We start from the raw sequence: 144,179 nt of genomic DNA on the forward strand, positions 1-144,179 counted from the left end.
TATCTATAGTGGTGTACTATCTGGAAGAAGCTGCATAAATATTCAGTCAGATCTCAAAAACATTTCAAAGTGGTGCAAAGACTGGCAACTTGCTTTAAATGTCCAGAAATGTAAAACTGTGCCCTTCACAAAACAAAGAAACATAGTGTCTTGTGCATATAATATTAATAAGCCACAGTTAGAGTCTGTAAACTCATACAAACACTTGGGTGTGGCAATTATTAGAGATATGAAATGCATCCATCACACAGGGTCAGCAGATTTCAGATTCTTGGCAGAGTACTGGGAAATGCAGTCAGTCTACAAAGAAGGCAGCTTACATATCACTGGTGTGGCCTATCCCAGAATATTGCGTAAGCTTGTGGGACCCATACCAAGTAGGACTAGCAGGAGATATTGAACATATACAGAGAAAGGCAGCATGAATGGTCACAGGTTTGTTTGATCTGTGAGGGAGTGTCACTGAGATGAACTGGCAGACTCTTGAGGATAAATGGAAACTATTCTGAGAAAGTCTACTGACAAAGTTTCAACAACCGGATTTAAGTCATGACTCTAGGAAAGCACTACAACTGCCAACACATCACTTCAGTATGGATTATGAGGATAATATTACAATAATTACTCCATGCACAGAGACACTGAAACAATCATTCTTCCTGGACTCCATGTGTGAATGGAACAGGACGATACCCTAATAATTGATACAGTGGGACATACCCTCTGTCATGCACCTCACAGTAGTTTGCAGTGTGTAGATGTAGATGTAAATAACAAAGCTTGAATTAAATCTCTTGAATTAAATTACAATGAAGTTTTAGAGTGTTTAAAGAACTGTTAAGTGTAAGTGACTGAGAGGAGAAGCCAACAAAAGAAATAAATGAGTGAAATCCTGTGTTCTGTGAGCATTACCATGTGTAATCAGTAAATTTCACCATACTGGAAAGGAAGGTGAACACTGCTTACCTGGATGTGATCCCCCGTGAGAATCTGCCTGGCTGCTGTTTAATGCGTGGAACAGGGATGTCCTTGGTATGTCCTACAAGGCAGTCCATATGGATGCGATCAAGCGAACATGTTATCCAGTTTGCACCAGCACTGACAGACTGTTTGCTGCACCCATGTGACACGGACATCACAACAATCCCAGTTGTACAATCCAGACCTTATTGTTGTGGGCAACTGTTGAATGCATGGGGTCATTACAAAAATTTAAATGCTCTGAACAAAACAAGCGCAATATATAAACTCAATGTGGATATGGACTGCGTGTGATGTAAATCTTCGTGATCTGCTAAATCATCCAGGCTGTGAGATTATAGGAAACTCACATTCCAGATTGAAATGAGCAGATCTCTTAGGATTTATTAAAATGTATATAAATATGTGCCCATATTTATTCTCAAATTTAACAATGAATTTCGCCTGACAGCTGTGTAATCCAGAATTTGTTTAACTTTTCAGCTATTCATTATTCCATCTACAGGCCCCATATGCACCTCTCAAAAATAACCAATATTAGCAACTGGATGTCGTGATTTGTACCACAAGTGCCTCTTTCAAAGACACTATTCAACATCTCTTGGTTTCACTTCACACGGGCCCCAAGTTCCTTCTTTCTGAATCATTCCCAAAGCCTTGAGACATTTTGAAATGGCTTGCTGTGTCACTCCCACTAATCGTTCCAATTCTTCTTGAGTTTGATGTGTGTCTTCACTCAGCAACTTCTCCAATTCTGCATCTTCAAAAACATTCTCTCTTCCATCACTAGGCCTGCCTACGACGTTAAAATCACTGTTCTTGAAGTGTTGATACCACTCACGACACATTCTTTCACTAATACCTTCCTTACCATACATACTTGAGAGCGTTTGATGAGACTCAGCTGCTGTTTTCTTCATATTGAAACAAAAAAGTAACACCACCTACAAATGACAAGAATTAGGCTCGTAAACTAACATTTTCAGTCAATAACAACTTTATGCTGCAGACACAAATCAACTAATGTTTGATTGAGGTAATGTTGACTGAGGTCCAAGCTAACTGCCTGATTTCTGCAATGTGTTTCTTTTGACTGCTACTTACCATTGTGTCCACCTATTGGCCAACGGCGGAAGCAAAGTACACTTTGTAAATTTTAAATTCGGTGCATTAATGCAACCCTAAAAAATGAGTGTTGAAAAAAAAAGGAAGGAAGAAAGAAAGATCATCCCACTTGGGACCTGTGGAAGGTAAATTAGCTTATTTGTTTCAGTTGTAAATATTTATCATGTATTATTGTTTTTCTGACAGGTTCAACGTCCTGGAGGACCTCCTCACTACAGGTCAATTGGAATGAAAGTACATCTAATATAATCTAATGGTTACAGGTTTGTTTGATCTGTGGGGGAGAGGCACTGCAACATGGTAAGAAATGAACTGGCAGACTCTTGAGGATAAACAAAAACTATTCCGAGAAAGTCTACTGACAGAGTATCAATAACCAGTTTTAAATTATGACTCTAGGAATACACTACAACTAACCACTCCCATATGGATCATGAGGATAGGATTAGATTAATTATGGCATGCACAGAGGCATTTAAGGAATAATTTTTCCCGAGCTCCGTACAAGACAGGGACAGGAAAAAGACCTAATAACTAGTACAGTGGGACATACCCTCTGCCATGCACTTCACATTGGTTCAGAGTATCGATACATACATAGAAATATGTAATGTGTCACTAACTCCAGGCATTTTTCCAGAGAGACTGGAATGTGCTGTTGTTGAATGCTTCTATAAGAAAGGCTATAGGACAGATGTCACTAGCTCTCAGCATGTTTTACCACTGACATCATTCCCTGCAGTCTAGAATACTATCTCACTTGAATACAATAATATCCGCATTCTATAAGAAAGGCTATAGGAGAGATGTCACTAGCTCTCAACATGTTTTACTACTGACATCATTCCCTGCAGTCTAGAATACTATCTCACTTGAATACAATAATATCCTCATTCTATAAGAAAGGCTATAGGAGAGATGTCACTAGCTCTCAACATGTTTTACTACTGACATCATTCCCTGTAGTCTAGAATAGTATCTCACTTGAATACAATAATATCCTCATTAAATCACAAGACTTTCTATAGCGTGCCATTTACACATTCACTCACCACATTTTATAAGCATTAAATAACAAACCCACTGTGTGTGATATTTTCTGTGACCTACTGAATGAATTTGACTGTGTGAATCACAATATTTTCCTAGATAAACTGAGGTTTTATGAGACTGGCGGTATTGCCAGCCATGTATAATGTCATATCTAATCAAAAGAATGTAGACAGTTGTACTTAGTAATTCAGCCAATGCACTCAGGGGACATTCTTCTGAAGAGAAATCACACATGGATTTCCCCAGGACCCAAACTTAGGTCCGATATTGTTACTCATATATATTGTAACTGATCTTCCATTTTAAAATACAAGCAGAATTACTTCTTTTTGGGATGACACTACTACTTTAATAAATCTCAGAACATGTACAGCAACAGAAGATATGGTAAACAATGTTCTTAAAACTATCATTGACTGGTTTTCTGTGAATGCCCTCACCTTCAATCTCAAAAGGCCACAACACATTCAGTTCCACACATCTAGAAGTGCTATTGTATTTTTTTATATTGTATTGTTTTTACTGAGTTGTATTACACTGATGATAAGTGTAACACATGGTAAGGAATTAATAAATAGGATGGAAACTTCAAAATTCTAAGTCATCCATATTGACAAGAATTGAAACGAGCATTCTGAAGGTCCTAGCTCAGTTCAGAGGCATTTGCACTTAGAATCATTGCAAATCTAGAGGAGAGACAAATCCGCAAGTTGACATATTTAGCATACTTTAATTGAATAATGTCAAATGTCATATTGTTCTGGGGTAAGTTATCTTTAAGAAGGAAATCATCCTTGCTCAAAAACTTACTGTAAGAATAATATGTGGTGTTGCCCATGGTCATCTTTTACACATCTGTTTAAGGAGTTAGGCATTTTTACTACTGCTTCACAGTAAATTTATTCTCTGTGAAGTTTGTTGTAAACAATCCATTGCAGTTCAAAAGGAACAATTATGTACATAATTAGAATACCAGAAGGAAAAATGACATCCATTATTCCATATTAAGGATGTATTTTGCACATAAAGGGGTGCACAATGCTGCAACCAAAATTATTGACTTATTACAGGTAGATGCCGTGTTTCTTGATTTCCGCAAGGCATTTGACACAGTTCCCCACAGTCGTTTAATGAACAAAGTAAGAGCATATGGACTATAAGATCAATTGTGTGATTGGATTGAGGAGTTCCTAGATAACAGAACGCAGCATGTCATTCTCAATGGAGAGAAGTCTTCCGAAGTAAGAGTGATTTCAGGTGTGCCGCAGGGGAGTGTCATAGGACCGTTGCTATTCACAATATACATAAATGACCTGGTGGATGACATCGGAAGTTCACTGAGGCTTTTTGCAGCTGATGCTGTGGTGTATCGAGAGGTTGCAACAATGGAAAATTGTACTGAAATGCAGGCGGATCTGCAGCGAATTGACGCATGGTGCACGGAAAGGCAATTGAATCTCAATGTAGACAAGTGTAATGTGATGCGAATACATAGAAAGATAGGTCCCTTATCATTTAGCTACAAAATAGCAGGTCAGCAACTGGAAGCAGTTAATTCCATAAATTATCTGGGAGTACTCATTAGGAGTGATTTAAAATGGAATGATCATATAAAGTTGATCGTCGGTAAAGCAGATGCCAGACTGAGATTCATTGGAAGAATCCTAAGGAAATGCAATCCGACAACAAAGGAAGTAGGTTACAGTACGCTTGTTCGCCCAATGCTTGAATACTGCTCAGCAGTGTGGGATCCGCACCAGGTAGGGTTGATAGAAGAGATAGAGAAGATCCAACGGAGAGCAGTGCGCTTCGTTACAGGATCATTTAGTAATTGCGATAGCGTTTCGGAGATGATAGATAAGCTCCAGTGGAAGACTCTGCAGGAGAGACGCTCAGCAGCTCGGTACGGGCTTTTGTTAAAGTTTCGAGAACATACCTTCACCGAAGAGTCAAGCAGTATATTGCTCCCTCCTACGTATATCTCGCGAAGAGACCATGAGGATAAAATAAGAGAGATTAGAGCCCACACAGAATCATACCGACAATCCTTCTTTCCAGGAACAATACGAGACTGGAATAGAAGGGATAACCGATAGAGGTACTCAGGGTACCCTCCGCCACACACCGTCAGGTGGCTTGCGGAGTATGGATGTAGATGTAGATTACCCAGTGATACAAATTTCTGACAAAGAGTAAAGTAACATTTGAAAACAACCTGGATAAATTTCTACTTAACAACTCCTTCTATTCCACAGACTTTACAAAAAAGAAGTGAATATAACAAGAATCATTCCACTTCACTATGATTTATCATGCACACAAACCATGGAACATGAAACTATCTAATTCTAGTAATATGGACACAGCTAACCATCTCCATCTGAAGGGCTAAGAAGTTCTCTGGAGTTGGTTGATATATGAGCCTGCCAGAGCTGCCCACCTGACCTCAACTGCAGTGGAGCAGTTCTCATTCGATCAGAGCTGGGGCAGTATTTGTAAGTGGCCTGTAGACTTTTGGATAGTTGCATCCACAGCTCGATGCACTGTCATCATAACACACATTCCTAGACATTGTCTCGATGTTAAAATGCATCCTGTTGGTTGTACAGCATCTACACAGTCCTGCTAAAGGTCTACTTTGGTGGATTACTTTCAGTCACTGTATGGTCTATCATATATATCCAGCTGGGAAAGGGTAACTGGAGAGTAAATCATTGACCATTTCCCATTAAGTAGTGTCACTGTGGGTAGGAGGCTGACTCCATGGCAATGTTGAAGTGTGTACTCAGAAAGTATAATGCTACTGTCTACATGAGGTTCTCAAGAGTTTGACACTGAGTGGTGGTATTAATCACACATTTTTACTTGGCCCCTCAGTGGAGGATGCTGGGAGGAGAAGCTTGCGATCGGCTCATACCACATTTGCAGCTGAGACAAACCCTTTCTCTTTTTGCCAGAGCAGCTGGCTTACAGTAATAAAAGAAGTGGATGTGTAATAGGTTACTGCATCATGGAAGTCACTACAATGACCAGGTACAGCCCCTTCCCTCTCTTTTGTAAATTATATTAACAATCACCATGAAGAACACAGCATATTAACTAAATCTTCATTAACGGACAAGTATACAATGTATAGTGATATTTTTCCTTCATTTAATCTAAAATACGACCTTATTTTCTAGAGGTTGATCCCACTGACTATTTCCCAATTATAGCATCCCAACCAACTAGCATTCAGCTCTTTTTGAGGATGAGACATTTTTATGGTGTTTGTACCAAACTCACAAACTAAGGTAGTGAAATCAAAACTCCTTTCCCGAAACAACCAACATGTCACTCTTATGCCCAAGGGTGGTAACTGAAAAGAATCAGAGTGCACAGTAACAGAATCGTGTGTGGTTACTAGTAGTTCAGTATCACCAAGCCAAATTGGGAAAAGACAAAATGGTAAGGACTTTAAAAATCTCAATAGCTATTGGAGGCAAAAGAACGAGAGAGCATAGATAACTGTTGGCTGAGAGACTTCAAGGAGTTGTGAAGTGTAGACCTATCTGCTGAGTATAGAAGTGACTCTGTGACTCTCTCTCTTTCTCTCTCTCTCTCTCTCTCTCTCTCTCTCTCTCTCTCTCTCTGTGTGTGTGTGTGTGTGTGTGTGTGTGTGTGTGTGTGTGTGTGTGTGTGTGTGTGTGCGCGCGTGCGCGCGCTTTCATGTTCATGCATGGTGTCATATTTGTGTTGTGTGATGAAAGGAAGGGAGGTAGTGAAACTATGTGACAGGAAATTGACAAATGAGTGAGTATTTTAGAGAAAAAGTATTTTAATCAGTTTATATATGTTATACTCAAAATCTCTTCTACATGCTATTCCCTGGGAGAAAAAAATTACATTCATTTCAAAAGAAACAGAATCATGGAAAGCATTAGGGGGTTCAACGATTACAAAACAGAAGTGTTGTAAAAACTGCTGGTCTCTGAGCAACTACTCAGCGTTATTTGTGAAAAGTCGTCACAAATGAATGACACCATTATAATAAAAACTGATCTCCATAATGATGTACACTTGCGACAAGTTCAAGTCTTGAGCCATAACGGATCCCTGCCTTTGATAGGTATTGCAGTACCCGCTTTGCTACCAAAGTGGGCCTACTGAACGGGTTTATAAAGCTTCAACTGATCCGTGCCCTACAATTGTGCTCAACACAGTGAAGCTGCTGGCAAAGTATCATCACGACATGTGTCTCATATTGATGTTGTTATATTGCTGTTATGACAGAACAGTTATTTAATTCGCCTGTTACGCAAAGACATAACAATGGTAACACAGTAAGCTGTAGCGTAGTCCAAAGACTAAATTAAGTCGAAGGTGATATTATTTGTTGTGGAAGAAACTATTACTGGTAAGGTAAACAAGGCAAAAATAATATTTTTTTCTCGCGGTCGACATGGAATCATCTCACTGTTGTACCATTGGGTACGGAAAACCTCTCCTTGGAAAAAACAGCCTATACTCCGTCATCTTATATCCTAACATTTCAATGTTTCCTACATTCGTGGCGTTTCAACGGAAGATAGTTCAATCTAGGACTAGTTCGTGAGCATTTAACGTTACAACGGTAGCGTCATGTATTCTTGGTTGGTTTTCCATAAGTAATTATGCCACATCCAGGAAAAGAAGGCCACTAAATAAAATAAAAACGATGGAGTATCTGGTTAAATTCCGCACTCGCCTAAAATCGGCTGCAAGCATGCGCGGGATGACTCCAGAAACTATTATCTTTCCTCTCTCAAGAAGAAGATTGTATTTCGCGCTCGTCAAGGATTTATACAACAATGCATCATTTACAAACTCTGGTTGCGATGCGTTGTCGGAGGGACACACTTTCCATTACTCACAAAGTAATACTGCTCCAAGAATTAAAGTAGCTATAATAATCCGCATTATTAACTTGCACAGGTAGTGAAATAATACGACAGATTGAATAAGTTTTAAAAAAGAATTTGTAAATTCCTGTTAGAGTTGGTAATACAACAAGACAGAACCTGACATATTATATACCATCTTTGATTGTGTTTACAGTACAGTCTAATATAATATATTGTTTACAGTCTAATGTTTTGTTCAGTAAGAAGAAACAAGACTGGAAATGTGGAAGGCAGCAGTTGTATTTTTTGCGTGTATGCATGTTTTTATCGCTGAATCGCACGCTGTAAGTAATGAAACGTATGACCTGTGGCCTGTAGTTTGAGATTGGCAAGCAAAATCGAAGAACCTTGAAAGTCTTTCGGTTGTTATTACGTGGTATCACATTCCCGTAGAAACTCTTGAAAACTCAAGACTGATAGACATAGATTATCCGTTTTCTAGAGAATATGACTGAAAACTCGAATTGTCTAAGCTTATGAAATGCATTTTCACCCTCTTTAGGCTAAAAACTAAACACACACAATCACAGGTGCTGTGCTGAGTCAAATGCTTTTCTGAAATCAGAAAATACTGCATCTAACACGTTCTCTTGACCCAAAGCTTTCACTATGTCGTGAGGAAAGTGCGAGTTGGGTTTCATGTGATTGATGTTTTCGAAATCCACGTTGGGTGACACTGAGTAGGTCACTCTGTTCAAGACACATAATTAAGTGTGAGCTCAGAATATGTTCTAAGAGTCCACAACAAATTGATGTCAAGGATATTGGGTGGTAGTCTTGTGGATCACTTCTACTACCCTTCTTTTAGAAGGATGTGACGTGTTTTCTCCAAGAAGTGTGCACATTTATTTATGTTCTTCAAAGGATCTATGAGAGATTATAGTTATAAGTGGGGCTAACTCAGCCACAAATTCAATATAGAATCTGACAGGTTTTCCACCAGGGCTTGGAGCTTTGTTCAGTTTTAATGATTTCAAATGTGGATCATGCCATGTCAATTCAACGCAGTAAGGTAACATTTTCAGCCCAACCATCTTAGATTTCTTTCAGATTTGGTGCATTCAATAACCCATATAAGAGATGGAAAAATAGCCATTTGCGGGTTTATGTTACAACTGAGAAGAAAGTTACAAGTCTGTAAAGTTTCAAATTAGTGCGAATATTACATGCATCCGTCATAACATAAATGACTGTAATTCTGGTTCTAGTTCAGTTACAGCAATGAAAATGATACCATTGGAAAGTTAATGAAAAGACCTTTACATTGATATGAGACATGGCAATTTTCTGAGAATTTTCATACTAAAGGTCATTGACCATGAATATGTCAAAACACCCCATCTTCAATTTTTTTTGAAAAAAAAATGTATTTAATTGCTCCAGTATGTTACTGTAAATATGGTAAATATCAAGATGGCACACCGGAGGCATCAAGCACAAAAAATCAGTACACTACCAAAATGAGGAAGGTAACACACATATATGAAACACAAATTATGATAAAAGTACAATCTGTAAGTAATATTCTACAAAAATATGGTTTACATTGTTATAGTGGTATTATGAATTGCTTACATTATTTACATGACAATTGTAACGAAAACGCAAAGAAACGTTATTAGATCTCTCCTCACAATTCTCCAACTAAATTGTTAATGTTCGCCAGATCTGATGCAGGAAATTGTATGCCCTTCCACTTAGTGTCACAGGATCCACTCTTGTGATGATGTGCATTTCATTCACCATAGCAGAAATTGACTCTTCTCTACTCACTAAAGAAGTAGAATATGTGTCTGTCTTTACTGAACCTTTGTTAACAGGTATTACACAATGAAGCTTATAGGTACCTGGAATCGTCATTGTATAAAGTTCTTTCTGTTTTTGTATTGGGCAGCACATCCATCCAAAAAGTAATACATGTGCTTTGGATTTGAAAACTGACATTTTAAGAAATCGATGAAATTTGTCTGGAAAGAATACACACACCCTGTATCATGCTGAAGGCAGTCAGATATTTCCAAGAATGGTACATGTCGTATTTCATTAGTATTAGAGTATCTTTAGTAAGCTGCAAATTGGTGAATTGTAGCCTGTGAATTATTCCAGTGGAATCCTTGTACCTCATCCTGAATGGTGAAGCAGTAATTTTCTGCAAAGTCACAAAGAACAAGAAACTCATTTATTTTGAGATGTCCTTTAGTGATTTTACATGTGACTACTGCTGGGAGATAAATGAGTTTGCTAGGAGCTGTTGTAAACTCGATGCAAACACTCCAATTAAATCATCTGTTGACTTGGTCATAGCCTCTAGAACTACCCAGCTTTTAGTTAACCAACACTTATATGCAATTTTGACAATGCAGTTCTTACCAAACAGACCATACAGATAATTGGATTGGGAAGGATGGGGAAGGAAGTTGGCCATGCCCTTGCAAAGGAACCATCCCAGCATTTGTCTGGAGCGATTTAGGGAAATCATGGAAAACCTAAATCTGGTGACCGGATGTGGGATTGAACCGTCATCCTCCCGAATTCAAGTCCAGTGTGCTAACCACTGTGCTACCTCGCTTGGTGACCATACAGATAATCAGTTAGTTTTGTCGCGCCTGGACAATAGGGACATGCATCTAAGAAACATGCTGGTAGTGCAGGATTACATGTAACAAATGCTTCACAGTGCTTGTACGATGGTAATGTGTATTCTTCACTCTTTGTTAGTGCTTTAAGTTTACATCCTTCAATCATTAACTTGGAATTCTGGTGCAAGACACACATACAAACAGCATGAGTTCCACTGGCATTGGCAGAAACACAGTACTTTGGCCACAACTCCCAAAATTTGGAGAATCCTATCCACACTGAACAGTTTTCTCACATAATGTCTTACCTAGCTTGGGATTTGTGTCACTAATATACCATGTTCTGCTACTAACTGTTTTGCTCACCATTCCATGTAATCTGAAGCAGAAAGGTCTTTTGTAGTTTTTCTTATATTCCAACTGTTTGGAAGTACAGTTAGAATTTGTGTTTTGTTGCACATACAGTCTGAATTGTGAAACTTGTCTTTCAGCTGGGTGATTATTTCACTTTCTCCATTTTCACTCTTCTTTTTCTAGTTGTGCCACATAAGTGTGCTCTAACATAGAGGCTATTTTTTCTTTGGGTACTTTTTCTCACTCTGAAGCCCCTTTTTTCATCACAGGAGATTCACCCAAATTTGGAAGGCTACTATTTAAAGCATCGAGTGCCAGATCTGATGCTACTTCATCTTCACTTAAATCTTCTCTGGAAGTACCTGGCACATCTGCAGTGATTGTTGGGTTTTGCAATTTTTTTTCTACATTTACTGAAAATTTTTCCACCTAACAATACATTAGGATATTTGTTTATCATCCACTCCTTAACATTTCTTAAATTCTTCTGCACTCGTGCATGACCTTCTTCCCTAAATGGATTGCAACAATACAATTTTGACTTGAAATCCAGTTTATATGAAATATTACTTTATGACACATTTACACTGCACTTTGTTAAACAAGCAACAGCCATAAAACATATGAAACAAAATTTGCATAATATATAGAGATCAGTGGACTAATGGTGACTACTTGAAATAAGAGTCTCTCTGATTGGCTGTTCACTAAAACAGGCTAATGTTGATTGGTTGAAATAAAAGTGTCTCTCATTGGCTGTTCACAGCTAGAAATATTAACAAACTGGCCGGAATAAAAGTAACTGCTATTGGGTGGTGTTATACAAAAAACTGGATACATAGCTGCTTACTGCATGTCGATGGTGTACGTAAGTTGACAAAATAATTTTTTGTGCATGTTGCCTTTGGTGTGCCATCTTGATATTTACCACATTTATAGTAAAATACTGAAGCAATCAAATATATTTTTTTTCCAAAAAAATTGAAGGTGGGGTGTTTTGAGATATTCAAGGTCAAAGGTTGAGGTCAATCAGCTTTAGTATGAAAATACTCAGAAACCTGCCATGTAGCGTATCGATGTAAAGGTACCATTTTCATTGCTGTAACTGAATTAAAACCAGAATTAGGCTAAGTCATTTATGTTGTGGCGTACGCATGAAAATTTAGCACACATTCCAAACTTTCCAGACCTGTAACTTTCTACACAGTTGTAATACACATCTACAAATTGGTATTTTCCATCTCTTATCTAGATCACTGATGCACCAAATTTGAAAGAAATCTGAGATGGTCAGGTTGAGAGGTACGTTGAATTGACATGGAATGATTCATGTTTCTCAACACCACTCACACTAATACTTACTTTATCCATCTTTCCAGTGGAGGATTAAATTGAGGCAGTTGTCCTGCATTTTCCTGTGTAAAGGAACATTTGAAAATGAGGTTAAGCATTGCAGCATGTTCTCATCTACACTCGGCTTCAGTTCCAGTCTCATTCTCATTTGCTAGGCAGCTTTGGTACCAGTAACAGCTTTTACATACGACCAAAATTTCTTTGGGTTCTGTGAAAGATTGATTGACAATATTCTGCTACAGTAGTCATTGAAGGCATCACGCATTGCTCTCTTGACAGCCAAACACGTTTAATTCAGCGTCTCTCTATCCATAGTCCTATGCTTTGTTTTACTGCAATTATGCAGTAATCTCCGTTTCCTCAGAAGTTTCTTCACAGTGACTTGTTTACCATAGATAAAGGTCTGCGCGGATAAGAAAAGTGCAATCCGCATCCGCAATTTCGTTATCCGCATCCGAATATATTTAAGTTTTGAATGAGTAATTAATAGTAATAGACAGCAGTACTTAGAATTATGGTATGTAATGACATAGTTATTGTTATGGTGCCATTTCTGCGACAACTTAACTACTTTTGACTTCTTAAATCACAGGAAATGCTCTATAACTTCTCTAAAGCAGACCATTCCAAACAGAAAAGCATTGGCGCTCCGGAACACACACAGTAGCGGCTCGGATCTTGTCAGATTGGAAACGCTATTTAAAAAAATTAAATTCAATATAATAGTATTAAATGATGAAAATACGTGTATAGAAACAATTATATTTGGCTGCTCTTGTGCCAAGGCAGCTGAAAATGACGGTGGTTATAAACTCTTACTAGCACATTGCATCATTTACCGACAGTTTTTTGTACTCACTGCTTGGATGTGTCAAATTTTGAAGCCATTCACGTCAGCTGATGATTATATTATAGCTTATGCGTTCAGTCCTCGTCATTTCCAGGTGAAAATATTTACAGTATTAGGCCTACACTGTAAAACGCTGGTGCACCTGTGAAAAAGTTAAACTGCCAGCAATAATTGACGTTGTCTGGGAGAAATAGCTCGTCTTCTGAAGAGTGACAACAAAATCAGTGGTTATAGAAATTAGGAGTGGTTGGATGAAGTAGCAGTTCCTTAGCACTCACTGCACCGTACTTGGCCCCCACATCAATAAGAAACTGTTCCGTCTCGAGAAACCCAGATCCACACACAACTTCAAATGGTAAAATGTCTTTGCTGACAAGATTGATAAGTTTTTCTGTCGCGGCTGTCTTCAAATTTGGCGGAACTTCAGGAACTTTCACATCTCTCTTTGTATTTAAATAAGTAATTATGCTACTTTGTCGATCGGCACACGAATGTTTTAGCAAATTTGAAGTTCCACATTTGTGTCCAGTGTAGGAATATACTTTTTTACATGCATAACAAGCCACTATATCTATTATCTTTTCGTTGCCATCAAGTACGTATGCGATTTTTTTTCCAAAGTGGCGATTTCAATTTGTTTTCCTTCACTAATGTAAAATCACCTTTCTTCACCTTACACGAAATTGTATCCATCAATAAGGTGTTCATTTGAAGAGAGAACTCTCACTGATATTTGTTACGATGCACGTTGTCACTCGCTCACTACAAAGCACTAACTGAAGGCAGTGGAAAATTGCAACGGGCACCTGTCTGGTAGACAGTGGGTAGGTTTGCCACCCAGAGAGCTCTTCACAAGTCACACAAAAGACACGGTCGCGGAAACGGATTAGGCGCAGGTCTCTTGGGTACAGCTACGTCGATGATAGCAAGGGGCTGAGGACAACAGACAACCGCCCTACCCGGGCCCTGCAAGATTCCAAGAATGTCAACAGACTTTGAAGTTTTCAACTAACATTGCAACATACGTCCTGGTCAGATGCCTTGCTCATTATCTGCAGATGACCCCCGTATATCCGCGCCGGTCGCGATTTTATTCAGCAAGTAACAAGTACCGCAGATATATCCGCGGATATCCGCATCAGCACAGACCTCTAACCATAGAGGTTCCCTTCTATTATGAACTGTTCAACTGGGTACATAGCTATCCAGTGCACGGTCAACTATTCTTTTTAGCTTGAGCCACAGTTCCTCTACATGCTTCTGCCCTGTGCTGAAAGTTGCAAGTTCCTCATTGAGATGTGACGCTATTGATTTTTTATCCAGTTTACTGAAAATATATATATTTTTCTTCTTGTTTTAGTTGTTTTTTGTACTTTGGTTATCATTGTTGCCACAACCACATCATGGTCGCTGACCACTTTCAATGAGGACATCCTCAAAGAGGTCAGATCTATTTGTTGCCATTAGATCCAATATATTTCCATCATGAGTGGGGTTTCTATGTATCTGATTTAGTTTTCAGAGAAGGTATTTAGTAATGTTTCATGGAATATCTCATCACACCCACCACTAACAAAACTGTAATTTTCCCAGGTAATTGTTGGACGATTAAAGTCTCCAGTGATGATTACAGTTTAATTGGGGAACTTATGTACAAGTGAACTGATGTTTACTGTATAGTTTTCGATTATCTCAGGAGACAAGTTTAGTAGGTGATGTAAAACTGTAGAAGTTTCAAGGCTTTGCATTAGTCGTTTGGTCTTATTTTTTGAATTAGCATAAATATCTATAGGATTGATGTGCCCATTTTGTTGCTCAAGTAACTGAAGCTTCTGGACTTATTTTCTAGTTTTAAAATAGTTCTGTTAGAAGCTCATTCAGTAGGAATCGGTGGTAGTGGGTTGGATAATAGTATTAACAATTAATTAAGAAACAAATTCGTTTATTAATGTGGATTCTCTTCTTAAACTCCATACTTTATTATATCCACAACAAAAATAGGTATTTTGCATGAATTCTTTTATAAATGACTCGAAATAAAAGCATTCAGTGTACTGTCAATTTGTTCATTTCAGAATCCTTACAGGAGATAATTGGTCCTTGCCTTTTTTTTAGTTCACATTGTGTGTTATCACTACATGTCATATTAAGTTGTAGACCATTCATTTTTTGTAGTTACCAGTATCTGGGTAAATTTGCCCGTAGTTACAGTAATTTGAATTTCCATTGATGCAATGCCCCAGTGGCATGGTTTAGCAAAGTGTGTGACCTGACAAATCATTGCTAGCATGAAAGCTATGCGGTCACAGTGTTAAATAACAAGCCTTATTGGAACATCTCAAAGTATAAGTCCATATATGTGAACTCACTTTCAGACAGCAGGTAGTGATGTTTGAAGAATACCAAAGTCAGTTTGTCCATGGGTATTTCCAGTTACAAACAACCTGTTATTCATAGCAACTCAGAATTGACTGGAGACATTAACTTAGTCTGGAATGATTATAAAATGACAAGTCATAGTATGTCAATCCAAACTATCTAGCTAAGAGGTTGGTGAACTAGTGTTTGTCGGTAAATAAAGGTCGTAACCACTGGGAATGTTGAGATTGCTAGTATAGTCCATTTTAAGTAACTAATTGTTAACACACTGTACATATAGTTGACAAGTAAGTTGTTAATGAAGATTGTTTTATTTGCCAGTGAGTCTTCAGACTGACAGTAGATATTGGATTGAATTCTGCAGTAAAATGTAATTCTTATATTCCCATTCTACACTTGTCACTCTCTGTCACTTTAAAACTCAGAATGTTTGGGCTGATGTTAAGCAATCAACCAAAAAAGTTTGACATTCGTAACTGTGAAGGTGATTCCTATGCACATTGAGGGTGCATTGCATTAATAACGTGACATCATAATGCCTGAAACTGTTGGGCAGTGTAACATGGTGGATAGGAACACAGTTTTCCCTTGTATCACAATTGGCAAAGTATTTAATTATCAGTTGGCCACAGATTCAAAAGCAGTGAGCTGCTGTTGTTCCACAGAAGGCATCACCAGGAAATATTAAGGGTAGTCTATCTCAGTCATCTGTCAACGGCCATGCCTTTCAGGGCAGGAGATAAACAGCCTACACTGCCCCAGGCTAGCAGTTCAAATTGCCTCACAGATTCTGCTCAACTATGCTTGATGGCTAATTATTGATGATAATTTGACTTCTCTCTGGAATTCCGACAAAGTGGATACTTCATTGTGCATTTTGGTAATGGTCTGTCAACTGGATGTGAATTAATGATTAGTATTCCAAGTCCAATCAGTATTTATTAAGTGCCTATCAGAGACTGGATTGCATATGTATGAATTTTTCCAATTAAGTTGTAACAGGGGCTGGCATTGATATAAAGGGAGACAATTCTTTTGAGAGGAAAAGGGCACAGTCAACTGATGAGGAAATACTATGTATGAGGGCTCATAAACCTATACAAAGGCAATTATATTTGCTCTGAAGAGGAATGCAATTTTGAAAGCTGATTTAATGTACAATTTTTTTTTTTTTTTTTTTTTTTTTTTTTTTTTTTTTTTTTTTTTTTTTTTTCTCTGTTAAATATTTCATCCAGACAATGAGTGACTGTACTTGCTCTGCACTCCTGTTGTATTAATCTTATCACAACTTGGTTTCATCCAGGCACAAGTATCAGATATTTCTAAATGTACAGGAATTTGAAGGAGTGTATTTCATGAAACATAAAAATGCAATCTTCTCAGACTACTTCATTTTTGAGGCACATTATAAAATTACAGTGTCTCTGACAATTAATATGTGGCATCATTTTAGAGATGTACAAAATCAAACTTAATGCAAATAGGTTATTCACGTGTCTCACTTCATTTCATATGCAAGGTATCCAACATATGCACTTCACCAGTGCAAGGCACAGTTTACCACTCACTCACTCCAAGTAAAAACACATAGATATTCTAATTCCATACAATAATGGTACAGTAACTCTAAAGCTACAGCTCAATAATATCATTCAAAAGACAGTGATTTAAATTGTACTGAATATTAATAATGTAAAAACTCTTTATACGTTGATCACATAGTTCCATCACCGTAGAGTGTCTTTTAAAACTTATTTTGTAGATTGTTTCTGATGTTATACATTTATTATGAAGAGTTAATACTTAACATAAATATGTGTTTATGAAACACAATTATAGTGTATCATGATGTTTATTAAAGGGGCATATCGTGTTCTACACTATGTTAATCTCAGTCTGTTGCATTACAGTTAGATATATGAGTACAGGTATTTTTGAATGTATAATATTTTTAATGATTCCCTTAACCAAAGTTATATAAATGACTCGCTCTTTCCTCTGATGTTTTAAAAGAGAGAGTTTCTGAGTATATTTTGTTTTCTTGTAGTGTTATGGTACTTACAAAGTTATCTCAGATTAACTTATAGTAAATATTTTTCATTTTCCACAGAATTTTGCGAGCTCTGGCCACACGAATAATTGGGCCGTGTTGGTTGATACTTCAAGATTCTGGTTCAATTACAGACATGTTGCCAATGTTCTTTCTATTTATCGAAGTGTGAAGAGACTTGGAATTCCTGATAGGTATGTTTCTTAAAAAACAAAATTCTGTTTTAAAATAACATTAAATGAGCAGCTGTGTTTAGCGTGTGGATTAAAAATTATAGAAGTGTGTAGTTATGTACTATGTAGTCTTTGCCCTGCTGCTGTTGCCACATTTTTTAGCCTATCTGTTACAAAGAAGGACTAAAGGTTCATTTCTATTCATCCTGACCAAGCTGTTAAATTAACATATTTTTATACTTTTCATCTAACCAGGTGTGGTACTTTCCATTTTTTAACAAGTAAATAAAGACTAATACAATTAGAGTTGTTTTTGACATCATAGTTCTTTACTAGGTGTAGTCATATTGGAGGTGATATGTTACTACCTTCTGCCAGTTTTTGTATTTGCTTGCCAGCTGATATAGACGGACATACAACTAGACTCCAAACCATGGTGCAACTTCTCATTTTTCACATACTATCCCCCTGCGGGTTCGGGGGTTAGAATAGGCCCGCGGTATTCCTGCCTGTCGTAAGAGGCGACTAAAAGGAGTCTCAAACTTTTCGGCCTTATATGATGGTCCCCTGTTGGGTTTGACCTCCATCTCTCAAAATTTTCCAAAGAGCGAGCCGATTGGGGAAGGGCGCCTTACTTTGTGCATTGTGTCCATCTCGCGATCAGACCTTTCGCCAGCTTATACACCATTGAACTGCAGTCCTGTCCGCTCTCCATCTCTTGGGCATGACTCTTTTTCTGCATGCAGATAACACCTTGCACTGTGCAGTGCCTCTTTCTGCACCGACGGTGACCATGGACCACATGTTACCTAACATCCAGCACAGTAGGCAGTCCGTTGTGGTGGGGCCGCCACGTACCCTGTTGGTAGTAGCCCCCTGACAACACAGGGATCGCTCTATTGATGCCTGCGCCGTTAACTCCACACGTATGCCAAGGAGTAGATGCCTATCCTCCTGGGGTATCGGGACTCCCGGCAACGACCATCCTGCCAGGTGGCTCTTGCCGTGGCTGGGTGGCGCCCGTGGGGAGGGCCCTTGGTCGGAGTAGGTGGCATCAGGGCGGATGACCCGCAATGAAGCGTGGTACATCGTCTCTCGCTGGTGGCCAGCCGCCAGCAATCTCTAAGCGTTCTCGGGCACAGTTTAACGCTCAAAAGTACGATCCGAAAACGTTCCCCTCCCTGGCCACACCGTGGGAGGAACGTAAGTCTCAGGATGGCAGTAGCAGTTATTCGCCCCGCTTCTTAGTTTGTATGAGGGTTGATGGGGAGTCTTTTCTCCCCACAAAGCCTCAGTTATTCGTCGAGCATTTAGAGGACAAGTTTGGGGAGGTGGAGGGCTTGTCAAAAATGCGCTCTGGGTCAGTCCTGATACAAACGGCATCCTCTGCCCAGTCACGACGGTTACTCGCTTCTGACATGTTGGGGGATGTTGAAGTTACGATCACACCCCATAAGAGTTTAAATATGGTCCAGCGAGTTATTTACCATAGGGATCTTCTTTTGCAGTCTGATGAAGAGCTGCGCGCCAATTTAGAGCGCCGAGGTGTACATTTCGTCCGGCGCATTCATCGGGGTCCGAAGGAAAATCAGATTGCTATCGGTGCCTTCATCTTGGCCTTCGAAGGGGATACATTACCGGAAAAAGTCAAGGTGATGGTCTACCGATGTGACGTTAAGCCCTATATCCCTCCCCCAATGCGGTGCTTTAAGTGCTGGAAGTTCGGCCATATGTTTTCTCGCTGCACTTCCAGCCTCACATATCGAGATTGCGGACGCCCATCACATCCCAATACTCCATGTGCCCCGCCTCCCATCTGTGTCAACTGCGGGGAGCACCATTCACCTTGCTCGCCAGACTGCCGAATTTTCCAGAAAGAGCGTAAAATCATGGAATACAAGACCCTGGACCGACTAACCTATACTGAGGCCAAGAGGAAATGCAACCGACTCCATCCTGTGAGAATGACATCTTCCTACGCCGCTGCTACAACACCTGTGCTAGCCCCGTCTGTTTCTCCAATTGTGGCCGGATTGATGAGTAGTAAAACTCCTCCTGCCCCCTCGCCAGTGGGGGGCTTTACCTACCGGGTTGCTCCTGCGCCACCTACCTCAGGAGCAACACTATCCCACCCATCGGGGACGTCCGTCCCCACTTCTAAGCCGGAGAAGTGTCCAACTTCCTCAGCTTCTTACGCTCGCAAGGGGTCCCTTGGGTCCCTCCCTTCCCAGGTTTCCGCCAGCGAGAAGCCTGATGACCGACAATGGCGTAAGTGACCGCAATCAGCTGGTCGTAGGCCTTCACGATCCTCCTCCGTCCCGGAGACTGAATAGGTGAAGCCCTCCCAGCCGGTGCGACCCAAGGAATGGCGTGAGAAACCCAAGAAGAGCTCTCAGCCCAAGGAACTCGCGGTGGCAGCCATCCCACCGCAACCTTCCAGCTCTGCGTCTGAGGATGCGGTGGAGATTCTGGCGTCCGCTGAGGACCTCGATCTCGCCGGTCCATCGGACACCATGGAAAGCACTATCACAGGTGCTAAATCGGAGGCAGCAGGTGACCCAGCGGCGTAATCTCCCTTCCCAGTCCCGTCAAGCCTTTCTCAGCCATGGACAACACCATCCTCCAGTGGAACTGCAGCGGTTTCTTCCACCATCTAGCTGAGCTCCGCCAACTTACCAGCCTTCACCCTTTCCTCTGCATTGCTCTGCAGGAAACTTGGTTTCCGGCAATGCGAACCCCCGCCCTCCGTGGCTATCGGGGTTATTATAAGAACCGGGCAGCTTATGAAAGGGTGTCTGGTGGCGTCTGCATCTATGTCCTGAACTCTCTTCACAGCGAGTCTGTACCTCTCCACACACCTTTAGAGGCTGTCGCTGTTCGGGTGTGGACGCCACAGGCTGTTACTGTCTGCAGTCTTTACCTTCTACCGGATGGTGATGTCGCGCAGCATGTCCTGGCTGCTCTGATAGCTCAATTGCCTCCACCTTTCCTGTTACTGGGCGACTTTAACGCCCATAACCATCTGTGGGGTGGGTCAGTGGCAACAGGTCGAGGCGCCATCGTTGAGCATTTATTGGCGCAGCTCGATCTCTCGATCTTAAATGATGGTGCCTTCACACACTTCAGTGTGGCGCATGCCACATACTCCGCCATTGACCTTTCCATCCGTAGCCCTAGCCTCTTGCCGTCTGTCCAATGGAGAGTGCATGACAACCTGTGTGGTAGTGACCACTTTCCAATCTTTGTCACTGCCACAGCGTCAGTCTTCTGGGCGCCCTAGCAGATGGGCTTTGAATCAGGCTGACTGGGACTTGTTCTCCTCCACTGCCGCTATTGAGCCTCTTTCTAACGACGCCATTGATGCAGTGGTTCAATCGGTCACCACCGGCATCATTACTGCCGCCGAATCTGCCATTCCCCGTTCTTCTGGGTCCCTTTGGCGGCGGACTGTGCCTTGGTGGTCGCCTGAGATCGCTGAAGCGATTAAAGCTCGCCGGCAGGCGCTCCAGCGTCACAAGCGACATCCCTCAATCGACCACCTTATCGCCTTCAAACGGCTGCGTGCGCGAGCCCGCTGCATTATCCGCCAACGCAAGCAGGAGTGCTGGGAGCGGTATGTGTCCACCATTGGCCTCCATGTCGCTCCATCGCAGGTCTGGGCCAAGATTCGCCGCCTCTATGGCTACCGGACCCCTGTCAGTGTCCCTGCGCTCTCACTGAATGGAGCAGTTTGTACTGACTCCGACATCATTGCAAACTGCTTGGCAGAGCACTTTGCTCTGACTTCCACTTCTGCCAACTACCCCTTGGGCTTCTGCTCCATTAAGGAGCGGATAGAACGTCGGAGTCTTTATTTTCGCACTCACCATCCTGAATTGTACAATGTTCCATTCAGTGAGTGGGAATTTCGAAGTGTCCTCGCTGCTTGTCCTGATACCGCTCCTGGGCCAGATAGCATCCACTCTCAGATGCTGAAACACCTTTCAGTGGACTGCCAGCGACGCCTCCTCGATCTTTACAACCACATTTGGGTCGAGGGTGAGTTTCCGTCGCAATGGTGCGAAAGTCTTGTTGTCCCCATTCTGAAACCAGGGAAGAACCCTTTGGAGGTGGACAGCTACCATCCCATTAGCCTCACCAACGTTCTTTGCAAGTTGCTTGAACAGATGGTGAGCCGGCGCTTGAATTGGGTACTGTAGTCTCGAGGCCTTTTGGCTCCGTCTCAGGGTGGGTCCGTAAAGGCTGCTCCGCCCGCCGACAATCTGGTGAGCCTGGAGTCGGCTATCCGTACTGCCTTTGCCCGCCGTCAGCATCTGGTTGCTGTCTTTTTCGACATGCAGAAGTCGTATGATACGACATGGCGTCATCACATCCTTTCTACGCTTCATGGAAGGGGTCTTCGGGGCCCTCTGCCAATCTATATCCGCAATTTTCTGTCGTATCGTACCTTCCGCGTGCACGTCGCGGCCTCATATAGTTCCTCCCAAGTCCAGGAGAACGGTGTGCCACAGGGTTCTGTTCTCAGTGTGTGTCTGTTTTTAATAGCTATTAACGGGCTCGCTGCGGCTGTGGGAAATACTGTCTCCGCTTCCCTGTATGCTGTCGACTTCTGCCTTTACTACAGCTCTATTGACATTGCAGCTGCTGAACGTCGGCTACACGGCTACAGGGCGCAATCCGCAAGGCGCAGTCTTGGGCTGTAGCGCATGGTTTTCAGTTTTCCGCAGCCAAGACCTGCGTTATGCATTTCTGCTGGCGACGCACTGTTCACCCGGAGCCGCGGCTTTATCTTGACGGCGAGCTTCTTAAAGTGGTGGAGTCACATAGGTTTTTGGGGATGGTTTTTGATGCCCGGTTGACTTGGCTGCCTCATATTCGGCAGCTTAAACAGGCGTGTTGGCGGCATCTAAATGCTATGCGATGCCTGAGCCACACCACGTGGCGCGCTGACCGATCTACTCTCCTACGGCTTTACCAGGCGTTAATCCAGTCCCGTCTGGACTACGGGAGTCTGGCTTATGGCTCAGCATCCCCATCTGCATTGCAGGTGCTGGACCCAATCCTCCACAGCAGGATACGCCTTGCCACTGGTGCCTTCCGAACCAGCCCTGTGGACAGCATACTTGTGGAGGCAGGTGTCCCTCCACTGCGGTTCCGATGCCAACAATTACTGGCTGCTTATGCTGCCCATGTTTTTAGCTTGCCCGGGCATCCAAATTATCGTGTCCTCTTCCCGCAGTCAGTCATTCATCTGCCAGAACGTCGGCCCCGGTTGGGTTGTCCGATCTCCGTACGTGTCAAACAGCTTCTTTCCTGGCTTGGGTATTTCCCTGTTCCACTTCCTTTCCGGGACCCTCTGCGTACACCCCCATGGTGTGTGCCTCGCCCTTGCCTTCGGCTCGACTTGGCACATGGCCCAAAGGACTCAGTCCCTCCGGAGGCCTTCCGACGCCGCTTTTTTTCCATCCTGGCCACATATCAAGGCTCTGGCGTTGTCTACACCGACGGTTCGATGGTTGCTGGTCTAGTCAGTTATGCACTAACTCTAGGGGACCATTCTGAACAACGTTCGTTGCCGGCTGGCTGCAGTGTTTACACTGCTGAGCTGGTCGCCGTCTTTCGTGCCCTAGAGTATATCCGCTCCTGCGCAGGTGAGTCCTTCGTTATCTCTAGCGATTCCCTGAGCGGTTTACGAGCTCTCGACCAGTGTTTCCCTCGTTCTCGTCTGGTGATGGCTATCCCAGGAGTCCCTGCATACTCTCGGCCATAACGGCAGGTCTGTGGTCTTTGTTTGGACCCCAGGCCATGTTGGTATACCCGGCAATGAAACTGTTGACCGCCTGGCGAAAGAGGCTACCAGTGCGCCATCTCTGGAGATTGGCCTCCTGGCGGCTGACTTGCGGGCAGTCTTACGCCGCAAAGTTCTCTCGTTTTGGGATGCTGAATGGCACGGTCTGATCACCCCTAACAAACTCAGTGCCGTCAAGGACACGATGGCTGTGTGGCAGTCATCCATGCGAGCCAACCGCAGGGACTCAGTCGTTCTTTGTCAGCTCCGCATTGGCCACACCTGACTCACTCACAGTTATTTACTGTGTCGTGAGGATCCCCCTCTTTGTCGTTGTGGGGCGTCCCTTACGGTGCTCCATATTCTGTCGGAGTGCGCCCTTTTAATCGTGCTCAGGCAGACTTCTGCAATGCCTGACACGCTCTCTGCTCTTTTATCAGATGACTCTGCCATGGTGGACTTGGTTTTGTGTTTTATTCGGGCAGGGGGTTTTTATCCTTTAATCTGAGTTTTTTAGTGTTGATTCTGGCTTTTAGCCTCTGATTTTAAACTGAGTTTTTAAAGTGTTCTTGGTGGTTGGCTTTTCCTCTTTTTCTCTACGGTCGGCCAACCACCGTCACACTGTGTGTTTTAATTTGTTTTGTCTGGTCTCTGTCAGAGTATTTCATGTCCTGTTTCGTCTGCTGTCTTTCCTGTTGTTCGTTTTTTATTCTCTTCGGGTGGTTTTAGTTTTTATGGAACAAGGGACCGATGACCATAGTAGTCTGGTCCCTTTAATCCCACAAACCAACCAACCTTTTCACATACTAAAATAAATATTAGATATGAAAAACGTGATAAGGGTTGAATCCTTAATTTCTGGGTTTGTAATCTGATACTGTCCTATTCAACCACTGACCTAAGTGCATGGTTAGAGAGAGAATTTTAATTTGATGGTCTTTTTGGAGTCTATCCTGTCTGCAGAACAGTGGTGGTTATATGTTTTGTCACATATCGGTTCTCTGTGGAAAGCTGAAACTTTTTTGTTTTAGAAGCGTAGAAAATGGCATAGTCCTACACTGTGTCTCAGAAAAGTAAGAAGCAAGCCACTTAACTATTATTATTTTCAAAAAGCAATGTTTTGTCGCACTCCTGTCATCCAGCTTATCTTCTTGTCCAACTTTTTGTAAGTACTTGGGAATACTGAAATTATGAACAGTCCATCATTGATAATGGCTGTCATTATGTTTGTCTATATGGTCTACTTTACTACCATTGCAAGGTTTATTCATTTGCTCCATCATAATAAAATCTCACTGGTTGTATTTTGCTGCTTCTGTTGTGCTATCTTCAGGTTCCAATTTGTACAAGATAAAGTGATAATATTTTATGTTAATGGCTTTTCCCACACATCCACAGCTAATTGCACAAAGAGATCATATTAATTACCATTAGAGTACCAACTTAGTCCTGAGGCAGTAGTTTGCGGAGCTTCGCATCCATCACTTTTTGCAGAGGGCTTTGCCTCCATCTCAGAGTGTTGTTGTCAGTGTAATACATCTACAGTAGAATTCCTGCATTTGCATATAACTGAGTACCTGCTTATAGCCATGAATTGATGTGGATGACCTGATAATAGTGGTTTAATGTTGGAGTCGGTGAAGATATCCAATTGATTGTCATTTCTGGACCTAAGATTTTATATCCAGTGACATAATACTTGGCCTACAAGTCTATTGTTACTGTAATATACTGAACAGTTGCAGGATACAAAATGCACATGTTCCACAGCAAACATTGCTCTCCCAATGGCTCTGTTAATTGTCACCTTAACTTAAGGAAGGTTTTTCACGTGTGTTGCTGTTATTTATAGTACAGTATTCTGGATCTTGTTTACTTAAAATGTTGATTAACTCCTTGCACTATATTTACTATTAAGTGCCTGCTCTTCATAAAGTAAATTTACTAATTTTCTTCATGTTTCTTCTAGTCAAGTAACTGCATTTAAAACGAGCAGGAACCTGTCAGCATACTAAGTAACAGGACCCCTCATTTACGGCATTTCATTGTACAAATTGCCAAACAATATGTGTTATACTGGTACACTTGCTTTAATCCCTTACATATTTGCAACATTAGCTAATTTATTTAATGAACAGGAAGTTCACCACTGATTTCAAATTGTGTCAGTACATAAATGGAAAAGAGATATATAGTGACTCTTCAGGCTTCCTAGCAGATATGTTCAGTATATGGCTCAGAGCTCTGTTGCCAGATAAAGTTATATGTATCCCACAAAATATTTTGAGGCAACTACTTGACACCTTCAGATGATGGTCATTTGCTGCTGCTGGCTACGAACAGTTGCTACTTGCCAGCAGCAACAACAAGCCACCATCTGATGACGTTGAGAAGCTGCCTCGAAGAAATGTTGTGGGATGCACAAAGTATGACCTGGCGGCAGATCTGGGAACCATACATTGAATACTGTACAGTGCAAATTAAATGAAACACTCTTTTCCTTGTTTCATAAAACAAGGCTAAAAAAGTTTTTCATTTAGTTTATAGAGTGCTTCACTAAGAACTCACGTGTGTAACAATTAAGATGATATATTGAATATATTACTTGCTTCAAGTACTTTTTAATAGTTCCTTCATCATAATCTAACACAGATAGTATGAAAACAACTATTGAATGAATGTTAGAACCATCCAGATTAAAAATGCCAAGAGAAGTTGGGTACAGAAGTGAGCAGACCAAGAATGTAAAATCATCAGCCATCAAAGGTTGTTGTTGATTAATGTTTCGATCATGCATGATATGAAACTGGACCATGTACATAGTTACCTTTTTGCTTTGTGGTCCTGACACAACTGACTTCTTTAGTTACTTTAAAATGAAACAAATAAACATTTCTTATGAGTGTATTTTTTCTTTTTCCAGCCAAATCATTCTGATGGTTGCTGATGACATGGCCTGCAACCCAAGAAACCCTAGGCCTGCAACAGTTTTTAACAATATAAATCAGAATATAAATGTGTATGGTGATGATGTAGAAGTTGACTATAGAGGATATGAGGTAATTTTAAAAACAGGGAAATTATATACTCTTTACTTAATAAGCTTAGCCAAATGAACCAACTCCTTTCACATGTGTTGTATTGCTCCACATCATTCTTTCCACCCTCAGCACTTGAATATTATGGGAACTAACCATAACATTTGTACAGTGGGCAGTGGGGCCCACTGCCGTGCAATTCACCAGTCACTTTTAGAGTATAGATGAAGATATAATACAAGGTGTGACTTTCTTCTCCCCACATCATTTTATACAGCCTTTCTTTTCTAAAAGTTAGTGATTGTTACTGATAGTTTCAAGATAGCTGCTAATCGACTGAGAGTGTTCTCTGATCCGCAAAACCAAAATATATGAAAGTTTCTGGAAATTTAAGTATGTATGGGGTGCTGCGTAGGAAACTCGAGGCACAGTGTGGTATTGCACGGAAAACAGTTTCCAAAATTCAGATGCTTAACTTGGGGTTGCAGTTTGTGGCAATGAAGTTTGTTCTATAGCTCCTAACATGTTTTAAACTGCCAGAAATGACTTGAAGGTTTTTAAGGAAGTTCTTTGAGAAGAAACATGGATGTATGCTGGAGACACCAAAAAAGAGACCTAGTTCTTTGAGTGGACAGTGCTTCATTCCCCAAAGTCAAAGAAAGCACTGAAAAATCACAGAAATACAAAAGTCATTGTTGATTATGTACATTGAACATTATAGTGTTATTTACCACAAATATTCTCCACTGGATGACACGGTGAAAAGGTACAGTTATTTACAGTTTTGACATTGAATGATGCATGAAATAAGAAGAAAATAGCCTCATCTGTGATTAAACAGGCAAGCTATTCACTAGCTTATAATATGTAACTTGTGTGAAGTTTTTAGCAAACCACAATCTAGCAAAGAGTAGCTCCCACTTCATAGTCATAACCTTGCTTCAAGAAATTTGTAGCTGTTGACAAATTAAAGAAAATGCTCATAGGGAAGTAACATCATATTGTCATAGCTCACTGTGGAAAAGTGATTTTCACTAGTTCTTCTAGTCATTGAATGAGGTGATACTTTACCAGTACTTCACACAGTTGGGCCCGGAGAAACATGCACAAATATGAGGTGGTTCTCCCACTGGATTTGGTTTTGTGCCTTTTGTTAGCAGTGAGCCTCTATGCCAAACTACAGCAAGTCTTATGGATTCCATCTCTCCATCATTTCTGTGGTCTTCCTAGTGGGCTTTTTCCACAGGGAATAAAATCCACAGGTAAGGCCATCAGTGTTTATCCGCCGAAGCGACGTGTCCTGCCTATATAAGCTGCTTGCTTCCCCTCATGTTTGGTCTATTGTAGGTTTCATCCAGCTCACAATTATGCCGGATCCTCTATACTGTAATGGTCTCATCGTGTACTGAGCTGTAGATCTTTCTTAAGACTTTCACTCGAAAAGGAGAAGATAATTTGTCATTTTTATGTTCACTCCCAAGATTTGAAACCACATATCACTACATGTTGGATCAGTGCTGGAGTTTGAATTTCAAGTTGCCGCCACTCATACCTCACCTGTCATTCAACATCATCTTTGCCTCTGCCCTTCCGTCTCGTCTGACATCTCTGCCCAAACTCTTTGCCTTTAAATATGTCTGCTTGTGTCTGTATATGTATGGATGGATATGATATGTGTGTGTGTGTGTGTGTGTGTGTGTGTGTGTGTGTGTGTGTGTGTGTGTGTGTGAGTATACCTATCCTTTTTTCTCTAAGTCTTTCCGCTCCTGGGATTGGAATGACTCCTTACCCTCTCCCTTAAAACCCACATCCTTTCGTCTTTCCTTCTCCTTCCCTCTTTCCTGATGAAGCAACCGCCGGTTGCAAAAGCTCGAAATTTTGTGTGTGTGTTTGTGTGTTTTTTTATTGTGCCTGCCTGCCGGCGCTTTCCCGCTTTGTAAGTCTTGGAATCTTTGTTTTAATATATTTTTCCCATGTGGAAGTTTCTTCCTATATATATATATATATAACGAAAGCTTTGGTATGTTGATAGACACACAAATAAACACAAACGCACACACACAAAACTCAAACTTTCGCAACCAACGGTTGCTTCATCAGGAAAGAGGGAAAGACAAAAGGATGTGCGTTTTAAGCGAGAGGGTAAGGAGTCATTCCAGTCCCGGGAGCGGAAAGACTTACCTTACGGGGAAAAAAATACAGGTGTATACACACACACACACACACACACACACACACACACACACACACACATCCATCCGCACCGCATCAAATGGAAGATCCACACTTTCCCCAATTGCGTGGAAATGATCCCTAACTTGCATTCCATTTCTCATTCTTAATTCGAGAGTCACAGTTCCCTCAGTCCTTGGAACCATATTAGCAATTCTTCAAATCCTAATACAGTTGGCTGGATTATAATCTCTGCCATTTCTCAAACTACTCCTCCGAACTAGACTTAACTGTGCACCACTATCTATGGGAAATCTCAGGTGATTAGTAATGCCACCCAGAAATTGTATAAACTCATTTTTACTTTCACAGTGAACTTTTAATTTCTTTCCAGGCAAGGTGTAATGTGACTGCTTTCCTATGCACTTACTTAGTTTTCTTGGCTTTAACTTCTCATGTGTGCATTATGTGCACGGCAAACGCTTTGCGGGCAGTCTCTCGCATAATGACCATTTGGTTTGCATTTAAAACACATTACACAATTTAAATGCACGCATGGTCCTCTATGACTTAGCAAATTACATTGCGAGCACCTCACTAATCATGACTGGTCTGTTTCCCTACCTTTTCTTTATAACTCTGGCTCCACCTTTCTCATTCTTTTATGTGCATGACACTTTCATGCCTTATGGCCAGGCTTCCACACATGTGAAACATTTGGTGGCTTTCTTCTCGGCCCGCGGCACCATACCACCACCTCGGGCAATCACCTTTTCTCAGATCAAGGCTATTATGCCCTTCTGTTTAAGAGTTATCTGTATAGCCTCTGCGAACTTTAGCTGCTCATGTCATGCAGCACTAGTGTATTTATCCAGTCATCTACATCTACGTGATTACTCTGCTATTCACAATAAAGTGCCTCGCAGAGGCTCGAATGAATGTACGTCTCTATCTTTCCACTCTCAAATGGCGCACGGGAAAAACGAGCACTTAATTTTTTCTGTGTGAGCCCTTATTTCTCTTGTTTTATCATGATGATCATTTCTTCCTATGTAGGTGGGTGCCAACAAAAGGTTTTCGCAATTGGAGGAGAAAACTGGTGATTGAAATTTCATGAGAAGATCCCATTGCAATGAAAAACACTTTTGTTTTAATGATTGCCACTCCATTTCACATGTCATGTCTGTGACACTATCTCCCCTAATACACTATAATACAAAACGAGCTGCCCTTCTTTGTACTTTTTCAATGTCTTCCGCCAGTCCCATCTGATGCAGATCCCATACCACACAGCAATACTCCAGAATAGGACAGACAAGCATGGTGTAAGCAGTCTCTTTAGTAGACCTTTTGCACCTTCTAAGTGTTCTGCTTATGAATCGCAGTCTTTGGTTTGCTCTACCCACAACATTATCTATGTGATCGGTCCAATTTTGGGTATTTGTAATTGTAGTCCCTAAGTATTTAGTTGAATTTACAGCCTTCAGATTTGTGTGACTTATCATGTAATCGAAATTTAGCACATTTCTTTTATCACTCATGTGACTAACTTCACACTTTTCTTTATTCAGGGTCAATTGCCACTTTTCGCACCATACAGATATCTTAACTAAATCATTTTGCAATTCATTTTTGTCATCTGTTGGCTTTACAAGACTGTAAATGACAGCATCGTCTGCAAACAACCTAAGACAGGTACTCAGATTGTCTCCTATGTCGTTAATATAGATCAGGAACAATAGAAGGCCTATAACACTTCCTTGGGGAACGCCGGATATTACTTCTGTTTTACTCGATGACTGTCCGTCTATTACTGCAAACTGTGACCTTTCTAACAGGAAATCACAAATCCAGTCACACAACTGAGGCGATATTCCATAGGCACACAGTTTGGTTAGAAGACACTTGTGAGGAACAGTGTTGAAAGCCTTCTGGAAATCTAAAAATATGGAATCAGTTTGACACCCCCTGTTGATTGCACTCATTATTTCATGAGTATAAAGATCTAGTTGTGTTTCACAAGAACGATATTTTCTGAATCTGTGCTGACTACGTGTCAATAAATCATTTTGTTCGAGGCTCTTCATAATGTTTGAATACAGTATATGTTCCAAAACCCTACTGCAAATCGACGTTAATGATATGGGCCTGTAATTCGACGGATTACTCCTACTTCCCTTTTTGGGTATTGATGTGACTTGAACAATTTTCCACTCTTTAGGTAGGGATCTTTCTGTGAACGAGCGGTTGTATATAATTGCCAAATATGAAGCTATTGTATGAGCATACTCTGAGAGGAACCTGACTGGTATACAATCTGGACCGGAAGCCTTGCTTTTATTAAGTGATTTAAGATGCTTTGATTGGAATTCATAAATATTTACTTCGTCGTTTTTGGTGAAGGAGTTTCAGAAAATCGTGTTTAATAACTCATCATAAATCCCTTGGATAAATGCTGCTCAGCCTTATCTCCAAGTGAGCAATGCTGCCTTGTAGCTCCAATTCGCACATGGTACCTCTAATTGCGTTTTTGGTGAAGGAGTTTCAGAAAATCGTGTTTAATAACTCATCATAAATCCCTTGGATAAATGCTGCTCAGCCTTATCTCCAAGTGAGCAATGCTGCCTTGTAGCTCCAATTCGCACATGGTACCTCTAATTGCGTTTTTGGTGAAGGAGTTTCAGAAAATCGTGTTTAATAACTCATCATAAATCCCTTGGATAAATGCTGCTCAGCCTTATCTCCAAGTGAGCAATGCTGCCTTGTAGCTCCAATTCGCACATGGTACCTCTAATTGCTTCCATGAAATGATGCTGCATGGTATCCAGCTTCGAGGCTCACTGAGCTACACATTCCCCACATTCTTGCTGACTTGGAAACATCTGATGTGCATATAAATGAAGTATTCTTGTAGTAGCATAATGTCCTCCTAATATGGCATTCACAATTTGCTGAGCAGCACTTAGATCTGTGACTAATAACTTGCTAAATGCTGACCCAATGTTTTAGATTTTAACAAATATCAAAAGGGAATCATGCTGCTCTGTATCTGTAAGTTCAAACACTTGGTAACACTTGTCAAGGAACTCATTTAGAGTGGTCGTAGTGCCATCAAATGATTGCGGTATTTATTTTATCACATCTGACAAACTACCTACTTTGTGACTCGAACGCATCAGAACCTGTGCCCAAAACATTATCTCCATCTCATGATATGCCTGCTAGTCTTATAAATCACTATTGGAATTAACACTGCTGCTGTTGCTGTTGTGCGCCATCTGCTGCCTCTGCTGATGTCTGTCTTCTGCTGTCTTACACCTCCATCTGTAACCTCGAGTGTCCATCTGCACTACGGCCACTGCAGGCTGCCCTCATACCAACTGTTACCTGTGCCACTGTCTGTCACCACGGGCGCTGCTGTAGTACTACCTGTGCATCATCTGCAACCCTGTGCTGCCCAGTGCAGCTGCCATTACTGTTGGCTACCTCTCACACCATCGTCTGTGACCTCACGCCGCTGTCCGCAACTGCCGGTGCCGATGCACCATCTCTGCGTTCCATCTGCAACCCCATGCTACTTTCTGTGACTGCTGGCTGCCCTCATGCCATTGTCCACATCCTTGCAGTGCTCCTGGCCCATTTTCCTGGTGTTGTCTTCGATCCCAGATACCATCCATCCACTCCTTTTTGAGGCTGCACTGCCCCAGCCACTTCCCGGGATGACCACTCCGTCTCCAGGTGCCGTCTGTGTGCTGTTTCGGTCCTGGCCTCTTCTTATGTCTTTTCCAGGTGCCGTCCTTTCCTTGGTGCTGGATAGAGACTGTCTTCTTCTTCATCTTCTTCTCAGGAACTCTCCTGCCTCCTGGCTCTGCCACTGGTCTGTGTATGTGTTATTCAAGTAGTGCAAAAGGAGTTCTCAAAGCCATTCCGTCATTTTGCTTGACGTCGAACTCAGCAGGTTCAGTATTCCAAAGAGAGGTGACCTGTTCCTATTACTCATGGTGTGACAGCTGCACGCTAATCCACAACCAACCACCCCACACACCAGGCACGAGAAAATAAGGTCCCTGAGTTGCATCCAGTGAACTGTCTAGAGACTCAATGACAATGGAGAGTGGAGAAGGTCCATCCAGTAACCTAATGTGGAGATGGCTAACAGGAAGTTTGAAGGAGTTATGGAACTCAGCCAGGAAATAATTGAACAATGGTGAGATTTGAATAACTACAATCTTTAATTGCTTGTGTGAGCAAGAATTCAATAATAGCTTGAATGAAAGTACACTACTACTGATTGGAAAATCTCATGGAGGGAGGTACACGTCTAAGCATGAGAGCGAGCAGAGCTAAATCAAATACGACAAGTCTACGCCCCAGGCCTGACCTACACAAGTGACCCTCTTGGATTAGTATCTGTACTGAACTCCCTCTCAGGGGCTACAGCACCTCCATCTTTGTACTATGTGGCAGGGCACACCGCCCTTTCCAAGTTGGCACTTCCGGACAGCATCCTGCGGGGTGTTGAGTATGACCATATATGGTCATTGCCAGTGCACTGCTGCCCTCGTGGCTCAACACATGAGCTCATGTGATACATCGTGAGTCTACATAACAATTACAGCCAATGCCCAAGGTAACGCCCTTCCTGAGCATCTCCTTTGTACTCCAAGTACCTTCTAGAAAACTTATTCATTTTGGCTGCTGTTCTGTTGCCTTTCAGACATATCGTATTTTTAAATATGCGACAGAGGATCATTATAGAGAAATTTATTATGGTCTGAATTGGTGTTTTTGGTTGAGGGCTATCAAAAATGAAAACAGTTCATTTTTGCCATATCTGTATATTGAAACAATTTGTCACCTTTTAATCACTTTTTTCGAATATTTTGTCACCTTTCTCATTCTTTCAAGTGCCACCATGGTGTCTCACTCTGTGTGTTCCTTGCGTATTCCTAACTCAGTTATGCAGTTCATCAGGCTCTCCCTATGGATGTGGTCATATGCCTTCTTAAAACCTATGAGGAGCACATACAGGTCTTTGTCATGTCCCACATATTCTCAGTAAGCTGTTGCATCATACCTGGATGTTGTCAACTGCCAAACGGTCTTTCCCAAAATCTCTCTGATATTCACTAATCATGTCTTCTGCATATGGCTGGATTCTGTCCGTTATTCATTTGAAGAAGGTCTTACAGTAGGCATTCAGGAGAGTGATTTCTCTGTAATTAGTGCAATTCATTTTGTCACCTTCCTTGTAATTAGGTCAGATGACCTCTATCTTCCAGTCTTCTGGGATCTCCTCCAAAATCTAGATCCTTTTGATTAGTTGGTGAATTTTCAGTGGAGTCCCTCCCCTACAGTTTGAATGACTTCTGCATGGGTTCCATCTTCTCCTGGACTTGTGTCTTCTTCAGTTTCATTGTCTGATTCTTTATTTGCTCCACTATATTTGGTGAATAATCTGAATCTATGGATAATCGAAAATTACAGTGTCAAGAGGTTAAAATTCGAACAGATCTGTAGTTTCATCATAGTTGAGGAGCTCACTGAAGTATTGTTTCCATCTTTCAGCCATATTGAACATATTGGTAAGTATGATCCCATTATTGCCCTTGACAAATTTTTGGCAGCAAAGGCTAGTTTCCTACTTTTTCTTTTTCTTTTACACACAATAGACAACAGTAGTACACTTTGTCCCTGCACGTTAACTTTACAATACATCATCTGCACCTCTTTTCCCCAGAAACAATGTTGAGCTACCTCTGTCACTCTTTTGGCATACATACATGTACGTATATATATATACACTCCACTCAGGGTTAAGCAGACAGTTCTCTGCATACCTCCTTGAACTTTGCTTTGCCTTGCGCAAAATCTGCACCTCGAAGCCAGCTCTTCTCAGCTTCTCGTCTCTCGGCTAATGCCGTAATGTATTCGTCCCCAAACCAAATCATATCGCCCCTGTTCTGCTTCTTTATGACTGCATTTACCACCTCATTTACTGGATCCTTAACTTTTTTCCACACTTTTCTGAGTTCATCTGTGGATCCTCTTCCTGCAGAATTTGGAAGTGGTTGCTAAGCTGGAGCTGCAATCCATCTTTCTTTGTCATAAATTATTCACTAGTACCCATCACGAATCCTAAGCTGATCAGATGGAGCGTGATGTTATTATTCATCTGCCTCTGGATAGGAAAGTGTACGAGAAAGCACTTCAGTGTGAGAATCCGACACTTAAGGATGTGCTCAGTGTAGGACTGTCCTTTAAAGCGTTCCAGGCTGCAGGCAATCACATTGCTGCATGGCAGGAGGTATCAGAAGTTCCTCAGTCAACCCCTGTTAGGCATACTTTCAGTTTATCTATTTCTAATGAGGTAAATTTAATGTCAGATTAAGTTCTGTATCAGCAATTGGAGTCCATCTCCTCTGACTTTTCTTCACTGTTTTTCCCTGGGCCCAGTTGTGCTACCGGATTTCAGTCCCACATTGCCGTGAAAAAGTCTATCCACCCTTAGTTTTTTCAGGCACAAGAAGTGCCACATACATTGAGTGACTCTGTCAAGGGTGAATTAAAGCATTTGATGTCACTCGATGTCATTGAGCCTCTTTCTCCCAGTGAATGGGCCATGCCACATGTCTTCATTAAGAAGCTGATGGGCAAGCTTCTCCTCTGCAGTGACTTCACTGTCATGATTAATGCACATACCCTTTGCTCCACCATGACAAGTTGCTTGCAAAATTATCAGGTGGCCAATGCTTTTCCGAGATCGATTTATCGGAAGCGTATCTCAAATCCTCTTGGATGAGGCCACTAGGTGCCTTCTTGTTGTCAATACATCTTTTGACCTATACCAAAATCAATGCTTGCCTTTTGGAATCACTACTGCACCCACAATCTTTCAGCATTTATTCGAACAGCTGACAGCCTCTGTGCTCGGCTGCATCAATTACCTTGACAGTATCATTGTTGCAGGTTCTTTCAACCACCGCATTAATGCAATTGCGGCTTTTCTGCGGCCAATCTCCATTAAGGAACTGCAGGCCTTTCTGGGTAAAGTCGTGTACCGCCCAAGTTTATATTGTACACATCCTCTGTTGCTCAGCTCCTGTGCATGCTTTTGCATAAAAATGTGCCTTTTTTTCTGGGTCCAAGCTTCTGACAGAGTGTTTGCTTTGCTTAAATCTAAGCTACAATCATGTCTGGCCACTGTCTTGGCATGGTGTTCATGCACATATGTGGATGGGTCCGAATGACCCATTGCTTATGCTTCTAAGACTTTGAACTCCTGCTGAGCAGTGGTATTCTCAGTTTGAAAAGGGTGCTTAAGTTATTGTGTTTGCCCTCAAGAAATTTCGCATCTTCTTGTATGGTTCTAATTTCCATTTGTCATGGATCACAAGCCCGTTGTTTGCACTTTTTAAGCTTTTGGCTTTCATACTGGACAAGGCAGTACATAATTTGCAGTGATGGGCTCTCTCTCTCTCCCGTTATCATTGTCAGAGCCTTTACTGGCTGACGGTGCAACATGCTAATGCCGATGTCTTATCTCACCTTCTGATGAGGCTGGACCCAGAATTTGATCAGAACAAGTTGCTTTGTTTCTATTTAGATACCAAGAACCAGAACGATAACATTGGCCATTGCTTTGCATCCTGTGCTTAGTCAGGTCCTCTCATTTTGGTAGCACTGCCCCATCTTTCTGTGTTTGACAGGATTGTTTTGTTAGCTGTGGAGGACGCTGCTCCCTGGGTACCTCGAAGCTTTGGCCTACCAGCATCTGTATTGGCCAGGCATGGATGGAGACTTTGCACAGCTTATTGCTCCTTACATTCAATGGGTTCAGCAACAGGCAGCACTGCAGGCCCTTTTTCCCCCTGACCACGCTGCAGCGCCCGTGGGAGTGTCCTACATAACAGTTTTGCTGGATGCTTTCTAAATAAGTATTGGCTCATTGTATTGAACATCTGTTCCAAGTTTCCCTACGAGACACACCATCTGTCCATGTCCATGTGGCCACTATTTTGTCCCTGTCTAAGATTTTTGCAATTGAGGGACTTCCATATACCATGGTTACCTATAATGTCCCCCTCCCCCCTTTTTTTTCTCAAGAGTTTTCGTTATTTTCTCAGGCTAGTGGTAGTCATCATCTCACAGCTCCCCCGTTTCATCCTCAATCTAATGGCGAGGCCGAACAAATGGTTTGGACGTTTAAAATTCTGATGCGGAAGTATGTATCTGACAGGTCCACTAAGCTGCTTTAGACCGTTTTATGAATTCATAGTCTTTCACTCCAGTGGGGGACAAGAGCATGGCAGAGCTGCTACATGCCTTCACTGGCATCACTGGTTCCACAACAGTTCCGACTGGGTGCACCTGTCTGGGCTCATGATTTCAGTTGCAGGCTGAACTGTGTGCCACGACGGGGTCTCTTCCAGAGAGCCCACTGACTCCCCCCCACCTGCCAGTGCCTACTCCTGTGTCAGAGATGGACCAGATTATGCCACAGTGGGGGACGCTGCCTGGTGGATCGCTATCTGGGGTTCCTGCCTCTGCTCAGACTCCGACTCCTGCCATTGCCGTTGCAGCCCCTGCTGCACCTGAGATGCTGCAGCCGTTGCTGGGTCCTGTATGGCCCTCATCTCCGACGCCCCTCCTGATGCCTCTGGCACTAACCACTGACCTTTACAAGGATGTCATTGGGACGCTGTCCCCAGTCCTGCTCTATGACCTCTCACGAGGGGAATGACAGCACACCAAACAGCCTCCTCATCACTTCCGCCCCTACTCGCTGGTGCCTGCCCTCTGCATGCTGCAGCAGCCACTATCGTCAAGTGATGAAAAGGATATCAGGGTCATCATTGATGTTTTCCATGACTAGTAATCTCAGTGAATTGTGTGACCAGTGCTTTGTTGGTATCAGTGCTCTTTTTTGGTATCAATACTCTTTTTCAGTACCAGGGCTTTTTTTTCCTGTGCCTGGTGTATGTTTGTATGTATGTGGCTTTTCCACCCTTTAGAAGGAAAATGGGATGTACCTTCACTCAGGACACATGTAATTCCATAGATCTCATGTCCACAAAGTTCAGAGGCGAGCTTATAGAGGCCACCTGGGTCAGCCTCCTTTTGTGCTCTGGTGAGTATTATTCAAACAATCATAAACAATGCTCGGCCTGTTCTTTATGCTGTATTACTGTTGTCCTGTCAATGTGTTCAGTGCTACGCATAACCTGTATTTCACTTGCTGCTCTCCCCCTCTCTATCTCTCTCTCTTCCATAAATCGTGTTTGTTTGTGTTAAAACAGTAATATTATGAAAAGGATAGATTGCTACTCACCATATACACGTTTAGTAGTTTTTTCATTGTGCCTGTCTGCAACTCAATGTCTCAGCTGTTTGGTGAGTATCAATATATCCTTTCCATAATATTGTCATTATTCCATCTGAGATTTTTCATTGTTTGTTTCTACTAAGTGGTAAGCATCCTTTGTTTACATTCAATAACTGCACAAAAGTATTGTGGATGTATAGATAAATCAGCAGTGGTAAACAACTGAACGTATTATATTATTGTACAAAGGCTTCCAGAATTAAAGTTTTATTGCCCAGATCACAGTTGATGTGTGTCCTGATTCCTATTTCATCAAAGTTATATTGCCATCTTCAGATCATTGGTTACATGAATTATAAAGCCCCTTTCTGTAGCACATTGCCATCTGGCTACTGAAAGTGTGGATGTAAACTCATAGAAAAGATACTCCCATTTAACACTAACTACTCTAAAATAACAGCCATAATTGTAATACCAAGACATAGAAGTCTCAAATACATCAGATTGAACAAATCCACTGCTGTCAAATGTGTGTGTGTGTGTGTGTGTGTGTGTGTGTGTGTGTGTGTGTGTTGGTGTTAATAACTGGTTCCAGTTGGGTATGGAGCCAGTTATCAATGCACACATATCTGATGGCAGTGGATGTGCTCTATCTGAAGCCTTTGATATCTGTATGCAATTCTGATACCATTAGGGCTGTTATTATAGAGTACTCAGTGTTGCATGGGAGTGTCTTTTCTGTGAGTTTACCCCCATGTTTTCGGTAGCCAGATGGCAATGGGCTACAAGTAAGGTCTTTATAATTCACATACCCGATGATCTGAAGATAGCTGTGCTGTAACTAGTAATCAGGATTTGTATCAACTGTGATCTGGGCTGTAAAACTGTTTTTCCAAAATTGAAATTCTATTGACTTCTTAAATGGACATGAAAATCGCTCACCTTCTGACAATGTCGAGTAATTATAATTTATTGTGTTTGAAAACTTGTGGCCGCATAACATCAGAGCATGTGATCTAGGTCCCAAGTATGCATGTGTTATTGCGATGGCATTTATTTGCCTCAATTCCTACTGTCTGATTTTTTTCCATCTCCAATTAAGCCTACTTTCCTTTATTTATTTATTTATTTTTATTTTTTTCCCAAAGAAATATGTTGGCAATTTTGGAAGATCTTCTCTAAAGGTGATACTGCAGAAGATGACCAAAAATCTATGATACGTGAAACTGCTGATCAGAAGTACTGATTGCTATTGACAGTGATTTATTTCATAGCACAATGTGTGTGAAAATGAAAGGAAAAGTCACAAAGTTTCATATGCAAGGAATTGCATCAACCCTGGGTGTTAGTTTGTAGAATCTTTCATATTTATTCCTTAAAAGTGATCTTTGATTTGTTAAAAATGAATGTTGACTTGAAATTTTCATTGGGACTGACAGAGATTTAATTAATAACAGAAGTTTCTTGAAGTGGGTTGCTAAATACAGGGATTTACTGTCATATCAAGTGCCGAAAAGACAAGGAAGAGCTAGCTCTCCATATTGCAAAGGAAAGGAAAAGGTTGGATAAAATGCAACAAAATTAGAATTAACAAGGATGCTGTGTTTAGAGAAACCCAGCAGAATAGAATGAGATAAGGATCAATAATGAAACCCTAGCAGTATACTAGAATTGCAAACACAAGAAATTAAAAATGGCAGGTAATATAGTTGTTAGACCAAATTTAAGATATCATGACCATAGTAATATGCAACAAAAATCATTAGCAAAAGAGAAAACAAAGGTAGTGGGTGTAGTATTTGTAAACCCTTCAGGAAATTACTGTAGTGTTCCTACATGTACTGCTGGATTTAGTTGCTTATCTTTTATTTCTAGTTTTATTTTAGAGCAGTATTGACATTTTTAAATATGTGAACTGAACTGTGTGAATATAAAATGTGTTAACTGTGTCTGATTCCCATTCTTCAGTTATGTTGTGTAACAACTGGTGTTCTAATGCAATAGAGTAGTCCTGGCAGTCTTGCATTATCTCACCTCCTTTTACGATGGTTTTATTTTTCTTTAATTTTTTTTATTTTTTTTTGTTTTTTCAGTGTTTGTGTACAGTGACGTGCCCTTTCTCAGTGTGCTCGTATCACTGCTCTATTTGTAATGCTATTTAGCTATTTCATCAATGAAAATAACCCATTTTTTAAAAATATAATACAATTAGATAGATGAAAAACTTGTTCACCTAGCAGCAACAGGAGAAAACACACATGAAAGTTATGGAAAAGAGCAAGTTTTTGGAGCCAGTGGCTTCTTCTGGCAGAAGGGTCGATGGCAAAGGAAGAGGGATGAAGGAAAAGGAGTGGTGAGGCTCATGGGGAGAGTTACTGAAAAGCCATCCAGAACCCTGGATGCGGGGAGACTTAACCAGGCAGGAGGAGAAGGAAAGGAGACTGGCTATTGGGGACTTCACCAGATGAGATTTGAAAACATGGGAGCTTAACAGTGGAAGATGGATAATAAGCAAGACAGAGATTACTTACAAAACATCGTTCAAGAGATAATGTTGTGTTGTTGTTGTCTTCAGTCCTGACACTGGTTTGATGCAGCTCTCCATGCTACTCTATCCTGTGCAAGCTGCTTCATCTCCCAGTACCTACTGCAACCTACATCCTTCTGAATCTGCTTAGTGTACTTATCTCTCGGTCTCCCTCTACGATTTTTACCCTCCACGCTGCCCTCCAACGCTAAATTTGTGATCCCTTGATGCCTCAAAACATGTCCTACCAACCGATCCCTTCTTCTAGTCAAGTTGTGCCACAAACTTCTCTTCTCCCCAATCCTATTCAATACCTCCTCATTAGTTACGTGATCTATCCACCTTATCTTCAGTATTCTTCTGTAGCACCACATTTCGAAAGCTTCTATTCTCTTCTTGTCCAAACTAGTTATTGTCCATGTTTCACTTCCATACATGGCTACACTCCAAACAAATACTTTCGGAAATGACTTCCTGATACATAAATTTATATTCGATGTTAACAAATTTCTCTTCTTCAGAAACGCTTTCCTTGCCATTGCTAGTCTACATTTTATATCCTCTCTACTTCGACCATCATCAGTTATTTTACTTCCTAAATAGCAAAACTCCTTTACTACTTGAAGTGTCTCATTTCCTAATCTAATTCCCTCAGCATCACCCGATTTAATTTGACTACATTCCATTATCCTCGTTTTGCTTTTGTTGATGTTCATCTTATATCCTCCTTTCAAGACACTGTCCATTCCGTTCAACTGCTCTTCCAAGTCCTTTGCCGTCTCTGACAGAATTACAATGTCATCGGCGAACCTCAAAGTTTTTACTTCGTCTCCATGAATTTTAATACCTACTCCAAATTTTTCTTTTGTTTCCTTTACTGCTTGCTCAATATACAGATTGAATAACAACGTGGAGAGGCTACAACCCTGTCTCAATCCTTTCCCAACCACTGCTTCCCTTTCATGCCCCTCGACTTTTATGACTGCCATCTGGTTTCTGTACAAATTGTAAATAGCCTTTCGCTCCCTGTATTTTACCCTTGCCACCTTTAGAATTTGAAAAAGAGTATTCCAGTCAACATTGTCAAAAGCTTTCTCTAAGTCTACAAATGCTACAAACGTAGGTTTGCCTTTCCTTAATCTTTCTTCTAAGATAAGTCGTAAGGTCAGTATTGCCTCACGTGTTCCAACATTTCGACGGAATCCAAACTGATCCTCACCGAGGTCTGCATCTACCAGTTTTTCCATTCGTCTGTAAAGAATTCGCGTTAGTATTTTGCAGCTGTGACTTATTAAACTGATAGTTCGGTAATTTTCACATCTGTCAGCACCTGCTTTCTTTGGGATTGGAATTATTATATTCTTCTTGAAGTCTGAGGGTATTTCGCCTGTCTCATACATCTTGCTCACCAGCTGGTAGAGTTTTGTCATGACTGGCTCTCCCAAGGCCGTCAGTAGTTCTAATGGAATGTTGTCTACTCCGAGGGCCTTGTTTCGACTCAGGTCTTTCAGTGCTCTGTCAAACTCTTCACGCAGTATCGTATCTCCCATTTCGTCTTCATCTACATCCTCTTCCATTTCCATAATATTGTCCTCAAGTACATCACCCTTGTATAAACCTTCTATATACTCCTTCCACCTTTCTGCCTTCCCTTCTTTGCTTAGAACTGGGTTGCCATCTGAGCTCTTGATATTCATACACGTGGTTCTCTTCTCTCCAAAGGTCTCTTTAATTTTCCTGTAGGCAGTATCTATCTTACCCCTAGTGAGATAAGCTTCTACATCCTTACATTTGTCCTCTAGCCATCCCTGTTTAGCCATTTTGCACTTCCTGTCGATCTCATTTTTGAGATGTCTGTATTCCTTTTTGCCTGCGTCATTTACTGCATTTTTATATTTTCTCCTTTCATCAATTAAATTCAATATTTCTTCTGTTACCCAAGAATTTGTAGCAGCCCTCGTCTTTTTACCTACTTTATCCTCTGCTGCCTTCACTACTTCATCCCTCAGAGCTACCCATTCTTCTTCTACGGTATTTCTTTCCCCTATTCCTGTCAATTGACCCCTTATGCTCTCCCTGAAACTCTGTACAACCTCTGGTTCTTTCAGTTTATCCAGGTCCCATCTCCTTAAATTCCCACCTTATTGCAGTTTCTTCAGTTTTAACCTACAGGTCATAACCAATAGATTGTGGTCCGAGTCCACATCTGCCCCTGGAAATGTCTTACAACATAAAACCTGGTTCCTAAATCTCTGTCTTACCATTATATAATCTATTTGATACCTTTTAGTATCTCCAGGGTTCTTCCACGTATACAACCTTCTTTCATGATTCTTAAACCAAGTGTTAGCTATGATTAAGTTGTGCTCTGTGCAAAATTCTACTAGGCGGCTTCCTCTTTCATTTCTTAGCCCCAATCCATATTCACCTACTATGTTTCCTTCTCTCCCTTTTCCTACTGCCGAATTCCAGTCACCCATTACTATTAAATTTTCGTCTCCCTTCACTATCTGAATAATTTCTTTTATTTCATCGTACATTTCTTCAATTTCTTCATCATCTGCAGAGCTAGTTGGCATATAAACTTGTACTACTGTAGTAGGTGTGGGCTTCGTATCTATCTTGGCCACAATAATGCGTTCACTATGCTGTTTGTAGTAGCTTACCCGCATTCCTATTTTCCTATTCATTATTATACCTACTCCTGCATTACCCCTATTTGATTTTGTGTTTATAACCCTGTAGTCACCTGACCAGAAGTCAGAGATAATAAGAACAGAAAACTAAGTGCATTATATGTGGTAAACAGGTGAAATGATGGATGGGGAAAAAAATAGACAGGTCCAAAAATAAGAGATATAGAAAACTAAAAGTGAATGACAAACAGGAATAATTGTTGTTGTTGTTGTTGTTGTCTTCAGTCCTGAGACTGGTTTGATGCAGCTCTCCATGCTACTCTATCCTGTGCAAGCTGCTTCATCTCCCAGTACCTACTGCAACCTACATCCTTCTGAATCTGCTTAGTGTACTCATCTCTCGGTCTCCCTCTACGATTTTTACCCTCCACGCTGCCCTCCAATGCTAAATTTGTGATCCCTTGATGCCTCAGGTCAAATGGTAACGCCAGTTCCTACCTGCAAACTTTTCAGGAACTGGTGCCATCCGAATTCCCCCTCACTCATGCCTAACTTCTCTGCCCCCGCCCCTCTCCCCCCTTTCCACTGATACCAATTTCTCAGAAACCCGCAGGTGGGAACTGGCGTTAAATCATATCCTGGGTTGTCACCACCCTCCTGTTCTAAATGTATGTTAATTTATTCAGATTCAGCATTTCTTTTCTGTGACTATTCTTTTTCTTTGCTTGCTTTTAGTTTTCTATATCATTATTTTCTGACTTTTCTCACCCATCTACCAAGTATAATGCACTTATCTTCCTGCTTTTATTACCACTTGCACGATGTTTTGTTAGTAATCTCTGTTTTGCGTGTTACCCTATCTTCCATCTTGTAAGCTCTCAGGTTTTCAAATCTCATCTGGTGCAGTTCCCAACAATCAGGCTTTCCTTCTCATCCCATACGGTAAATCTCCCCGATTGAAAATTGTTTCACTATTTTGGTTGCTGCTTCTTCTGCTGTGATATATTCACCACGTAATATTATTTTCATAACAGTACCCTCTGAAACATTATTGTTTCTTAAATCAAAAGTAAAATTCATGTGAGAAAACTATAAAATTACAGGGAGACAGAATGACTGGCCACTGCTTACCTCCAGAAGACAAAATTACGGTACTGTCAATAGACACATTTAAAAATGACAAAGGATGGTTAGAAAGTTGAGGAAAGGTGGAAAGGAGGGGCTGGTCACTTTGAACCCTACATGAGAGGGAACCAGCAGTTGTGAGGACTGTTTCGTGGCAGTACTGCAATTTTGCCTCCTAAAGGTAAGTATTGGCTGGCCAATTTTGTCTCTTTGTACTTTGTTTTTAACATTTTATTGAAGCTCTCTTTCTACTAACCCCTCATAAGCTTTAGTCTTCTTTGGATTTAGTTGGTTTATTTTGTTAAAATTAAATGAATGTATTTTCTTCTTCCTTACTTTGCATCTGTGAGTGTGTGGTGCTCTTTGTTATTAACAGTAGTATTAAATTTTCCCATTTTTTCATTATTTTTCACTTTTTTTCATTATTTTTCACTTTTTTTTATTGGTAAGTGGCTCTGCATTCTGTCTTAGGAATGCCTGTCCCTCTTTTCTCCTCTGGATTTTGGTGAGATGTAAATTGGGAATAGAAATAAACAGCATTTCCCTTTTCTGGTCTCTAATGGAATTATAGAGTATATAACACTAAGTGAAGCTGCATGTATTGCATATGTGAGACTGCAGGAGCTTAGAATCTGTTTATAGGTTGATGGTCGACATCAGATCATATACTTTGTTGTTTTCTCATCATTATTTTCTGTTTATTATAATGAAACAATATTTGCAAAACCAGCAATTTTTGTTGTTAATCGGCCGGCCGCGGTGGTCTAGCGGTTCAGGCGCTCAGTCCGGAACCGCGCGACTGCTACGGTCGCAGGTTCGAATCCTGCCTCGGGCATGGATGTGTGTGATGTCCTTAGGTTAGTTAGGTTTAAGTAGTTCTAAGTTCTAGGGGACTAATGACCACAGCAGTTGAGTCCCATAGTGCTCAGAGCCATTTGAACCATTTTTTTGTTGTTGTTGTTGTCAATCACGTTCATTCATTCATTGATTAACAAACTGGACTCATATTCAGTGTGAATGGAATTGTGATTTACATCTAGCCATACTGGTTAACAGTTTGCATGCTTTCTCCAAACCAGTTCAGGCTTTTTTGAATAACTTCACAGTTCTGTCTTGTTCTCTCCAACTGTGCTAATTGTTGATGTTGATAACACCAAGATGTTAAATTGTAATGTTTCTTCTATTTGTGATTGTCCTGGTACAGACACATGTGGCGGCAAGTAATTTGAGGAAACTGATAAATGCTAATGGATGATGATGTAGAATCAAACATTTATTTTGTCATATTTGCAACAGACAGTGAGTTGGAGTCCAGGCAACAGATATAAGGCCATTGCCGGGAGCCTCTGGAGAAGATAATTAGCTCAGATGTCAAATCTTTGTGCTCAAACTGGAGTCATCATATTGGGTAGAAAATCAAGAGCATACCAGCACTATATTTTTTTTATTTAATTTTAGATCAAGTCTTAGTTGTCTTCATTACATTAAACTAACAGATTGCTTGCACAGAGAGAGTGACTTGTGTAATATTTGTTTGCAAAGTACTGTCTTTATTTTGGGACAGATTAACTGTTTAAAAAGAAAGGATATTTTAACATATATTTTACTTAAGTTTTGCAAGTTATCATGTTAAAAACAAGTTCTTTCATTGTTGTTCTTTTTAAAATCCCAGGTGACAGTTGAAAATTTCATAAGGCTTCTGACAGGGCGCCTGCCCCCTGGTACTCCACGATCAAAGCAACTTCTGACAGACGAAGGCAGCAATATACTTGTTTATCTCACTGGACATGGAGGTGATGGCTTTCTCAAATTCCAGGATTCTGAAGAGGTTACAAGTCAGGAACTTGCAGATGCATTGGAACAGATGTGGCAGAAACGAAGGTAAATAATGGTTATTTGTAATCAGTTTACTTAATCACTTACAGAAATAAATAGTATGTATTTAAATATAATCTGCATATGTAATAAAAGAGGATGGACTTTGATCTAAAACTGTTTTGCTTACATGACATTCCAATGTTCTTTGCTCTAAATACTCTCCAGTAGTTGCTTGTGCGTAGCACATTTATCACATTTGTTTGTGGTTTTCATGGAAAAATTAGTTTTCACAAAGAGGTTATGTAGATTTTCAGATAGCCCATTTGTTGGACTGTGGAAGGTTAAAAACGAAGTGCAGATCACTCGGACCCCAAGATGAGAGGGACACATCTGTAGTGAGGATAGAGGAAATGAAGTTCATCTTATTCCGTAATATAGTGTGTCATACAGTTTATCAGGATATTGGCTTTATAAGCTAAAGGGATCTGATAAATTTGCATAAAACTGTACTAGATCAGTTGAAAGTTTAATATTAGTCAGAAAAAATTAACAGTAAAAGGCTGCTTATGTAATATATTGCTCAACAACATTACATGACTTCTTACAGCAAGACACAGCTACACATTTCAGCCAGTAAAGCCATTATTGGTAAAAGATACACCAGCTGCCAAACACTGGTCTCTTCTTGGTGATAAGGATGTATCACAAGTTTACTGTGTGTGTGTGTGTGTGTGTGTGTGTGTGTGTGTGTGTGTGTGTGTGTGTGTGTGTCAAAATCTAGTGTGGGCTTCTTGATATAGTTTCCCAGAAAGTAGCTTTGTGTTTTTTTTTTTTTAGTGCATTTGAAGTGGATTGGCCTGCCCATTCCCGTCACTTAGCCCATGACAAGAAATATTAGAGTTTGAAGCCTATGGATTGGAGTAGGAGTGCAGAGAAAGCTGGCAGTAACAGTTAAGGCATCATTTTGCAATGCATTTACAAGTTGAACATTCAAGGAAAACAGTCATAATAGATGACCATATTTTTACTGTCTCAACATAGTCAGAATCTTGGAGATTCCTATGAATTGGACGTTTTTGTCAAGAATCATCCACATAAATTGATTGCATTGCATTTAATTGTTCTGAAGGAGTTACATTTGTGCAAGTCAAGGCTTTTATACTGTACAAAATTTTAAGGAGGTGTTAATGAATTACACAGAGTTGCAATGGTTCTGCACTTTATGTGAAAATGGATCTGTTAGAGTGGCTTTTTAATGCTCTACATTAAAATGTAATCTGTTTTGCTTCTAAAATTCACAATTTTTATGTAATCCCTAAAGTTTCCTATCTATAAATTTCCCACATAATATACTGTAACAGTTCTGACACTAAATGTAACACTTCTGCTACTAAATGTAACTTGGTTTTCTCTTTTGATGCTAGGCATTTGTCAGGATGAGCATTACTGCAAAGGGCATTTGATTCTAAAGCATTATGTCAGGGTGCTACTAAATGTAACTTGGTTTTCTCTTTTGATGCTAGGCATTTGTCAGGATGAGCATTACTGCAAAAGGCATTTGATTCTAAAGCATTATGTCAGGGTGAAAATACTAAATAAATTAATTTTTCTCTCTTAACAACATGTGGGCAGGGTGGGTTCTTCCTTGGCTTGGGTATGAGGTAGAATGAAACAGCATTTTTACATAAGATAACTTTTACTGAAAGTTTTGTACAACTGTTTCTTACTGGATGTTCTGGCTCGGAGAGCGGCAGCTGTGTCGTTTGAGAAGCCTTCTGCTGTGGCGTCTGATTACGTGTGGCAGTGTGTATCTCGTGTCGCCGTCTCGCCTAGTTGACTGGAGACATGCTTCGTGCGGTGGCCTATTTAATTATTGAGAGCGAAGTCTTGCATCGGATGGTGATACCTTGGATGTGGCATCCCAGTGTTTCTCTTCTCTAAGCGGCCGCTTGTGTTGTGCGTCGGCCAGTGGAGCAACGCGGCGGGGGGAAGACCAGTGTCCCGGACTCGAACAATGGACTCCCTTCATCCCAGCTCACAGGTGACTGCTGATGTGAGGCCGTCTCCTTCCCGTCCTCACGAGTCACCTGGGTACATAAAAATCAGTCTTGAAATACCTTCTAACTTCTCTCTTCTGGCGGCGAGGCTGCTGCTTGCTACTCCATTATCGCGGCGGACTTTGTGCTTCTGTGCACGATGTAGTCTCTTCCTGCATGACGGTCTTCAGCACCGAAACTGACTGAAAACTACTGCTACTCTCTCTCTCTCTCTTCTTCCTTGTCGGGCCCACTGCGTCTTGCGTATTTATTCGCTTCAGTTCACTGAAGGTGAACGACTTCACAGTCATTGCCTCTTCTGTCACGTTGAAAAGCTTCTCAAAGAATCTTCGTAACGTCGGTCATTGGCTCTTGGAATATAGGTGAGGGCCTTTGCTCACATGTGACAACTGAGAAACACGTGAGCCGGACGGCCGATGCCCTGACGGCTGAATCGACAGCGTCCACTTATGTGGGGAGGGCGATGTCTTCTCCTGAACTTGCTGACTTCACGGTCATTGTCTCTTCTGCTCTGCCCACTGTTTGCCAGTAAGTAAGTCTCTAAACTAAACCAAGTTTTTCAGTTATTTTCTAATTTCTACTTCACTTTGATTTCACTAATTTATTTACTTATCTTAAGTACCACTCAACAATACACTGCAGGAAACTGTAAAGAGATTCAGCATGGTCGACTGTGAAAAGAATGATACTTCCTGAGTTGTTTAGAAGTATACAAACACATCACCATCATTGAGTATAAATTTTAAGTGAAATTTGTGTTTATCAACGTTATCAGGTTATTTCAGATCAATCTAATAATGCTGACTTCATCAAGAAGTTCTCCTGTGAATGACCCTGATGTGTTTTGTTGCATATGCAGCTTTCTGTCTGCCAAAAGCAGCGCAGAGAAAATAACCTCATTTATCATAAAAGCATACCTATCTTATTTCGTTATAAAGTTAGGAGACCAGGACAAAACTTTTGTAGTACATACTGTTTGTCAAAAATGTATTGCAGGTTTCAGGAAATGGACACAAGGCAAGCAGATGTCTTTACCATTCAGGGTTTCAGAGGCATGGAAAAAAAAAAAAAAAACATGTAGATGACTGGTATTTTTGTATGGTGAAAGTTGGCAGGCATAACAAGAACATTATGAAGGAATTATTTATCCAAATCTAAACTCAACCATAAGATACATACTACATGGTCCTAACATGCCTGCACCTGAACCATCCACTACTTTAGAATCTTTATCATCACCACCATTATCATCAAGTGAAACTTCAGATCCTGACCATGACTTCACACCGACAAAAGAACTACCGGAGCAGTTTACACAAGAAGAGCCAAATGACTTGGTAAGAGGTTTGGGTCTCTCTAAAGAAGCAGTACATGTTTTGGGTTCTCTATTAAAGGATAAACATTTGCTTACCCCAGGCAGAACTTTCTACTGGTTTTGGTCAAGAGAATCAGAATTTCTCATGTTTATTGTAAGAACATTGAAGGTGTGTTATCAAGATATGGTGTTACATACAACATCATTATTTCTAGATTCTAACAAAAGGAGCCTCATGACCATACTTTTACACATTGGAAACAAGTATGGCTCCATGTCAGTAGCATGTTCTGTGTACTTACAAGAAACCTATGAAAATGTGGAGATGCTGCAGAAGACTGTTTGAAACACCAATGGGTTGTATGTGGACACCCAAAAGTGATAGAAATGCTGCTGGTAAAACAGTCAAACTTTTCAAAGTTCCACTGTCTCCTGTACCTCTTAGATCATCATTCCCATGAATCACATTGCAGTAGAATAGAATGGCCTACCAGAACAACACTGTATCCTGGGGAGAAAATGTGGTAAGAGAACCTCTGGTGAAATGCCAGAAAATTATCCTACCACTTCTTCATTTTAAACTGGGCATCATGAAACAGTTCATCAAACCATTTCCTAAGTTCCAAATTTTCTTTTTTGTCTGAGGCTAAACTTCAAGAAGGAATTTTTGTGGGACCGAACATTAGAAGTTTGGTGAAAGATGAAATATTTGGAAAGGTACTAATACAAGAACAACAACTGGCTTGGATAGGATTTAAGAAAGTGGTTGATAGTTTCTTAGGTAATAAGTAACTACCAGATTTCAAAGCCATCGTGGAAAAAATGTCGATAGCTCTGAAAAATTTAGGATGCAATAAGAGCCTTAAAATTTATTTTCTTTGTAGCCATCTTGACTTCTTCCATGAGACTCTAGGAGACATTAACAAAGAACATGGACAAAGGGCTCATCAAGACATGAAAGGAATACAATCACCATATCAAGGCAGGTGGGATGAAGGTATGATGACTGAGACAATGCTAAAGCATTGAAGAAAAGACAATTGTGATTAGGTCTTTAAACAAATGAGTGCTGTTTGATTTTGTGTACTGCATATATTTGGAAATATAGTTTACAGGTTACTACTAGTGTAGCTGTAAGTGTCTTCATTAGTATATTAAAATGTCTTAATGTTACATGAATATGACAATTCTTTATAACATTATTACAGTTCTCTCCTACATGATAGTGAAGATCTAACTTAACATTCTTCAACAGAAGCCAGCAATTAATAAAAATTGCTCTTCAGGATTAAACACCTTGAACAAAATTTAATTTTGCAGACCAGTGTTATCAAATTACAAAAATTTGCTAGAGTGATGCTACACTTTTAATGTTGTGTGCAAAAATCGTCAACTGCTTTGTCTTCGAATGTTGATCTAAAATCAGGGTGTATATGACCCGGGACAACTGGGAGATCCAGGAAAAACCCAGGAATTTTTTCATCTGGGAGAAAACCAGGATAAACCCAGGAATTGCTTAGAATTCTGGGACTTTTTCATTGTTTTAGTTTTCAGTTAAATTTTTGTGATATTGACTGGTAAGAACCCATACTCTAACAAAAGATATTATGTATCCCACTACTGCAGAATAATGCTGCAGCAACAAAGCATGAATGAGAGAAAAATAAACGAAAATAAAACTTAAGTTGCAAAGGAAATGCACCGTATACAACAACAAAACAGTGCTCATACAAGCGTCTGTCAACAGCGAAGTGTGTCAAAAATTTATTTTCAATGTCAGACAGGTGGCTCCAATCGGAACCCAACAGCAAGAACAATCAGGTGCTTGTTCCAATCCAGCACTGTTAATTCACTTATGAAACCTTTTGTCACTTCAAACTTTGAGAATAACATTCATCAGATGTTGTTACTGAACAACTTTGAGTTGGTAAAGAAATAAAATGGTGACTTTTCATTACAATAACAGTGTGTAATCAATAGTTTTTCTCAATTTGTGTGGTATGACAGATTGAAATTCATCGCCAGTTGACTAGACAATTGATGGTGTCATGGATGTGTCTAATGTGTATTCGTGGGTGTTTGAGTTCAAAGAAGGTCGAATATTGTGTGACAAAAAACCAAGGCAATCTTGGCCTCTCACCAGTTGGTCTGATGATATGCTCTAGTGAGTAGAGAAAGTTGTTTTGGAGGATTGCAGAATGAGTGTGGAACACAGTGCCTCCAAAGTTGCCATTTTAGTGGGATTTGTGCAGACAGTCCTGCATGAAGACTTGAAAATGTGAAAAGTGTCCTCCAGTTTGGTGCCATGAATGCTGATAGATGAGCACAAAACACACACACCACCACCACCCAGAAAGATTTCAGGTAATAAGATCCTGTGCTGAAAAAATGATGGTAACCATGTCCTGGAACAGCGACAGTGTAAGCCTTACTCATTATATGCTAAAGGGCACTATGGTGACTGATTCATACTACCTACTCAATAGAATTTTTTAAAACTGTATATAAGGTGTGTGGATGTGTTTGACTGTAGTTAAGTGTAATCACTGCACATAAAAAAGAATTATTGATAGAAAAGACTGATGTAAAAGATTATTATAAAAATAGTCAGTAAGTTGTCATATTTTTTACTGTTAACAAGCATTATGAGAGCAAAGTAACTCATTTGACATTACAGTGACAGACTGCATTTATAATCCATTGAACAATTAACCATCATCTGCGAATAACTCGAGGGAATGCTGACCGATAACATTGAAAACCACCAATTCTTGACAAGTAACAGTTAGTGTCATTTTTAGGGCCTTATCCAATTTGTGCCTTGAAACAGACATGAGTTTACATGTGGAAATATCGGACTACTGACGAATTTATCTAGCTGCATTCTCATTTGTTATTAGAGGCTACAACATGGTGGAAGAAGCTTAACTTCTCCTTGGGCAATATGTTGAACAATATAGTCTGCATAATTCAAAGGTTACAAAGTCCTACTCAAAAAGGCTAGAAGTTGTCATTATTAAATAAACCAAGAGTCTATAAAACTAAGAAATATTATTACTTTGCTCCAAAGTTTATATCGTAATACCATCATTGCTTCTATTTGGGTCTGTTTCCAAAAAATCTGATTGTAAGTTTATGATGATAGGTTCAAGTCTAATATCAATCATCACTTCCCTGTCAAACTATACTTTCTTAAACTTTTCAGCATACTGCACAGACTGTGTCCACACTACAGGTGGGATATTGTCCATTGCCTCACACTCAAGCAATTCATCTACATCTACGTGATTACCATCTACGTGATTACTCTGCTATTCACAATAAAGTGCCTGGCAGAGGGTTCAATAAACCACCTTCAAGCTCTCTCTCTCTCTCTCTCTCTCTCTCTCTCTCTCTCTCTTTCTTCCATTCCACTCCTGAACAGTGTGCGGGAAAAACGAGCACTTAAATTTTTCTGTGCGAGCCCTGATTCCGCTAATTTTAACTTGATGATGATTGCTCCCTATGTAGGCGGATGCTAACAGAATGTTTCCGCAATCAGAGGAGAAAACTGGTTATTGAAATTTCTTGAAGATCCCATGGCAATGAAAAACATCTTTGTTTTAATGATTGCCACTCTAATTCATGTATAATGTCTGTGGCACTATCTCCCTTATTTCGCGATTATACAAAATGAGCTGCCCTTCTTTGTACTTTTTGGATGTCATCCATCAGTCCCATCTGAAGCAGATTCCATGCCGCACAGCAGTACTCCAGAATAGGGCAGACAAGTGTGGTGCAAGCAGTCTCTTTAGTAGACCCGTTGCGCCTTCTAAGTGTTCTGCGAATGTATTGCAGTCTTTGGTTTGATCTTCCCACAACATTATTTACATGATCGTTCCAATTTAGGATATTTGTAATTGTAATCCCTAAGTGTTTAGTTGAATTTACAGCCTTTAGATTTGTGTGACTTACCATAGAATCGAAATTTAGTGGATTTCTTTTAGTACTAATGCGAATAACTTCACACTTTTTTTTATTCAGGGTCAATTGCCACTTTTCGCACTATAGAAACATCTTATCTAAATCATTTTGCAATTCGTTCTGGTCATCTGATGACATTACAAGACGGTAAATGACAGCATCATGTGCAAACAATCTAAGACGGGTACAGAGATTTTCTCCTTTGTCGTTAATACAGATCAGGAACAATAGAGGGCCCATAACACTTCCTTGGGAAATGCCGAATATTACTTCTGTTTTACTTGATGACTTTCCATCTATTACTATGAACTGTGGCCTTTCTGACCGGAAATCATGCACCAGTCGCACAACTGAGGCGATATTCCATAGGCATGCAGTTTGGTTAGAAGACACATGTGAGGAATGGTGTCGAAAGCCTTCTGGAAATCTAAAAATGTGGAAGCAACTTGACATCCCCTGTCGAAAGCACTCATTACTTCATGAGTAGAAAGAGCTAGTTGTGTTTCGCAAGAACGATATTTTCTGAATTCGTGATCACTATGTGTCAATATGTCATTTTCTTCGAGGTACTTCATAATGTTCAAATACAATATATGTTCCAAAACCCTACTGCAAATCAACCTTAATGATATGGGCCTGTAATTCAACGGATTACTCCTACTTCCCTTTTTGGGTATTGATGTGACTTGAACAATTTTCCAGTCTTTAGGTACGGATCTTTCTGTGAGCAGGCGGTTGTGTATAATTGCTAAATAAGGAGCTATTGTATGAGCATACTGTGAGAGAAACCTGACTGGTATACAATGTGGATCGGAATCCTTGCCTTTATTAAGTGATTTAAGATGCTTTGCAACACCGAGGGTATCTGTTTCTATGTTTCTCATCTTGGCAGTCGTTCTTGATTGGAATTCAAGGGAATATTTACTTTGTCGTCTATGGTGAAGGAGTTTCCACTGGTGTGCTTCATGTACGACCAGAATCTCTTTTGGTTTTCTGCCAGATTTCGAGACAGTTTCGTTGTGGAAATTATTGAAAGCATCTCGCATTGAAGTACGTGCCATATTTCAAACTTCTGCAGGACTTTGCCAGTCTTAGGGATTTTGAGTTCTTCTAAATTTGGCAGTGATCTGTCCCTTTTTGTGTACTATGGGAGATCAGTACCATCACTTATTAATTTATGTGTTATATATCTCTCAATTACTGTTGATACTGTGTCTTTGCAATCATTCCACAACTTTTCTACTCTTACATGATCAGATTGGAAGGAGTGCAGACTGTCTGTTAAAACCATGTTAAGAATATTTTTATCAGCTTTTTTAAAATAGATATACTTTGTGTTTCTATTTGGTAGATGTAGGTGTTATAGTATTCAGCCTAGCAGCAGTTACTGCCTTGTGGTTGCTAATCCATGTATTTGTCATGATACTCATATCCAGGATTATTTGTTGCTAAGAGGTCAAGTATGCTTTCGCAACCATTTACGCTTCAAGTGGGCTCATGAACTAATTGTTAAAGATAATTTTTTGGGAAAGCATTCAGTACAATTTCAGATGCTGTTTTCTGCCTGCCACCAGCTTTAAAAGTATAATTTTTCCAGCATATCAAGGGTAGATTAAAGTCACCACCAACTATGATTGCATATGTTATCGTGAATGTTTTGCTTTTTTCTCCCACATAGCCTAAACCCTTTGCCCAAATTAATTCCATGAGGCTGTACTGACAGTGACACGTAGCTAAACACAAAACTGTGTGACTCTATTCATGTGGAAGGAAGTCAAGTTTGTACATTCTTTCACATGACTTGTACAAATTAACGAGCTTAGGAGTTTGGTACAAGTCTAGTTTATGCTGTGCTTAATATTTTTATTTCTAAGCCATGGAAAAATATCCACGTTTCTAGTGTTAACAGAATCTTCCGTCGGTTCTTGGTAGAACAACATTATAATAAATGGAAAGCACCAGTTTGCTTTTGTTCTACAATATTACTTATTCTTAACTGGTTTTCGGCTTACAAGGCCATCTTCGGACATTTACTGATTATTATCACCAAAGAAGTTACAATGTTTGCGAACATTGTAACTTCTTAGGTGGCGATAATCAGTAAATGTCTGAAGGTGGCCGTTTTGTTTCACTCTGTCTTTATAATATACAAATTAATCAGCCATAAGCAAGGTTCCGATTCCAAGTGTTCTCTTTAGACCTCTTGGCCAAAGTGCATACATAAAGTTAAATTTCAATACAGCAGTGAACTGAATCTTTTGACAGTGAGACATAATAAAACAAAATACCAAACAAGCAGAACTGCAGACAGGCGCACGATTGTTGCACATGTCTCATCATCCGAGGTAAGAAGACTCCTGCATTTGTGGGTGGGTGGCCCAGGCACACAGATCAGAGGCATGCATGACTTTCCACTATTGCTTGCTGCTGCCCCCCCCCCCCCCCTCCTTCCTTCCCTCTTCATGCAAAAGCTGTCTGCATTTGATGTGCACAATAAGTCGCACAGTTGTAAACACAACTTCAGGTTATTAAACTGCTTGCAAAAGTTTGAGACTTGTTTTGAATCTAGTTGTGATACCCAGTCTTAATCTCTAAGCATAGAAATGTCTCCATGTGAAAATCATAGTACATTACATTTCAAAATGTAAGTAATTAGCTGAGAATACTTTGTGTACTTATTTCCAGATATAATGAAATCTTCTTCATGATTGACAATTATTTCCAGATATAATGAAATCTTCTTCATGATTGACACCTGTCAGGCAGCCTCCATGTATGAAAAATTTTATTCACCAAACATTCTCGCTGTAGCCAGCAGCTTAGTCGGAGAAGATTCACTCTCGGTAGGTATAATACTTAGGTTATATTATACACTTCAGAAATTTAGTTCGATTTTCCCAACACAGCTAAGTGCATATTGCTATCATCAATACTGAAGTTGGAAAATAGTTATATTTTTGTTAAGACATTGAAGTTGTGAAGGGTCACAATCAAATGGGCAGATGCAGAAAACTTCAGTGGTTTCAATCTTTGGTTTTGAGGAAATTTAAAAGGCACACAACTTGTGAAAGAAGTTTACTATAGCAGAAATGTATTGGATAATATAACATTGGAGAAGGACTATTTTTCTGTGTATATTTGATCATAGTTTCATTTAGGCATGCTTGTAAATTTTCTGGGTGCTTTTATATTCCAGCATCATGCAGACCCTGCTATAGGAGTGTACATTATTGATCGATATACCTACTATGCTCTAGAATTCTTGGAGAAGATTGAACCGGGCAGTTCAAAAACCATGGCACAGTTTGTAAGTATGATTTCTTATCCTGTTAATTGAACATGTTCAAAAGTGGACACGACTTCTCTGAGAATATATTTCATTTCTCTTTTATATACATTGTACAAGTGATACCAAAACAGTAAAAGTCTGTAAAAAGGTGCCAAAGTGCTGAAACAACAGTAAATACAGGAAATGAATCCACTGAATGAGAAGTGAAGCTTTGTGTTGGTTATTTCTGCAGTTTGGCTGTTAGAGAACTCAGCCAAAACTTGTATAAATGGAAATGTCTTTTAAAAAGTCTGTATGGTATGTAGACTATACTTACAGCTTGTGAGAAAGTGGAGCAAATTACTTATTTCTGAAAATTATACTTCCTGATCATTTCATGTAGTTGGCTCTACACCTCAGGTACCGATGCATCTTCTTATACTGTGGTGCCTTCAGTAAGCAGTTTACCTTCTTGGTAAAGATCTGCTGGACTTGTTTATTCTCAGAATCAGTTGCTGTTCATTGGATCCCTTCCTCAGTTTTCTAGGCATAAAGCTTGTGGCTTTTCCCTTTAGGAACACTTCAGAAATAATCTTTTTTGTGATATCATAACAATAATATTTGTCTGACCTTTGACAACAACACAGAAGGAGCTCCAAACTACATGATTGTTAATAGGGCACACAACATGTGTGATCCATTTTGAGTGCTGAACATTTTTGTAAGTTAGAAAGTAGACTTATTCAATATGTATAAACTTCAAAGTATAATTTCATGGAGAAAAATAATTTCCCAATGTTAAAAGGTGATATCTGTCTGTCTTTTCTCCGTTATAAAGACATTGTGAACTTTAATAACTATACTATGTGCTTGATTTCTTTTACAAAGACAGAGTTTTAAATCAAATCCTTTCTCATAAGATTCTTAATTGTACTATTGTTGCACAACATATTCATGAGTAGTATCTAATTTAGATCAGATTCTGTTGTCATTAGTACCAACAGCTCATTATGTAAGAATACCCTCCAGTATTTAATGTGACAATATATTTTTCTGCAAATAAATAATCTCACAAGAAAATAGTACAACTCTGAAAATATTCTATGAATATTTATAAGAATGTTTGTTGTTATAAACTTAATACAAAAGTATACAAGACCCTAGCAGATATGATAACAGTATAGTGTGACATACCTGAAGTAGCTTAATTTTGTTTAATTTGTGGGGGAGGGCTGTGGTTAACTCATTCCCCTCTCCCTCCTTATTCTAAGTTTGTTTTGCAAACCTATACAGGGAACTTATCCACATGAAGGAGCAACATGAGTTGTAGTTACAGGATCAGTTCACAATAATTGTTTCTCTGTACTAATGAATTCCTTGATTCAATACACACCTCTAAATGTTATCTTATATTCCCTATTCTAAAGATTTAGTGTGTGAATCAATTAATTGTCTAAATATAATAGGAAAATTCTGTTATAATGTAAATAACTTCAGACTAAGAGTGACTTACCAAGTAGCAGAGGCATTGAGTTGTTGACAGGTGCACACAAAAATGGCAGAAAACTTGCTAGCTTTAGGAATAAATCTTTTCTTGCATTAGAGTACAAATATGTGTGCGCATGCGCACGCATGCACGTGCCGCCCCCAGCCCCCCCCCCCTCCCCCAGCTCACACACACCTGCATGTCTACTTGTGTGTGTGTGTGTGTGTGTGTGTGTGTGTGTGTGTGTGTGTGTGTGTGTGCGCGTGCGCCAGCTCAAGAAACAATTTATTCCAAAAGTTAGTCAGCTTTCTGTCTCTTTTGTGTGCCTTTCGATGACACAATACTCTGCTATTCAGTGAGTGATCTCATTTACTCCTAAATTACTTACAGTTGAATGTGTCTGAGATAATAAAGAAATTACAGTGATCCACTCACTGGCTTGCAGTCAAGTTTTGTTATGTTCCATTCAAAAACTTCAGAATGAGTTAATACATTCCTATAATTAGCTAATGAACATACCAGGAATAGTACAAGTATATATAGCAGCAAGTCCACAGCTTTAGAAATGAATGATCAAATTCAGATTATGGAGCTAGGTCCATTTTATTCCAATGTTGTGCTCACAGTAAGTATTACCATTTGAATGCCATACTATTGTTGAGAAAGCATAACCAAAATACCCTTGTAGCATAACTGTCATTTCCAGTCATCTTCACTTGGCATACTTGGTGCTTGGATATCTTAATTATCTGATTCTTGTGGATAGTTTAATTATTGAATATAATTAGTAATGTGTTGTGATTCCAGCTCGTTGTATGTCCAAAATCGAAATGCATCTCAACAGTTGGCATTCGTAAGGACTTATACAAAAGGGACACCAATGAAGTGCCAATAACAGATTTCTTTGGTTCTGTAAGACCGGTTGAACTCACCTACTCGAAACTGAATATTTCGTTTGTTCCAGCAAAAAATGAGACCCAAAGGTACGCACATTTTAAACCCTTGATTTCTTGAGTCACGAATTTCTTGAATGTATTGATATTTAAAAATTTACAACTAGTTTCTGTTTATGTAAAATTGTGAACCAATGTTAATGTTTGTTTACTTTTCTTGCTTTTACAGGATAGAAAAAATGCCAAAGAAGAAGTTCTATTATGCAGAACAGTTTCCAACCCATATATTTGATTCGTTGGAAAGTGTGTACTGACGTCTCTCTTTTTTTTAAAATTTCCAATTTGTAACAATTTGAAGTATTTATTGTTATTGCCAGTTAAAGCTTACAAAGAAATCTAGTCCTTGCAAATAAATTTGTTTTTGGTTCTAAGTTAATTTGTTAATGAAAGAAAGCAGTGTGTAGAAATGAACTTTGTCAGTATGCAGATACATTTTCTGTTGTTGCCTATGGGAGGACTAACAGCAAGTTTACTGCTTTTACATGGTTTAGTGTAAAGGAAATATGAAATTGCAGTCCAGTGACTCAAAAGAATACTGTCTGTTTTTGTCCTATTTAAAAGCTATTTCTTAAAGCTGGTGATATTCTTATTTCTTGTAAACAAAACAGTAAGAAGGTGTCAGATCTTCATTATGTGTGGAAGTACAAAGTGTACAGAAACTGATTTGATAGTAAGTTCATTCTGTGTTGTGAAATGTGGAAAATATGAAAGCTGCATTTCAGATTGAGAGATTCTACATTTAGAATAGGATAGAAGTTTATTGTCTCATAACAAAAAATTTCAAGTAATTGTCTTAATATACAGGACACTCAACAAATCAAAAAACAAAATTTGTTTGCAGTTTTTCTTAAAATACATTACTACAATATACTGCACTGTATACATAATTGATACACAAATGATGATTTTCTTTTTCAAACAAATAAACTATAACATCCAAAGCACGCATTCCCTCCCGCTCAGATTTTCAGATCGTCATTCATGTACTCTTCAGCTGAATAGTAATATTTCTGCACCAGTGTTTGTCTCTAAATTAATATTGAGTAATTCTGTTCCTTTTACTTTGTTTGCAGTTCCCATACCCATATACTTCAGAGTTAGACAATATGGTTTTAAACTGTTTGTGGGCAGCAAAAAATTATTTTGATTCCTTGTGTTATAATCATGTTGAAATTGATTCACAACAAATAAATCAGGGTTATTATGTACAGAGACAATCGTTTCATAGATGAGCAGTGAGGGAACAATATACTTAGTTTTTCTACACTCTACATTGTGCATATTTCTGTTGATGGTTTTTTGACATTTCAGTATTGGAGATTTATCGTTAGAGTTAAACCAAAATGTAATTCCATACCTTATTGTTGGTACAAAGTAGCCATGATATACTACTATCCTTATGCTCATCGTGTTAGCATTGTATAATTTCATCATTGCAAATGCTAGTGTATTTAATTTATATGCAGTGCATTGTATATGTAAGCCCCACAATGAATTTTTATCTAATTGCATTCATAGGAATTTCACACAGCTAGCTTCTCACAAATCCTGATTTTCTATGATGGATTTCAACATTATTTAACTCTGCTTGTTTTGTTTTAAACTGCATTAACTGAGTTTTTTCCATTTTTAATTATAGCCCATTTAAATTAAACCAGATGCTATAACCTTGTATGTAATACTTGCTGCTGCACCAAGCCACTAATGTACTAATTATGCACAAGGCGCACCATCTGTTGTGCCATCTACTTATATGAGAGCCCTCCTCTTTATAAGTGGTGTGTGGCAGGCACTTGCTCTTATATTTTCTTTCTTATTGTCAGCATCTACTTGTATCAGTATGTGGATTGTTTCTATGTTTGTGTCTATGTTCTCACCTGATGTTCGCTTGCATCTGGAAGAAGAATAAACTTTGAGTCATTGTGTCAGTACAGTGTTTATGTCTTACATTGAGACACCAGTTATCTATTTTTTTCTAATGTATTTTTGATAGTGAAGAATTTGGTCAGTATTTCAATGATTGCAAATGTGTCATCAGCAAATAAAACGAAGTGACACTCAAAATTTAAGCAGTAGATCATTTATCTAAAACACATTGGGACCTAAGACTAAAGTTGGGGTATTCCTTGTCAAATTGTCTTCCATTGTCAAGCATAATTTCCTCTTTCTGATGATATAACCAGTCTTTGTCTTCAGTTGGTTAGTGCTCATAATTCCATATTTTTCCAGTTTAGAAAGTAGCTATCAATGGTTCACTGTCAGAGGCCTTTGGTAGGTGACAAAAAATTCCTGTGGCACAGCAGGGATTTGTCCAGATATGAGCTAATTTTGTCTATAAACTGGTTGATAGCAGATAATGTGCTTTTGCCTTACTGAAACCCACACTGATCTTTTACAGTTATGTTAAACTTTTGTATGAAATTTTGAGTTTGTATTGTTACAACCCTTTCAAATATTTTTGATAGTGATGGAAGAAGAGAGATAGGTGATACTTTCCTAAGTGTTCTGTTCTGTCCTTTGTGAATGATGGTTTAACTATTAAATGTTTCAGAGTACCGGGAAAACTGCTTTGTCAAATGACGCATTAACTCTTGTAGATAGTGGCTGCACAGTTATTTTAGAGACTGCCTTTAACACCTTTTGTTGGTAGTCTATCCCATCCTGCTGATGTTTTATTTTTTAGTGTTATTATGGAATTTTCTATACATTTCACAGTAGTTTTGCTGAATATATTGGAAGTTTCACCTTCTTCCTCAGTTGCAAAGAAATTCATGTAATCTACATTATTTTCTACTTTAATGTAAGACATGTTCACATTTATTAAAAATGATCATTACACGGTTATGAAATTAGGGAAGGATTTACAATACCTTTGTCCTCTTTCTTGATTTTGGAAATACGTCCTCTGGTTGTAGTGCCTGTTTCAGCTTTGATCACTGACCATTTGCCTTTGATTTGCTTTCACTATCCAAAATAAATGTATTATTTGCCACTTCTTTTGTTGCCTTTACAACTTTCTTAAGAACATATTTTTAGTCTTTTACATAGGTAACAAAATCAGGACTTACGTTGTGTTTTAGTTCCTGGTGTAGCTGTGTCTCCTTTTTCACTAAATATTTTTACTCCTTCAGTGATCTACTTTACTTTTTTCCCTACTTTTTTATGGTATGCGTAAGAGCAAAACTTTCATTAAAAATGTACAAGAGGTTGCCAGGAATTTAGAAAAGAATTCAGACCTTTATATACTATTTTCTATTGTCCACTCCACCTTATTTCGTCTGTGGTGGAATAATTTCATATTTTCTGTGTTGAACTGTTGTTTGGTATAGTTTTTTTTCCCCTTCAAGGTTCTGTTGCTTTTGGTAACTCCATAAACAGGGCACAGTGATCAGGAAGTCTTGAATCTAAGCAAAACTAAAACTTACTTGTCTCTCATTATAGCTATAATTCACAGTAATCTATTCATTGTAGATCTTCAATGCATTACATCTAAATCATGGTGACTTACTGTAAATGTAGTAGTACATGGTACCACTTGATATTATATATAACAAACGTCAATTAAACGACTGTTGTGGATCTTATTAATACTGTCATGGAATACAGTGTACCTGATGGAAACAAACCTGAAGATGACTGTAATTAGTTTTAATGTTACTTATACATGTTGCTGACCATCTGTTTACATGAAAATCGGTAAAATTAGCTTTGAAACCTAATTTTTGGATCATGTAAATGAATTTTGTTGAGCTGTTGGATTCAGTGGCTAAGTCTATTTTGAAATCAGCAGCTGTTAGGAACATTTCGTTAATTTTTTTTAAAGTTTCTGCGATAGGCACTGGAATTTTGATAAACACAGTTTCATTATTTCTGCACCTGAAAATCTGTGCACAAATAAAATTAGAATATTGTGACGTATCTCTACACAGCACCTTTCAAATTCACGTTCTTCATTAACCCTCAAGCAGTGTACCACCTCAGTAGAAATATTATAAAAACTTAAAAGTGGTATTTGAAAAAAAAAAACATTTAATATTGGATTATTCGTGATTTTTGAATGCAAAGAGTAAAAAAATGCACTCTGACAATAATAGACTAAGTAGATGGAAAAGGAACCCTCTTTTGTCATCTTTTATCCGTTATCAGTCTCCCTCGTCTTCACGCGTGTGCTTCCTTTGAATATCAGTAAGTCAAGTTATTTTCAGCTTAACAATTGCAGCCACAGCCGCCATTATGTGGCAGTTTTAATTTATGAAACTAGCAGAAGCGAATTATTCACCCGCTTCAGTTATAAGACACATTTTTTCCACAGCCGCCAGCCGCTGCAACAGAAGGCACAGATATTTATTTTCAGTTTAACAGCAGAGATCCAGAGCAACGACTCAGACTACAATGCATTACGAAAGAAAATGGTAAGAAATTGTTCTCTCGTGCATGTGTGGGCAACTGCAAATAATAATCAGAGATCTCATGTTTGAGCAGCATTTAGCCAAGGCAAGAACCTAATTAAAGTTTATTTTCTTTTTCAGCTTATATGTAATGTGTTACAAGACCAGTGTGTCTTACAATTATTCATGTGATTAATGATTTTGCTAAGGATTAACTTTCATTGAACAAACCACCTTACAAAAAGCAATTTAATTCAAATCAAAGAAAAATCAGAATTAAACTAATAACCAAATTAGCAATTAATTTTGAGAAAAGCCCACCATGTAATAACAACATTCATATAAAAAGAAAGAGAAAAATACTTTATATTATCATAAATCACGCGAGAGTCGACATGCCATTTTTCATAACACAAACAGGCATACTTAGTACACTGGCTGTCTTTATGTTAGTAAGGTAAATATATATGGGCTAAATCATAGTTTAATATTAGTTTGCTTAAACAATGATAAAATCAACTTACATGACTTAAAGCACTGTTTGATGAAACGGTAATGAAATAATCTTTTACAGGTGTTACCCCACAGTAATGACCCACCCAAAGCATTCAACAGTGCAGTTGCATCAGATCCTAACCAACTGCTTATTGAATTACTAATTATCTCATAGACGAATGCTTCATTGTGGGATTCTGCTGCTAGCTGGTAATCTGGACCAGTTTTATTTGTGGTTGGTGCACTTTATACACAGGCATGCCCACTCGAGAGTTAAGAGAATTGAAATCGTATCTTGCTTCATATTCCATTCACCTTTCCATAAATATGCGGGATCCTCCTCATGCTACAGTACTCCTGCACAAGCTACTTGTGACATGTAAATTTCCAAGGGTATATAAGATTTAGATATTGACATTTGTAAGCCAATGTTCATTCAAGCAAACAACTTTGATATTTGCTCTTTCTGGCAGAATTACATGCAGTTCATAAAGTTTTTTCCCCTCTGTCATTTGGATAGTTTGAACTTATTTATGTTCAAGTGCATTAGGAATGTATTTTTACTTTTTCGAATGTCCTTAAGGATGTCGACTGTGAAAGTGTGTTTATGTATTTTCATTTCAACTCTGTTATTAATTGTTAGTAGGCTAGTTTCCTTATTAAGTACAATCTTACAAATATCACTGTACAGATTGCTGAATTTAGCCGAGTCCAACCTCTGTTGATGTAGCCCATCTTGCTGTAAACATTACTAATGAGCTTATTGAAGTCCACAAAAATTTCACCATGTCTGTTGCACTGCACTCTGGTGCAGTTGTTTTTCTGTCTCTGTATTTGTCACATATTGATCTTCTGTGCAGGATAGCACTTAAAGTTAACATTGATGTTGGGTACTCATTTTTTGATGCCCACATCAGATTTTGTGTTTCATTTACACATGTAACCAGAGTTGCACTTCATACACAGGATGCCTTTAATCACAAATGTTTTGCTTTTTAGCTGAGATGCAAGTGTCGCTGCAGTGATATACCAGCACCATCTTACTCTGTTTATTTATCTTCGGATATGTAATCTATTCAGTTAGTTCACACATATACAGTCATAAAGTATGTTGTGAAACTGGAACATACTTAGCAGACAGTTGATAATTCAGAAATATAGCACTAAAAACTATTTTAAAGATATAAATGACTCCTCAATTCACACATGTCATTGTCTTAAAAATTCACTTACAAATCTGTGTACAGCGATGACTAGTTGCGAACAAAGTATAGACGCTTGAAGGAAGTGCATAAGTAAATTTTGCAACTTCAACTTGTATGTCCGTAGTGTTCTGGTGATGCCAAGGAAAAAGTGATGAAAATCTATCATACCAATGTTGCATCCAGGGGTAGGGCTCCAACCAAGGCAGTAAAGGTACTGGCAGGAATTCCGATGGTTAAACTGTAGCTGTGCAATTGTCATTATTTGGCTACAGTTTGGCATTGTCTTTAATATGGAATGACTGTTTCAACACGTGTTTCCACTTTGCATTAGAAAGTTTTTAATGGTGCAAAGGACTTCGTTATACTCAGACTCGTTGATCAGGACAGCATCTTTAGATAGGGCATGTACCTTTTCAATGCCAATGATTCTACAGTGATCTTTAATCCATATCATGCTTAGATTTTGTTTTTATTTGTAAGCTGATGTGTTTCTTCCAGTATCCAATAAAAAAGATGATTGTTAGTTTTACTATTGGAAAAGAACATAATTGTGGGAGGATCAATATCCTTCAACACATTTTTCATATACATTTCCTGACAAAAAAAGTGAAGCACCCAGAAGACACGGTTCAGTGTCAATGTAACTTTATACACTTACACACCATCGTGCAGGCTCCCAGGTAGATGCTATTTTCCTAGACTTCCGGAAGGTGTTCGATACAGTTCCGCACTGTCACCTGATAAACAAAGTATGAGCCTACGGAATATCAGACCAGCTGTGTGGCTGGATTGAAGAGTTTTTAGCAAACAGAACACAGCATGTTGTTATCAATGGAGAGACATCTACAGACGTTAAAGTAACCTCTGGCGTGCCACAGGGGAGTGTTATGGGACCATTGCTTTTCACAATATATCAATATATATAAATGACCTAGTAGATAGTGTCAGACGTTCCATGTGGCTTTTCGCGGATGATACTGTAGTATACAGAGAAGTTGCAGCATTAGAAAATTGTAGCGAAATGCAGGGAGATCTGCAGCGGATAGGCACTTGGTGTAGGGAGTGGCAACTGACCCTTAACATAGACAAATGTAATGTATTGTGAATACATAGAAAGAAGGATCCTTTATTGTATGATTATATGATAGCGGAACAAACACTGGTAACAGTTACTTCTGTTAAATATCTGGGAGTATGCGTGCGGAACGATTTGAAATGGAATGATCACATAAAATTAATTGTTGGTAAGGCGGGTACCAGGTTGAGATTCATTGGGAGAGTCCTTAGAAAATGTAGTCCATCAACAAAGGAGGTGGCTTACAAAACACTCGTTCGACCTATACTTGAGTATTGCTCAGCAGTGTGGGATCCGTACCAGATCGGGTTGACGGAGGAGATAGAGAAGATCCAAAGAAGAGCGGCGCGTTTCGTCACAGGGATATTTGGTAGCCGTGATAGCGTTACGGAGATGTTTAGCAAACTCAAGTGGCAGACTCTGCAAGAGAGGTGCTCTGCATCTCGGTGTAGCTTGCTAGCCAGGTTTCGAGAGGGTGCATTTCTGGATGAGGTATCGAATATACTGCTTCCCCCTACTTATACCTCCCGTGGAGATCACGAATGTAAAATTAGAGAGATTCGAGTGCGCACGAAGGCTTTCAGACAGTTGTTCTTCCCGCGAACCATACGCGACTGAAACAGAAAAGGGAGGTAATGACAGTGGCACGTAAAGTGCCCTCAGCCACACACCGTTGGGTGGCTTGCGGAGTGCGGATGTAGATGTATATGTAGATGTAGACCATCAGCAAGTACATAAATGATTAGAATTGCAGTTCATTGTGACAAGTAGAACAGCCATCTGAATGCATTAGTGCTTATCAAATTTAGTGTTGTTATCAGGTCTGGTAGGGTATAAAAACGTGAACAATCTCAGATATTGAGTGATTATTGCAAAAAACGCAGAGAAGCCATGCACTTGTATGAGAAAGTGTTATTGGAACCTGGAAGAGTTTGAAAGGGCCCCCACTGTGGGTCTCCACTTGCTCGGCTGATTGAATCATGTAATGTCCAGATTTGTGGGGCATTCGGATTTGACCGTGGTCCGATGTTGGACTGCATTGAAATGTGAGGGCAGGCATCAAACTTCCTATCGACCATGTCAGAGCACCACAAAGGTGGATTTCTGTATAGTACACAATGCACATTGTAACCGCTTGACATCTGCACCTTCCACCCAAAACAAATAATGACACCCAGCAACACTGTGTCATCTTGTATCATTGGTTGGAGACTAGCAGGAGCCAAGTTAGAGAATTACCATCCCAAGTGTAGGCTGCTGTTAACACAACAGCATGAGCAGCTGCATTAGGAGTGGTGCTGGACTGGGCAGTTCGGACTAAACGGCATCACTTTGTGTCAGTGGTGAATTGCAGTTCAGCGCTACCCCACAGGTGACAGTCTGTAACCTGCCTGGTTTACCTGTAAGGATGTCCACGGTAGCCAGCACCTCCGTCAAAAAAAGGGCTGAAATTTTGATGCTGAAAGTAGGCTGTTGTCAATAATAGAACCCACACCAAACCATGAAATTTCATACACTTTAATACCACTTCAGTGAAGCCTGATCTGCTATTTGTGACCTGGTCTCATAAATTCAATTTGCTACAGATAAATAGTTAGCTGCGTATTACATGTGGCAGTTGTTCTATAGTTGCAGTCCGAGTGCAGTAACCTAAAACTGATTTAATCGTTCACAAACGTCTTCATGTAGCAAATTAGCAGTCAACACAGTTACTTAATAGAGTACTCAATATATTGTCCCTCTGAGCAAGTGAACATATTAAAACGAACACAATGTGCACAGTAAGCGTCAGTTTTCATAGGCAATATTGTCATTATAGATCACTGTTAAAGTCTGGCTCAGTTATAAATGCCACTCATAAATTTCACTACAGAAGCTAATTATCAGTTTCAGTCATTACATATTTATGGAATGAAATACCAGATGCGAATTCAAACTGAATATGATATGTATTTTGGCACGTTATCAGTACTAGACCAATTGCGGTACATTTTCCATATAGGTGGACATAGCTGTTACTCCATTACAATCTCACCGCAGGCTGACTCTCTCATGCTAGGGGTGCCCTTCAACACCAAAAACAGATGAAAATACAAAAAACTAGGTAATGTGATGTGTTCTGACAGTCAGTTGAGTATTTGATCAAAATAGCATAAGAATAAACTTTTATTTTGAAAACTAAGTAATGCATTAAAATTTGGCAAGGTTGGAATATACTTTTTTTTATGGAACTAACGGAACCAATAAAATTTTTGATTACAGAAAATGTTGCTGATTAAAAATTTAGAAAAATTCAGGAACACCATTTTTCTTCTACATTGCAAATCTCCACATTTACATGTAAATGTGTGGTGCTGCAAGATGTAGTAAACCTCATGATATTGATAATTAATTAATTATTACTGTATGTAAAATTATTAAGAACAAGTAAGGCAAAGAAAGTATGTGTTCAAAGTCCAGAACCTCACAGTAATTATGAGAGAATTTGCAATGAAAAGTGGCAGCCTGTCTGAACTTCAAATTCAATTAACACAGTTGTTGTTGTTGTGCTCTTCAGTCCTGAGACTGGTTTGATGCAGTTCTCCATGCTACTCTATCCTGCACAAGCTTCTTCATCTTCCAGTATGTACTGCAGCCTACATCCCTCTGAATGTGCTTAGTGTATTCATCTCTTGGTCTCCCTCTACGATTTTTACCCTCCACGCTGCCCTCCAATACTAAATTGGTGATCGCTTGATGCCTCAGAACATGTCCTACCAACCGATCCCTTCTTCTAGTAAAGTTGGGCCACAGACTCCTCTTCTCCCCAATCCTATTCATTACCTCCCATTAGTTATGTGATCTACCCACCTAATCTTCAGCATTCTTCTGTAGCACCACATTTCGAAAGTTTCTATTCTCTTCTTCTCCAAACTAGTTATCGTCCATGTTTCACTTCCATACATGGCTACACTCCATACACATACTTTCAGAAATGACTTCCTGACACTTAAATCTATACTAGATGTTAACAAATTTCTCTTCTTCAGAAACACTTTCCTTGCCATTGCCAGTCTACATTTTATATCCTCTCTACTTCGACCATCATTACTTATTTTGCTCCCCAAATAGCAAAACTTCTTTACTACTTTAAGTGTCTCATTTCCTAATCTAATTTCCTCACCATCACTCGACTTAATTCGACTACATTCCATTTCCTCGTTTTGCTTTTGTTGATGTTCATATTATATCCTCCTTTCAAGACACTGTCCATTCCGTTCAACTGCTATTCCAATTCCTTTGCTGTCTCTGATAGAATTACAATGTCATCGGCGAACCTCAAAGTTTTTATTTCTTCTCCATTTATTTTAATAACTACTCCGACTGTTTCGTTTGTTTCCTTTACTGCTAGCTCAATATACAGATTGAACAACATCGGGGAGAGGCTACAACCCTGTCTCACTCCCTTCCCAACCACTGCTTCCCTTTCGTATCCCTCGACTCTTATAACTGCCATCTGCTTTCTGTACAAATTGTAAATAGCCTTTCGCTCCCTGTCTTTTACCCCTGACACCTTCAGAATTTGAAAGAGAGTATTCCAGTCAACACTGTCAAAAGCTTTCTCTAAGTCTACAAATGCTAGAAACGTAGGTTTGCCTTTTCTTAATCTACCTTCTAAAATAAGTCGTAGGGTCAATATTGCCTCACGTGTTCCCATATTTCTATGTAATCCACACTGATCTTTCCTGATGTCGGCTTCTACCAGTTTTTCCATTTGTTTGTAAAGAATTTGCGTTAGTATTTTGCAGCCATGACTTATTAAACTAATAGTTCGGTAATGTTCACATCTGTCAATGCCTGCTTTCTTTGGGATTAGAATTATTATATTCTTCTTGAAGTCTGAGGGTATTTCGTGTGCCTCATATATCTTGCTCACCAGATGATAAAAGTTCTGTCAGGACTGGCTCTCCTGAGGCTGTCAGTGGTTCTAATGGAATGTTGTCTACTCCCAGGGCCTTGTTTCGACTTAGGTCTTTCAGTGCTCTATCAAACTCTTCATGCAGTATCATATCTCCCATTTCATCTTCATCTACCTCATCTTCCACTTCTATAACATTGCCCTCAAGTACGAGGGCTATCCACAAAGTACATTACGTTTCAGAATTAAAAATAAATAAAGTATTGGAAATTTTTTTTATTATATACAGATGAAAACCACACTTACATACTACTTTTCTACATAGTTGCCATTTAATTAAGGCACTTATCGTAGCGATTTTTATATTTTCTCCTTTCGTCAATTAAATTCAATATTTCTTCTGTTACCCAAGGATTTCTACTAGCCATCGTCTTTCTACCTACTTGATCCTCTGCTGCCTTCACTACTTCATCCCTCGAAGCTACCCATTCTTCTTCTAGTGTATTTCTTTCCCCCATTCTTGTCAATTGTTCTCTTATGCTCTTCCTGAAACTCAGTAAAACCTCTGGTTTAGTCAGTTTATCCAGATCCCATCTCCTTAAATTCCCACCTTTTTGCAGTTAATTCAGTTTCAATCTACAGTTCATAACCAATATATTGTGGTCAGAGTCCACATCTGCCCCTGGAAATGTCTTACAATTTAAAACCTGGTTCCTAAATCTCTGTCTTACCATTATATAATCTATCTGACAGCTTCCAGTACCTCCAGGCTTCTTCCATATATACAACCTTCTTTTATGATTCTTGAACCAAGTGTTAGCTATGATTAAGTTGCGCTTTGTGCAAAATTCTACCAGGCGGCTTCCTCTTTCATTTCTTACCCCCAATCCATATTCAACTACTACGTTTCCTTCTCTCCCTTTTCCTACTACCGAATTCCAGTCACCCATGACTACTAAATTTTCGTCACCCCTCACTCTCTGAATAATTTCTTTTATTTCATCATACATTTCTTCAATTTCTTCATCATCTGCAGAGCTAGTTGGCATATAGACTTGTACTATCGTCTTAGGTGTGGGCTTCGTGTCTATCTTGGCCACAACAATGCGTTTGCTGTGCTGTTTGTAGTAGCTTACCCACATTCCTATTGTTTTATTCATTATTAAACCTACTCCTGCATTACCCCTATTTGATTTTGTATTTATAACCCTGTATTCAGCTGACCAAAAGTCTTGTTCCTCCTGCCACCGAACTTCACTAATTCCCACTGTATCTAAATTTAACCTATCCATTTCCCTTTTTAAATTGTCGAACCTACCTGTCCGATTAAGGGATCTGACATTCCACACTCCGATCCGTAGAACGCCAGTTTTCTTTCTCCTGATAATGACGTCCTCTTGAGTAGTCCCCGGCCGGAGATCTGAATGGGGGACTATTTTACCCAAGAGGACGCCATCATCATTTATCCATACAGTAAAGCTGCATGCCCTCGGGAAAAATTACGGCCGTAGTTTCCCCTTGCTTTCAGCCGTTCACAGTACCAGCACAGCAAGGCTGTTTTGGTTAGTGTTACAAGGCCAGATCAGTCAATCATCCAGACTGTTGCCGCTGCAACTACTGAAACGGCTGCTGCCCCTCTTCAGGAACCATATGTTTGTCTGGCCTCTCAACAGATACCCCTCCGTTGTGGTTGCACCTACGGTATAGCTACCAGTATCATTGAGGCACGCAAGCCTCCCCACCAACGGCAAGGTCTTTGATTCATGGGGGGAGGAATTAACACAGAAGATAACTAATTTCAGGAAAAATAAAATGTGTTACTGTAAAGTTGGAGCATTACACTGTTGAATAGTACAGGTGCTTATACTGAAATATATGTCCTAATTCCCCACCACCACCACCACCACCAAAATCTGCTCTCGTGCTGCTTGAAGGTCTTCAGTCTATGATATATTCTATTATTGTCATTCTCACTAGCTAAACTAATTAATCAGATGAAATTCAGTAATGAAGTTACACTGATGTAGACCTGACCATAAAGTTGAAGTTGTCATGTATGTACTGTATATTATATAAATACCTATTTTGGAAATTAATGAATTTGGATAAAATTATTTGGGGAGAGAAACATATCAGATCAGGGGTACCCAACTTGTTGCGTCTCACATTCTCAGTTAGTGTAGTGCTGGCCTGGGTAGAGGCCCCATTTTTCCAGTTTTTTGGAGAAACATCAGTGTTACTCCTGGCTTCATGGTGCAGGGTGCAATCAAATATGACTTCGGGCCATGGCTGGTAGTAATTGAAAGAACTTTGATGGCCCAGTGGTACATCACATGCATCTACAATTACATCTACATCTACATTTATACTCCGCAAGCCACCCAACGGTGTGTGGTGGAGGGCACTTTATGTGCCACTGTCATTAGCTCCCTTTCCTGTTCCAGTCGCATATGGTTCGCAGGGAGAACGACTACCAGGAAGCCTCCATGCGCGCTCGAACCTCTCTAATTTTACATTTGTGATCTCCTCGGGAGGTATAAGTAGGGGGGAGCAATATATTTGATACCTCATCCAGAAAAGCACCCTCTCGAAACCTGGACAGCAAGCTACACCACAATACAGAGCGCCTCTCTTGCAGAGTCTGCCACTTGAGTTTCCTAAACATCTCCATAATGCTATCACACTTACCAAATAACCCTGTGACGAAACGCGCCACTCTTCTTTGGATCTTCTCTATCTCCTCTGTCAACCCGACCTGGTATGGATCCCACACTGATGAGCAATACTCAAGTATAGGTTGAACGAGTGTTTTGTAAGCCACCTCCTTTGTTGATGGACTACATTTTCTATGGACTCTCCCAATGAATCTCAACCTGGCACCCGCCTTACCAACAATTAATTTTATATGATCATTCCACTTCAAATCGTTCCGCACGCATACCCCCAGATATTTTACGGAAGTAACTGCTACCAGTGTTTGTTCTGCTATCATATAATCATACAATAAAGGATCCTTCTTTCTATCTATTCGCAATACATTACATTTGTATATGTTAAGGGTCAGTTGCCACTCCCTGCACCAAGTGCCTATCTGCTGCAGATCTTCCTGCATTTTGCTGCAATTTTCTAATGCTGCAACTTCTCTGTTTACTACAGCATCTGTTACCTATTATGACAGTACCCTGTTGCCAATTTCCAACAGGAAAATCCTCATCCACCCATGGTGTGTGTGTGTGTGTGTGTGTGTGTGTGTGTGTGTGTGTGTTGTGTGGGATGTGGGATACTCCGGTGGCCAGCAAGATCCGCAGATCCGTCTATCATAGAACATCTGTGGGACTAGCCCGGGTGTCAACTCTGACCCAGTGCCAATAGCCAGGACATCAAGGACCAGTTAGAATAGTTGTGGGCTGTTGTACCTAAGGAGAGTATACGGGTACACAATGACCTTATGACACCCTTCCCAATCAAATCAGTGCATGCATCCAGGACATAGGGGACATACTGTCATACTGATAAGTGAGCTCCCAGTGCAAAGTTCTTTGTAAATTTGAGAAAATTTAATAACTACTGAAATAATAACACACGCCATCTCAACCCTTGAATTTTCATTTTGTTTCCTTCTCAACTTCTGAGTGCTTCACTTTTTTTTTTTTTTTTTTTTTTTTTTTTTTTTTTTTTTTTTTTTTTTTTTTCAGATAGCAGTGAGCGCAGCTGTCGTTATCAGTGCCTTGATAGAGCTTAATTTGTCTACACATTTGAATTGTTTCATCAAAGAATGTCTGTCAAGTGGCTTCAGCAGATTGTGAGCAATCTACATAAATATTACTAAAATTGCATTGAACCATTCAGGTGTACTGGCACCCAATAATTTTCCATTCATCAACGGCTACTGAAACCAGTCTGTTACTAATAGAAATGTACGGTAAAATGTTTGAGTGGTTCAAGTGTTTCCAAGATGGCCAAGAAGACACTGAAGATGACTCATATCCAGGGTGCTTTTCAACACCAAAAACAGATGGAAATATCAAAAAGTAGGTAATGCGATTTGTTCTGACAGTCAGTTGAGTACATACTGACAGTCAGTTGAGTATTCAGCCAGTTTCAGAAACTATAGGAATTGACAAAGAATGCATAACGCAAATTTTACATATAACCACTTTAACATGAGAAAAGTGTGTGCAAAACTGGTGCCAAAAATTCTCATAGTTGAAGTAAAAGGAGTGCATAAAAATGTTTGTACTGACACTTTGAATATCATTGAAAATGATCCTGATTTCTTGGAAAGAACAATAATGTGATGAATCTTGGTTTTTCACTTATGATCCAAACACTTAAGTGCCATTCCATGCATTCAAAGGCCTCAATTTCACTGAGAGCAAAGAAAGCTTGAATAAGCAAATCAAGATTCAAAGCAAAGATGATTTTTTTCCAGTATTCCTGCACTTGTGTATATTAATTGAGTTTTTGAAAGTCACACTATTAATCAACATTAGCACCTAGAAATCCTCACTCAACTTCATGAAAACAAAGACGATCCAAAGATGCCACACTGGCTAATGTCAAATTGCCTGTTAAAAGGTTTCTAGCGAAGTACAGCATCCCGGTGTTAGACCATCCACCTTATCCACCTGACCTAACACGATGTGACTTTTTCTATTCGCCAAGGTAAAATCTGCATTAAAAGAACAAAAGTTCAGTCCACTGAGGCAATGAAAGAAATCGCAGCACACATCATCAAGGAAGTAACAGAGGAAGATTCACAGGGAGCATTGTAGGGAGAGTGGTGGGGAATATGTTGAGGGTGACAATAACTAAATGTGTATGTTTTGAAATAAAATTTTTCACAGCAATAGTGCCATTGTTTTATTGCCATGCCTCATATGTGTAGCAATTTCGGGAACAAAAATCACACTTAAGTAGTAGTGATTTCTAGTACTTGCTCAGACATTTATTTGCAATGCATGCATCCCTCATATCATGACTGTCATATATTTTTAGGCCACCTTGTAACAACACCTCAAGAGCATCATCATCATCTGTATCCCTTATGTCATTATCATTATTGAGTACACCCAGAAACAAAACAAAAATCACGTCCTAAGCATTGCTTATAGGTGTGAAGAGTTACTGCAGAAATGAATGAAGCATTACTTATGTATCTGGGTGGGGTGGATCCATCCCTCTGAGCTCATGGAGGAAAATGGGCAGAGACAGATCATCCTGCCTGATGGCTGCTGCTGTGCCCTCAGCACATTCCTCCAGCACTAAATCATAACCAAGAGCATCTAGAAAAAAAGAGTAACATCCCATAAGCAATGTGTGTAACTAAAAATGTGAGCTGCAATTAGCATAGAATAATAACGATTTACTACTAGGTACAAAAATTTTCATTAATTTGCACACCCATTCCTGCAAGGCAATGGACAAAAAAGATACCGTGACTTGGGCTGGCTCATTTTGAGTATCAGTAACACATACAAAGAAGATCAGCTCATAATCAATGCATGCAGAAGTTATATTAGGAATAATTGTAAGAGAAAATATATATTTAAAAACAAAAGATGATGTGACTTACCAAACAAAAGAACTGGCAGGTCGATAGACACACAAACATACACACAAAATTCGAGCTTTCGCAACCGGTGGTTGCTTTGTCAGGAAAGAGGGAAGTCCAGCCCTGGGAACCCAAAATTGTGAGTGGGGCCATAACCTTCACAAGGTATTTCTACAAAAGAAATTTTATGGCACTGTATAATCGTCGTACGTAAGAAAAAATTAAACATAGAAGAAGAAAGATCACATTAGCGGCAGCCACCGAGCTGAGAGGATAAGCAGCAGCAGCAGTACTAGTTGTCTGATAAACAGTAAATTAGTCTTTTTTTCCATGTGTTCTGCAAAGAAGTGAACTATTCTTGTGTATTTTACCAGACTAGTGGTTAGAAAATAATCGTAGTTTTTGTTTTTACATAAATCTTGTGAATATACTTGAGTAGGGCTTCTTTCTAGTGTAAATTTTCCCATCGCCAGAAACTCTGCCATTTCTGTTTAATAGCTTGCTGTCTCAGAGTACAGTGAGAAATCTACATAGCAACTTTTAGTGTTACGTTATTCTCCTTTGGTATATTTTTTATATACGTTTCAAACTCAGTAGTGCCGTTTGAGCCCTCATATCTATTTTATACACAGTATGATATGGCTAGGGACTGTGCTTGTTGTGAGCGGTCACAAAGAGAGTTGGCTGCTGTCCATAAACAGTTGGAAGCTGCGTTGGCTACCGTCAACAAGCTTCTAGCTAATGCTCAATGTTGTGGTGACGTCGGGCACCAGTGACGAGACCTGCAACTCCTTTGGTGTTATTGGAACCCCTGGTGACCCAGACCTCACTGTGGCTCCTGATACGCAACATCTGACTGGTCTGTCCTCACTCCAGAGTGGGTGGCAGACAGTGGTGGGTTCGCATGTCACTGGGTGGAGGGCCATGTGGCTGGCTCCCTACGTCTTAGCAACAGGTAGGAGGTGCTACACAGTGTTGTTGATAACTCTGAGCCAGCACAGGATGCCTCTCCTGCTGGGCCAGTAGTCAGTTTTCCTGTCCAGTCCGGACAAATGCAGAAGGTGATGGAGCCCTCAGGGTTATAGCAGGTGAGGTGGGAGGTCTCATCTGTGATGTGGAGGAGGCACTACCAGTGGCTATTTAGCTCACTGTTGCAACTGGCTGCATGTAGCGGCACATGTTGGCACAAATGAGCCTGCCGCTTGTGTTCTGAGGCCATCCTCGGCTCCTTTCAGCAGCTGGCTCATTTGATGATGGCAACTAGCAATGTACACGGGGTGCAGGCAAAGCTGTCTATCTGTAGAATTGTACCCAGAGTTGATCGCCATCCTCTGTTTTGGAGCAGAGTGGAAGGTCTGAACCAGAGACTCAGGTGACTGCAACAGTATTGGATGTGAATTTATCAACCTCCACTATTGGGTGCAGAATTGTAGCCTTCCCCTTAATAGGTCAGTTATGCACTACATGAAGGAAGTGGCTACTAGGGTAGCACAGAACGTGTGAAGCGCACATCGAGCTTTTTTAGGTTAGAGAACCCCTTCCTTGGGATCAAAGACGATTTGCCTGTTAAATCGGCCACAGTGAACTCAGAGAATCTTGGTCCTTGCAGATCAGAAATAGAAAAGTTTAATATGATTTTAGTAAACTGTAGGAGCATCCAAGGAAGGATCCTGGAATTATTATCGCTTACTGAAGGTTATAAAACAGATAGTATATGGGAACAGTTCAGATTGCAATGTTTATCGTAAGGATAGGTTAGCCACCATTGCTGACAGAGTGTTTATTGCAGTAAGGAATTCGATAAAATCTAGCAAGATTATCATGGATTCCAAATGTAAATTAATATGGGTGAAACTGAGTATCAAAGAACAGCAAAAATGGTGGAGGGTGCTTTTATAGACCACCTTGGTCAGAATCTGTAGTTGTAGAGTGCTTCATACAGAACTTGCACAATATCATTAGTAATTTTCCTGATCTTGCTGTTATAATAGAGGGTGACTTCAACTTACCAGTTGTAGATATGGAGTGTTATGCCATCAAAGCTGGTGACAAAGACAGGGATTCATGTGGCATTGTTTGGATGTCTTGTCCGAAAATTACCTTGAGCAAATAATTAGAGAACCAACTCATGAGGGTAAGTCTTAGACCTCCTGGCAATAAACAAACCTAAACTTATTGAATCAGTTAACATAGAGGAAGGTATCAGTGATCATAAATCTGTGACAGCATCTATGATGACGGGTCCTACAAGGAATGTTAAGAAATGTAGGAAGATATATTTGCTCAGCAAGGGTGACAGAACACAAATTTTGGAATATCTCAGCAGTCAGCATCAAATATTCGGTGATGAGGACAAAGATGTGGAGAACAAATGGAAAAAATTCAATGGCATCGTTTGGTACGCCCTAGACAAGTATGTTCCAAGTACGGTTTTAAGGGATGGGAAAGATCCACCATGGTTCAGTAGCTGTGTTAGAAAAGTGCTACGTAAACAAAGAGCACTTCATCTCAGGTTCAAGAGAAGTAAAAATCTAGCTAACAAACAAAAGCTGAATGAAGCAAAAATGAGCATAAGGCGAGAAGCGTTCAATAATTTTGAAAGTAACCAACCTGAGTAAAAATCCTAAGAGATTCTGCTCGTATGTAAAATCAGTAAGTGGGTCAAAATCATCTATTCATTCTCTCAGTGACCACACTGGCACCGAATGGGAAGATAACAAAGGGAAGGCCAGAATACTGAATTCGGTCTTCCGAAGTTGTTTCACTGTAGAAGATCGTAACACTGTCCCTCCTTTCAATCATCGTACAAACATTGAAATGGCAGATATTGAGACAGCCAATCGCAGAATAGAGAAACAACAACAGTCGCTTAGTAGTGGAAAGGTGCTAGGACCAGATGAGATACCCGTAATATTCTGCTAAGATTATGGGAAAGAATTTGCTCCCTTTCTAGCAGTAATTTATCATAGATCACTAGTGCAAGAAAAGGTACTTAACAACTGGAAAAAAGTGCAGGTCATTCCTGTTTTTAAGAGAGGCAGTAAGACAGATCCACACAATTATAGCTCTTCATCGCTGACATCAATCTATTGTAGAATTATGGAACATGTTTTATGCTCAAGAATTATGATGTTTTTGGAAAATGAACACCTCTATAAAAATCAACATGGATTCTGCAAACAGAGATCCTGTGAAACTCAGCTCGCACTGTTCTTCCATGAGGTCCACAGTGCCATGTTCCTGGATTTCAGTAAGGCATTTGACACCATCCCACATTGCCATTTAATGAAAAAAATATGAGCTTACAGAGTATCGGAGCAGATTTATGATTGGATTCAAGACTTTCCTGGAGACAGAACTCAACACATCGCTCTTAATAGAACAAAATCAACAGATGTTAAGGTAATATCCAGAGTGCCACAGGAAAGTATGATAGTACTGTTGATTATAATTATAGTTAAACTTTCAAACCACTGTAGAAATAACACCACTTGTCAGAATGATGTCAAATTGCAACAGAATATTGTCAGAGAAGGGGGAAAATGTACAGCAGAAGAAAAATAAATAGCTACAAAATGTAGCAATAGACGGCGCTGTAAGCATAATAATTTAATAGTGGTTGACTAAAAATGACAAATGAATCATATAACAATGCCTAAAACATACGTTTGACATTAAACAAACTGTACTACTCAGTGTGCTTGGGTGTGCAGGGGTGATACTGTTAGTTACGTAAACTCATCGACCACGGCAAGGTCATATCACATCGGATGGGAAAAATCAGTTTTTAATTGTCCTGAGTCCAAAACCACATAAAGAGCATGAATCAAAATCAAATTGGATTATTAATTTCCATGTGACTGGCACGAGACATGTTCAGTATGCTGTCCACCATTTTCTGCAACAAGTTGAAATCATCCCACGACTGATCGAAGTGTTTCCGAGGTCACGTTCAGAATGTGAGACACAATGCATGCCTTCAATGCAGCTAAGTTTGCAATCAGAACACTGTACACAACATTTTCCAGATAGCCCCACAGCCAGAAGTCACAAGGATTAAGATCAGATGTTCGGGATAGCCAGGCTGTAGGCAAACGGCGGCTGGTAATTCTAGCATTTCCGAAATGGTGCTTTAACAGCTGCTTAACTGGAATTGCAATGTGTGGGGATACGCCATCTTGCATAAAAATTATCCCATTATGCTGTTGGAGAACTGGAACGGTATGGTTCTGCCAAAAACTCTCATAGTGCTTACCAGTGACAGTACAGGTGACAAGACCGGAAGCGCCTGTCTCTTCGAAAAAAATATGGACCTATGACAAATGGTGTCGTAAACCAGTAACAGTGGACCTTTTCAGAATGAAGTGGTTCTGGTTAATTTGCTTGTGGATTTTCTGTTGCCTATATTCAACAATTCTGAGTACTGACGTATCCTGTCGGATGGAAGTGGGCTTTGTCTCTCTACAAAATCTTCCATGGACAATCATTGTTCACTTCCATCCAAGCAAGAAATTCTATACCAAAAGTTCTCTCTTAGTGGCAGGTCAACAGGAATCAGCTCTGGCACATGGGTAATTTTGAATGGATAGCAAAGAAGAAGGTTTCGTAGGATTTTACGTGCCGTGCTCACAGGTACGTCCAATGTTCGGGCAATTCTCCTTGCACTACACATTTGCACATCACCATTGGTCTCCTCCTGCATTGCTATAGCCACTGCTTCTACTGACGTTGAAGCAATTTGTTTCCTCCCTCTACCAGGTTGCACACCAAAATAACATGTCTTTTCGAATTTCCGAATCTTTTGTCCAGACCCGCAGCAGTCATCGGACCAAAATCTTTTTTCAAACCCTTCAGTGTCCGGAACTTCTGCAAAGTGACATGTGCACAGTCATCATTCTCATAATACAGCTTTACAAGCAGAATACAATCCTACATTGAGACAGTCATGGTAAATGCCACAGATGCGAAAGCAGGGAAAGCTGTGTACCCAGCATGTTTATACCAACTTCAATGGGTCATGTGCATGACAGGTGTTTTCATTTACATATTCTGACACATACAGTGCTATCTACTGATCAATTTTCACACTATTTTGTTTCTTCTGCCATACCCTCCACCACACATCATTAGATGGCTTGTGGAGTATGTTGTAGATGTAGATGTAGGTGAAGATGTAGAGGCAGATTAGCATATGTGAAGCCAGGGGACTGCCTACACCCCATGTGTCAACTTGTGTGACGACAGTGCCCGGGAAGTGCTCAACTGGAGGAGGGCTGGGTTCAGCCTGGTTCATATCCACCCCACATTGAAAAAAGTGTACAAATAAAAAGAAATATGTCAGATAATTGTAGTATTGTTTACACACATACACCCATAGATGTATGTAAGAATGTGCACTTATCATCATAAAATCTCACATTAACAGTTTTGAAGCTGCAGGTCCAAACCATCTCGCACCCCCTCCCCCCTCCATTTGGAGAAGCAGAGAACAGGAGGCAGCTGGCTGAATAGGACTGAAGTGCCGTCCCACAGTGTGGCGTATTAATAATTCTTTGGAAGGGGCAGCTAGTGTCTGTGGTGGGGTCGAATGTGACCAATAGGGCTCCCACACCACCATATTTTCAACCAGTCAGAGCAGAAGATGCTATATTTCTTCACCAATCAGAGTCAGAATGCTGACATCGTATTTTTCCAACCAGCCAGAGCAGGGGATGACAAAACTGCTGCAAACTGAAACCGGGATTTTTGCTTCACAGGGATGGTACCATACCATGGTGATGTAATACAGATCATAAGCCACCTGTGTCAAAGGAGCTGATTTACGGGCTGGGTCCTGCGCTATATTATAAATTTCTGTTCCAGACAGATACTGCCTGTGGTTCAGATGCAAATGACACTGACACAGTGAGTATTATGTGTGGTATATAATAAATTTTAAAGCAGACAACATGCATCAGAATAGATGCTGCACCACAGGAGAGTCCTGTGTGTTATATAATAATTTTTTTTACCAGACAAATACTGTCTGTGAGAGCAGACATAGCTGGAATTGATATGCACACAGTAGAATACTGTGCACTATGTGATAAACATTCATGTCACACAATGTCTGCAGACACTGCTCCACAGTACTGACACTGATACAGGTAACAGCGAAGTCCTATGCTGTATATATAATAAATTTTGTGGTGGACAACATCCTCCATAGTAACTGATACAGGTGGAGAAAATTCCTGTGTTCTATATAATAAATTTTGTACCAGAAACCGATGAACACCATCCACCAGAGCATGGTGCTGCTTATAGCACACTGCCTGGACCTCTTATATTTATACAAGTGCACATCTTGGCACTGTGGGATGCAGTAAGTTCTTAATGCAGATGCTTCCGTAATGCTTCACTGTGCAGGTGATCTTAACAAATGCACTAGTTATATTTACCCTTGGCTGTGCCAGAGTTTAAATTCACTTTTATGCAGTGCACATGCTGCTGTTATTCGGTGTGTCACAATGATCGCATGACCAGGACACCTTTCTCCTTAATGGAAGACAGATGTTGTTGAACTTGGTTGCCTGGCAGTGTACCGAGTGCAGCAGTCAGTGTGCCTCAAACTCCTTACATCACTTCAGCAGAGCAGCCTGTGTGCATATCAGCCTGATAAAAAGTACGGCATAAGCTCACCAGTCCCAAAACACATGGGCACTGAGTGTGGCCCACCCTGAATGAAAATAGAGGGGTTGTGAACCAGATAGCCATGTGACCATGTGCACCAAAATGGATACGGAGAAGCTACGAGTTCGATTTGTGTACAAATATAATGCAATTCACTGGATGATTGCTTGGCCATATGGTTTCTGGGCAGCTTGTGCCAGAATGTTGGGGATACATGCACTTGGCTGACACCACTTTGTAAATGTATTTGAGAACTGTGTGAAATTCTACCACCAAGCCACAGGGAACAGATACACTTTAAGCTACATACACACTATTGCAATAAATTTTTGTATGATGGACAAGAGAATAAGTCAAATGCAAAATTTTGTTTAAAAAAGAATCATTTATTGATCACCTAACTTAAAAGTAATTTCATGTTATTTGAAGCAGAAATAAAAGCATTGGTTTGTCCTCATCGTCCTTCTCCTTCTCCATACATCTTGAGCTGGCAAATTCATAGGCACCCATATGATACCAGATCACGGTCTGTAGCGCTCTTGACTCTTTCTCTCATCCAACATGCCTTCTCACTGCCTTGGACATAAATGACACTACTGATGTGACCAAAATTTCAAAACATCATCAGCACATAATTGAGATACAAGTCAGGTTCATCCCAGTTACTTGAATGCTGATTTTGCGTCAGCCATAATATAGTCCTCTGATTCTTAACACATTTAATGGTTTTGAATGGTTTAGGAGCCTCAACACTTACAGAGAATGTTGCTACTATACATCCAGCATCTGTAAAAGTGACCAATGCGGCATCCTTGAACGCAAATCGCTCAAATTCATCTTGAAAGCCCTCAGTATGAGCAATAAAGTTCAAGCTCTGATGTCCCGCCATGCAATGCATCGATGTGTTGGACTGCTCATTAATTTATACTACTTGCACTATTCCAATCAGTGGACAATAATTTAACATCTGACCATGCAATAACAATGCGTACACAGCAGTTTCTTTAGGGAGATATCTGATGACTCAAAGTCTATACTAAGATCAATTGATCTGTCCACCCTTGATCCATTCACTCTGGTTTGAGCAGACTGTAACAATGAGAGGCGCTAATTCTTTAAATTTCTGAAGGTTTAGTATGCATCCAGATCCAGTGTATTCCTCATAGTAGGAGTGACGAAACTTCAATTACATCTTATATAACAGGCTGTACACTGCAATACTCTAGTTCATCTGTATGGACCAACTCTGTCTCATCATAGTCAGGAGAGACGGATATTCACAATGTTCTTATTAACAGAAAGATAATAGCAGCAGAGCAGAGGAATTCAGTACCTTCAGGAATCACAGGTGCTCTTCATCTGATACTGAAATGTGCTGCATCTTCCAGATGATCTTCTAGAGCACTATTGTATTCTCTTCAGGATTAGGTCCTCCCTTTAACATATGAGTTATTATCCATCACACTTCTGACTACAATTGTTTCTTATTTTGAGTTCATCTTCAAAGATTCCCATAAGCATCTTAAGTGATGAACACACACTAAAGTGGTCATATTCACTTATCAATCTGTTGCCTAACTATCCTGCATTCTACAGACAATTCACACCAAAAGTAGATGCAGAAACGTGTTTTGAGAGTTGAAATGATTCTCACATTGTGGGTGTGGTCAATTTTGAAACCATTTAGTTAGTATCTTATTTCTTGAAACAGAAAGCTGAATGTGTTTCGTGTGAGTCATAAAGATGACGTAGGATCTCCTTCCTCCTTTAAAAACTGCCCTTCTAGTCAAAGAAATCTGTTGCTTTGAAGTGTCAACATATTATGGTGTATTTCATCATTATTTTCAAACATCACCAAAGCAAAAGGTTTGTGGGAAATGTATTCCTGATGACTGACACATTCGTCACTTTGAACTGGAGATGTTACAATGAGTGATGTCTTTGCATGGTTTCAAGCCTATTCCACCGAGAAACTTGTAATTCTCCAATGTTATCACACTGTGCCTCTGTTGTGAAGTGATGTGCTGATGATAGTGTGAATCAGCTTTATATTTCTTCCATATATTGGTTCATGTGGAGATGTATAACTGTCTCCTCACCACAAAAATCAATTAAATTCCCGTCCTGATGTAGAATGTTAATCTCAATATGGTATAACATCTGGACAGTCACTGGAAGATAAACGAGAGTGACAGTCAAAGTTTTGACACTACTGCAGGGTGTTACAACAAGAAAGTTTATAGAATAGTGGCTAACAGCACAGGAACAAATTTTTGCACTCTGTGATCAGATACAATCTTCTGATGTTATTTTTTTCCTTCTAGTGTCAAGGAAGTATGTGAGATCAGTGACATCGATAAACACAATGGAATTATTTACAAAAAGAAATAAGCATTTCAAATATTTTTGAAACTATATTTTATCATCACAAATCTGATATAATCTAACAATAGTTGAAAATAAAAACATATAAATTCTAGTGCATCAATTTTGCTTTGATTTTTACTTTCATACTACAAGAGAATCCATGTATTCTCCAGGCTGATATCTATCATAAAAATATTCAAGGCATAAGATGTTGAGGCACCACCAGCAACATCCGAAGACACATATGGCACAGTCACATTCTTTAATGTGATTATCATTAGGAAAAGCAACTTCATTAACATTCTAAATACCTCGAGATCTGGCAACAATTTAGCAGTAAACCAAGCATATCAAAGCATTTCCTTGAAAGCTGGAGCTTACAGTTGACCATGGATGTACACTATGTGATCAAAAGTATCCGGACACCTGGATGAAAATGACTTACAAGTTCATAAAGCCCTCCATCAGTAATGATGGTATTCAATACGGTGTTGGCCCACCCTTAGCCTTGATAACAGCTTCCACTCTTGCAGGCATATGTTCAATCAGGTGCTTGAAGGTTTCTTGGAGAATGGCAGCCCCTTCTTGATAGAATGCTGCACTGAGGAGAGGTATTGATGTTGGTTGGTGAGGCCTGGCACAAAGTCGGCTTTCCAAAACATCCCAAAAGTGTTCTATAGGTTTCAGGTCAGGACTCTGTACAGGCCAGTCCATTACAGGGATGTTATTGTCATGTAACCACTCTGCCAACAGGCCATGCATTATGAACAGGTTCTTGATCGTGTTGAAAGATGTAATCACCATCCCTGAATTTCTCTTCAGCAGTGGGAAGCAAGAAGGTGCTTAAAACATCAGTGTAGGCCTGTTGTGTGATAGTGCCATGAAAAACAACAGGGGGTGCAAGCCCCCTCCATGAAAAACGTGACTACACCATAACACCATCACCGAATTTTACTGTTGGCACTACACATTCTAGCAGATGACGTTCACCGGGCATTCGCCATACCCACACCATGCCATTGGATCGCCACATTGTGTACCGCAATTCATCACTCTACACAAAGTTTTTCCACTGTTCAGTCAGCCAATGGTCACGCTCCTTACACCAAGCAAGGCGTCATTTGGCATTTACCCGTGTGATGTGTGGCCTATGAACAGCCACTCGACCATGAAATCCAAGTTTTCTCGGCTCCCGCCAAACTGCCATAGTACTTGCAGTACATCCTGATGCAGTTTGGAATTCCTGTGTGATGGTCCTCATAGATGTTTGCCTATTACACATTACGACCCCCTTCAACTGTCGGTGATCTCTGTCAGTCAATTGACGAGGTCGATCTTTACACTTTTCTGTGTATATGTCGATTCACATTTCCGCTTCACTGTCACATCAGGAAAAGTGGACCTAGGGATGTTTAGGAGTGTGGAAATCTTGCACACAGACATATAATACAAGTGACACCCAATCACCTGGCCACATTCGAAGTCCATGAGTTCCGCGGAGCGCCCCATTCTGCTCTCTCACGATGTGTAATGACTACCAAGCTTGCTGGTATGCAGTACCTGGCAGTAGGCGGCCGGACAATGCACTTAATATGAAAAACGTATGTTTTTGGTGGTGTCCGGATACTTTTGATCACATAGTGTACAATAACAATAAACAATATCCAGGGAACACCACTGCCTTTCAAGATGATATAAAATATGAAGGAGTTCTTCTTAACTTGGTTCTGTTTCACTTTAATAAAAATACTTAGGCCTAATACTGTTATAAAGTCTTCACTTATTCAGAAACACACATGATAACAAAGACTCATAGCCCGTCATACTCCAAGCATCACACAATAACAAAACTTCTACATACAAGAGAGTGAAAGAAAATCATGTACAAAAAAGAGAATGACGTTTTATGGTCATTTATCAGTACTTTACTGCACACTCAAACCAATGTCTTTGCCGACGCTTATATTCGGTCTTTGATTATATCGTTATTGCTCTTTCATTTTTTAATAAATTTTAATTTTATTAAACCCCCACCCTGCTCCCGATATGATAAAGTTAAAATGTATCTACACATGGATCCAGGTGTGGTATGTATTTCTATTAATTTCCTCGATTCTACTTGTGATTTCCGTTCCCTGTGTGATGAGAATAAGGCACTTATGCAATGGGCGAACACAAGTTTTCACTAGTCAGTAAAAAAGGATTGACTGAATGGCATAAGCTTTGGCAGAATCATGTTTAACAAATACATTGAAAGTCTGACTTATCGTCAACTAAACAATTGTAAAGATAGAGAACTTCGCACATGCCACTAGTCAATAATGTAAAGAAACAGCTCATTTTTAGGATTCTGCATCTCAATCAGTAAAAAGAGAACCCATTGTTGTCTGTCTGTCTGACAGTGATGACCACTTTTTTCAGGAACGGGTAGAGTAAGAAGTTGGAATTTATGTCAGGTACTAAGGTCCCTAGGTGATGTAAACAATTTAAACTTTTAAGCCAATACACTCAAAAGGTGTGTGCGTCTAACTTATTCACCAAAATCTGTAGATGAATTGTTTACATCCATGTCGGAATTGGTGGTCAAGCGGTATGTTTCTTGGTACAACAGATGCTGATCTTTATTACCCGAATGACTCCTCATTGGATACTTCCTCACTTGCTCCTCTTTCAGACTCAGGATGCTTCCCACAGATGAAAACCAACTCCATGCAGTGTATTATGGACATGCAGTTCACGACTTGTTTGCTGGCGGTGACAAAAATGTCCCTGGTTTTTGGCACTACCTAAATGAACGAGACTGTGCAGATGTCCACAGTCCCAAAGATATACAATTTTTCTCTAATTTTCTTTGTAGTGTTTTTCTTCACCAACCCTGGAGCTGGGGTGTTACTGCAATGTGAAGTACATTGACACATCCTCCACTCTTAGTACTGATTATTCTCTGATCATTGGAATGTTCTCCTCTGAGAGCCTAAGTATCAGTACATTAAATGTATTTGCAGCTGTGAATAATGACAACTATCAGCTATAGAACAGAATGACAACAACGAAAAATTGTGCCGGATCAGGACCCGAACCCAGATTTCCCACTTATCGTGAGCAGTCTCCTTACTATTTGACTATCTGTGCATGACTTACAGCCAGACCCAAACTTCCATATGTCATCAGCTATGCGTCTGGGTGCGAGTCGTGCACAGGAAGCCAAATGGTAAGGCGACCACTCACGATAAGCAGGTAATCCTGGGTTCGAGTCCCAGTCTGGCAGAAATTTTCATTATCGTCATTCCATTGTCATTATTTGCAATTATGAACACATTTAATGTATTTCATAACTGCTGTAGTCACTGCAGTGCCTGTTCCTTTGAGCATTCATGCATTGGACTAACATAGGCACTGCAGAATCATAATATCATAAGTATCAATTGTCCCATTGACAAATTGACACTCCTTCTTTTTCACAGTGTCGGTTTCCTGCTACTCTTGCTGCTGTAGGAAAAAAAAATCTTTTCTAATTGATGTACTTTTACCTCTGCTCCTCGTTCCCTACACTTTCCGAGGTCCCTGGGGGAGGGACCATGACATTGGCCAGGCCTTGGGTTGTGACACCTGCACACTTTGCCCCCACCCCTTCCTTTAGCCGCAGGAAAGGTTTTTTAAAAAAAAACCTGCATGCCTACAAACCGAGAGCCTGCAGGATTGCATCTAACCATGGATTATTGAATCTTCATTTTAACCTAACTTTCCCATCTTAATGATGCTAGATGTCCCCAGAAACAACACGTGGCCCGAATGCCATAATGCCATCTTAAACTGTAGGCTCCCTTTCCTTGATTGGATAACTGAGGTAGGCTAGGGAGATGCAAGTCGCCAAAATAGCAACCAATAGAAAGACTTGCGCCCAGCCATTGAGCCACATAAAACTAATATTAGTATTTATTAAGTTTGCATGGAACCTTCAGACTTCGGGAACTGCCAGTTTTCTTTTTTAATTTTATTTTTATTTTTACATAATATCGCAAACCTTTGTCCAGAAAACTAATGATATAAATTTGTTTCAACTGATTAGTCATTTTATATTCCTTGAATCAATCTTCTTGTTGTCACCTTGTACTCCAAAGCAATAGCTGTTTTGTACTTCTGAGCTTGCACACTTTTATACAGCCCAGTGAGGAATAACATTTTCCGAAAACTGTTACTAACAGTTTTTGTTTGTCTCTAAGACGTTTTGGGAAACTTAGTCAAAGGGTCCAATAAGACGTAAACCAGCCGTAGGAACGGCATTATAATGTGTCCGCAACAACTTCAAACTTTCACAAAAAGATCATCAGTTTTTTAGGCAAAGTTTTGCGACATGACACAGAAAGGCAGCCGTTTTTATGTATTGTTGATTCGTGGGATGGGCGAAGCTATCCGCCCTTTTACGATGGTCTGGTTGTTAATGAAATCGGAGTATTGATGTGTTTATTAAAGTAATTCATCTATACTTTTATTAATAGAAGAATTACATTTGCCATTGCAAAAGTGCCCTATTCTTGTCGCACAGGAAATGGAAATCAAATACAAGCAATGAAGGTAATAAAATATTCACCTGGCTCCGTGACTAGTTACAGGCTTCAGTTTTTGGGAAAATACTTTTATATACTTCGCTTACCGCGAACTTATCGCCAAAGAATGTGACTGTACTACAAGGAGGTTAAACCTCCTTGCTGGGCTGCATGCGCAGCTTTGCTAACCTTTCAATGTTACCGGATCGCATAACTGCATTGAAATTATCGCACATTTCGTTAACGGATCGTACATATCTACAATCTAAAATCCGTTTCTGAGTGTCTGTTCTGGACTTCTTGTTAGAGGTGGCTTTCTAACGGCTTCCAGGACCAACAAAAGGTTCATTTTCAGTATTTCACGTAATTATTGCCCGAATTTAAAAATTTAACATGCTTGCAAGACAGCCTGTGGTGGCGACAGTTCTCCATCTGCCAAACGACTGAAAAGTCGTAACCATCACATCCAAGAGGTGTGAAGTTTATCAATAGCGCACGGAAATCTGATGGCTCAAATGGCTCTGAGCACTATGGGACTTAGCTTCTGAGGTCATCAGTCCCCTAGAACTTAGAACTACTTAAACCTAAGAAACCTAAGGACAGCACACACATCCATGTGCGAGGCAGGATTCGAACGTGCGACCGCTCCACCACTCCGGCTGGCAAGGAAATCTGACTAGTGGCCCCAGTGTGGATCACCCCTAAGAGTTGCCTAACTAGACATAAAACTACACTAATGGCCATTAAAATTGCTACACCAAGGAAGAAATGCAGATGATAAACGGGTATTTACTAGACTATTGTACTAGAACTGGTGTGATACTTTTCACGCAGTGTGGGTGCATAGATCCCGAGAAATTAGTACCCAGAACCACCACCTCTGGCTGTAGTAACGGCCTTGATACACCTGGGCTTTGAGTCAAACAGAGCTTGGATGGCGTGTACAGCTACAGCTGCCCATACAGCTTCAACACGATACCGCAGTTCATCAAGAGTAGTGACTGGCATACTGTGACAAGCCAGTTGCACGGCCACCATTGATCAGACGTTTTCAATTGGTGAGAGATCTGGAGAATGTGCTGGCCAGAGCAGCAGTCGAACATTTTCTGTATCCAAAAAGGCTCGTACAGGACCTGCAACATGTGGTCGTGCATAATCGTGCTGAAATGTAGGGTTTTGCAGGGATTGAATGAATGGTAGAGCCACGGGTCGTAACACATCTGAAATATAATGTCCACTGTTGAAAGTACCGTCAATGCGAACAAGAGGTGACTGAGACATGTAACCAATGGCACCCCATACCATCACGCCGGGTGATATGCCAGTACAGCGATGATGAATACATGCTTTCAATGTGCGTTCACCTCGATGTCGCCAAACATGGATGCGACCATTATGATGCTGTAAACAGAACCTGGATTCTTCCGAAAAAATGACGTTTTGCCCTTCGTGCACCCAGGTTCATCGTTGAGTACACCATCGCAGGAGCTCCTGTCTATGATGTAGCGTCAAGAGTAACCGCAGCCATGGTCTCTGAGCTGATAGTTCATGGTGCTGCAAACGTCGTCGAACTGTTCGTGCAGATGGTTGTTGTCTTGCGAACGTCCCAATCTGTTGACTCAGGGATCGAGATGTGGCTGCACGATCCATTACAGCCATGCGGATAAGATGCCTGGCATCACGACTGCTAGTGATACGAAGCCATTGGGATCCAGCACAGTGTTCCGTATTAACCTCCTGAACCCACCGATTCCATATTCTGCTAACGGTCATTGGATCTCAACCAGCACGAGCAGCAATGTCGCGATACGATAAACCGCAATCGTGATAGGCTACAATCCAACCTTTATCAAAGTCAGAAACGTGATGGTAATCATTTCTCCTCCTTACATGAGGCATCACAACAACGTTTCACCAGGCAACATCGGTCAACTGCTGCTGTTTGTGTATGAGAAATCGGTTGGAAAGTTTCCTCATGTCAGCACGTTGTAGGTGTCGCCACCGGCGCCAACCTAGTGTGAATGCTCTGATAAGCTAATCATTTGCCTATCACAGCATCTTCTTCCTGTCGGTTAAATTTCGCTTCTGTAGCACGTCGCCTTCGTGGTGTATCAATTTTAATGGACATTAGTGTAATTTAATTATTTCAAACCAATAAAAAAATAAATGACGTCCTAGGAATGAAAAAGGGAGTCATTTAAAAAATTGATAAGAAGGACCTACGGTATCACAAAGAGATTTATTAACTAACATCAAGGTCAAGAGAGAAAAAAACATATAAACAGAAGGTTCAACTGTATAAAATTTCATTAACACAAACTCAGGTTTGTTGACAATAGACTTGAGGAACGCAACTGGAATTTACGTATTAATGAGACTGGGTACTGTGAGTGGAAGGATGCCAGTCTAGGCAAGCGCACACTGCTGTATTATTCCACTGATTGGTCTCTCGTGTTAAAATATAATTAAGCTTGCAGTGGACACTTGGAGTAACTACTGCAAGTACAAAGCTGCTATAAAAAAGAGATGGCCATGAAAATGATTGATAAGCTGAAGAATTTGCCAAAGCTGCGCAACGCTACCAATATAACCGCTGAAAGACGAGATGTTGTCGTCTGCATGCGTACGCTGCTGAAGCTGCTAGGTATGGTGGCGCATCGTACTCTGGGAAACGATCCCACATCCGCAGGTGATCGTCTCACATCTGCGGAAAAATAAAGTTTCGCCCAGGTGTCTGGCCGTGTTTACCAATAACTACTCTCTCTGTCGAGATGGAATAGGTCTATCGGCTGTACATTGTGACAGTCGAGAAACAAGTCTCCTCTCCCGTTCCTCGAAATCTTCTGAAAAACAGCCATTCCCCTCCCCCACCCCCCTTCCCGATGTTCTCGAATAAACCTACTATGGCCGAGCAGTGGTTACTGTCCGAATCATGTTTTCTACCAAGAAGATCCGATCTTCCTAAACCAATCACTGCAGTGCAGTGCACTTTCTGTTCTCCAGCACACAGTGCCTAGAGGTCTTGCAACCAAACCCCCTGCGCATTTCACAAGGTGAGGGGAGCTTTCTAGTGAAAATAAGCTCCGTTTCGTCCATAAAACGATTTAGTGGGCACCATCTTGGCAAGGCCTGGCAGCATGTAAGAAACACGACATCCGGAGAAATTCGTCATCACATCTCACAAGGCACACTGTCCTGGTAAGAAACACATTAGCCGGGCGCCAGCCCAACGCCGCTTTACCTGGACCCACACACAGGATAAGGAGATCAGACTCCCACACCATGTACTCTGGCTAATAAAGCGGTTAGGCCAGCGCCAGGATACCCGTCGTCACCAGTTTCTAAAGGAGTGTCATTTAGCATTCAGCCACAGCGTTCCCACCCTCTTGCTTGGGCGCTAGCGGAACAAGGCCGTCCGCCAGAATGGCGGCCCATAAACCATCGCCCTGCTCGGCCCACGGCCAGTTCGGTGACTACAAAGGAATCCGCCAACTCACTTACTGCTCGGGGATAGTTCTTAAACTGCCCCTAAAGCAAAGGTTAACTGCAGCATCCTAAAATCTATATGTATACCCGAGTTTAATTCTACTACTGCTACTCAAGTCATGCAAGTACTGTGACATCAATCAGTGGTTTAACTTAACCCTAATAGTCCATCAGATTAATACCAATCAGGGAAAATTTAGATTCACCAAGGACGAATGAAATTGTATGATAATGGCGGAAATAAAAAGAAAGGGGAAATGCCTGACGTGTATTACCAGGACAGGGGCCTGCCCGGGAGACACCGACATCTTTTACTACCCCACCCACTCACAATAGATTATTTTTCACTGTTTGCAGCTCACTTAAGGCAAGGAATAGTGTGACACAACAGAAGGAAAATGTCTCAATTGAAACATCAAAACAGCCACTAGTTGTGGTGAAGCAAGAAAGGGCAGAGATCATTGCATATTGCCAAGCTCATAGCCAATTTTACTCTCATACCTCACATGATGCTCATTCATTCACAGGGATGCCCACATGCACACACACACCCTTTCCTCCAGTTACAAGAAAGTTGAGCACTTCTGTTTGTTGCCACTGTCGGTTACATGGACCACATCACCCGGAAAACATCAAGACTTAATTCGTTAACAGTGCATAGTTTAATTGTGCCCAGTGCAACCACACACATTCACTAGAAGAAGGAAAGGGGAAATCCTTACAAAGGATATTCCTCCATATGTGAAAAGTGACCACATATATTCAGCATCCCTGAGCAAAGAAAAGAGACAGCCACAGTGACGTGACCTAATGTCCTTTCGCACTGATTCATTCATGAGATATGGCTGTTACACAACTTGCATTCACCTTTCATTAATACATGGAAGACACAATTGTGTAGCTGGATTTACAAAATGTGTGTCACAATTTATACATGAAGAAACGTGAGGACCATGTGGAATGCCTCAGAGCTGCAAGGTGCCAGTGGCCGGAACAGACTGCAGGCAGTCACACGGACCATGCCCACATGCGGACCAACCATCTGGCAGCAAGTACAAGGCACTCCATGATGTCCCGTGGCTGATGGTGATGCCCCTCCCTGAGCATTATTCACAGATATCTGTGTTAACAGCAGCACGCCCCGGGCGCCCCTCCTTCCAGTTCAAGCAGCTAGTTGGGCCGGGCCACATAGAGTGAAAGTGCGCACGAACCGAAAGTGGTCCGCTCTCAGGGATCCCCCAAGGTCACTTCTGTTGTGTCACCTGTCGACAAAGGTGCGCAGCGAGGAATTTTTGTTTCTTCTGGCAGGGGTAGCCCAGGACGTCTGCATTTTGCAGCGTTGTCTATCAGGCCAGCTGCCTGGTGGCTTACACCACCCGCTTCACTTCAATGGCCTTAGCCTCATCCTGTGGCGGCTGGTTTCTTGTCTGACCTCCTAACACCTCTCTGTACAGTCCTCACCGAAACCTAATTGCTACACTGTCCACATCTTTTACAACATCTTGTACATAGGTACAGTAGCGCCTTGGATTCTGACTCATAAAAAAACTAAAATATTTACAATCTAGATGATACTAAACACACAAAAAGATTAAAATATTTATTCATGGATTACTACTGTATATACACACTACTGGCCATTAAAATTGCTACACCAAGAAGAAATGCAGATGATAAACGGGTATTCATTGGACAAATATATTATACTAGAACTGACATGTGATTACATTTTCAAGCAGTGTGGGAGCATAGATCCTGAGAAATCAATACCCAGAACAACCACCTCTGGCCGTAATAACGGCCTTGATACACCTGGTTGTTGAGTCAAGCAGAGCTTGGATGGTGTGTACAGATACAGCTGTCCATGCAGCTTCAACACGATACCACAGTTCATCAAGAGTAGTGACTGGCGTATTGTGACAAGCCAGTTGCTCGGCCACCATTGACCAGACATTTTCAGTTGGTGAGAGATCTGGAGAATGTGCTGGCCAGGTCAGCAGTCGAACGTTTTCTGTATCCAGAAACGCCCGTACATGACCTGCAACATGCGGTCGTGCATTATCCTGCTGAAATGTAGGGTGTCGCGAGACAGCATTTCGCGACTTGGTTGTCGCAGGTCGGGCCAGATGGACACAAGAATATCGAAATTTTATTTCCCTTCATGGAGGTTATACTGCCAGTATTCATTATCTTTTCTGTGTTGCCCCTTTGTTTTGTACTCTGGACCCCTGTGCTTGTCTTTAAAATGTTCACAGATCACCCAGACGCCGCCACCATGTAGGAAAACAACGTTTTTAGACCTACTTTTGCATGTTAGGCTTAATCATTTAGTTCTGCATGTGAGATCTGGTCTCCGTTTGTGTTTACCACTGTGAATGTCTGAATTTTTAGGGTATAAAACTTGTTGCAGGGCAGTTTTTAAGTGCAATTAGAGTCTAATTCGTGCGAATTTCCATGTAAGGTAATTAGTAAGGGTTACCCCTGTATACGGTTAGATATTAGAGTAATTTTTGTAATTTTTCATGTCTATTGCTAAGTACCACATTTTTGTATTTTGTTTTATCTACGCTACTGACCATTAAAATTGCTACACCACGAAGATGACGTGCTACAGACGCGAAATTTCACCGACAGGAAGAAGATGCTGCGATATGCAAATGATTAGCTTTTCGTGGCATTCACACAAGGTTGGCGCCAGTGGCGACACCGACAACTTGCTGACATGAGGAAAGTTTCCAACCGATTTCTCATACAGAAACGGCAGTTGACCGGCTTCGCCAGGTGAAACGTTGTTGTGATGCCTCGTGTAGGGAGAGCAATGCGTGCAAACACGTTTCCGACTCTGATAAAGGTCGGATTGTAGCCTATCGCGATTGCGATTTATCGTATCGCGACGTTGCTGCTCCTGTTGGTCAAGATCCAATGACTGTTAGCAGAATAAGGAATCGGTGGGCTCAGGAGGGCAATACGAAACGCCGAGCTGGATCCCAACGGCCTCGTATCACTAACGGTCTATATGACAGGCATCTTATCCGCATGGCTGTAACGGATCTTGCAGCCACGTCTCGATCCCTCAGTCAACAGATGGGGCCGTTTGCAAGACAACAACCATCTGCACGAACAATTCGACGACGTTTGCAGCGGCATGGACTATCAGCTCGGAGACCATGGCTGCGGTTACCCTTGACGCTGCATCACCGACAGGAGCGCCTGCGTAGGTGTACTCAACGACGAACCTGGGTGCACGAATGGCAAAACGTCATTTTTCGGATGAGTCCAGCTTCTGTTTACAGCATCATGATGGTCGCATCCATGTTTGGCGACATCGCGGTGAACGCACATTGGAAGCGTGCATTCGTCATCGCCATACTGGCGTATCACCCGGCGTGATGGTATGGGGTGCCATTGGTTACACGTCTCGGTCATGTGTTGTTCATGTTGACGACACTTTGAACAGTGGACCTTACATTTCAGATGTTTTACGACCCGTGGCTCTACCCTTCATTCTATCCCTGCGAAACCCTACATTTCAGCAGGATAATGCACGACCGCATGTTTTAGGTCCGCATGGGCCTTTCCGGATACAGAAAATGTTCGACTGCTGCTCTGGCCAGCACATTCTCCAGATCTGTCACCAACTGAAAACGTCTGCTCAATGGTGGCCGTGCAACTGGTTCGTCACAATACGCCAGTCTACTCTTGATGAACTGCGGTACCGTGTTGAAGCTGCATGGGCAGCTGTATCTGTACACGCCATCCAAGCTCTGTTTGACTCAATGCCCAGGCGTATCAAAGCCGTTATTACGGCCTGAGGTGGTTGTTCTGGGTACTGATTTCTCAGGATCTGTACACCCAAATTGCGTGAAAATGTAATCACATGTCAGTTCTAGAATAATATATTTGCCCAATGAATACCCGTTTATCATCTGCATTTCTTCTTGGTGTAGCAATTTTAATGGCCAGTAGTGTACTTTAGTAGCACTGTGGAGTGAACGTTTCGGACCGTTTCGAAGCCAAAATCGCATATTATCCTGCTAATTCGTAACAATTTGGGATACGTTGTTTTATAGAAAAGTACTTCTATCGTAATAGTATCAGGATCACTTGTAATTTATTTGTGTTGCTAGAGAGCAAACTAAATAGTGTTTTGTCTTTAGTTTATTGAACATAACAGATAAACGTAAAAGATAAATGAATCAGCACCAGTGCAGTCTCCCATATTATCTAAAACAGTAGTTTTTAGACTTCACGTCAATAGACAATATGTTGGTAATATTTCGTATCCTTGTGTGTTATGCTGTGTTAATAGACAGTAAAGCTATGCTGTGCAGCATAACGATGACGCAAGGTGTTTTACTGTCCAAGTGTACAAGTGAGCAACGACATTTGGATTGCTGAAAATATAAATAACGATCAAGATAGAAAATTATATTGACTGTGATAATGACTGTGGATTTATGGTTCAAATGGCTGCGAGCACTATGAGACTTAACTTCTAAGGTCACCAGTCCCCTAGAACTTAGAACTACTTAAACCTGACTAACCTAAGGACAGCACACACATCCATCCCGAGGCAGGATTCGAACCTGCGACCGTAGCGGTCGTGCGGTTCCAGACTGTGGCGCCTAGAACCGTTCGGCCACGCCGGCCGGCGACTGTGGATTTATTCAACGATTTTATGTCATTTATAGATGTTGTATACTGGACAGATGAACTATTGGATCCGTCGAATGAAGCCTAATTTCGACTGTGCAGAAAGAATAATGATGATCTGACACAGAATGATGTACTGGAAGAAGCAAACAGTGTAGCATAAAGAAGTGCTAAACTTAATGAAACAACACGCAGAGGTTTCCAGAACCACTTAGGGAAACAAAAATGGAAAGTGCTAACAAATCCGAAACTCAGATCGAAAGACAAATTATACAGGTAAGCAGTCATATAGAGCCAAGAACACAGAAGGATATCAGTGGTAGGCCATTTCTAAAATGTGAAAGTTTCACCTTTAAGACATACATAAAACTCACCCACCAAAAGGATTTCATTGGGTAATAAAGTGAGAAATAGGTCAATTTTTGGGAATTTTCGAAAATTTTCTTAAAGTTATGAGTGTTGTTGATTACTTATTCCGTACCATATCATCATTGTGAGTTACGGTACTGGCAAGAAACAGTTCACACTAAATTTCAGTGTATATCAACACGAATAATCGTACATTTTTGAGAATTTTCGGAAGTTACCGCCGTAGTGCGGTAACTTCCGAAAATTCTCAAAAATGTACGGGGAGGGAAGTAAGACAGGGTTGTAGCCTCTCCCCGATGTTATTCAACCTGTATATTGAGCAAGCAGTAAAGGAAACAAAAGAAAAATTCGGGGTAGGTATTAAAATCCATGGAGAAGAAATAAAAACTTTGAGGTTCGCCGATGACATCGTAATTCTGTCAGAGACAGCAAAGGACTTGGAAGAGCAGTTGAATGGAATGGATAGTGTCTTGAAAGGAGGATATAGGATGAACATCAAAAAAAGAAAAACGAGGATAATGGAATGTAATAGAATTAAGTCGGGTGCTGCTGAGGGAATTAGATTAGGAAATGAGACACTTAAAGTAGTAAAGGAGTTTTGCTATTTGGGGAGCAAAATAACTGATGATTGTCGAAGTAGAGAGGATAGAAAATGTAGACTGGCAATGGGAAGGAAAGCGTTTCTGAAGAAGAGAAATTTGTTAACATCGAGTATAGATTTAAGTGTCAGGAAGTCATTTCTGAAAGTATTTGTATGGAGTGTAGCCATGTATGGAAGTGAAACATGGACGATAAATAGTTTAGACAAGAAGAGAATAGAAGCTTTCGAAATGTGGTGCTACAGAAGAATGCTGAAGATTAGATGGGTAGATCACATAACTAATGAGGAAGTATTGAATAGGATTGGGGAGAAGAGAAGTTTGTGGCACAACTTGACTAGAAGAAGGGATCGGTTGGTAGGACATGTTCTGAGGCATCAAGGGATCACCAATTTATTATTAGAGGGCAGCGTGGAGGGTAAAAATCGTAGAGGGAGACCGAGAGATAAGTACACTAAGCAGATTCAGAAGGATGTAGGTTGCAGTAGATACTGGGAGATGAAGAAGCTTGCACAGGATAGAGTAGCATGGAGAGCTGCATCAAACCAGTCTCAGTACTGAAGACCACAACAACAACAACACCGCTGTAATGTGCATAATCTGTAGCATACTAATCGGCGTTTGTGGTTTAACCACAGTATGACATATTGTCACTAACGTACCGTGTTACATCTAGTTTTTCCTTTCAAGAGGAGTGTATATTGTCTACATTTATAGTAAATTTACGCTATTTTCGTGATTGTTTAGCGACTATGAAGTGAAAAAGTTTTAAGAAACTAGTAATTTTTGGCACATGTTTTTGTGTTGTATTAATAGAAGTCTCGTTATGTAGGCTAACTGCTTCAGTTGTCAGAGAGAATTAGTAACATTTTTGGAGAGAGAATCAGTAACATTTTTAGCTCAACACATCGCAAATAATCAATGCTAAGTTTAAAGATGCTTGTTCCCTGTCCTGTAAAACACTGCACCAGCCGCAATGGAGCCCCACTGAGCATGCTGTCCTCGAACACTCGATGAGTTACTTTGATATCTTTTAGATGTCTTGATCACACTTGTATTATTTCCAAAATCGCCTTACGCGTTTCGTCATTCCGTTATTTTCAAAGGCTATAAAGTACGATATGAAACAGGTATCAAAAGCTACAAAAATATGCACATTTCACCATTGATTGGAGACATAACATAGTGAGTTTACGATTTTTTAGCTTACAAATATTATGCCAATCGTTGGTAAGCTGAAAAACCATATTCTTCCCTATACTTTGTCTCCAGTCAATGGTGATATGTAACATTTTCTCATATCGTTTAATAATAGTTTTGTGTGATATTTTATTGCCTTTATAGATAACGGGATGTCAAAATGCGTAAATAGATTTTGGAAGCGATAAAAAGTGTGAACAAGACATCTGAAAGTTATTGAAAATCCATCCAATGGCCGCTTCATCTAATGGCATTTCCATACAAATTGCGGAATGAATGTTCGTAAGCAGCTGGAAATCGCCCTAGTCAAACGACTGGCAGCTGCTGCGAATTGGTGGGTTAGGAGAGCTGTTCAAAGAAAAGGTACCAAAGGCATCTCAATTACTATCGTCTACTGTGGATCATGTCTCCTCTGTCGGAGTTATGGGACCTGTCGTTATCGGCCAATTGACTGCAAGTAGCGTGTCAGTGGTAGGTCTAGGCATCTTGTACAGGATAGAATGGGACTAGGGAGGACTTCGGATGCCATCTATCCCCCCCTCCCCTCTCAATGAACATATTCGATGTTTAGGTTCCACTGAATCTCAAACTGAGCTAGTGTAACTCATTTTGCCAGCCGGGAAGCCTGATTTATCTTGTGTCAAGAGGAGGCAAGTGCGAAAGGGTACGATATGTGTGATTTCCTTGGGTTAGTTAGGTTTAAGTAGTTCTAAGTTCTAGGGGACTGATGACCTCAAAAGTTAAGTCTCATAGTGCTCAGAGCCATTTTTTTAATAGCAACCTGTGGCAACTTCTTAACAATATCTAAGTAATCGCAACCTGTGCCAATTTCTTAAAAAAAATTAATAAAGGCAACGTATGGAAATGCACACCTGATGAGTCTAAAATGAGAGTTAGGGGAAGGGGGAGAGGGGACTTAATGATCGCGCAAGTACTTAGTGAATGTCGTGAATCTGGTTAACAAAGAAGAGAACTGCTGAGGGTTATACGCAGGACACTTGAAGGTAATACATCACACATTTCGTGGATTATGGAGCAAACAGTTCATGGGTTCGCAAGGCAAATCTTCGGAGTGAGGCTCTAAGATTGTAAAATTAAGAACTGGCTTGAAATTTCCCAAGTCTCTCTTGGTAGCAGCTTGGTCTCACCGCATTGTAGTTGTTGGTGACTTAAAGTACTGCGACTTCAATCACAGACTGTGCCAGCAATGCTCTCCCATGGCTAGGTGATGGCCTGAAAATTTTTTAGGTCCCCCAACGCATCATACCAGCTGGTGGCTGAAGCTAACAATGGCAGTGTGGTAGCAGCAGAGCTCGAAAACAAGACGCTCATTGAAGAATGTGATGAGATGGGAGACAGGACAAGGCAAGTAAATGAGTCAAGTGATCTCTGTGCCAAAGTTTCTGGTAAGAAGACTTTGCTTTGCCGCGTTTTAGGTTATTTGCGTAATTCAGTTTGTTGCGCCCTGAATCTTCCAAGCTCCGACCGATAAAAATGCTCCTTAGAGAGCTCGGTTTTCCTTGGTTAACTGTTAGGTGGCAGTTTTTGCATCCTACTATGATTTAATTTCCTCCCCTTTCCACGTGATTAATCTGAGATTAGCAAATATTTGATAGTCCTGTGTCGTTTATGAGGACAACTGAGTGTGACTGACATCGTCAGGTGCACTCTTCCACTAAATCTTAATGTTCATTGCGTGTTGGGTGATTGGTTTTATCATCAAAGACTGCGAGCTCAGTGGAATAAGATACATAAGCGGGATGTAGGTCGCAGTGTATGCGCGGGGAGCCCTCGGTAACCCGGAAGCGGCAGCTATACTCCTTTCGTCATAAGAATAAACCTTTATGTAAACAAACACAAACACGTTGATTGGTCAGAAGCTGTAGCACACGTACACTGGTGTTGTTACGCTCCTGGAAGTAGGTCCTACTTAAGTACGAGATATATTATTACTAAGTTACATTAAATGAAACTTTAAGATATTCAAATGTATTAACAGTCACCAACGTATTTGTTAATCACGCTTTAGCTATGTAGCTTTTATTTAAAAAATCTTGTACAGTCACAGTCTCTGCGCTGTTGTGCTTTGATTGTCACGCTGTTAATACTCATGAGGAGGAAGTTCGGGTCATTTACACCAAACAACACTCCCATTTTGCAGTAGTTCGTTTATTCACCTCTTTACACAAGCAAGGCTTACAAAGAACTGGACATGGCGGAAGAGAGCAAAGATAATCTAAGCGTCCAAAGACGATGCTCGGAGTCTAGAGACAAACGTATATCGAAGCTGGTGTCGACCTCATCGGCGCCACATAGTCTCCCCCCCCCCCCCTCCCCGTAGCAGTACGGAGTACCCTCGAGAGGCCGGGGGGGGGGGGGGGGGGACCAAGGGGTCGGCAGGGGTGGTCCGCAGGAGCCGGACCACAATCAGCTCGACAGCATCATTGAGGTGGTGCGTGGGTAGATGTCGGAAAAGAAGGTTCGGCAACTGAACCTGGAAGTCATTGAAGCGTGCCGGGCGTCATATGGGCATGATGGTCATGCGGTGACAGGGAGGCCGGCAGCTTGTGGGTGGAACGGAGCGATGACGATGATGTCTCCAGTGGGCATGGCGAAGCATGTCCAGGTCGACGTCAGGCAAGAAGGGGACACATTTCACCAGGTGGCAGGGAATGGCGGAGGTTGTGTCATGAGCACTGGATGAAGGGCAACACACGACAAACAGTGCATCATTGCTTAGTATTATAGAGATGTTGTGGATTATGTCCAGGGGGAAGGGCACAAACACCTTGAGGGAGGGCACGTTCAAGATGGGGGGTGTGAGAAACCTTGACAGGGCGAGACAGGCAACAGGGCAGAGGTCAAGGGGACTGGCGAAGGGCCCGGTGGCAAAGGTGTGATCGTAAGTAAGCTCGACATGGGGAGCATGTGAGCACTCCACAGAGTGCATGAGACCGGAGTAGAGGGCGAGGTCAAAGAAGAGCTCAACGATTGGAGCTGAAAGTCACTCGACCGAGTGTGTAAGTCTGACATGGAGGGAGTGGTCAGAGCGTCATGAGCCACGACAGTGAGTGGCGTGGTCATGGCCTGAAGGGGGTTAGAAGCAGGCTCGACATGAGCAGGCTTAAGTCTGTTGAGAGAGACTGTAACAGCTGAATCTTTTATCTGGATGTCATAGGTGTTGGCTGAGCGCCGGAGAGCTCGGTACAGCCGGTATATGGAGGTTGGAGGGGAGCACGGCCAGAGTCATCTCGGAGCATGACGTATTCGCAATGGTCCAGAGATTTTGGGATGTGAACCTTAGGGCGGGAGTGGCTGGCAGGCAGAGGGATATGGAGGTTGATGAAGTGACATCTGACGCGGTCCATGAAGGAAGGTAAGTCAGACTGAGGGAGAGAAGTGGAAGGGCTCACAAGTTCACCAGGGATAATAATGTTCTGGCCGTATACGAACTCGGCTATTGTGCCTTTGAGGTCTTCCTTATAGATCGCATGAATGCCGAGTAGCACAAAGGGAAGGGCTTCCATCCATAGAGAGTCGTGGCATCGAAGAGCCGCCTTGAAAGTGTGGTGCCAGAACGCAACTAGCCCGTTATTTTGCAGGTGATATGCTGTGGTATGGATGCGCCAGATGCTGCAGATGTTAAAAATCTCATTGAACAGGGCCGACTCAAATTGTCTGCCCTGGTCAGTCGTGATGATAGCTGGACATCCGAAATGTGATACCCATGACTCGACGAAAGCTCGAGCAACAGTTTCTGCCATAATATTGGGAAGGGGGATAGCCTCGACCCAGCGCCCAGCGAGTTCTTCAGTCGATAGACGAGAGGACATAACGAAAGCCGTTAGAGGGGGGGGGGGGGGGCCGACAGTGTCAATATCAATATGCTGGAAACGCCAAAAAGTGATCGAAAAGGCTCAGAGGGGAGGGGTGAAGTGTGCTTGTGTACTTTGCAGCATTGGCACGCGACGCATTGCTGACAGTCCTTGTTGACATTTCTCCTCACAAAGCGCTCTGCAACGAGGCGGGCGGACACACATACACCGAGGTGTGATAAATTATGCAGTGCATTGAAGACAGCTTGACGGAGCGTGGTTGGGATGAGGGGGCGTAATGTTCCCATACTGTCGTCGCACCACATCTCACCAGAAATGCCAGGGAAGGTGGTGTGGACGAAATGTAGTGAAGAGGTAGAGTCTGAAATCAGGTTTTGTGTGTCCTCGTCGGCGGGTTTGAGGTTAGGCAGTTCAGAGAGGTCTTACAGCAAATGAACGGCGTCGACTCGTGAAAGGAAATCAGTAACTATACTGTCAGCGCCCTTTATGTGTCTGACGTCGGTGGTGAACTGAGATATGAAATCCATGTATCTGAAGCGGCGAGGAGGCGGGTCAGCTGGCGGGTTTGTAATGGCCGCAGCCAGGGGTTTGTGGTCTGTTAAAACATAGAAAGGGCGTCCCTCAACGTCAGTCCTAAAATACTTGATTGCCTCATAGACCACAAGCAACTGCCTGTCAAACACAGAATATTTCCTTTGTGCATTGGTGAGATTGTGCGAGAAGAACTGCAGAGGCGAAGTCTGGCCGTCGATTGTCTGGCTAAGGACAGCGTCGATAGCAGTATCGCTCGTGTCTGTAGTGATGAAAAGCTGCGCATTGGGATGAGGATGCGTGAAGGTGCAGGCCTCGGCAAGAAGATTTTTGAGGGCAGTGAAAGAGTCAGTCATAGCAGGGGTCCATGGAACAGGCCGAGATCCAGAAGTGTGGGTGCCTGCCAAGGCATCCGTCAGTGGATCTTGAATCTCCGCAGCCCAAGGTAGATGTCGGCAATAATAATTAACCGTCCCCAGAAAGCGCTGGAGCTCTTTATATGACGCTGGTCTGGGTAGGTTTAAGATTGTTTGTACTTTCTCAGGGGGTGGTGAAATGCCGTCGGCAGAGACCCGAAAGCCAAGAAAGGTGACAGCGTGTTGATGTAGCTGCAATTTGTCCTGGTTGGTCCTGATGCCTGCTGCCGCAAGAGTGTTCATAACAGTTTTCACAAGTCGAATGTTGTCCTTGACAGAGGAGTCTGATCACAAGAATGTCATCAAGATATGCAAAGCAGAATTTTAGGTCGCATAGCACGTTGTTGATGAAACGTTGCCAGGTCTGGGTCGCGTTTTTCAGACCAAAGGGCATGAATTGAAACTGAAATAACCCGATTGGAGTGGTGATTGCTGTCTTCCTGATGTCTTCAGGTGCCATGGGGATCTGGTGGTAGGCCCGTTTGCAATCAATGACAGAGAATGTGGTCGCACCTGTGAGGGAACTGGTAAAGTCAGCAATGTTGGGTATGGCGTAGGTGTCCATAATTGTTTGTGCATTTAGTCGATGCCAGTCTCCGCACATGTGCCAGGACCCGTCTTTCTTGGGTGTCATACGTATGGGCGTAGACCAGCTACTGGCAGAGGGTTCAATGACGCTGGAGCTTAGTAGTTCAGAAATGTGCTTTTTAAGGTTGGAGAGGCGCTCGGGACAAAGTCGACATGGTTTGGTTCAAATGGCTCTGAGCACTATGGGACTTAACATCTAAGGTCATCAGTCCTCTAGAACTTAGAACTACTAAAACCTAACTAACCTAAGGACAGCACACACACCCATGCCCGAGGCAGGATTCAAACCTGCGACTGTAGCGGTCGCGCGGTTCCAGACTGAAGCGCCTAGAACCGCTCGGCCACTTCGGCCGGCTTCGACATGGTTTACTGGAGATCGGGGCACCTGGCGTGAGGCGAAGTTTGTGAACCGTGCCATTGATGACGACGGAAATGTTGCTGGCGGCGCGGGAGGCAGTTTGTTTACAATGTGTGGTGGGCAGGGTGGGCGAGGCATGGTTGTGGTGTTCGGAGCCACTCAACGGATCCGACGGGAGCCGATGCGACAAAGTGTCCCAGGAGTGAATGCGACAAGATGGGTGCTGGCACAAAGTAGTGGCACCAAGGGCAGGTGAGCTCAGTAGAGCTCGTGAGCTGTTAGTGAGTCCATTGTCCGAGGGTGCGGCCAGTGGCAGCATGGTCGTAGGTGAAGCACTAGGTGCGAGTGCACAGTTTGTGTTGTCAGTGGCGGTTGCATGGCGGCGTGCAGCAGCCGAAGCTGAATAGTTTGAGATGCTGTCTGTGAGGGGTGGGGTAGGAGCCGTCAGTTCGGGAACACGTGACACTCATCGCGCATGCGTACTTGTGTCAAGCCGACTGTCAAACGCTGTTGTCTTAGGAGGGTGTAGCCCTGCGGAGCTGTCAATACATGTTATGGCAGTCTTGATAGTACAGTTGCAAGGGGTAGTGGGAGGTAAACACACGAAGGCTCGATTGGTGGAATTGCAAGCAGATTCGACACACCTACTGACCTTGCTTTGTCCTTGCAGTAGTGTCTGTAATTCCTTTCCTGCATTGGAGAGCTGGAGCTGTGTTTCGTGGAGCTGGAGGGAGAGCTCAAAGTTTTCCTCGCTTTGGCGAGCGACGTGTTCAAGCTCGACAAGGCACTCAAGCGTGGTTTCTTGTAACGTCGTCAACAGAGGCAAGCATGTACGGATGAGATGAGCCCGGATCAATGTGTCACAGGGCCTAGTATTAGGTTCATCAATTTCGCACGCTCGAGTTTGCAGTTGGCGGAGAGTGAGAGATGACATGTGAAGTTAAACCCGAGCATTGTAGTTTAGTTGAATTCACGGCTTGCAGTGAAGTATGATGAGGGTGGATGTTCAACTATGCTAAAGACGTGGGCAGCAGTGAAACATTGGCGCCTGTGTCCACTAGGAAAAGGTATCCTGACGAATTGTCTTTAATGTATAGTCATCCACAATTATTCGGTCATTCCCGGACAGAATGGAGCACTGAGGGGTGCCTGTCATGTTGTGCGCAGGAGGCGGCACCTGAGCCTACCTGCGATTGGCGTTTGGGAAGTAGCAGGGTGGTCTGCAGTTCCATGCCGCCTCACCAAACCGTGTGTGGAAGTAACAGTATGGGTAGTGCGGTTGCATTTCCTGCGGAAAGTTCGTTGCCAGTGGCGGTGGCCGAGGTTCGGTGGCCGCAGCAGGTTCGGTTGCAGGAGGGGCCGTAGCCGCGGGAAGAGCCGGTGACGTCCCAGTTGCTTGTTTACTGCTTCCTGGAGCGAGTGGAACAGTCGGCACAGTATGGTCCCGGCCGGGTCCAGCCACAGGGTGATGAGCCTGAACTTGAGACTTGTCAGGTAGGCAATGGCTGGCGAAGTGGAGCAGTGATGCATCGTGTAACTTGTCAGCAATTGTCATTCTTTGCTTGACAGGTTCAGGAGGCCTTTGAGCCAGAGCAAAGCGGATGTGAGGAGATAGTTTATCTGACCAGATGGCGAGGAGAGCTGTGTCAGAGAATAGATCGGCGCTGACCAGGGCACATAGCCGTCTCCAGAGCTGGGAAGGTTTGTCATTGCCTATTTGCTCAATGTGGAGCGCTTGCCATATTGCCGCCAGAGTTGAGCGTGCAAGCTGACGTAGAATTGTCTCTTGGTTAGATTGTACCGGGTAGAAGAGTCCGGGGTGATGACCAGGTCAGCAATCAGGTCTTCCTGGTCGTGCAGGTGGGTAATGAGACACAGAAATCTGGTTGACTCGTCGAGTTTGTAATGGTCGAACACTTCGTCTGCAATTTTGAACCATGTCGTAGCTCTGTCAGGATGAAACGGCGGCAGCCTCGGTAAGCATTGTAGAATGTTCAGAAGAACAGGTTGAGTTGAGTTCGTCTGGGCACTGCCTGAAGCGAGCTGTTGTTGCTGCAGTATTCCATGAGAGTGTGCCTCCAGGGGCTGTGGCAACGACAGCTGTTCGGGAGGCAGCATGAAGGTGACACACTGCGGTTGAGCGCGATCCGTCGTGACGCGGAAGGCCGATGCGGGTGAGACACCGTAATGTGTCGATTGCGGTTGCGGAAGCTCAACATGTTGTGGGTGTGTTCGAATTGACGCATCGTGGAAGACCGACGTGGACGAGGCAGCGAGATGGGCCGAGAACGGTAGCAGAAGCTCGACTGGAGCCGGCGCGTGGGCGACAGGTGAGAAAAGTTCAAAGTTTGAGAAGGCGTGTTCGTCCGCGGAAAGCTCGACGTATGATCAGAGCCACCTGTGTGGCAGGGAGGCTGCGGAGGTGCGGGCTGTCCAGAAGCACAGTGTGGGAAATGATGTCGAGCGTGGGAAGGAATGTATGAAAGTTCACTGTTCATAGTCACGCCACTCAAAACGGTGAGCGGATAAGGTGAATGTCGTGACACAAAACACTGAGGCGTAGCAGTGGGACAGAGGTGGAGGTCAGGCACAGATAACAAGTTATTGTTCCTGTTGCAGACCGAGGTATCAAAGCAGGTAGGCATGTGCTGATGCTGAACCGAGGCAGGTGTGGGTGTGGTCGGATGCGAGGAGGTTGACCTATGAACGAAGCAGTTCCAGCCATGTGGCAGGTATTCGCGTGGTACTGTACAGATTGCGGCGTGGCAAATCGTTGTCCTGGCAGTGGTAGGTTGTCCAACGAAGCATCCGCAGACATCGGCATTGGCCCACACTGCATGGAAATCCGTAAGAGGTAACTACACGGTCGATGAGGGAGGGCACACGAGGTGGGAACAAAGGCATTTGACAGCCGGAGTTATGCACACTCCTAACCTCACTTATTGTTGTAGGATCGAAAACTTCCGGCGAAATCGGCGTAATCGTCGAGTGAGAGGCATCGTGTTGCAGTCCTGGCGGGTGTACATCGCCCGCAACACGATGCATGTCGATCACAAAATCCGGCGTTAGGCATTGGGCCGAAGTCATTGTTCGAATGCTGTGTCGATGTAATGCACGTGAAAATAGCCGACGCGGAGGTCACGGACAGAGCAAAGCACCGAAAACGGAAGACGTTACAACTCGGGGTCACCAGTGAGGAGGAAGTTCAGGTCGGTTACACCAAACAACACTCCCGTTTTGCAGTAGTTCGTTTATTCACCTCTTTACACAAGCAACACTTACAAAGAACTGGACATGGCGGAAGAGAGCAAAACTTAGCTTAGCGTCCAAACACGATGCTCGGAGTCTAGAGACAAACGTATATCGATGCTGGAGTCGACCTCATCGGCGCCACACTCAGTATGAAAATGGCCGAGGCTGCTTACTGTTCCGCGGTGGAACATGGTTAAAAAGCGCCGATAAATAGGTTGTACTTAATGTTTCTGGTGGGAAATAACCGGCTTTGCAGTTTTTCAACAGAATGTATTAGATACAGTTGATACACCAATTCATAATATATGTATAGTGGTATTGGTAGCGTAAGAGATTGAAAGTTTGCCACAGGCCAAGATGCTCTGGTTCAGGTCTTGTATCAGTCATTTTTTTCTCGTTCAGTTTGACATACCTACTTCTCATAATTGTAAAATTCATAATGTACGTTTTCTTGTTCCTAATTGCATATTGCACGTGAAATTACTGTTTCCATTTCAAATATATTTCTTAACTACCGATTTCTTGTGAAAGACTGTTAATAAAGGTTGTTTAAATTAAGAAAACATAACAGTTTAATTTTTGAAGGGAAATACGAAAAAGCAAATACTCTTTATTTGGACTATAGCCATTGTTTTATACCACACATATAGATAAGTGTCGTAGAAACATGGAAAACAATCGTTTTCACAGCACCGAGCACACGATACGAATGCCGCATTTTTATATTTGCCACTGTACCATCAATATATGAACCCAACGGAACTGATCTGGAGCCACTTTAAGGTATATGGCCCAAGAAATAACAAGTATGTTAAGATGCCAGACATATTAGAACTAACGCACGCAGCTTTTTCACATGTCACTACCGAACACTGGCGGGATATGGAACAGCACCTCACAAAAGAAGGGAAGAAATGTGGCGCCTGGGTGGCTTCGTGGATTCTGTTGTTGCCTGGCTCGTTATCAACGTAGCAGGTGGCAGTTCCTGAACGGAAACGTATTTCTCGGATTCGGATGAGGAAGGAGCTAAGAGATTACCTTACGACTGACTGTAATTAATACCTTCATTGGCTTCAGTATTCAACAGTACGATGAAATTCCTGCTGTACGCTTTTGCATCACACATAGCTCGACCAGAAAAATTGCCTTATGTTTTAGTTAGGAATTTTCATCACTCTTGTTTGTAATTAGAATATGTAAAGTGAGAACGAGAGCATGTTATGCTTTCCGTCTGGTTACCTAAGAAGCCCCGGGCGGGATTAGCCGACCTGCCGGCACGGTAGGTCAGCGTGTTCGGCCAGAGGGTTAGCTGCCCTCTGTAATAAAAAAACTGAGTGAACGGATCAACGAACAATTTGCCGGCACGGTAGCTCAGCGTGTTCGGTCAGAGGGGTTAGCTGCCCTGTGTAACAAAAATACTGAGTTAATGGATCAACGACGAACTGAAACGGGTGTCTTGCGACGTCCGCCCCGAGCAGATGAAACGAACGAAAACGAACAAAATGAGATAAAAAAAAACAACCTGGACGGGTGTCCTGAGACATCCGCCCCAAACATACACAACGAACAAACTAGAACAAAGTGAGATCAACAAAGAATAAAAAAATAAAAATAACAATAAAAAAGCGGTCTAAGGCGCTGCAGTCATGGACTCTGCGGCTGGTCCCAGAGGAGGTTCGAGTCCTCCCTCGGGCATGGGTGTGTGTGTTAGTCCTTAGGATATTATAGGTTAAGTAGTGTGTAAGCTTTGGGACTGATGACCTTAGCAGCTAAGACCCATAAAATTTCACACACATTTCATTTCATTTTCACCTAAGAAGCGCGCGGCAGTGCTGGAATTTTGCCAAATATTACTTCAATCTTTTTAAAAATTAAGTGACATTCGAAGCTATATTGTTTCTTTGCTAGTCTATTTTTACGTCTGAACTGCAATTGCCGGGCGCTGTGGCCGAGCGGCTCTAGGCGCTTCAGTCCGGAACCGCGCCGCTACTACGGTCGCAGGTTCGAATCCTGCCTCGGGCATGGATGTGTGTGATGTCCGTAGGTTAGTTAGGTTTAAGTAGTTCTAAGTTCTACGCGACCGATGACCTCAGATGTTAAGTCCCATAATGCTTAGAGCCATTTGAACTACAACTGTTTACACCATTGTAGGTTAGTTGGACCGCTGAATGACCAGTGCCGTCAAAGTTTAATGCGCCGGTAAAGCTGTTGTTCCGCCTTATCGCTCAGTCTATGTGCGTGTAACACAGCATGAAACATATACGCACGATTGCACTTGACTGTACTGGTCACAGCGTGGCTTCCGCTATATGTGAAACGAAATCCAGTGATATTCAAGCAAACGCGGAAGAACACATGGCGTAATGTTTACATCAAGTTCCTTCTTTTGATGAACAAAGTGTAGTATGTGTGTGTGCGGGGGCGGGGGGGGGGGGGGGGGGGGGAGGGGCGGGGGCTGCGGCACAACTTTGAAAGGGGGGTTTCTCAATCCAGCTTATCTCGGGAGGTCCCACAGAGACACGCAGGGCGGCTCAGAATCCTTTCGTGTTAGAGCAGTCAGCGACCTCACAGACTGGATTACGAGAGCGGGGGCACAATGTGCATCTGAGCTCAGTTGGTGCCTTGCAGTCGTGCCGGGGAATCTTGTTGAAGAAGTTTGGAATGTCCTAAGCGACACGGCGGCGCCAGCAGCCATTAGCTCCGCTACCACATACACGCCAGGCTGCTTCCCGAGAATTTTTCGGTGAGTAGTCTCCGATTGGTGGAATTTTGTTTGGCCGGCAAAGTGGACATAAATTCTAAAAGTTTCGATGCCAGAAACCAAACTAAAATCGGTGTTTGGTCAGAGGCCAGAAGAATGAGCAGGGAGGAAAAATGTACAAGCAGTTCCTTGATTCTGATTCGCTGTCCGCACTTTGGGGGAGGAAGTCAGAGGTTTGCTGGAGAGCTAGTATTTCTGAGGGGGTGTCCTTTGTTTGGTCGGCCGTGGTAAATGGACGTCTTCTGTGTCAGACTACGGATGGATTTGCTGCCTTTTTTGCTCTCAGGAGAACTTGTATGTTTAGCGAGCAGTTATGTCACTGTACTTGCTGTAAACTTAGACGATTCTGAATATCACCTTTGTGGCTGGAATGTTCTCGTCTATTACGAAGCATAGGTGTTCATGAGAGCTCTTCTCTTGTTATGTCCTCGCGTTGAGACGTTTCTGAATTTCGCCATTCTGGATGGGATTTCACTTCACTCGTCTGTTGTGTGCACAGAAGCTACAAGACAGTAGTCAGGTTCAGTAGTTTATGGATCACAGTTTGCTGTCCAAGCTCGTGCATTTTAGGTTTCAGAATAATCTGAAGGGCTGCAGCTTTGTCGATGGCGCAGGTTTCTTCGGGAATCGTCGTATGTTGTATTCACGGTGATACTGCCATTCTCTGCGGTTAGGGCTGTAAAAGTAATCAGATGTGATCAGTATTCAAGTATTTTTTATCTCTACTTAGGTTTCACACCAACTGTGTGGGAGCAGTTTCTTCTAGAGTGTTGTACTGAGATGATGTCAGTTATTTCGCGCTTAATTTCACACATCGCGTATCCAAAAGCAGGTCAGAACTAGGCAGTTGATTACTAGTATTAGTTTAGAGTGACTTTTATTTGGTTTTGTGCAGGTTGGTCGATTATGTCATTGTTTCAGTTTGATTTAAATGAGTTAGGATTTAAAACAAATTTGTATACTGCAGAATTGCATTTCCTCTTTCAGTAGAAATTAGTTTCCCGTGATCATTGATTTTATGGTTTTGTGTTTTTATTTAATAACAATTTTGAGATGCAATAGTTATTTTGATGAGCTTGTGGATGAGAATTTAGTCTAAATATCCTAAATACAAGTAAACAATTCATGGGATATGCTCGAGTCGCAGGATATTCAGTGTGATGTAACTGTTTGTTGTCTTTGTTGTCAGTTACGTATTGTTTCTAATCACTACCTTCAAGGGTATTTGTAAATGGCACGGCCACCCTTCACATCGTCTTAGTTAATTTCGTTGTACAATTCCACACACTTCTAGGTCCCTTGTTTTGCTGCCTCAATAGCCCGAGAGTTAAGAGGCATATAAAACACTCACATTTAACTGACAGGTCAGGAGGGGGTGTTAGAAAGCAGTGATGCCCAACATACTATTTCCCTCTGAAGAAAAGCGTTCCTTGATGTTCCTGCCTCTCTCCTCGACGAATTTGGTACTTTTCTGTCATCACTGCCGTGCTTCGCTTGCTCTCTGGAAAAACTTTAAATGAAACTCTGTCCATTGGTCTTACGTCCTTAAACAACGTTTTTCTGTGGTTAGCGCAATGGACTCGCATTCGGGAGGAAGACGGTTCAAACGTGCGTCCGGCCATCCTAATTTAGGTTTTCCGTGATTTCCATAAATCGCTTCAGGCAAATGCCCGGATGGTTCCTTAGAAAGGGCACGGCCGCCTTCCTTCCCTAATCCGATGGCACCGATGACCTCGCTGTTTGGTCCCCTCCCCCAAATCACCCAACCAACCAGTGTTTCTCTATAACAGCTATGTGTTCTACGGCATCTCACGGTTTTCAAAGGCCCAGCTTGGAGTTCACTTTCCACATGCAAGATATCGATATCCAGCCCCCACGCCGGAAGTCAGCTTTCGGCATATGGCTAATAATAGCACCTTTCGCTAAATTTTCTTCCTCACTCCACCTCGGAAAAACATTTGTGCTAGTGGTCGCTAGAGGATATCCTGACTGTTGCAAAACTTTTCAGTTTGTAACAAAATTTTATTGATTTGTGCACACACCGATGGTTTGCACCATATACTCTTCCATTCAATGTTTTTACTAAAACAACAGTGAACGCCATTCATTTTCCAAATAATGTGCTGATTAACTCATTCATTCCTTCATATTATGCGATACTTACGTTATTTATTTAACTCTGAAGTAATATTAGAAATCAAAAATTAATAACACTTTATATGAAACATACAGGAATAAGTTTTTCTATGATCTTGTGGACTATATCACGTGAAAAGAATTGTACTCAGTAATGTTGTAGAGTCGGAAACCTCGAAAGCTATAAATCAATAGAGAATCATCAAATCTCACATGTTAAAATATGTACAGAAGAAAAGAGCATTAATAGTATTCTGCCAACGAAAGAGAAGAACTTGTAACAGGAAGTGATTCCACGGATACGTCTAATTGAAACTGCGTGGGATAAACGTGCTTGTCCGAAGAAGTCAAGGAGATGGGAATAGAGATATGAAGAAAAAAACGTTGGACAATAGTCGACTGTAAGTGCACAAGTAGAGAAATGTGTACTGAGGATTGTTATAAGAAATGGTGTTTTATGAAATTCAACAGACGTTAACGATGCTATCGAGTTGTGAGAAACGATGGTTTGTGAGTTGTGAGAGATTATGTTTAACGAGTATTAACGAGAGCAAAGGACATCGCCATTGGTGTACGACTTTGTGTGGAGGTCGTTTAGGGCAATACGCTGATTTAAATATGTATTCTGTGTGCTAATGAGAATACGATGTGACAATTTTACATATCTCCAGGTACTGTTAGTATAATGTGAACTGTATGAGATGATTACCCATGTAATGGAATAAAAATCAAAATAAAAATTGAAAAGGGATGAAATACAGGGAGGAAATCTTGGACTGATCAATAAATATGGAGACAGACAACGAATAATGATTGAATACAGTGAAACATAAAACAAGGAATGAAAAGAGGTAAAGTAAAACAAACAGGTAAAATAAAATTATAGAAAATGACAGTTAGGGGTGCAGGATAAGTTGTGTGTGTAAGCTGTGAACAAATTATGTGTGTGCTTTTGTTACAGAGTTGCGAATTCCAGTACCGAAGAATCCACACTGAATTGGAAAAGAGGGACGTTGATTTTCATAATGGAGCTAATGAATAACAATTTAAGATGAATTTAAGGGCAAGAGAAAGAAAAACAGGAATATCAGATGGCCACTGTAGACTAGAAGTGATTGTAATTGCAGCTGCATGGTTCCTGTGTGAGTGCCACTCAGTATCAGTGGATTTCTCGAGTCTATTGTAGTGCATACAAACTAAAGCATTAAAAGATCTTCATTCCAGTTTTCACACTAACTGAATCCCATAGAATAACTCAAGAATGTGAATTTGCATGATTATTTATAACTTTTGTTAAAAGAATAATTTTGAGAAAAGTAACAGTTTTCACTGATGTATTCAGTAACCTCGATAAACCTACGTAGTTCCGTTTTTGTTAAAGAAATAACTTTGAGGAAAGAAGCAGGGATTTCATTTATGTAATTGTTAAATTTTGTAAAAAATTTTAAAGGGAAATATTATGCGAGTTGCATACATTAATCATCGTTGTCAGTGTAGTGATGGTAATAATTTAATTTTTTTATGATAATTGTGTAACTGATTACCGTTTGTAACTAGTGTCGAGGTTGCGCAAGCCACACGAGTACCGAAAATAGTATAAGGGCATTCACAGGCGAGAGGTGATAGGTGATACAATTAACTGGATGGACCTTCAATACGAGGAAGTAAGGCACGCGCACGCCTTGCATGTGGGTCGAAGTTGGTCAGCTGCTACATTACGGGTTGTCATTTCGAACCACTACCCGAGAGATGAAAGGAAATGCCGACTACAATAGGCAAGGAGGACGAGGGTGCCGGTCTCACACACTGTCGGGACCCCGACCACTTGAACCCTGAACAATAAGTGTGTGCTCAATGAAATCTGACCAGCTGGTACACTATGAACGATACTCCATGACAGTTACGTTACCTAATTCCAATCTGAACCCAATCCGTGACAGAAAGATGAACAGACTGTTAATGAACAACGGCCACTAATCTAAAAGAGACTCTGTTGTACTCTAAAAGTGACAGTCATATTTCATGTGAAAAATCACCTCTGCCTCGAATCAACGTAAATTCTTGTTTTATGTGATGAAATTTGATGGACAATTATAAGTAATAGTACTATAATAACGGTATGAATTGACTCAAAGAAATGACAAATTTGTGGAGGAACTCCACTGAATGATAAACGAAATGTAAAGATTAATTAAAATTTGTGTTTACGTACTTGAACCCTAATCACAAACAGCAATACAAAGTGCTGCCATAGAGAAACGATTACTACACTTAAGGAGATTCCATGTTGTTGCATTTAATAGATGGTTCGCTGTGAAAATATTATTTGAATTGGAATATAGAGAAACTCCACATGTGCAAAAAAATTAAACTTTTCAAGAGATACAGAGAATTTTCCAGATCTTAAACCTGTGCTGAAATTCCGTTTTTCTTCTCATTTTTCGCTAAAATGGGCCTAGGGGGAAGAATTTCAATGCACTGTAGACAACCTTGATACATTTTATTGACGTTAAGTTAAAAGTTTGTAGTAAACATGTGGGTTTTCTCAATGTTTTGTAATACGTTGGCAGAAATCATTACCTAACTCATACTTTACTAATAATATGGACAAAAATCAAATAAATTATGCCTGTTTTCTATTCTCTTTGGCATTATACTTCATGCATAGTTCATTCTTTGAAATATGTTGGCCATATGTCAGAGTAGGAGCATATGTCAGAGGAGAAGCTCTGGATGATTTGTTCTTTTGGCGGGAGTGGTAGAAATAGCCGTATGTCACGTATTTTCTCCTCCTTTGTAGGCACATGATCTTGATAAGCCTGCATTATGGGTCTTGATGGAATTACAGGTGGATAAGTCAGTTGGGATGTTGTGCGCTTTTGCTCCATCATGAATGGCGTAATTTTAACATCGAGACTAAGCGTTGTTTTGGTTGAACTCTATCCCATTTCCAATCTGTACACGCTTCATTTTTTGCTCTTCCTCGTTTTATGGCTGTGTGTATCGGAAACACAACTGCATTCTTTCTTTTCTTCATTGTTTCCTGATATTTGTCACTAGCATAACCACTGTCTGACATTTTTCCACCAGTAATAATAGAAATAAATGAAGAGGCAATACTGATTATTCTCTCTGTTTAAAACAGTGCTGAAAACATAAAATTTTGAGAAAGGACAATGCTGTTGTACGTGTGTGTGTGTGTAAAAGCTACATAACAACACGGAAAACGCCATAACACGTGGGGTTTCTCTATATTATGATTGGCTTATATGTTTAAAGTACAGAACCATAGGTAAATCAATCTTGGCAAAAAATCGACGTGTGGGGTTTCTCAGTATTCCCGTTCATTTAGTCTTATGACTTGTTTGCTATAACTGATACTTCGAAATTATTTATTTTCTGCAACACATGTATACTTTTCTTGTGGATTATGATGAGATGTTATGTTTTTGTGATGACTTATGACGACGTTTTGTTCATTTATCATGATATTTGAATGTGGTATATGTTGTGTAATGTTACTGTAATTTTTTATTTCTAATATTATTTCGTAGCTAAATATTGATCGTAAATATTACATGATATGAAAGAATGAATGAGTTAGTCAGTAAACTACTAGGAGAATGAATGGAGTTTATTGTTGGTTTAGTAAGAGTATTGAATGTGCGAGTGTATGGCGCAAACCATCGATGTGTGAACGAATCAATAAAATATCATTACAGTTTGTAAAGCTTTGGTATTAAAATAGGTAAATTAAGATTCAATGATAAGATTTTTATGTGTGTGAGTGACTGTAAGTTGGAAAGTTTGTTAAATGTAAACATTTAATTCACCAGCAACACTGATGGATGAGTGAGAGATAATTTTTTGTATTAAAGTATGTATTATGAGATGATACTACCTTGGCAACATTCAAATCTCAAACTATGTCTCTTGTGAGCTTGTAAACCATTGACACTTAGGAGACAAATTTTCCCAATTCACTTGTACTTTGAGCACCTCTGCCACAACTGAAATTTTAAATTTTAAGGGATGGGTGTTCTTACAGGTCAGCTTTTCGAAACATTCATGTAACATTTAGAGATTCACCCTTGAACTGAATAATTAACTGGGGAGGGGGGGGGGGGAGGTTTCTCAGAAGGACAGAGGGATTGTCATCCTCTTACCAAATCAACAGGTTAAGGACCTGTCAATCAAAAGAGAACAATAGGTTTTTCCCTGAATTTAAGCTTGCCCCTGATGTGGGCAATCTGCACTAACAAAATACGCTCATGCTCTCTTTGTCCCACTACTTATGGGCTGTTGATAATGATGTCACTTTGTGGGCAATGGTTTTCAATTGATGTAAGTCACTGGGAGTCATAGCTAAACATTCTCCAATTTAAATGGCTACACTTAGTTCGAAGTCGTCTATGGGGAAGATACAAGATGCAACCCTCGAACAGGAATGACATTCCCTTAACCTACTTCAGAAATATCAGTTCCTGGGTACTTACCTCGTACATTGTGAGCAAAGCATACTACATCGCTCAGGTCTTTTCCCTTCCTGCTATGATGGCTAGGAAATTGAAACAGCTGTCTAGACGCTTTTTATGGAAGCACTATATTTGTCGATTACAATACAAGGTAATTGCACATGTGCGTAGCTTCGGGGATCTGGGACTTTCCGATATTCGAAGGAAAGTGCCAGTGTTATATGTTCGGCACACCATGTTTCTCTTTCTGGCAGTCCACTCATTCACGTCTCGGTTGTTTTACTACATGCGACCAGGCTGTCTTGATCTGTCGATGTTGGCCGATTCAGTTGTCAGTTAGAACATGTCTGTGAATTTTATATTGCTGTCAGTCACTTGGAGGTTGATATTCTACAGAGGCCGCATCTCACTACCAAATTTTTGTTAATGCAAGGGGGAGGGATTGACTGTACGTGGCCTGTTGGACGAGCATCGCCACAAACTTCTTGGAAGACAGTGTAGTTTCATCTTAGCCCTCCCGCCGGAGGTTCGAGTCCCCCTTCAGGCATTGGTGTGTGTGCTGTTCTTAGCATAAGTTCGTGTAAGTTAGTTTAACTAGTGTGTAAGTCTAGGGACCAATGACCTCAGCTGTTTGGTCCCTTAGGATTTCACACTCATTTGAACATTCATCTTAGCCTTCCTGTTCTAACAGAGGCGATGGCGTCTTTCTGCTATCAAGTGATCCACAACCTGTTATCCAACTATGAGCGCCTATTTCGTATTGGTCTTAGCGTCAGGGATCAGTGCAGTTGCTGCCCCGCTATAGGCACGCTACAACGTAGATTTACCCGCTATGGTCACGAAGCGAACTAGCACTGTCTTAAAAGACAACTAGCGTTTCTAATTCGATTGCTTGAAACTGCCTTTTCAGCTGATATCCTGTTGCGTCCAGCCTTCTCCTACTTTCCGAGTGCACAGTCAAATACAACTGAATGGCTGTCGGAGCACTATGTTCATTACATTGTAGATGAAGGGGGCAAATGGAGCCACATGCTTCTTGAAATATATGGCCACTGCGTACCTGAAGTGTTTGTGCGTTACATATCGCAATTTATTCGTCAATATGTTGTCAAGGCATTGGTTGGTTTAGCCGTTCCTTGTGGCCTTTTAGTCATGGCCCATTTTCAGGTAAATTGTTTCACCATTTGTTTCATTTTTGTGGCTCTGTTGATCCTGCAACAATAAAAAATGTTGGTAGAGCACTTACTCACCAAAGGCAAAGTTCCTGAGTAATCTATATCATGTGACAGAATCCCGAAAAAAAGAATGCCGTAGTGTCTTTGACTAGTAATCAAATCGTTCTGGGTCTCAGGTTATAACCTAGCCAATGCTTAAATTCTGAATAAAATTCATCAGCAACGGCGGCCGAAGACTTCTGGGTTAAGAAGTCATCCTCATCCTGCATTGGCCTTGTCAAAGAGAGTGGAGGAGCAGACAGAGGTTCATGGCACCCTCTTACCCCTGGGGTGGGAAACTGCCCCTAACACGCGGAACAATCAGCAGTGAATATCGGCACGAGGATGCAGAAGGCAATGGAAACCACTGCGTTAATGGCACGTAATGTGTATTCACAGGGCATGTAGCCTACAGCCTACTGAAAAACTGTCATGATGATCTCTTCATTGGCAAAAGATTCCGGACTAGTTCCTCATTCGGATCTCCGGGAGAGGACTGCCAAGGATCAGACGAATATTGGATAACCAATAAAAAATTAACATTCTACGAGTCAGGGCAGGAAATGTGGGAAGTTTGAACGTTGTAGGGAAACTAGAAAATCTGGAAAAGGGAAATGCAAAACCACAGTCTAGATATACAGGCGGTATGTGAAGTAAAATGGAAAGAAGATAACAATTTCTGGTCAGACGAACATAGGATAATATCTACAGCAGCAGTAAATGATATTACACGAGTAGGATTCGTTATGAATAAGAAGTAAATGTTGATAGTGAGTCACTGAACAGTTCGGTAAAAGGCTTACTCTCACCAGATTCGACAGCAATCAAGGCCAACAACAACAGTTAAATTATACACGATGATGTCGCAAGTAGAAGATAAGGAGATAGAGAAAAAGTGTTTGAGAACATCGAACAGGTAATTCAGTGCATGAAGGGAGATGGGAACATAATAATCATGGGGGATTGGAATGCAGTTGTAGGGCAAGGTGCTGAAGAAAGGATTACGGGAGAATATAGGCTTGGGAGTGGGATGAGAGAGGAGAAAGACTGATTTCTGCAATAAATTTCAAATGGTAATACCGAATACTCTGTTCAAGAATGACAAGAGGAGGAGGTATACTTGGAAAAGACCAACAGATAGGAAGATTGTGGCTAAATTACACCATGGTCAGACAGAGATTTCGAAAGGAGATATTAGATTGTAAGGCCTGCCCAGGAGCTGATATAGACTCGGATCACACTTTAGTAATGATGAACAGCAGACTGAAGTTTAAGAGAATCGTCCGGAGGAATCAGTGTGGTGGGACATTGACGTACAAATGAATGGTGAGACGTGTTGTCTGAAGTTCTCTAAGGATGGGGATACCGTGATGAGGAATACGACAGTAGGTAGTTCAGCTGAAGAGGAGTATCGACGAAAGAAAAAAGTACAAAAACGTTCACACAAAGACATGGATATAGCAATGTAATTCTCTTAGAAATGAAATAATTAAGAAGTCTAGGGAAACAAGGGAGAGATAGCTGCAGAAAAATTGTGCAGAAAACAAGAAAGAAATGATCCTCGGAAGGACTGACTCAGCATATTGAAAAGTCAAAATAACCTTCATTCAGCCAGCCGCGGTGGCCGATCGGTTCTAGGCGCTACAGTCTGGAACCGCGCTACCGCTACGGTCGCAGATTCGAATCCTGCCTCGGGCATGTATGTGTGTGCTGTCCTTAGGTTAGTTAGGTTTAAGTAGTTCTAAGTTCTAGGGGACTGATGACCTTAGAAGTTAAGTCCCATAGTGCTCAGAGCCCTTTAATTTCATTCAAATTAAAAGCAAGGATAGCAAGAGTTAATTGAGAATTCCATTGTAAAGCGCAGAGGAGAAATAGGATAGATTGAAAGAGAACACTGAAGGCGTCTATGACGGTGGAGGAATTGTCTGATGACGTGGCAGAACCAATGGGGACGATACGTAAGAGATTGGGGCTCCAGTTTTACGGTTAAAGTTTAAAGGAGCTTTGGAAGACCTAAGATGAAATAAAGAAGGGATAAACAACAGTCCAGCGGAAGTTGTAAAATCATCGGGGGAAGTGACAACAAAACGACTACTTAAGTTGGCATGTAGAATCTATGAGACTGGCGAGATATCTACACTGTGTGATCAAAAGTATCCGGACAACCCCCAAAACATACGTTTTTCATGTTAGGTGCATTGTGCTGCGCCTACTGCCAGGTACTCCATATCAGCGGTCTCAGTTGTCAATAGACATCGTGAAAGACCAGAATGGGGCGCTGCGCGAACTCACGGACTTCGAACGTTGTCAGGTGATTGGGTGTCACTTGTGTCATACATCTGTAAGGGAGATTTACCTACTACTAAACATACCTAGGTCCACTGCATCAGATGTGATAGTGAAGTGGAAACATGGAGGGAGACGTACAGAACAAAATCGTACAGGCCGACCTCATCTGTTAACTGGCAGAGACCGCCGACAGTTGAAGAGGATCATAATGTGTAATAGGCAGACTTCTATATAGAGACCATCATACTGGAATTACAAACTGCTTCAGGATCCACTGCAAGTATTATGACAGTTTGGCGGGGGGTGAGAAAACTTGCGTTTCATAGTCGAGCGGCTGCTCATAAGCCACACATCACGTTGGTAAATGCTAAACGACGCCTCGCTTGGTATAAGGAGCGTATACATTGGCCGATTGAACAGTGGAAACACGTTGTGTGGAGTGGCGAATCACGGTACACAATGTGGTGATCCGCTAAGGGTGTGGATATGGCGAATGCCCGGTGAACATCATCTGTCAGCGTATGTAGTGCCAACAGTAAAATTCGGAGGCGGTGGTGTTATGGTGTGGTCATGTTTTTCATGGAGGAGGCTTGCACACCTTGTTTTGCGAGGAACTACCACAGCACAGACCGACATTGATGTTTTAAGCATCTTCTTGCTTCCCACTGTTGGAAAGCAATTCGGGGATGGCCATTGCATCTTTCAACACGATCGAGCACCTTTTCACAATGCACATCCTGTGGAGGAGTGGTTACACGACAATAGCATCCCTGTAATGGACTGGCCTGCACCGAGTCCTGACCTTCAGAACATCTTTGTGATGTTTCGGAACGCCGACTTCGTGCCAGGCCTCACCGACCGACTTCGATACCTCTCCTCAGTGCAGCACTCCGTGAAGAATGGCCTGCTATTTCCTAAGAAACCTTCCAGCACCTGATAGAACGTATGGCTGCGAAAGTGGAAGCTCTCATCAAGGCTAAGGGTAGGCCAACACCATATTGAATTTCAGTATTACCGATGAAGGGCGCCACGAACTTGTAAGTCATTTTCAGCCAGGTGTCCGGACACTTTTGATCGCATAGTGAACATACGTTCGGAAAATAATCGTCCACACAGTTCCGAAGATAGCAAGTGCAGGTAAGTGCGAGAACTAAGGCACAGCCAGCTTAACAGCTCGTGCATCAAATTAGCTGACAAGAACAAAAGACAGAAGAACAGAACAGAAAACTGAGGATCTGTTAAATGACGATCAGTTTGGCTTTATGAAAGATGAAGGCACCAGAGAGGTAGCTCTGACGTTGCGGTTAATCGTGAAAGCGAGAATGAAGAAAGATCGACCTGGAAAAAACGTTCGTCAGTGTATAATGGTGCAAGATGTTCGAAATTCTGAGAAAAAAGGGAGTAAACTGTGGAGAAAGACGGGTAATATACAATACATACCAGATTCAAGATGGAACAATAAGACTGGAAGACCAAATTCTAAGTTCTCGTATTAAAAAGGGAGTAAGACAATGATGCAGTCTGTCGCCCCTACTTTTCAACCTATGCATCGAAGAAGAGAAATGAATGAGTTAAAAGAAAGGTTCAAGAGTGGGATTAAAATTCAGAGAGAAAGGATATTAGTGGTAAGATTTGCTGATGACATAACTATCCTCAAGGAAGGTGAAGAGGTGTTCAGCATCTGTTGAATGGAATGAACAGTCTAATGAGTACAGAATGTGAATTGAACGTAAACAGAAGAAAGACGAGAGTAGCAAGAAGTAGCAAAAAAGAGAACAGCGAGAAGATTAACATCAAAATTTATAATCGCGAAGTACACGAAGGTAAGGAATTGTGTAACTTTGGTAGCGAAATAACCCATGATGGTCGGAGCAAGGAGGGCGCAGAAAGCAGACTAGCATAGGGAAAGAGGGCACTTCTGGCCAAAAGAAATCTACTAGTATCAAATAAAGGTCTTGTTCTCATTAAGACATTACTGGAAATGTACGTTTGTAGTACAGCATTGTATGGCAGTGAGTGAAGGATTATGGGAAAACCAAAACAGAAGAGAATCAAAGCGTTTGAGATGTGATACTACAAAAGAATGTTGAAAATTAGGTGGACTGAAAAAGTAGGGATCTAGGATGTTCTCCGCAGAATCGACGAAGTAGGACAGGATGAGGACGTGTGTTAAGACAGCAGGGAATGACTTCATGATATTACAGGGAGCTGTAGAACGTAAAAACTGTAGGGGAAGACACGGGTTAGAATACCTCCAACAAATAATTGAGAACGCACGCTGGAAGTTCTACTCTGACATGAAGAGGTTGATACAACATAGGAATTCATGGTGGGCAATCAGAAGGTTGATGACTCAAAAAAATTCAGTAAAAACGCGTTTCTTGAGAAAAGTGTGCACAACCTTGTAGTTGCAATAATTATAAAGCGTCTACGGACACTTGAGAGGTGGCTTGCCTTTAGATGCACACAGTGACTTGCCCCCCCCCCCCCCATATTTATATCTTACTCTGAGTAATTCGATTTGGGGAAGTACGGCCGAGTATTGTCATTACAAGACTAGTATTGAGAACTCAGAAGATATGAATATTTTCCTCTCTAATTGCATGTGATGAAAAGTTGCTATTGCTTCACACGAGGACTACCTGCGCAGCGTCTCTCGTCACCCGGATGGTCCGGTCACAGGCGGGTTCTACTAATCTTGAAAGGGTTATGCCGACGGATGTGAGGGAGTCGAGTGGATGCTTTCCAGACACCGACGTTGTCATAGGAGTGGGGGCGACACGCCCGCAGGGGCCTGAAGGAGCGGCTGGGGCTAGAGATTCCGTTACTTCGCACAAACTTAGTGAAAACACTTTCTGACGGACTTCCAGCGAGGCGTGGGAATGACTTGTGTTTCCAGGAAGTCTTGTCGGGCAAATTCCCGCGTTTTCTGCAGAATCATAACTGCGATTGGCTTGCTCAAGGGATAGCTCCGTGACGTGGCAAAATCGGCGCAGAAATTGGCGCCAAGTATCTCCATTGGTGGAATAGTAGTGCTTCGGCAATAGAGTGAAATTTTCCATCGGTTTTCGAGTTGCTGACTGGCACATTTTTACCACGGCCACTGTCGTGGTGGCGGGAATGTTCTGTGTTCGGCTGGTACGGGTGCTCTTGAGAGAGTCGGCTCTCGCCTTTCGGTCGGAGTAGGTTACAAGACTGAGCTCTCGCTCTCTGGACAGCCTGCCTTCCGCTGGTTGTCTAATATTCTTTCATTTAATTGTAACTGTTTGACGAAGTTGCTGAAGTTTCGACTTCAACGTAACTTTCCGAGTACAGTTGGCAATTGAGCGTTCTGCCTACAAGCAGCCTAAGTTGTCCGTCTTGAGCAGTTTGGGCTAAAGTTGACTGTATCGGAGTTACTGTGAGACTTCGCTTGTTAAAATCAATCACTGTGCCATCAGTGATTGTGTGGTGAGCCTTCTTCGTCTCCCTCAGAGGCACATTTGTGTTGTTAGGAAGTCTTTGGTCTGGAACAACCAGACCAGGATAATTTGTTTCGGGCTATACTCGCGATATTATCCTCAAAACGATGGGACGTCGAGGCAACCAGCCATCGCCTCCGGTACGCCAGACCGTGTCCTTGCAGATAAGAAGACAGCTTGGTAATGTATGTCCGCAGCACCGGCAGTTTACGAAATTTTGCTCTGTAATAATCAGAGCTCAGCAGAGCGCGCCTGCTCGTCTTTTCCAATTCTGTCTTGGGTGTTCATTGTCTGAGTTCTCATTACTGTAGCAGCAATTCATGTTGGGTTGGCTGCGTGTTTCTCTTAAGATTTGATTTACATGGAATTGGCTCCACACACCACTTGGTCAGAAATGTCACAAGCTAGTTTATGGACAACTTCACCTTCACAGCATTTATTTGAGTATCCAATTTGACGTATTGTAAATGTTTCATGTGTTTTGTTTATTATTTTGAGTTTAGTCATAATAAATCAAATTGTTATTTTGTACAGAACTTTCATTCTGTAGATCGGTAGGGCAACCCTTTCATTTCTCACTACGTTAATGAAACTTTCCTTTATCAAATTAATTTCTATCAAATTAAATTACTGCAGGTGCCAAACTCTTTTCTACTCCACTTGCAGGGTCTATTACAGTCAGTTCGCGTTTCTTCTTAATCCATGTGCAACAGCAAAAGTCGGAGTTAGAAAAGGGGGGTTTAGAGCACCATTTCCATATGAAGAGTCTCGAAGAATTTAGTGTTAAATACACTGCTAGCCCCGACACCTTGCACACTATGACCACACAAATGTGGGACAATACTAATAGTGAAAACCAAAAACTAGTTCATTAAAGCAAACAGAAAAGAAGAGAAATAGCGCACAGTGATCAAGCATGAGAAATTTAGATCAGACGCGGTAGTATATTAACAAGAAAAAATTAATTTCGCGTGTAGCAGTTGTGTTATACACTGGACCAACGTCCGTGAGGATGGCGATTCAAATCGGCCAACGAGATTACGTTTTTCCGTGGTTTCTCTGACAAACGCGACGATGATTCCTTTGAAAATGACACGCTCGGTCTCGTTCCCTTTCAATTCGAGCCTGAGGCTAGTCTAATAAACTCGGAACATACGGGGCGTAAAACAGCAATCCATCTCCTGAAGCGGTCCACACCTTCACGAGTAATAGCGAAAATGAGCCACTCAGGACGCCGCAAACTAGATGGAACGAATGACGTCACGCTATCCTGAGCGAGGCCTACGAGAAAGACAGGCCGCGGTGCGTACGTCACGAAGGTAGGCCTGAACTCGCTCGCTCAGTTCAGCAGACAAACTAAGTTTCTACACCTGTTAACTCGTAACTAGACGTGTCTGTACAAACGAGAATTACATCTTCTACTGGAATCCACTGTTATGGATTCTTACTGTTATTAGTCAACAATGATCGGAAGTCAATAGACCTATTTATAATTTGTTACGGCTGTACTGGGATATAATAAAATTAAAATCATGTCAAATTGATTAACAGCTGCATAAAGCAAAACTTCTTGTATGAAATGACGACTGCTAAGCAGAAGAGACTAAATGCTATAAACAAGCCGTTGCCACGTTTGTATCGAATACTTATCTTAAATTCTTTTGTAGTACTCTTAATCAGTAAGACTTCATAATAGCAGATTCCAGAGGAAGATGAAATTCTCGTTAGCACGTACACGCCCAGCTGCGAGTTAACAGGTTTAGAAACGCATTTTGTCTGCTGAGCCGAGCGAGCGAGCGAGTTCAGGCCTACCTTCGTGACGAACTCGCAGCGGCCTCTCTTTCTCGTGGGCCTCGATCCAGACCGTCAAGTGTGGCACCGGGTAGCAAGTAATAGCACGAGCGCCTTTATGTTTCAGGCGGCGCGGCAGGGCGTGAGCCGCCGTTTTGTAGCAAGCAAGAGGCGCTGGTGGCCCAAATACGAGCAGTTCGCCTGTGGGCGTGTCTCCGCGGTGTGGTTCGCCGGCAGTTTGGGACCGGCGCAAAGCACCGCCAAATACCCGCGAACACCACCCGGCCGAATAGCTTCCGCTACTGTAAGTACGCGTCGGTTTCTTTCCTGTGTTGGAACCTGGCTCCGCTCTGGTTAACACTTACGGCCCGTCTGTAAGTCTGGGTTAAGTCTTTGTTTCAGGGGTAACTAATTCTTTGGATCAATAAGGTGTTCAGTGCTAAATTCTACATAGTGATTCCGTGTTGATGCTACAGACTTTCAGGAATGATGGAGAAGTGTAAATGTATCAATCCGAGGTCCGGAAATCACCGAGTCGAGAAAGATAAAAGCGAAAATCTGGTACTGCTATTGTAGTCTTCCGCTCAGGCTGTTCAAGTCCTCTATTAAAAGGTCACAACCGGTTTTGCATTCTTCAAATGCACCATCAGGCGATCTATACGTTGGAAGAATAACGTATTTACTCTTCGGAGTAACCAATACTAGCAAATGTGATCATAATCACATAATACCGCTAAGAATACTATATGTAGATTATCTTTTATGTCATTGCAGTATACAGGTAAAAGAGTAATAGCCAGTTCCCATAGTACATCGTCAAAGTAACAAAAATAACTAACTCGCTATAAAGCGGTAGTCGAAGTTAAGATGACTAGGCTCGAAAAGCAACTTATAAGATATGGGCAAATTTCAGTAGCCATGAAAAACGGATGCAACCAGAAAAACCGTTGTTGCCGTAAGAACAAGCGGATAAATAAAGTCAAATAAACATAATCTAACTTCAAGTAGGAACCAGACAAGAAAGAAGCCCATCGTTAGACTGCTCATGGAGGTAACACGTAACCAAACAGCTAAACTGTTGGAACGCTGTTGTAAGTCTGTGCGGGACTTGGCGCACGAACAAAGCTACGGAACAGCCGAGTCGTACGTGCCGACGAGAAGGATGCGGAGTGGTTATACAGTGTCACTAAACTAATCTTCCAACATGCAAGGTGTTAGTATACTGACATCTAAAGGCAATGCATAAAAATATGCTTCTAGTAACCAGATACTTAAACATTAAAATTAGCCAAAACATTTGGAATGGAATGTGTATGAAATCTTATGGGACGTAACTGCTAAGGTCATCAGTCCCTAAGCTTACACACTACTTAACCTAAATTATCCTAAGAACAAACACACACCCATGCCTGAGGGAGGACTAGAATCTCCCCTGGGACCAGCCGCACACGGCGTAATCCGTCTGAGCATCAAGAAGAATTTTTTTTTCAGAGACCGACAACTTTCCAATTCTTCCAAAATATTCAGTGTATTGACCTTGCTTTCTCGATACAATAGTTGAAGATTACAACAGAAATTCATAAGTGAATGCCAAATTTCCTGTGGCAGATACTTCAAGCTGTTTTTGAGTGTGGGTTGATAACACAGGTATGCAAAAAAATATTTTTAGAAAATTGTTTGAAATTTGATAACTGACTTTTATGTACTTTTCAGCGCTGCTTTCAAAAATTCAATCCATTTTCTTCTATCACGATAGGTTCTCTCACAAAAAAGGAAGTTTTTGGGTATAATAACAAAATTTAAGCAATTTACCACTTTTTTCAATGTTATAAAATTTTATTTTATCTATAAATCATGTTCTAAACTACTTTAGCAGTACACTTCCATTTCTCTTTAAACTCATAAGTCCTTATAATAACGCTTTCGCTTTCTGTCCGAGCTTCTTTTATTGCTTTTCCGGCCGTGAATTCGTTGAGGATCGTCTCTTTTTTTCATCCAGCAGTAGTCCGCTACCAAGTTGACGTTCGATCTTCCTTGATATCTTCTTTCCACTTCTTTGATATCTTGGTGGAATCTTTCGCCCTGCTCTTCACTTACATCACCAAGGTCTTCAGGGAAGTAGTCAAGGTGTGAGTGGAGAAAATGAACGTTAATGCTCATGTTACAGCCCAGCTTCTTAAAGTTGTCGAACATGTCTGCGATTATTGTAGCTTGGATCTCTTTTGTTTCCTAGGAAACTAGTAACAATTAATTTAAATGATGTCCATGCTACCTTTTCTTTTGTTTCCATTTTGTCCACAAAGTTGGGATCTGTCACCTGTTTTCTAATGTCTGGTCCGACATAGATTCCTTCCTTTTGCTTTGCCTCGGATAAACCAAGAAAATTTCCACAAAGAAATCTGAAACGCCCCCCTTCTCTTGGCAGTGCCTTAACAAATTGTTTCGTCAGCGCCAACTTAATATGAAGTGGTGGAAGTAGCACCGTTTTGGGATCCACAAGGCTTTTCCTCTCAACATTTTTAACCCCTATCTGTAAGGTTTTCTCAAGGGCCAAGCTTTATTATGTAGTCTTGCTTTCTGTCTCTACTGTCCCATTCACAGAGAAAGCAAGGGGACTTTGCATAGCCACTTTGTTGACCAAGCAGCATTGAAATCACTTTTAAATCACCACATAGGGTCCTTTTGTCGTCTGAATAGCAGAGTTTGCTTAAAACCAGTTCAATGTTTTCATAACATTCTTTTAAGTGAATCGAGTCTCCAGCTGGTATAGAAACATAGTTATTGCCATTGTGTAGAAGTACTGCTTTAAGGCTTCTTTTTGAAGAATCAATAAAAAGTCTCCACTCAATAGGAGCGTATTCTATTTTGAAACGTGCCATAAGTCCAGTAACATTACAGCAGAATACCAGGTCACCTTCTTGAGAGAAGAAAGATACAAACTCCTTTTCGCTCGATCGATACCAGGAAAAGGATATACCTGGAGCCAGCATATGTTTATTTTTCAATCTAGATCGTAAAACCTTTGCCGATTCTTTAGAAAGGCCTAGTTCTCTAAGAAAATCGTTCAGTTCAGACTGTGAGGATGGAATGGGATGGGCTGTTCCAGGATCGTAGCAGTCTCTGCCTTCTTCACTATCACCTTGCTGAGCCGATGCCTCGTGATCATCTATATCATCCAAAGAATCTGGAGGAGAGGTTATTTGTAATTCAGGCCCATGAGGAACAGGGCGAATGGCTGATTGAATGTTAGGTTAAGAAATATCCTTTTTGTTTTCCAAATAGAAACCTCTACGTTGCAAGAACAAAAACAGCAGTGATCACTAAGATTTTTGGGCTCCATCTAAACCATTGGTATTCCAAAACGTAAGGACTGCTTTTTACCTTGAAACCATTGCCTCAGTTCTTCAACACACACTGAAAAAACTTTGTGTGGGGCCCAAGGCTTATCTTCATCGCCTAATTTTATACTAAAATAGGCGAAATATACTTTTTCAACAAAGTCGGAAATGTTTCTTTGTTGTTTTTTAACGGTATAGTTACCACAATGTAGCAGAAGCAGTCTGGCGAGTTTATACATCCTCTGGTAGCCATAGTCCATTGTGCACAAAACAATTTGACAACACAAGAAAACTGCCACTACTTTAAAGCACTAGTAACAACAACACGTGAACAGCACAGAGTGAAGAGATACTGTGAAGTGAAGGACAATAGCAGAAGCTCACTGCTTGGTGGTGGCGGAGGAAGGGGCAGCGCGACAGACAGGCACAGACGTGAAAAAACTGCTGGTTCCTCCTAGTTACTCATTATTTTACGTACATCTAGTATAAAAACGGCTAAATAACTGTTTATGGAGATCCCAAAAACCAAAATTCAAACTTACTAGAGTGCTGAAATAACGAAAAAAGCTGAAACTAGACAAGCAGTTTGTGAAATAACTGTATGTGATGGAATTTATTCACAATTTTTCCAGAAATCAGCGCTGAAAACTCTATAAAAATCACTTAATAAATTTGAAACAGATTTTCTGACGCAGACCTGTGTAATGTGCCCATTAAAGTGTATCTCAAAATTTCTACCGGTTTGACCGATACTCCTCGAACTATACTCATCGCATGTAATGCAAATATACTCCAGGAGATTTATAACCTTCGGATCTCGGCTCTCCCTGTATCTGAACCTCTCCCTAATGTAAGGTGGGCAGCTTTCCGAGGTGATAGTACGGACAAAAACAAGAAAACATTGTCTAATAAACATGCTTGGTGATAGCGGGGGAAGGGGCAGCGCGACAGACTGGCACAGACATGATAAAACTGCTGGTTCCTCCTAATTACTCTTTATTTTACGTACATCTAGTATGAAAACGGCTAAATAACTAAGAAACTGAAGAAACTGCAAAAAAGGTGGGATTTTAAGGAGATGGGACCTGGATAAACTGACTAAACCAGAGGATGTACAGAGTTTCAGGGAGAGCATAAGGGACCAATTGACAAGAATGGGGGAAAGAAATACAGTAGAAGAAGATTGGGTAGCTCTGAAGGATGAAGTAGTGAAGGCAGCACAAGATCAAATAGGTAAAAATACGAGGGCTAGTAGTAATCCTTGGGTAACAGAAGAAAAAATGAATTTAATTGATGAAAGGAGAAAATATAAAAACGCAGTAAATGAAGAAGGCAAAATGGAATATAAACGTCTCAAAAATGAGATCGACAGGAAGTGCAAAATGGCTAAGCAGGGATCTAGAGGACAAATGTAAGGATGTAGAGGCTTATCTCACTAGGGGTAAGATAGATACTGCTTACAGGAAAGTTAAAGAGACCTTTGGAGAAAAGAGACCACTTGTATGAATATCAAGAGCTCAGATGGAAGCACAGTTCTAAGCAAAGAAGGGAAAGCAGAAAGGTGGAAGGAGTATATACAGGGCCTATAAAGGGCGATGTACTTGAGGACAATATTATGGAAATGGAAGAGGGTGTAGATGAAGGTGAAATGGGAGATACGATACTGTGTGAAGAGTTTGACAGAGCACTGAAACACCTAAGTCGAAACAAGGCCCCGGGAGTAGACAACATTCCATCAGAACTACTGACAGCCTCGGGAGAGCCAGTCCTGACGAAACTCTACCATCTGGTGAGCAAAATATATGAGACAGGCGAAATACCCTCAGACTTCAAGAAGAATATAATAATTTCAATCCCAAAGAAAGCAGGTGTTGACAGATGTGAAAATTACCGAACAATCAGTTTAATAAGTCACAGCTGCAAAATACTAAGGCGAATTCTTTACAGACGAATGGAAAAACTAGTAGAAGCCGACCTCGGGGAAGATCAGTTTGGATTCCGCAGAAATGTTGGAACACGTGAGGCAATACTGACCCTACGGCTTATCTTAGAAGCTAGATTAGGAAGGGCAAACCTACGTTTCTAGCATTTGTAGACCTAGAGAAAGCTTTTGACAATGTTGATTGGAATACTCTCTTTCAAATTCTGAAGGTGGCTGGGGTAAAATACAGGGAGCGAAAGGCTATTTACAATTTGTACAGAAACCAAATGGCAGTTATTAGAGTCGAGGGACATGAAAGGGAGGCAGTGGTTGGGAAGGGAGTGAGACGGGGTTGTAGTCTCTCCCCGATGTTATTCAATCTGTATATTGAGCAAGCAGTGAAGAAAACAAAAGAAAAATTCGAAGTAGGTATTAAAATCCATGGAGAAGAAATAAAAACTTTGAGGTTAGCCGATGACATCGTAATTCTGTCAGAGACAGCAAAGGACTTGGAAGAGCAGTTGAACGGAATGGATAGTGTCTTGAAATGCCCATATAAGATTAACACCAACAAAATCAAAACGAGGATAATGGAATGTAGTCGAATTAAGTCTGGTGATGCTGAGAGAATTTGTTTAGAAATTGAGACACTTAAAGCAGTAAAGGAGTTTTGCTATTTGGGGAGCAAAATAACTGATGATGGTCGAAGTAGAGAGGATATAAAATGTAGACTGGCAATGGCAAGGAAAGCGTTTCTGAAGAAGAGAAATTTGTTAACATCGAGTATAGATTTAAGTGTCAGGAAGTCATTTCTGAAAGTATTTGTATGGAGTGTAGACATGTATGGAAGTGAAACATGGACGATAAATAGTTTAGACAAGAAGAGAATAGAAACTTTCGAAACGTGGTGCTACAGAAGAATGCTGAAGATTAGATGGGTAGATCATGTAACTAATGAAGAAGTATTGAATCGGATTATGGAGAAGAGAAGTTTGTGGTACAACTTGACCAGAAGAAGGGATCGGTTGGTAGGACATGTTCCGTGTCATCAAGGTATCACCAGTTTAGTATTGGAGGGTAGCGTGGAGGGTAAAAATCGTAGAGGGAGACCAAGAGATGACTACACTAAGCAGATTCAGAAGGATGTAGGTTTCAGTAGGTACTGGGAGATGAAGGGGCTTGCACAGGATAGAGTAGGATGGAGAGCTGCATCAAACCAGTCTCAGGACTGAAGACCACTACAACAACAATAACAAGCTAAAATGATAAGATGTCGTGAAAATTCACAGTTATTAAGATAAATGTCTATCGTAATTATTAACCGTTTAAGTTTAATTTTATTTGTGCATATATAGCTGACATAAAATTGAATTAAGAACAGAAAAACCTACTCTTATGTGAAAAAACGTGTAGGAAATTGAAATTACTGCTTCTCGCTTCTGTAATAATACTTATTACATCTGGTGTGAAACAGACTGAGTACAGACCAGAGATATAAGATTGGCTCAAGGTACATGCCGGCTCAAGCTACGAGGCTCCCCCGCAATTGTTATTATTAGGTTTGTGCACATGTTCGTAGCGTTTCCCTAAGTTCAGTAAACACGACAGATACACGTAAAAGAGACTTTTGTCATAAATAAAATATTTCCCTTCACTATTTATAATTTGCCAAAGGAGGGTTAACTCTCAATTCCGCGACTGAAGAAATCACGTGCTTTTGAGGTGACGATCTGGTCCTGCCATGTTCAGAGCTCATTTTCGTCGGGAAAGAAACTTCCTTGAAGATTGTTCGATAGAGAGCGGAAAAGATGATAATCTGTGGGCGCAAGAACAAGTGAACATGGTGGGCACGGAATGACTTCCACACGCAACTGCTGTGTAGTGTTTTTTGTCAGTCGTGCAGCATTATGCGGGCGGATTTCACCAGAGAGTAGCATCCCTTCACGCAGTCTTCCTGGTCGTTGTTCTTGGACTGCGTCTGCAAGACTTCTCAGTTGTTGACAATAAATGTTAACAGTGATGACTGCACCGCGGGGAAGCAATTCTTAGTGTAGTACATCACACCATTGCTGCTCCATCAGATGCATAACTATCTTTTGTGGGTGCCCGCAGGTATTTTTACGGGGAGTTACTGCTTTGTTTGGGCTTAATCATTCCTTTCTTTTCCTTATGTTAGCATAAAGACACTGTTTGTCGTCACCAGGAACGGGTTAGGAATGGTCGGTGTAGTACACGAACCAATTGAAGACGAGCAAGCAGAGATGCACATATGGCCACCCACAGATTTTTGTGATTTAGGCTTAGAGCATGCAGTACCCGTACACCCGAGTTTTGGACCTTACCCATTGCATGAAAATGTCGCACGGTGGTGTAATGATCACATTTACCGGTTCTCGAGCACACTGGCGTGGATAATAGTGGATTAATGCGCTTAAACGATCTTCATCAAACCCCGAAAGTCTTCCTGAATGTGGAGCGTCATCATTTCCAAAACGAACTTCCTTAAAAGGATAAAATTATTTTCTTGCTGTACACCGTCCACTGCCATTGTCCCCACACAAAGTGCAAATATTTTTGGTTGCCTCCACTGCTGTTACCCTTCTACTGAACTGGAACAGAAGAATATGTCAGACATGTTACGATTTCTCCACTTGGCATTCCACTTTATAGCGTCCACAGCTTCACTTACTATCTCCAAAACGAGCGAGGTGGTGCAGTGGTTAGCACCCTCGGCTCGCATTGAAGAGTACGACGGTTCAAACCCGCGTCCGGCCATCCTAATTTAGGTTTTCCATGATTCCCCTAAATCGCTTCAGGCAAATGCCGGGATATATCCTTCGAAAAGGCACGGACGACTTCCTTTTCCGTCCTTCCCTACTTCGATGGGACCTATGACCTCGCCGTTTGGTCCCTTCCCCAGTATCAACCAGCCAACTATCTCCAAATGACAAAATGACAACATGTGAACTCAGACAGCAACAATGAACTACAGATAAAAAACGATGAGCGATAAGTAAACCCATAGCAACAGGAATACCAGCATGCAAAACAAAAACACTTAGAACATACGCACCAACCTAATATAACCACACGAGATAGGCAAGCGCAATGCTCGATCCCTTCTCTGAATTTTTAAATAACTGATCTTTGAATTTTCTACTGTCCACAATGAAAACACTATCACCATAAGAACAACGACTTAGGTATGCAAAAGGTTCATTTGTAACCCGTGGGTCACATGACCATGGAAAAATTGTAGGGCAATCAAGGATCTAGAAATCTAAATCTAGTCTAACCGATTTTTATTTGCTCTTTGTGATGGATGCAATTCATATTAAGCTGACAGAGAGCAAAATTCTCTAAAATCTCATTTTAAATTATACAGAATGACGCATACACTGTGAGGAGGTGCTAAATTATATGGAATTTTATTTATGGCAATGCATGTACAAAGATTACAAACCTACAACAGGTCAACATTTAAAAAGAGCTCTCCATCATAAAAGAAGACGAATGACAACATCTTTATGTGTGTGTGTGTGTGTGTGTGTGTGTGTCATTTGAGGTTCTCGGGGGCTAAACAGCATGATCATCAGCGCCCAAACGCATTGAAACAGGAACACATGCGGTGAAGGGACGAAGAACAAGGAGAACGGCTAAAAGACACGGACCTGCCGCAGTTCCAAACCCTCACATACAGAGGCAAAACAAGAGGAGAAGAAACGTACTAAAAAGGAAAGGAAACACAAGGAAAAGAGAACAGAAATCGAAGTGAAACAAGTAGGTAATCGTGACTGATGGACCTCTTACCTAAAACCTGGGTGAGCCAGTCACCCAGCAGCACATTAAAACCCTCCCCCTAAAATCCGAGGCAACAAATTGGACAGGACACAAAACCGTAAGACCTGAACCACAGTCGTTGCGTCGTCTTGCAAAATAGAGGGCAAATCTGGTGGCAAGGAAACCACCGCCCTCTGGTCAGAGAATAAAGGACAGTCAAGTAACATGTGGCGGACAGTAATCTGGACGCCACAAGCACTGCAGATTGGGGGGTCCTCCCGCCGGAGTAAAAAACCATGCGTTAAGGGACTGTGCCCAATGCGGAGGCGAGTGAGGAGAACCTCATCCCGCCTGCATGAGTGGTAGAACGTACGCCATGGCCGCGTGGTGGCCTTGACCAGACGCAGCTTATTTTCACCAACTGCCAGCCACTCCTCTTCCCATTGACGCATAACACGAAAACGCAAAAGGGAGGTAACAGCAAGGAGGGGGACGGCACATTCAACAACGTGAGGGAGGGAACATGCATTTTTAGCAGCCACATCCGCCAGTTCGTTTCCCCTAATACCCACGTGCCCCTGCACCCAGCATAAAGAAACCTCCTTCCCCTGCCGATGCAGGTGGAGGAGGGCATCATGGATGTTCTGGACGACCGTATCCGCTGGGTACAAGTGTTGCATGGTCTGAAGGGCACTCAGGGAGTCAGAACAGATGAGAAACTTAAGACTGGGAACACATCTCGTCTGCTCCAATGCCCGCAAGATCGCAAACAATTCGGCATCAAAGATGGTAAACGCCGCAGGAAGCCGTAACTTGACGACTCGATCAGGGAAAACGACAGCACAACCAACAGTGTCCCCCTGTTTAGAGCCATCCGTAAATACTGGTACATGGTCGGGATGCTGGCTTAAAATATCGTAAAATAAGGAGGTAAAAACAAACACAGGAGTGCAGCTCCTCCGATACTCTGACAAGTCTAAAAGGACGCTGGGCCTCTGGAGCAACCAGGGAGGCAGACGGGTAAAACCCTGGAGTTGAGGTGCCACACGCTCCACACCAAGGGACTCAAGCAAATTCTTGGCACGAATCCCAAATGGTCTCGTTGCCCTGGGACGACTGGAAAAAGAGACGTTCCATAGGCGGTCGGGCAACTGTAGGGTACGCAGGGGAGGTAGGACAGGCAAGGAATTGACACACCCGTCGCACCATGAGGAGTTTCCGCCGGATGGCGAGCGGCGGTTCCCCTGCCTCAGCACACAGGCTGGGGTTGGGACTGGTACGGAAGGCACCAGTGGCCAGCCTGATACCTTCATGGTGTACTGCGTCAAGGATCTTCAGATACGAAGGCCTCGCTGACCCATACACGGTGCATCCATAGTCAAAACGCGACCGGACGAAAGCCCTACAAAACTGCAGCAGACGCGCCCGATCTGCTATGCAGGACCGATGGCTCAGACATTTCAAAATATTCAGTGCCTTAAGGGTCCGCACCTTGAAGTCTTAAAGGTGCGGCAACCACGACACTAAAAGGAAGAATGGTGTCCCTCAGACGCAATTCAGGGGAGGTAAAAAGACGTCGAGAAGATTAAAAAGAACACACACACATTTGTCTGCAGAAAAGGTAAAACCCGTCTTTGCAGTCCATGCCTCTAATCTCTTTATCGTAAGCTGCAACTGCCGACTAGCAGTGACAAGACCGGAGGAAGAACAGAAAACAGCAAAATCGTCCACAAACAAGGAGCACTGGGCAGGACTCCGGATAGTGGACGTGATACTGTTAATGGCGACGGCAAAGAGGGTGACACTTAAAACGCTTCCCTGAGGAACACCATTCTCCTTCATGTACAAATCAGAGATCGAAAGAGGCGGTGGGAAAGAAAGGACCGAATGAAGATGCGGAGATGGCCACGAAAGCCCCACTGATGGAGTTGATTGAGGATAAGGCGGCGCCAAGTAGTGTCACACGCCTTATTAATGTCAAAGAATACACCTAGACAATGCTGCTTACGTAGGAAGGCCTGCTGGATGGCTGCCTCAAGCAGGTTCAAGTTGTCTATAGTTGAACGACATCTCCGAAAGCCACACTGAGAGTGGCTAAGGAGCTACCTGGTCTCGAGCAGCCAAACCAGGCGACGGTTGACCATGCGTTCCAACGTCTTCCCGACACAGCACGTCAAAGCAATACTCCAATAACTACTGGGATGCGTCCGGTCCTTCCCCGGTTTGAGGAGGGGAATAAAAATCGCCTCCCTCCACGAGTCAGGGAACGTGCCAGATAACCATATCATTCAGGAGAACTTCCTTGGATGATAGCAGCAAGTGCAGCAGTATGCTGTACCGAATTTGATCATGACTGGGGGCAGTATCATGAGCCACAGACAGTGCCGACTCCAGTTCCCACATTGTGAAGGGGCAGTTGTAGGGTTCAGAATTTGGAGACCGGAAGTCCAAGTGACCCCTCTCGATGGCAGTGCGGTAGTGGCAGAAATCTGGATCACAGTTAATACTGGCGGTTGATTCCACAAAATGCATGGCCAGTGTCTGGGCAATATCTCGCGGCGCCGTGAGGAGACATCCCTGATGCAGCAATGCTGTGACAGGTACTTGGCTACGTTTCCCGGAAATCCTCCTGATGGCTTCCCATACTTTCGTAGAACTAGTGGAGCGGGAGATGGAGTTCAAGAACGATTGCCATGACCGTTGTTTGCTCTCTTTAATCACTCGCCGCGTCTTGGCCCTTGCCACCCGAAAGGCCCCAAGATTGTCAGCTGAGGGACGGCACTTGAAGCGGCGCAGAGCTGCACGGCGGGCTCGGATGGCTGAGCGGCACTCAGTGGTCCACCAAGGGACAGGACGCCTCTTGGAATGACCTGACGACCGTGGGATCGACAATTCAGCAGCATGGGAGATCATGGCTGTAACATGGTCGACCCATTCGTGGATGTTCCAAAACAGCCAAATGCCTGAAAAGTGTCCAGTCAGCTCTGCAGAGGTGCCACCTGGGAGGCACTGGTGATGCCACAGCCTCATCCAGGAGGCGAATCCAAAGGGGGAAGTGGTCACTAGAATAGAGGTCAGCAGCAACCTCCCACAGAGCAGAACCGGCGAGTGCTGGAGAGCAAAAGGAAAAGTCAATAGCTGACGACGACCCAGAAGCAGTACAGAAATGAGTGGGAGCACCAGAGTTGAGGATGCACAGTTCTTCGAACGTCATGAGGCTTTCCAGAAAGCGACCCCTGGGGCAAGTAGTCGTAGAGCCCCATAAGACAGTTTGAGCATTGAAGTCCCCCAGAAGGAGAACTCGGCGGGGGAGTTCGCTAATAAGGTCTGTGAGAGCCTCAGAGTCTATTGCATCCTGAGGCGGTAAGTAAACGGAACAGATTGGAGCCTCCGCCCCACAAGAAGGTCAACTGCAACTGCTTGCAAGTCCGTAACGAGAGGGAGCGCAGATGAGTGGTGCATGTCATGGACAAAAATCGCCCTTTGCCCTTTCCCCCATCAGATCATCTTTTTGATACACGGTATAGTCCCGTAAAGAAGGAGCATTAGTGGCCCGAAAATGTGTCTCTTGGAGACATAAGCACAAGGGGCACTCTTGTACAAGGAGTTGTAATTCGGCCACATGCGTCCAGAACCCATTCAGGTTCCACTGTAATATGGGATCCAGTGATCAGTGTGGCTGAACTTTCACCCTGCCTCTGTGCTTTGGAGGAGAGCCCGTACTGACTGGAGATTTATTCCTGGGGCGAGAAGATCGCCCCCAGTCGACATCAATGTCTACCAGCTTCGATTGCGACCCAAGGGACATGGCCTCGTCATCGGACTGACTCTGACTATTCTCCTCAGGTGGAAAAACCTTCACCTTCGGCGTCTTTGTCTTGGGGGGCTTAGAATGCAGAACCTTACCAACAGTTGGAGTTTTACTCGCCTGGGCAGAAGGCGCCATATGGGGAGGGGCAGGAAGTACCCCAATGTCAGCAACCACAGGCTTGTCCGGCGTTGTGGGGAGAGCTGCAGGTTGTAAAACAACCGCAGCAGCATAAGTGCACTGGCAAACGCAGGTATTAGTGCTAACACTAGCAACCTCCGTTTGCGTAGCAACAGTGGCCAACTGTACCGATTTTTTCAGAGCGGAAGCGAAAGGTGTTGTAAACACAGGAGGTTGCATGGCCTGAGCGAGCTTCTTGGCCTCACCATAGGGAATGCTCTTAGATGTATTGATCTCCTGTATCTTCCGTTCTTCGAGACTGATGGGGCAGACCCGGATACAGACAGGGTGACTCCCAGAGCAATTCACGCACTTCACAGGCGATGAACAATCGATTCCTTCATGGGCAGGCTGACCACATTTACCACAAGTGGCTATCCCATTGCACCATTGCACCCTGAAACGTCCCCTTATAAGAATTATACACGACTGTGCCTAAACTGACACACAATAGTTTTTAGTGCAACGCAATCTGACTTCCAAAAATCCCTACGAAAAAATGGCCCTGACTAACATTAACCTATACGTTTCACAAATCACTTACCTCACAAAAATCTTCGTTACTCAAGCTACTGCAATACAGCGAGCGCCACTACTGCCAGCTAAATAAAAGATTCAAACTACTGAAGGCACTAACTACTGATAGGCATAGTTAGCAAATGAAAGATTTTAATAGAGAACAAACAATGTATTTACCTCACTAGTCATAATATATATAGCAGTTCATGACACCAATTCTTACAAATTTCAAAACTCCGTCATCTCTCTCCCCACGTCCCCCACTGCTGGCGGCTCACCTACAACTGCGCAACGCTACGCGCTGTTAGCATCCAGCTGCCGCTGCCCAACACTACAATGGCAGACAACAATGCAAACTATACACAGACTGCGCCCAGCACAGCCAGTGATTTTTCATACCGAGCGCTACGTGGCGTTACCAATAAGAAAACCTAAACAGCCTACTTACATAGCCCCCACGCTCCCCACAAAAAAATTTTACAAATTGTTTTGTGCAGTGGCCAATAATGATTTGATAAAATTTTTCATAATTATTATAACAAAGATATCAAATGCACACACTTATTGATACAATGTTGGTCAAAAGCTAAAATTCTCTCACAGTCCATAGAGACAGTCCTGATCGTTCATCATAGTAAAATTGCAGTGTTTTTTTCAAAGTCGGAGCAATAAAAGAAATTGCACTTGGAAGTAGTGGATTTCTAAGCAGTCTTGAAGAAGTAGTGTTGTCCTTCCAACGAAAGACAGTGCTGACTCTTGACATGCAGACAGGTAATGGACCACAGCAGAGTCAGTCGACGTTGAAGACTATCGGTAGGTAGGTCATCACAGAGCAGACCCACTGAAGTCCTGGTAGAGATTACTATTGGTGGGCCACCAGAGGTGCAGACCCACTGCAGTCCTTGTAGAAATAATGGTATTGGTGGGTCATCAAAGGTGTAGACCCACTGTAGTCCTTGTAGAGATGGCCAGCAGCCATCTGTTTGACTGTGCAGGCGCACAAACACCATTGAAGAGTCTTGCGGATAATATAGCAAGTCCATAACCACCACTTGTGCACTCACAAAAATTGTTTTTGAAATGTCCTTACAACCAGCAATGCTGTTATCCAGTCCCTTACTGAATTATTAACACACGTGCAAACACTATCAGTCCCTACTTCTCACATATTGTCCATATACTATGACCAACAGAAATGTGTGCAGTGAAATGTAATTTACAAGTTACTTAATTTGATGAACTGGTGTCAATTACAATTTTATAACATAAGAATACAATAACAAAGGTACAAAATATATCATTAAAGAACATAACAGTACAGATAACTTTTGCAGTAATACAGGCTTTACAAAAGAATCGAAATAACAAATACATCAGTGTTACAAAAATTATGACATAAGTACATACATAAAAAATCAGAATAACTTTTGAAACATCAACTTCACACATGAGCATTAGAACAAAACAGAATAAATTATGTGTAAACATGTTTACGAAAGTAAATAACATGTTATTAACGCAAATTATATTTGAGGATAACAGTATTCCTCATCATAGTGAATGTAGCTTAGTATTAGAAGAGAAAAAATTCTATGAAACAGCACACAGAGACAGGAAGAAAACAAATACACAAGGGTACACAAACACATAGTGGGATAACACAAAAGGAAAGGACAGGGTTTGTTTTACTGCAGTACTTTGAAAACAAAACTTTCTTTACTTCTCGGAGATCTCCCTTTGTTCTTCATTATTTCCAAAAAGTCCTATCTATACCTGCTTTCTGTACTTTTCTCGTATAACCTCTCAGTGCATTTCTTGAAATTCATCACAACTCATTCTCTTATATAGGCTACCCCCTCTTAAGCTAACTTAAATCTATTGAGCTCAGATGCTTAACTAAGGGACAAGGCAGCAGCAGCAGCAGCAGCAGCAGCAGCACAAAACAATTAATACAAACAGCAATGACAAAAAAATGCAAGTAAGCATAGCGAGCAGCAATAAATGTAATAATTTATATCTAAACATGACAAAGCTGAAGCAGAAAAAATATTACAGTAAAAATGATTAATACCTATGTCACATCTTAACACTAGAGTGATGCATCACGAGAACATACGCTAGCAGATAAGTTACCAAATCGTAAAAAAATTCTTTTTGCAATTCCCATGAAGGGAAATGTCTATTTGTGCTCTCTTTTCCAAGAAAGTAAATCATAAAATAACTCTTTACTGGGTCTGTAGACAAAAAATAGTGATATTAGTACATCTATTAAATTTTATTTTAACCAATGCTGCAGTGCAGATAGAAACTGAATATTAAACAAAATGAGCAATCTCTCAGCTAGAAAGACAATAGATATAAAATGTTTCTCATCATTTCATTTCAGTAAATATCATAAATTAAGAACTCTACAGTGTAATCATGTTTTCAAGTTTGAGGGTGCGGTATTTACGATGCTTTCTACAAAGGAATGTCAATAGCGAGGATAATGGCCTCTTTTTTTTCCACCTGTGTCTCTGACAGGCACACACTGGCTTTCTTTTGTCAGGTGGTTGTCGCGTAGCTGGGTGCCCACGACGCATTACGTGCAGGTGGTCACTTAACTGTCTTATCGAAATATTTACGACACCAGTTTCCGCTACGGTGGCAGTCTCATATAAAAAAAATTCACAGGTCAAGAATTTGCATTACAAATCTGTAGAAATAAAATCATTTAAATATAATAGTGTCCAAAAAATTTTCACCAGCATTGTAATACATTACGCATTTACACACATTTCATAACTCTTAAAGTACGATTCTTGGTTTCCAACATCCTTTTTCACAAACCAGAGTCCCTAACCACTACTCATTATTCCTTACCTTATTGCACATATACATATTCGTCGACACTTTTTCAATATTTCATCGTAACAGATATGTAGCATAACCAAATAACTCACATAGCATCAGCTTAAACATACCTCAGCAGCATAATTCACATTGTCGTCGTAATAATATCATAACACCTCAGTCAAATTCTCAAAATCTCCGTAGCTTCCTCCAATAATTTCAAAACCTAAAATAAAATTCTCTGCTCATGTCAGTAGTGTCATCTGCCTCAAACATACTTTAAAAATCGTGATCCCATACCAAATACACCATTCAAAGCTCTCGTAGTATCACAATGGTTCTGAAAAAGTATGAACAGTTCACAAAGTACAGACAAAATACAATTTCATAAGTGTGAAGTTATTCAACCGTGTAATTACGTAAACATCTGTCATTGAAGTAGTAAAATAAATATCTGTCTCTCTCAGTTAAATGATCAGATAGCTGTGTAATTCTGTGTTAGAGAAATATGGTACCGATGTGTAAAGTTGTATAAGCAAATACCATATTAGCTAGGGCTCCTTCTGCTTGCCAAACACATGGTACACAAAGTAAGCGTGTACCCCCCTGAGGATTAATGTAATTATACCCTCAGGTGTTACAGATTACAGCAATGGAATGAAATGTATCACAAAAAACTTTCTTTTTTAATTCAACAATATTAATAAATAAATGGTTTAAGTACGAAATTAATCACTCAAATGCGTGCCCTGTGTTGCTAAATGTGCGATTTGCTGTAAGATAATTCTGTGGAACTGTCGTAGTTATCGTCCTCTGTAAGCAAAGTTCTGCTGAAGTCAATGTACTTATCTCATCATAAACGAAGGTGAAATGCTTTCCGTATAGATATCGTAGT

General features: G+C 41.4%; 1 protein-coding gene across 1 annotated transcript; it reads left to right on the forward strand.

Annotated features, from left to right (window-relative positions):
- The first annotated feature begins 8,181 nt into the window (after nucleotides 1–8,181).
- Nucleotides 8,182–60,498, forward strand: LOC126268049 (putative GPI-anchor transamidase). Its single transcript, XM_049973476.1, has 8 exons — nucleotides 8,182–8,365; nucleotides 17,707–17,840; nucleotides 26,531–26,666; nucleotides 46,103–46,311; nucleotides 56,309–56,426; nucleotides 56,780–56,890; nucleotides 59,145–59,320; nucleotides 59,460–60,498. The coding sequence occupies exons 1-8, from the start codon at nucleotides 8,303–8,305 to the stop codon at nucleotides 59,542–59,544; spliced, it is 1,032 nt and encodes a 343-aa protein (XP_049829433.1). The 5' UTR covers nucleotides 8,182–8,302; the 3' UTR covers nucleotides 59,545–60,498.
- The last annotated feature ends 83,681 nt before the right edge of the window (nucleotides 60,499–144,179 follow it).

Source organism: Schistocerca gregaria, chromosome 4, assembly GCF_023897955.1.
Source record: "Schistocerca gregaria isolate iqSchGreg1 chromosome 4, iqSchGreg1.2, whole genome shotgun sequence".
Classification (NCBI taxonomy): domain Eukaryota; kingdom Metazoa; phylum Arthropoda; class Insecta; order Orthoptera; family Acrididae; genus Schistocerca; species Schistocerca gregaria.

What these genes read in the sequence shown, in the direction of transcription:
- LOC126268049 (XM_049973476.1), top strand. Translation starts at nt 8,303, where the DNA reads ATGTGGAAGGCAGCAGTTGTATTTTTTGCGTGTATGCATGTTTTTATC. An exon ending in AGACTTGGAATTCCTGATAG is followed by an intron (nt 17,841 to 26,530) that starts GTATGTTTCTTA and finishes TTCTTTTTCCAG; the next exon opens with CCAAATCATTCTGATGGTTG. An exon ending in CAAAAACCATGGCACAGTTT is followed by an intron (nt 56,891 to 59,144) that starts GTAAGTATGATT and finishes TTGTGATTCCAG; the next exon opens with CTCGTTGTATGTCCAAAATC.